Source organism: Dipodomys spectabilis, unplaced genomic scaffold (genome assembly GCF_019054845.1).
Source record: "Dipodomys spectabilis isolate Male_0828 unplaced genomic scaffold, ASM1905484v1 ptg000002l, whole genome shotgun sequence".
NCBI lineage: Eukaryota > Metazoa > Chordata > Mammalia > Rodentia > Heteromyidae > Dipodomys > Dipodomys spectabilis.
Genome location: NW_024870679.1, coordinates 17,037,222 through 17,181,400, shown reverse-complemented (window position 1 = coordinate 17,181,400; position 144,179 = coordinate 17,037,222). Strand labels below are relative to the sequence as shown.

The window sequence follows — 144,179 nt, the reverse complement described above, 5'->3', positions numbered from 1 at the left end:
TCCTTTGAGGAACCTCCATACTGCTTTCCAAAGTGGTTGAACAAGTTTACACTCCCACCAACAATGCAGTAAGGTTCCCTTCTGTCCACATCCCCTCCAGCATCTGTTGTTATTAGAGTTCTTGATTCTAGCCATTCTAACTGGGGTGAGGTGGTATCTCAATGTTGTTTTGACTTGCATTTCTTTTATGGCTAGGGAGGTTGAGCATTTCTTCATGTGTCTATTGGCTATCCTTCTTTCCTCTTCAGAGAAGTTTCTCTTTAATTCCTGAGCCCACTTATTTATTGGGCAGTTGTTTCTTTGAAGATTTGTTGTTGGGGGATTTAATTTTTTGAGTTCCAGGTATATTTTAGATATGCCACTCCCAGTTTTCTGGTGGTTAATTGGAGATACAAGTCTCACAGACTTTTCTGCCTGGGCTGGCTTCGTACCACAATCCTCAGATTTCAGACTCCTGAGAGCTAGGGTTAAAGGCGTGAGCCATCGGCACCCAGCTAACACTGAATTATCCTCTGTATTTCCCCCTTTCTCTTCGTTTGTCTGCCCTCCTTCCCATTACCCTTCTTCACCCCTTTTCTGTACCTACTTGTTGGTGTCTTATTTCACTGGACTTTGATATGGGCTTTCTAAGGGCTTATACTTTTTTGAGATCTCCCTTGAACCCATTGTATTTCAGTTGAAACACTGTTGCTAGAGAAAAGACAGGAACACAGTGCTCAAATTTGAGACACTAACACTAGTTGGACTGGGCACTGTTGTCTGGATGGAGAACCTTGGAAGATCTTTCTGGCTGTTCCCATTTGCAGGTAAAGTGTGAAGTGTGTGTGTGTGTGTGTGTGTGTGTGTGTGTGTGTGTGTGTGTGTGTTCAGTCAGAATGCTCACCCTCTGATCCAAGTGAGAGACACAGCCCTAGAGAATATACAGTCTAGGCTGGCACGGGACATGTCCTAAGTCTGCACAGGAGATGCCTCAGGCCTGACAGCAGTCTCATCCTCGCTACCCAAGATGCACTGCTTCACATAGTGAAAGACTGACCATCCTCCCATCTGCTAACTGATTAGACTAAGGAGAATTAAGTTCTGTCCCACTTGAATGTATGAAGGGTTCTTAGACCCCATTCCACAGCTGCCCACATGGTCAGTACTTACTAGATATCTGTGGGTTTTTGGAGAGTGTCTCAGTCCACGTGTGCGGCTGTATCAGAATGCCACAAACTTGGTCATTTATAGACAACAGAAATGTGTTTCTCATGATTGTGCAGGCAGGCAAGCCCAATATCAAAGCACTGGCAGGTTTGACGTCTATTTCCAAGATGGCTACTACCTTGTCCTCCACAGGTGAGGGGTACTGTGTCTTCCTTTGGCAAAGGGCCGGAAGGGCAAAGCGGTGCACCCTCTGCTTTGAGCTCATTTACAAGGGCGTCAGTTCCATTACAGAATGATCGATCCTCAAGACTAGGTCACCTCCTAACAATGTTCCAATCAGGTGGAGCTTTGGGGAAAACCCTAGCATTCCAGCCTTGGCAACAACAGGCAGAGGCAATCTGAATGTGACAGATGCCTTTATGAGATCCAGGTGCCAGCAGATCACACCTGCAATCCTAGCTACTCAGGAGGCTGAGATCTGAGGATCCAGGTTCAATATTAGACCAGAAAGCTATCTGAGAGGCTCTTATCTCCAGTTAACCAGCAAAAAGCCAGAAAGGAGCCAGGCGCCAGTGGCTCACGTCTGAAACCTTAGCTTACTCAGGAGGCTGAGATCTGAGGATCATGGTTAGAAGCTAGCCCAGGCAAAAAAGTCTGCAAGACTTTTCTGTCCAATTAACCACCAGAAAACCAGAAGTGGAGCTGTGGCTCAAAGGGCTAGAGCACTAGCTTTGAGCAAAAGAGCTCAGGGAGAGTACTTAGGCCATGAGTTCAAGCCCTATGACTGACAAAAAAAAAAAAGCCTAAGTGTACTAGACATGCATGCTCAATAAATTTCACTTCTCTAGTAAATCCCTGAGGCCAGATTCTCCAAATCGCCTCCTTCACGGTCTTCCCAGACCAGCTACCCTTCGATCTGATGTGTGAGAGGAGTCCTGGGCCTTTCTCTCTCTGGCCCTCCATACCCTGCTAGCGCAGAGGACCGAGTGCAGCAAGCTCATTCTAAAGTAAGGGATCATCCCACAACACCACACAGCAATCCACATTGATTGGCTCTAAGGGTCTCTTGCCTTCTCCCTCTTCCCCAGGATTTCTCTCTATCCCTCTTTGTCCTCAAGCCTGTTCCTCAACCTCTCTCTTGGGGTCCAGCAAAGAGTTTGCTGGGATTCCATAACTTAAGCGACACTGGGTCTCAGTTAACTACCAGTGATATTGATGGCACTGGGGGAGGGGGAAGAGGGAAGGTAATCTCAATTAGGTAAGTATTTTAGGAACACAATTTCCTGCTTAGAAATAGTGATGGAATTGCTTCCTGCTCAAGCCAGTGGTGGACATTGAAGAACAATTGTTGTGAGTGTCACAACTCAAGAGCTAATAATTAAGATCCTAAGCCTCACTTCAACCCCCTCCCCCATACCCATCTTCACTGGCAGATAGAGTGGAGAAAAGAAGAGGAGACTGGCAGGAGGAAGAAGCTACTGTTTCTATGTGTGTTTGTTAGGCAGTGGGATGTGAGGAGGAATTACAGGTACAAGAAAACCTGCCTTCCATCTCACCTCCCTCAAGAATGAAGTAGGAGAAAGATGTGTGCCTCTAACAGTAGGCTCTCCTATAAACAGGATCACCTGGACTCCTGGCCTGCCTCTCAGACATCTTTAGGTCTTGGAGTGTGGTACCCAGACCCACGAGGTCAGCAGCAGCTGGGAGTGTTAGACATGTAGATTCTTCAGCCTACCCCATGCATGTGGAATCAGAAACTCTGGGGGTGGAGCTTAGGAATCCGTGCTTCAACAAGTCCTCCAACCAATGATGCTGATGCATGCTTGAGATTCAGGATCAGGAGACTGTGAAGCTCTAGCTTTTCTTGACGCTAATATTGTCGATTGTGTATTGCTTATATGCCTGGAGATAAGGTAGAATACATTCCATCGTCATCACGTGAAGGACATGCTGGCAGATTAGCTCAACAACATCCATCGAAGGAAAAGAGGGTCCCTGGAAACAGTCAGCAGGGGACTCGAGAGGCTGCTGACTGCCAGGGGACTGCGAAGAAGTGGGATGGATGGGAGGCGTGGCCCGCAGACATCTCTGGGCCCCATTCTGTGAAGGCTGGCCCCACAAAGCTGTACCGGCAGGCATTTCTTCTGCGACTTCTGAGTCAGGGTAGGAGGTGGGGACGTCTGGTGGTAACTGGTAAATGGCGGAGATGAAATCCAACCTTGATGTGTTAACTCTTAAGCTTGTTCTCACCCCCATCTAATCTTCCTCCCTCTGCTGTGAGGATTTATAGAGATTCACAGGTGAGTATGCAGGTGACCCACGCAGCGAGGAAGACATGCTGCATCCACAGCCGGGCCTGCTCCACAGCCAGGAGCCACGAGCAGCTGCATGGCCCAGGAAGCCAGGAAGGAGTGTCATGGATGACCCTGATTCGTATGCACTCACACACACACATGCACACACACATGCACATACACACACACAAACACACATACACACAGGCATATATCTATAAACTCAAACACACACACGTACACACACAGATACAAACATAATACACACAGGTACCCACACACAAACACACGCATGTACATATACAAACACACAAACACACACAGGCATACATACACAACCACAAACACACACAGGTACAGACATAGACACAAACATACACACATGCACCTACACACAAACACACGTGTGTACATATACAAACACACAAAAAACACATACACACAAGCATATACACACATACACATGCACCCATACACACAAACACACATGTGTACATATACACACACAAAACACATATACACAAGCACACACACATGCACATGCACACATACACACAAACACACATACATACATGCATACATATACAAACACAAACACACACGTACATACACAGATACAAACATACATGCACACATGCACCTACACACAAACACATGTGTACATATACAAACACACAAAAACACATATACACAAGCACACACATGCATAAGCACACATACACACACATACACACATGCATACATATACAAACACAAACACACACGTACATACACAGATACAAACATACATACACACATGCACCTAGTCACAAACACATGTGTGTACATATACAAACACACATAAAACACATACACACAAGCACATGCATACACATGCACACATGTGTACATATATGCACACACATACATACACAGTTACACAGATATACACAAACATATACATAACACACAAACACACAAATATTCAAAGCTCCCTCAACTTCAAAAGGCATGCAAGGATGCAGTTGTATTAGAAAGGCTAAAACAGTGATTATGGTGGTTTAAAATAAAAATACTGTTTAGTTACCTAGATGGTTTTATATATATGTAATATATATATACTTTTTATATAATTTTTATGGTGTTAGATAAATAGTACGCTACCACTACGTGCACGGTGACTTTATCATTCAATTCTGGTCAGGTGGAGAAAAAAGCCTTTCTTGGCATTTCTCCCCAGGAGCCCAAGAAACAACACACATTCCTTCCACCATGTTGGGCCTGCAGCGCCCACTGGAAGTTTAGCCACAGCCAAGCAAGTGCAGGCATCTTCTTCTTAGTGCTAGTGTTGCTTTAAGAAGCATCTTGAGCAACCAGGCCAAAGTTACCTTCCAGCAAAAAACAATCAATCCTTCTTCCCTGGGAACAGGGAACAGCTTAGGGAAAACATTAGCCTATAGTAGAGAAGGTAAGGCAACGGCAGGCAGCAAGCAAAGTGTTTGTATTAATTCCTATTATTAATTAGAATTTGGGCCCCCCGCTTGTGTGTCTAACCAGTCTGTTAGTCCTACCAGCAGAGTGGGGTTATGGAATTTGATCAGAAGAATCAGAATCCCTGTGTGCCAGTGACTTATGCCTGTAATCCTAGCTACTCAGGAGACTGAGATCTGAGGACTGCAGTTTGAAGCCAGCCTGGGCAGGAAAGTCTGTGAGACTCTTATCTGCAATTAATCACCAAAAAGCCAAAAGCTATGGCTCAAGTGATAGAGCACTAGCCTGGAGCAAAAGACCTGGGGACAGCGCCCAGGCCCTGAGTTCAAATCTCAGGACAGGCAGCAAAAAAATAAAAAAAGAAACATTAGCTAAGGGAGTAGCATTCCTACTCTCTAAAGAAAGACAAAATATTAATTCTTCCTTTGAAGTCTATTGTGTAAAGTGGAGGGTTATTTTTTTTTCCTCTTCCCTTCACCAAACATAACAAGAGAGTTATTTCCTAATAAAACTTCTGCCAGGCCAGACAGTATTGATGGAGCATAATTTTTAATATGCATTGGCCTGCAATTTGACAGATATGGGCAGAGTGGGTGCCCCTGTTTTAAAAAGCCGAATGTGGCTGACAGTAATATCACTGTTTCCTGATGTCTATTATAGTCGGCGCAAGGTTAGACAAATACACTCCCGCCAGCACAAAGCGGCAACCGTCCAAAATGTATGTCAGCAGTGTATTTACAGCCAAATCCTGAAGGAGCTTGCACTTCTTACGGCATTCCCATTAATGAGACAAATGTCAGCATCCATAAGCTATTTTTTTCTTTTCCTGCTTATCAAATCTTTCAAAAAATTGATAACTAGTCTTTATAGATTGTGAAAGTCAGATATAACTCTGAATGTATTACTTTAGGGGACCCCTCGGGGTAAACTTATCACCCGGAAACCATTTTACATGGACGATTTGACTTTCATGTGGAGTGTCATAATGCACCCTAGATGGAAATCTAAAATAAAATATCTGGACTCCAACCTTCCTCTTGGTGGAATTTATGATTCCCTCAGTACAATAATTTTGAAAATTGTATCCCTTAAGCTACAAGACTTGATATATTATTAACTGCTTGAATTGAAGAAGCTTTCCAATAAGCTTACGTACTGTCTAGAGGCACGGATTAATTTCTCTGGAACTACAAGCTTATCTCAAACCGTTTCTCAGAAATCTAAACTGCCAGCTTCATCTTCCTGCTCGGACAGAGCAGAGTGCCCATGTCATCTGGGGCTGTGGGATACACGGCTTTTAGCAAAGCTCTTCCAGGGGATGATGGTGATGGGCCCACTAGAGAAATGGTTGCGTTCAGTCAGTCACACCCCAGAGACAGGCACCCCCTCGGGGCTCTCCTCCTCCTACCTCTTGTGACTTTTGCTGGTGTGCATTCTCCTCTAGCAGACATGATCTGTCCTACAGAGATCACCCACAGGAGGGAGCTGGAGGGCAGTGTTCTCGAAGCTAGAAGGTAGTTGCTTTTTGTGTGTTTTCGAACTTTAATGGGTGAGTGTTGGGGTGGGGGGGTTCAGATATCGATTTTCTGATTTCTACAGGCCCTCCTCCTGTATCAGATACCACCTCAGGGCGGGGAAAATCAGCCATGACCCCAAATCAAGAACCGTTTGATTGCTGGTGGCTCATACCTGTAATCCTAGCTACTAGGAGGCTGAGACACAGCCAGCACAGAAAAGTCCATGAGATTCTTATCTCCAATTAACTACCAAGAAGCTGCAAATGGAGCTGTGGCTCAAAGTGGTAAAGAACTAGCCCAGAGCACAAAAGCTCAGGGCCAGCATTCAGGCCCTGAGTTGAAGCCCCAGGACTGGTGTACACACACACACACACACACACACACACACACACACACACACACACAATCTGACTATCCAAAGACAGCAGGGCTCAGCCTCAAACATGCTTCCTTCTTTACCACGGTGAGGTCGAGCTAGAAACACAGGAATCCGCTTGGCTTTGTGTTTTGGAATGGCATCTGCTTCAAGCTTAGGTGTTAGCAGCTGTCCTGGTGTTGGTTTTCAGGAGAACAACTGAAGTGTAGGCCTAATGTGGGAACTCTTGAGTACTGTGGAGATGTGACCCCCCTGCAGGAGATTTGACGCTGTGCTTAGATTGCAAATGATACAGTGGAAAAGCCTGGTTGTGTGTCTGTCTGTCTTATGACTATGTAAAGACACAGGCTTATGAGTGTCTGACCTTCTGCAGTAATCCAGTCGAATGACAGATGGAGTCTGTCTATGTACTTATCTCAGAGTCTCCTGGTATCCTGGTATCCAAAATGCTTTACCTTCGTGCTTCCTGATTACTAGTTACCTACCTGTGGGAATGTAACCTTTTGTTTATTTTCCCATATTCTCTTAAGATAGCCTCAGGCCTAAGAAAGCAGAGGCTAGGGGAAACATCTTTAGCTTAAGGATCTGTTAGCCTTGTGCCCCGTGACATGGGATAAAGGATATTCATTGTACGTGCATTTCATCCATCACCCTGGAATCTGCTGGTCAGAACCAGCAGCCCAAGAGCACATTGCAGTAGAAAGCAATGTGTCCTCTGGCCCCAGGCAGGAGAAGAAAGGGGTATTAATTAGAATTAGTTCTACACAAAACATTTGAAAGTCCCAGTATATATAGGAAAGAAGAGTATTCCTGAATTTGACAACAGTGTGAAGACTTTATACAAAATTACCCACACATGTTGTAAAGATAAAAACCAGTTTTTCTAAATGACTAATGCCAAAAGCCAAATTTTATCAACTATACTAGAAGACAGAAAAGAAGGGATGGACAATTACAGGGGAAAATGCGTGGTGGGGTCTGCTGGCCGGTTGGCCCACACAAATACATGAGCTTTGTGGTTTGTATGAAGTTTACAATTGGTTGTGATTTTTTTTTTGGTGCCAATCCTGGCATAAAAATTTGAACTCAGGACTTGGGGCACTGTCCTTGAGTTTTTTTTTGCTCAGGGCTAACATGCTATGGCTTGAACCAGAGCTCCATTTTTGGCTTTTTGATGATTAATTGGAAATAAGATCCTCATGAACTTTCCTGCTCAGGCTGGCTTAAAATTTTGGATCCTCAGAATTCAACCTCCTGAGTAGCTAGGATTACAGACATCAGTCATCAACATCTAGCTACTGTGATTTTTTTTTTTAATTTACAAAATTGGTTGTGATTTTTTCTCAACTTAAATATTCATTTTTGTACATAATTTTGAATCAATAATTATATAATATATATCACAGAGCTCCTCTCCAAATTTATGTACTTTATGCTTTTCAAAACACTTGATTCATCCTTTTATATAAATTGCCTTTCTCTTATATAAGCATCCTCTCTCTATATAATTTGATCAAGTTTGGGGTGTTAATATCTTCATTAAAGGTAAGTCACCTTCTGTCTCTCTATGAATCATTTAAAAAGACTTATCAAATCCTTCAGCAAATGGGCATGGAGTTCATCTTTCTAAGCTGGTATAGCAGAGTTCTCTAAACTTTTCTTTGATGAGTTTCTAAATATTTCCCCCTGCCAGCTACTTAATTATTTATCAGCTATCTTTAATTCCTTCTCCCTCTCCCTCTTTCTTTCCCACTCCCTCTCCCTCTCCCCCTCCCTGTCCCCCACCCTCTCCTTCTACCTCTCCCTGTCCCTCTCTCTCCCCCCCTCACGCCTTCCTGTGATTCTTTCTCTTTCTTTCCCTCTCTCCCCCTCTCTCCTTCTCCCCCTCCCACTGTCTCTCCCTCTCTCTTTCCCTCTCCTTCTTCTCTGTCTGCCTCTCCCCTTCCCCCTCCCCCTTTTCCTTCCCCTCTCTCTCCCCACTCTCTTTCTCTCTCTATGCCGGTCCTGGGGCTTGATGTCAGGGCCTGGGTACTGTCCCTGAGCCTCTTTGTGCTTAAGGCTAGCTCACTATCACTTGAGCCACAGCACCACTTCCAGCTTTTTCTGAGTAGTTTCTCGGAGATAAGAGTCTCATGAACTTTCCTACTTGGGTTAGTTTTGAGCCACAGTCCTCAGATCGCAGCCTTCTGAGTAGCTAGGATTACAGGTGTGAGTCACTGGTGCCCGCTAATTATCTCTTTTTAAATGTGTGTGTAGGAACACCAAGTGAGTATTAGTGCATAGGATTTAACAATCATGCTGGGAATGAGTTACCTGATTTACTAAATAATTCAATAATCAGGGCCTGACTTGGTGGCCTATACCTATAATCCTAGCTGCTTGCAAAGTGCAGGACTGAGGACTGGGGCTAGCTTGGACAAAGTTAGTTCTCAAAAACAGACTAAAAGCAAGTACTGGGTGGGGTGGAGTTCAAGTTGTAGCATGCTTGGCTAGCAAGCATGAGGCCCTGAGGTCAAGCCTCAGCAGTACAATAATTTAATAATCAAATGTTCAATCAATATCGATGGAGTCTACCAGTCAGAGGAAAGCAGGATAGTGATTTTCTAGGAGATAATGTGAAGTTATCATGGAAGTAATCAGTTACAGGACCATTTGAGGAAACTTGATCCCTGCTTCTAGCAGTGTAGAAGTCAAGCTACAGGCAGCATGGATTCCAGGAGTTGCCTCTTGCCAGCGAGGATCTTTGAGCCCTTGGCCATGTAGTCCAGAACCAGTTGGATAGGTCAGATTAGTGGACATTTCTGGACAACAATTATTTCCTCTTACTCCTTGAGCCAGGCCATTGAATACCTTCTTTGTGTATATATGTGTGCACAAGTGCCAGTATTGGAGCTTGATCTTGGGGCCTGGGCTTTAGCTTTTATTTTTTGCTCAAGATGGGCTATCACTTAAGCCACACCTCCACTTCTGGCTGTTTTGGTGGTTCATTGGAGGTAAGAGACTCATAGAGGAGCTGGGAAGGTGGCTCAGTGGTAGAGCGCTTGCCTTGCATGCATGAGGCCCTGGGTTTGATTCCTCAGCACCACATAAGCAAAAAGAATAAAGCCAGAAGTGGTGCTGTGGCTCAAGTGGTAGAGCGCTAGCCTTGAGCTGAAGAGCTGAGGGACAGCGCCCAGGCCCAGAGCTCAGGCCCCACGACTGGACCTTCCCCCTAAAAAATAAAATAAAAAAATAAAAGGCAATGTGGAAAAAAAAAAGAGAGACTCATAGACTTCCCTGACCAGGCTGACTTGTATCTGGATCCTCAGATCTCAGCCTCCTGAATAGCTAGGATTACAGGTGTAAGGTGCAGACGCCTATCCCGCTTGGCTAAGTTCTTCCAACAAGGAAACTGAAGCTTCTTCTGTGGCCCTTGACAAGGGTGCCCCACACTGGAACTCCCTCCCCACCCCACCCCAGGTCTCCTCCAGAAGACACCAAGGCTGAGCTACAAAACCAACCAGGTTTGTACTTGACAACTCTGTGTGTCACACAGCCCAAGCAATTGTACAACATTTAGCTTACTGACCTATAATGTTTTCCTCTTTAGAAACAAACAACAAGTAGTTTAATTAAGTTAATTAATAATAAAACCCCTTCATTTCGTAGAAGATAAAACCAACAAGAACCCAAAGTGCATCGAATGCGTGAGATGACTCATCACCAGCCCTGCAGTGCGCTTTAAGGAATCCCCGCACTGACCTTAATATGTGGGAATCCAGCAGGCTGCCATTGTCGACATGCATGTATATTTTTTCAATATTCCTCTCTGAGCCCAAATCATGTCATTTATATGCAAATGACCACATCTTCAGCAGCTGCTGCTTTTCCCTTGAAGCCTAGGGACTTATTTGCACTTAATAAAGCCTCATAAATAGGTTTTGCCTCTAAATGGGGGGTGTGGGCGGGGGTAGGGGCAGGAAACTCAACCCAGCCTTGAACACTTACAAGCTTCTTTTTTTCTTTATCTTTCTTTTATTTTTTGTTTTGTTCTGAAAGCCAGCATGGCCACCTCTAACAGGACAGTTCTCAGTAGCCATGAAACAGGATTCCTCCTGCAGCTGCTTACCCCTTCCCTCCTTCACAGAGAGAAATGCTCTTCCTCTCATGGTGACTTCTTCCTTCTAGCTGGAGCTCTGGTGGTAAACTTCATCCAGGCTCAACTGTGAAAACAGTTGCACTTAAAAAAAAATTTGGAGTGGGGATGTGTGCTATTCCTGAGGCTTGAACTCAGGGCCTGGACGATGTCCCTGAGTTTCTGAATTCAGACCTAGCACTCTACCACTTGAGCTACAGCTCTGGCTTTCTGGTGATTAATTGGAGATAGGAGTCTCATAGACTTTGCTGCCTGGGCTGGCTTCAAACCACAACCCTCAGATCTCAGCCTCCTGGGTAGCTAGGATTACAGGTGTGAGCCACCAGTGCCCTTCTAGTACAGCTTTTCGGGTGCATTCTCTTGCCAAGTGGTAAAGGTCCAACAGGGGAACAACCCTCAAGCACCCCCCCCCCTCCCGCCGCCACTGTCTGGTCTGCAGAGCGCAGGGGAAGGGAATACTCCTGGACAAACGTTTCCTTTTTATGAACAATGAGTTTTTAAGAGGTTGTCCACAGGGAAGGGACAGTGTGTGGGGCTGGGGACTGTTTCTGCACTCTGTCTAACCAGCAGTGAGAGACATTCACATCTCACCTTAATCTGTGTGATCATCACACAGCACTTCGCCATTTTCCTGTCTTGTCTATTTTTGTTTGCTTGGTTTTGCTGATGCTGTGGCCTGGGTTAAGAAAGGGCCTTCCTCAGCCCCTATCTGGGAATTCTTTTCCAACAGAACTGGATCAGGGCCTCAGTAGAAGCATTCGATTGGACCATGTAAGACCCATTTAAGATAGCTTCGTTATTTTTTTTAACTAAAAAAATATGTTAGGATAATTGTCTCCTGCTGTTAACTGCAATTCAAATTTGAGGCACTGATAAAGAATAAATAATGATGGCAGTAGGGTCGTTTATCATCAAAGTGCCGACTGCTGATTTGATAATAATGACCTATTATTACCCCTGTCGAGGTTCCTAGAGCTTGGTTTCTGGTGTGTGAACAATGGGTGGAGCAGACATGATTGCACTGTCTGACGATTGCACACCATCACCCCAGACGCTGGGTGACAGAGCTATCGTTAAATTGTCATTAGAGACAAGCACCTCAGCTCACCCACCTATCACAGACATGTAGAACTGCAAAAGTAGCCAGGCACAATATTAATCTGGAACACACCCAGGCATGCATGCATGCACAAACATGCACACACACACACATGCACACACACACACACACACACACACACACACACACACACACACACACACACACACATCTCAAAATCCAGACTCTAGAAGTGAAATTCTGCCAGGGAAGACTTAGAAGGGAGCAAGAACAGGCCCTAAGAGTTCTGGGCTCTCATCTTCTCTCTCTGAGCCTGTTTTTTTATTTTAGAATTAAAGAGGAATGATCACGTGTGTCTTGTCTATCTCATAATATTATTATGAGCTTAATAAATAATGGATGGCATCGTGTGTGTGTGTGTGTGTGTGTGTGTGTGTGTGTGTGTGTGTGTGTGTGTGTTTGTGTATGCCAGTCCTGGGGCTTGAACTCAGCCTGGGAACTGTCCCCAAGATTTTTTTGTTCAAGACTAGTGCTTGAGCCACAGCTACAGTTTTGTGGGGTTGTTTTTGTTTTTGTTTTGGGGGCTTATTTATTTATTTTTTGGAAGTTTAGTGGAAATAAAAGTCTCATGGACTTTTCCTGCCTCAGCTGGCTTTGAACCACGACCCTCAGATGTCAGCCTCCTGAGTAGCTAGGATTACAGGCGTTAGCTAGTTGCATGTGGCTCCCTCTTCTTGAATAGAGTTACAACTGTCATAATAGTTTCTTTCTTTGTTTAATTGGAGAAATACATAGAGCATGAGATTTACCATCTTATCCATTTTTAGACATGCTCATCTGTGGCATTAAATATTTGCACTGCTGTGTAACCATTATTACTACCTATCTCTAGAACTCTATTCACCCTGCGAGACTAAAACATGACATTTATTAAGTGATACCTCCTCCCCCTGTTCTCCCTCCCTCCTTCCAGCTACCACTTGACTTCCGGTCTCCATGCAGTAATCAGTTAGGATTACTCCTTTTTACACTTCTTCCCACTTGTACATACACATACTGTACACAATGTGTCCACTGTCCATCCCTTCATTGTGGCTGGACACTTGGGTTGCTTTTGCTATGGTGAAGAATATATCCACAAATGGAACTGCTAGATTATGGATTGGTGTGCTGCTGTGGTTGGTTGTTTTGTTTCAATAGTACTGGTGTTTTAACTCAAGGTACTCGTTGGCAAATGCTCTATTGTTTGAGCCAGACGTCCAGCCCTTTTGATTTTGAAGTAGGGTGTTCCTTTTGACCTGAGCTTTCCTAGACTAGGATCTTCCTATCTACACTTCCTACTGTAGCCGGGATGATACATTTGTGACACTATGCCCAGCTTTGGTTGAGATGAGAGGGTCTCACACATTTTGCCTGGACTGGCCTTGAACTGAAGTCCTCCTGATTTCCACCTTGCAAGTAATTAGGAAACAGGTATGAGTCGTAGGCACCTGCTTATGTTTCCTTTCTGGAGGAATAACAATGCTTCCTGCAGCATGTTTCCTACCATTTTGTATTCCTACCAACAGCACACAACGGCTCCAATTTCTCCACTTTCAGCCAAAGAGTCCTTCTTCCTGCTCCTTCTATTATCTCCTCCTCCTCCTCCTCCTCCTCCTCCTCCTCCTCCTCCTCCTCCTCCTCCTCCTCCTCCTCCTCCTCCTCCTCCTCCTCCTCCTCCTCCTCCTCCTCCTCCTCCTCCTCCTCCTCCTCCTCCTCCTCCTCCTCCTCCTCCTCCTCCTCCTCCTCCTCCTCCTCCTCCTCCTCCTCTTTCCCACCCCCTCCCCACTCCTCTTCCTCCTTCTTGACAGTACTGAGGTTTTAGCCCTAGGGCTTTGTGCCAGCCCCATTTTGTGTTGATATCTTCAATATCAGGTCTCACTTTTGGGGCTTGGGTCAGCCTGGACTGTGAACCCCTGATTTGTGCTTCCCTTTGTCACTGGGATGGCAGGCATCCACCATCTCACCCAGACAATGGTTGAAATCAAGTCTTGTCCACTTTTACACCCAAGCTAGCCTCAAACCACAATCCTCTGATCTCTGCCTCCCAAGTGGCTAGGATTAATAGGCTTGAGTCACTGCTCATCTGTATTTTCTCCATTAACTACTATATTAGTAGTTTTCCAAATGGGTGTTCAGGGGTGTATGCTGTTTGTTTTTGTTTACCCCTACGAATGCTTTTATCATCCAGATAATCCAGGATCATCTCCCATCTCAATGTCTTGGCTTCACATGTGCAGAATCCCTTGGGCCATGTAAGGCAACATTCACAAGCATCCAGGTTACATCTGTGACATTAATTTGTCTATCACAGGTGTGCATCAGGTATTCTTTTCGGAGTTGGGAGATCTAAATACGATTGGTCCAGGTTTGTATTTTGCAGTCGACTCCTAATGGGTCACGCTGAGTTTAATCAAATAAAAAGCAATCATCAGCCTGCACTTTATCACATCACCCAATCAAAACAGTATGAGAGTAAATTTTACTTCTTGTCATGATGAGGTCTTCCCTCACAAAGAGACAGTGCTGCTATAATGTGATTTATATAGTGCCTTCCCCGGAGTGATGGACAGAATATTCCTTAGTACCTTCTGGGAATTATTCTCTCATCTCTTTTTATCCCAGCTCAGTCACTTCAATGATAGACTATCCAGCAATATAATATCCATGTGCAAAAAATAAACCAGACTCACTAAACTAAAGGATGTTCACTTAAGGAAATTCCTTCTGGAGTCTTTTCTTTTCTTTCTTTCTTTCCTTCTTCCTTCTCATTTAATAGAGCTCTTCTTTTGATATTATTGAGCCATCGACCCACAGTAGATTAAGTCAATTTGTCTTTAATATAGTAATTACCACTCAGGTGGTTTTTGAATAATATCTTTTTGTTGTTGTTGGTGGTGGTGGTGGTCGTGGCACTTGATCTCTGGGCCTGGGTGCTATCTCTCAGCTCTTCAGCTCAAGGCTGAGCCATAGCACCACTTCTGGCTTTTTCTGCTTATGTGGTGCTGAGAAATCGAACCCAGGGCCTCATGCATGCAAGGCAAGCACTCTACCACTGAGCCACCTTCCCAGCCCCCATCAGGACAATTTGAAATCTGTAGCTATCTGCTTCTGCTTCCCCTTCAACCACAGCCCCAGATTTTAATCACAGTTAATGAGTACTTTTGCAGAGTTGTAGGCATTTCGCATGCACACTTCTTAATGGTTGCTGTGAGGAAACTCACAGGTTGAAATATCTGTTCTAGATACTGGAGATAAAGCCACATGGATATTCTTGTCCCCAGGTAGTAGTTGAGGAAAGTAAGAGAACTAAGTGTTAAGTCCAAGGTCCTGTGGCTCAGGGGGCCAGGCCAGGTCTGGAGGGTGGATGGAGTGGCAGCTTGATTTGCTCATCCTGCAGCTGCTGCAGGTGAGAGCCTTGCAGCTATCAGATGCCGTGGGGGTGTTTGAAGCCCATTCAGTTGGTTAGGATGGAAGATTACCAAGCAACAAAATCAGAATTCTCATGGAGAAAAAATTTAAAAGCTAATTCAGAATAAGACAGATATAGCAAACTCACAATCACTTAGAATATAGTTATTAGTCATTAAAAAAGTTTAATCTTTTTTTTTCTTGTTGTTGTGTTGTTGATGTTGGTTTTGGGGCTTAAACTCAGGGCCTGGGTGCTGTCCATGAGACTCTTTGTGTTCAAGGTGAGCACTCTATCACTTGAGCCACAGTGCCAATTCGGGTATTTGAGTGGTTCATTGGAGATAAAAGTCTCAAGGGGACTTTTCTGCCCAGGATGGCTTTGAACTGTGACCCTCAGATTTCAATCTCCTGAGTAGCTAGGATTACAGGTGTGAGTCACCACTGTTTGGCTTTTAATCTTCTTTCACAATTCAGGACTCCTAAATACATACAAAATGCAATGCCAAAATATTGATGCTTTGCTAACAGAACTCAAGTAGCATCAGTCCCGATGCTTAGATCAGATGAAGATGAAGGCAGTGTTCAATTGTCAGTCGTACGCTGACTTAGTATTTCTTACACCTCCCATATTCCTGAACAGAACTGATTGCTTACAGCTGGCCACTTGGATGGCCTGGAATAAGGAGATAGTTTTATGATCACTGGGTTGATGACAAACGCTTTAGTGTTAGAATGTTGTGTGGGGAATAAATAAAACACAGCATGACACAATTCTGGAAAACAATTGGACAATTTGTTTCAAAAATGTAAATGTGGCCCAGTGGTAGTAGCTCACACTTGTAATCCTAGCTACTCGGGCCGACATCTGGAGTATCAAGGCTCAAGGCCAGCCCAAGCAGAAATGTTTGCTAAACTCCATCTCCAAAATGAGCTAGCAAAAAGCAGGGCTGGAGGCGTGTCTCAAGTGGCAGAGCAGTCTAGCAAGCATGAAGCTCTCAATTCAAGCCCCAGTAATTCCATTAAAATGCTTATCATTGGTTATGACAAGAAACTGGAAATATTCTAAATAGGATAGTCATCAAATAATGTTTACATGAAAATACCACATGAAAATGATTATGCACTTAAGTACATTAATGTATTGTTAGTGAAGACTGAAAGCAGGTTATAATCCTACGTTAGTGTGTGTGTGAGTGTGTGTGTATGTACACACCCCCCACTCGTGTGCTTGAGTGTGGTATGTGTGTGTGTGTATGGGTATATGCCAAAATATGTTAAACATAGTTATTATCAAGTCATGGGAAGTAGAGAGATTTTAACTTTTTGGTGTAGTTTTGCATCATCTGAAAATTATTTATTTAATTATTTATTTATTCTTATTTTCCAGTTAAATCACTGAAACCCTCTCACCAGCTTCCCAAACAAATATACACATTTACTTTTTTTTTTTTTTTTTGGTCGGTCGTGGAGTCTGAACTCTGGGTCTGGGCGCCATCCCTGAGCTCTTCAGCTCAAGGTTAGCGCTCTACCACTTGAGACACAGTGCCACTTCCAGCTTTTTCTGCTTATGTGGTGCTAAGGAATCGAACCCAGGGCCTCATGCATGCAAGGCAAGCATTCTTACCACTGAGCCACCTTCCCAGCCCCAAATATACATATTTACAATCACGCTAACAGATCTCATAAAAATGTACTCATTACCTTACTCATGTAACTGTAACTGCTCTGTACAGTATTTTTATAATAAAAACATATAAATAAAAATCTTTTAGTTTGATTACCCTTCTACTATGATGGTTATTTTTAGATTTTTAATTTTTTTCTCCTTGGAGAACTCTCATACACCTACATAATGTATTTTTGTTCCTTGCATAGGTGTTTCAAAATTAATATCACATTCTGTTCATATATATTCATATTCATATATATTACATGGTACTATTTTTATAGGTCTATGGTACTAGGTGTACATCTAGTTTGCTTCAGAGACCTGTTGTGTTTTTTGTTTGCTTTATGGTTTTTTGGGGTTTGTTTTTACTCAAGATTAGTGTTCTACCACTTAAGCCACAGCTCCACTTCTGGCTTTTGAATAGTTTATTGGAAATAAGAATCTCATGAACTTTACTGCCTGGGCTGGCTTCCAATTGCAAACCTCAAATCTCAGTCTCCTGAATAGCTAGAATTATGGGCATGGGCTATCAATGACTGGCTTGATGTTGTAATAGCATAAACACTGCGAACTATGTGAGCGTGTGCTGCATTGGTCATCAGGAAATGCAGTAAAGGTGGTTTTATTATGTAGAAAAAAGAAAAAATAACTTGTTTGTATATGAGCATACATAAAGTTGTGAATTACTGTACATAACTTGGTCATTGAAATTACCTAAATATTATACTATCATATATCTGTTACACTGTAGATGCTATTTTACTAAGAATCTATAATTAATAAAGTTTTGATGCATGGGACTATTTTTTAAAAAATATATACTTGTTATGATTTGATTCTGAAGTCTGGAAGGTGTGGTTGCCACAAGACAGGCTTCTGGGCTTTGACCAGATCCATGAACTAATTGACTATCATGTGGTGGCATTATTGGGAGGTGGTAGAAGGTGGGAACGTAGCTGAGTGGGAAGAAGTAGGTCACCAGGTAAGTAGTTTTGAAGTCTGTGACTTGTCCTTCAGCCTCTGGTCTGTGATGAGGTGAATCACTATGTATTTTCCAGTTCTTATGTTTCAAGTCTAGATCTTGGGTTTTGAAATAAAAAAAATAAAACAACACAATTAAACTTCTGTAGTTTAATTTGCATTTCTGATCTGCCTGTGGGTCCCGGAAAGACTAACTTTTTCCAGGTCAATGACTTCATTCAGAGACCAAATGTTCTGGAAGTGAAAGTCCTATTTCAACTAAATATTCTTGGTGAGGACATCTTGGTACTTTCTGTCCGTTCTGTGTTCATGGCTCCTCTGTTGCTGGTAGAAAGCAGCCTAAACAGGAAAGAGAAGATGGGAGAATCACAGTTCCAAGCCAGCTCAAGCAGAAAAGTTCATGAGACTCAGATATCCAATTAACCACCAAAAAGCTTGAAAGTGGATTGGTGGCTCAAGTGGTAAAGCAGTAGTCTTGAATCAAAAAGCCTAGGGGCTGTGCCCAATCTCAGCTCAAGCCCCAGGACTGGCACACAAAAAAAATTATAAAAGATAAAAAAATGAAAACTAAGAAAGAGAAGAAATATCTTCATGACTTTTTCTGAACCACAATTCTTCAGCAACATCTACTTTGAAGCAGAAATCTCATCTTGCCATTTCTTCCCTCAATTATACAGCCATATTTTTGAAAGGGTATTTCATCTAGGAATATATTGTTTTGAAGAAAAGTTTGAACATTTTCTGGATGTATTTGATAGCTGTCTTACAAAAATATGAGTGAATAAAGTTAGTCTTGAAGTTCTATTTTTACCCCTAAATTAAAGTTTAAAGAAAGGAAAGGGATTAGCAGTTATTATTAGATTTTTATGTTAAAAATTATGAACTTTCAATATATAAATTTCAAGTTTTTCCCAGTAGGTTTTATTGCTTCCTCTGTCTTTTCATTTTCCTGTGCTGTCCATCAACCAACCATTTCTTATCCTTTTGGGATTTTCCTTAATTTCTGTTTGCATTGTAATGTCATATTTCTTTTATTTTAAATGATATTAATTTCATTTTTAATATATAGTGAGAACACACTGTAATAAGTTCATTTCACTACTTTTTACCTTCGGAATAACTTTTGTCTTTGGAAATTATTGCCTCCTAAAATAAGTCAAGCATATTACGGCCTACATAGGAAGAAATATTCACTTGTCTCTTTGGATTTTCTGTATTTACTGTGGTTGTAAAACAGGTTGGTGAAAACAACGTAAGGGAAACAGGATTTATCTCCCTTCTCCCCCCACCCCCCTCCTGCCCCCCCACTTGTCTCAGCTGCTTCCGGGCCCAGGTGTGGTGAGGCAGGACATCACAACAAGCCTGTACTTGTCTGTCTGTAACCCAGCTGCTCTATTTGGGAGTCAGTTATGAGAAGATCACCAGTTCAGAGCGGAAGGCACAAAGTTAGCAAGATCCTGTTTCAAAATTAAAACAAAAGGACTGTAGAATAACTCAAGTGGTAGTGCACTGGCCTAGCAAGAAGAATTAAAAAATCAAAGAATAACTCTTCCTTAAGAAGGTGTCTATCTTTATTGCATGTGTATCTTTATTGCATTTTGATCTCTGTTGTGTGGATCATCCGTGAGCCCTTAAAAACAAGCTGATCCTATTCATCTTTCCTAAATATTTTTCTGGATCACCATAGCCATTTTAGTTATAAATCCCATTTTGTTTGATAGGCAACCCTAGCTTCCACACCAAACCCTACTGAAAACAAAGTCAGGGAGATATTCAGGCCAGACCAGATGGTTTGCATTGTAATGTCATATTTCTTTTATTTTAAATGACATGTTAATAATTTTTGAGGAAGTCAGGTACATCCCAGTTGTCTGAGTCCCACCTTAGTCTGACGAACATAGAACCCCTTCTTCCTAGTTTAGGGTATGGGAATCCTTCTATCTTGCTAGTGTCCAAGACTTTTTTCTGTCTGTAAAGTTCTTAATATATTACACAATGTGCAGTCCCAGATTTGTTGGCTTCTTTACTGGGTTTCTCAACAGCTTAGGCCTTTGGCAACTGTTGTTTTTTATTGATCAGTCATGGGGCTTGAACTCAGGGCCTGAGCACTGTCCCTGAGCAAGTTTGCTCAAGGCTAACACTCTACCACTTTGAGCAATCATGCCACTTCCTGTTTTTTGACCAGTTAATTGGAGATAAGTGTTCTGGCTGGGTTCAAACCATGATACGCAGATCTCAGCTTCCTGAGTAGCTAGGATTACAGGCGTGAGCCACCGGCACCAGACAGACAGCTGGTTCTTAGGTACCAGGTATTTCCTGGCTTGTGCATGCTATAACAGGCAGCATATAGCATATAGTCAATCACATTTATTGAGTGCAAGAACAGTAAGATATATGGGTGTTCTCCAACAATACTTCATGGCAAGACCCTTCTAATCTATATATGTCATATACTACAGAGCATATACACAATATTAACCATTTGTGACTGTAGTATTAGTTATGGGTAGCATTGTGTTTAGAACTGATTATAGTTCATAGTTAGAAAAGAATTCCTTAGTGTATGTATGGAAGATAAGATCAGAACAAAGCATATTTTATTTTTTTGATCAAGAGTTTATAAAAGTGAGTATTGAAATGTAACTCAATACAAGGAGCTGAAGTTAAAAATGCATGGAATCAAACTGGGTTTCAGTTCTTTTTCTAATGATTATTTGTTAAGAAACTATAGGCAAATAATCTAGTATTTTCAGGAGCTTAGCTTTCTCTTAACTAAATGTGTTTTATTTATTAGAATATATTTTTATTTCCTTTAGGTAGTTGTACAGGGAGTTGACAATCAACAGAGCAGTTTATAAATACAGCACTTCCTTATCAATGTTACCCCTTTAACATTCTCACTCACCATAAAGTGCTGAACGGCAACACCTTCAATGTAACTAAATTGATTTTGAGCTATAATACCCGTTTCTTTCAGCATACCACTCAATTATTTCTCTTGTTTAAAATGTATCAGATAACTATAGAAAGAATAGAAATAACGTGTAGAAATAAATTCATTGTAAATCATTTAACAATTGTGCTAAAATTATTTTAGCTTAAAAGGAGAGCTATTGAGCTGAAGGTGTAACTCACTGGTAGCGCACTTTCTCCATGAGTAAAGCCCTGATTCTACACCCCAGCATAGACTTGTATGTATTTTTAATTTCTTCCTCTTTTTTTTTTTTTTTTTGTTGGTTGTGGGGCCTGAACTCTGGGCCTGGGTGCTGTTCCTCAGTTCTTCAGCTCAAGGCTAGCACTCTATCATTTGAGCCACAGTGCCAATTCTGGCTTTTTCTGTTTATGTACTGAGGAATCAAACCCAGGGCTTCATGCAAGCTAGGCAAGCACTTTACCTCTAAGCCAGATTCTCAGCCCCTATAATTCCTTTTCTAGCTAATTTTGTTGTTGTTGTTCTTGGTCATGGGGCTTGAACTCTGGACCTGAGCACTGACCCTCAGCTCTTCAGCTCAAGGCTAGTGCTCTACCACTTGAGCTACAGCACCACTTCCAGTTTTCTGGTGGTTTATTGGAGATAAGAGTTTCACAGACTTTCTTGTCTGGGCTGGCTTTGAACCAAGATCCTCAGATCTCAGCCTCCTGAGTAGCTAGTATTACAGGCTGAGCCACCGGCATCCGGCACAAAAAAAATTTTTTTATAGCTACAGCATATATATGCAAGTGCAAGTTCACACACATTTTTCTAAATCTTTCAGAACAGAATACTATGAGGACTTTTATCCCTTTGTTTTGTTTTGCTGAAGTATGTAGGAGTTTTTAAGGCATAAGTTAGTTTACAGAAAGGTTTCTGAACTGAAACAAGGATTGTTCATTTGAATTATTTGCTTTTATTATGTTAATCAAAACAAAACTCTATAGAGCCTCTAAGTACCTCTCAAGTTACATAAAAAACACCCAGTTGATGAATGAGAATTATAAAGATAATTTACACAGTTGGTGAAGAAAACACCCTATACTGAAAGGCAATTAAACAAGAGCTATATCACATTATATTTTAAACAGGAAAAAATATGTGCAGAAAACCATGTAATCATCATCACTCTTATACTTGTCTTCTGAAATGGATCTCTTAAAATTTCAGTATCATTTCTTTATTTTCTACTGTGTACAAGTGCTTCTCATATTTTAATGTGCACATAATCAGCTGGGAATCTTGTTAAAATGCAGATTCTCAGTCAGAAGGCCTGGGGTGAGGCTGTGACATAGAGCTGCTCCTAAGTGAGGTTTTTATGAACTGACATGCCATTCTCAATTGTATTTACAAAATGCAACGAATGAGGCATCAGGGGTCCCATTCGTCAGCCACTCGCTGACGTTCTTTGGCCATTCTGACCATGGTTGCAGGACGATCTAGTGTTAGGCCAACCTCCTCCTCCTCTCCAACCTGTACATCGTCTTGTTCCTCATCCTCTTCTCTCTTGCTGACTTGGTCTCCTCTATGTTAAAAGCAGAGGCTTCTCCATGCTCGAGGGCAGAGCACCTTTGAAATGTGTCAAGCGAGCGCTTGCTGCCACTGAGCGGGGTCGGTCTGGGGGAGAAGCACTGGACGGTCCTGCTTCTGCGCCGTCCTCCTCCTCTTCATCCTCGTCACCGGCATGAACGACCGCCTTCCGGTAGGGCTATCCTGAAGTCTCTTGGCTTTGGTCCGGAGGGGGTCGGCATCCGGCGAGCCGTTCCTGTCTGCAGTCGTCTGTCCGCAGGCCCGATGCGGGCTCCGCCCTCACAGGGACTCGCTGCGGGAAGTGACCTCCCTCCTCTTGCTGGAGTCACCGCCGCGGTAGACCCCACGCGCTCCTCATCCTTCTCGTCTTGCTTCATGCAGCGAACAGGAGAAGTGCGCGGCCCGCAATGGCGGCCTGCAGCCGCCCTTGACACGTGGAGAAGCTCCGCCCTCTCTCTGAGGGTAAGCATCTTCCCCGGACCCAGGTTCACTGCCCGGAGCCTCAGCAGGCGCAGAACGTTGGGGTGGTTGAAATATATTCCAAAGTGTACAACGCCGCGGAGAATACTACTCACAGCCATGAGACGCAGGCTTGCAGCGGGCGTGCGGCGGGCGTGCGGCGGGCGTGCGGCGGACGAGGAGAGGCCTGAACCTACGGGCAGAGCCTGGGAGAGCAAACGGACCAATGCTAGGGTCACTGAGCCAATCAGCGCCCAGGATACGAACACTGCGCTGTGGTTGGTTGCCTTCCATTCCATCAGCCAATTGTGTGCCGTGTACAATCTCACGTTGGCAAACTTGCGCAAGCGGTAGTGGCAGACTGCAGGTCCACTGTGTACAGTACCGTAGTCATCACTGAGGAGACACATGCTGTATTTTATTTCGATTTAATATTCTCTTAACATGTTGAAGCTAGCATTTTTGTAGTTGTAAATTTTTAGGCGAAAATAATTAAAATCATAAATATATACTTACCGCAAACTCCTGCAATTTGGCAGAAACTCTGTGATGCGGAATTGGATACGTATTTTTTAAACCCCGCCATGCGGTGACGCCACGAGCGGCGGGGACGACGGCATTTTATGATTACGGGCTGGCTTGTTTGATCACGCTCCACCATCCTGTGCCTTGCAAAGTCACCTGATGTATATGAAGGTTCAACCCTACAAGGAGCACACCCAGGGGTTGTCTGACAGTTCAGAATTGTTCAGTATTTCAGTGAGTTCCGGGAACTCTGGGACGTGCTGTGGAAACGCTCCGCAAGCCCCCCCCCCCCCCCCCCCCCAACGTCCGTGAGAAGGAGCACGCGTCCATCCGGGCGAAGGAGGCCAAGGCGGACCAGGGCTGAGGCCAGCTCTGGACCTATGCGCTCTGTGGGGCCATCGCAGGGGGGTGAGTCAGGGGACTCCCTTCTCCAATGGGCCAAGAGCCATGGCACTGTCTCAAAGAACTCCTGACGGTTGTCATGAATAAACTGAGAAACCTCCCAAAGATTCTATTTCAGTGAAAGCCAGGCCCCGGTGGCTCACAGCTATAGCCCTAGTGACTCAGGAGGCGGAGATCTGCGGATCACATTCAGAGTCAGCCCAGGCAGGAAAGCCCGTGAGACTTTTATCTCCACTTGAGCTGTGGCTCAAGTGGTGTAAACACTAACCTTGAGCAGAAAACTCAGAGACATTGCCTAAGCCCTGAGTTCAAGCATCAAGCACACACACACACACACACACACTTTTTAAGTCTTTTTAAGTATGTACATTGTTTGTGACGTTATTGCATAAATGATAGGCTGCAGCAAACCCTGAATATAATTTTTATATTCATTAGGAAACAGAAAAGCTGACTTGCTTTATTGAGATATTCACTTAGGTATAGTGATCTATAAATGAAGCTACAATATCTCTACCAAAATATTAAATGTCGCAAAACAAAAAGTGTTCTCATTCTCCACAGTAATGAGTACAGAACTTTGCATTTAGGAGATTACAGTAAGTCAAGTTGAATTGAATTTCTATTTCTTTAGTTTCAAAGTCTATGTACACAAAATAAACACTGTAATTGCATTGATTTTTCATTTTATTTTTGTGTTGGTTGCAGAGTTTGAACTCGGGTCTCAGGTGCTCTTAACTTTTGTTTTTTTCCCCTCAAGGTTGGTGCTCTACCATGTGAGTTCCTCAGCTCTCAGCTTGCTGAGTAGTTAGGCACAGGCCACTGTCTCCCAGCTTCAAATTTTCATTTTAATGGGGTTTAATAACATATAAAGGTTTCAGGATGATTGACTCAGATCTGAAACATACCAATTTTAAAGAGATCTAAAACAAATAAATAACTGGCTGCCATTATTTTTCAACAAAACCTCTTAGTTGATTTTAAGTTTTATCCTGTTTTCATGATAGTGGGTTTGAACTCAGGACTTTATGTTTGCTAAGTAGGTACTTTTACTCCTTGAGCCATACCTCCACCCCTTTTGACCTTGTATTTGAGATAGTGTCTCATTTTTTCATGTGGGCCAGTCTGGACAGCAGTTTTCCTATTTACACTACAAGCTACCATGATTCATGAGAATACATGAACCATCATACCTAGGTATTAACTGATATGGGGTCTTATGAACAAAATGTCTGGCTGGCATAAAACTGTGATCTTCTCAATCTCAGCATCTTGAGTATGTAATATTAGATGTGAGCCACCGAACCTCATGCTTTTGATCTAAATTAATACATATGCTCATAAATATTTACTAACCAAAACAATAAAAAATCTCACCTGAAAGTTTCTTTTCTTTTTTACTTATCTTCTAAGGCTAATGCTTAAAAAATTCTAAAATTTCTTAGATGGGCTTCAACTTCATATGGTATATACATAAAAAATAAATTAGAAATAAGCTTTGCTTAGAATGCCCATCAATAAGTTTGAGATTTAATTTATTGAAAAATAGTATGTCTTTCTGTTAAAGTCAGCATAACAAGGTTTTTATTTTATACCATTAAAAGCTAAACGATAGTAACTATACTAATAGTTTATTATTGCTCAAAACCAAGATAACAAGGTTCGAACAATGACTAGATTTTTAAAAACTAAAGCAGTCAATAACAAAATACATGAACACCATGTAACAAACAATCTAAATAACAGATTTACTAACAGCATTATTTTGCTTTCACAGAATACTTTAAGAACATAAAAAAATGACAATTCAAATTAGGTCCTGTCAAAATCAAATAAAGAATGAAACAATTATTTCTAAGTGTAAATCAATTTTAAGCTCATTAGAAAAAAAGCCACATTTTGAGAAAAAAGAAAGTACTTTTCAAAAAGTTACAATTGAATGAGAAAATCAAACAGCCCCTCAACTGTGCTGAAAAAAAGTCAACAAAACTGATCAAGAGATAAAGCGTTAACAATTATGATTTTTTAAAATGAAAAAGCATAGTTTGAGGTTAGGGGTCTCCATATTTTCTTTTAATAAGATTTTGTTGTTGTTACAAAATGCCATCAAATATTCCCAGAAAACTTTTCATTTCTCCAGCTGCTTCGACAGGATGATAATAACTAAGGGGGAAAGATCAAGTGTAAAATTAACCTTTTGTAAAACAATTTATTTTAGAATACAGAATACAGTGTAATATGAATACAACATATTAACTTGAAGATTGTTCTGAGGTTTATATATCAAATGAACCTTAGCCTGTATAACCTGTCTGTGGGTAAAAAAAATACTGGACTTTGGAAACTGTAGAAGAGCCAAATTTCCTAGTTATTTATTTAAATATACTGCAAAATAATGTTACTTAATAAAAGTACGAACAGGCCTTGAATCTGATTCTTCCATGAGAGAAGCTGCAGTTCTCCTTCCAAAAATGGCCAGTAGTGGAGGAATTGATCAGATTTATCCTAACTTTGTCACTGGCCCTGTCAAGTTGTAAAATAATTAGATGGCTAAAATACAACTTTAAATTTTGAAAAATTAGCTTGTCTCATTTGTGTTTCTCAAATGATTCTACACTTAAATGATCAATATACTACATTGAATCAGTAAAAACTACTTTATCAACTCAATATATATCTTCTGTAATTGTTAGCATCAAACATACAGGTTTTCAAAAATTGAGATATTTGAAGCTGTAAAGTATCTCAAGAACCTCAAGCTCTAAAACTGTAAAATTTCAATGTTTTTAATAAACAAAAGATTTGGCTTAATAAATAAAAGGCTCTGATTTTTAAAATGAATCAAAGAAAAAATACTGAATTTGCCCATAAAAGGTTTTTATTGGTATACTCTTGAAATGTACTTAAGAGTTCTAACCTGAAATCCGTTCCCTTTTTAGATTCACTATTTTGTATCAAGAAGTCGACTTTCTTAACATTAGTAGAATTTGGTATTTCTTTGGACTGAGTAAAGCACAGCCTCTCGAACACCGGTGACAGGCCTTGTTTTCTGTCATGAGGGGAAACCTGTATTTGGTGTAAAAAATAACAGTCATTGAAAGTTTAAGTATTCACACAACCTCCCCCCCCAACCCCAAAAGAAACAGGGGGGTTCTTCTGCTTACAGTATTTGTATTTCCGGCCTGTTCTGGCAATTGCATCATGGAGGATGGACCCAAGTCAGACATAGCATGGTTTGATAAACAAGTATATGGCTTCTCATATGATGAAACAAAACTAAAATTTTAAATTAATTATTTGTAAAACATTGTAGTAACATTTTAATTTACATTAACAGTGTATATTTGAGGAATGTAAAATTGATCATACTTATAAAAATTGATGATCCATGTTATCCTATTATTAAAAATTGATCTATATTTTACACTCATGGAAAACTTAGTATATTTCCTTTTCAAGACGAATTTACATATTCCAAATTACATAAGAGTACCAGTTTTTAAGGGAGTATAGAAATAATCCTAGAATAATTCTTCTTAAAATTCAGTCTTGCTGGGTGGTGGTGGCTCATATCTGTAATTCTAGCTAATCAGGAGGCTGAGAGCTGAGAATTGTGGTTCAAAGTCAGCCTTGGCAGGAAAGTCTGTGAGATTCTTATCTCTAATTAATCACCAGAAAACCATAAATGGAGCTGAGGCTCAAGTGGCAGAGTGCTAGCCTTGAGCAAAAGAGCTCAGGCCCTGTTTTCAAACCCTACAGCTCTCTCTCTCTCTCTCTCTCTCTCTCTCTCTCTCACACACACACACACACACACAAACACACACATTGAGTCTTATACTTAACTACTTAACTACAGGTAGCCTAACCCACCAAATTATGAAGGCACTTGAATTTGTGACCCTTGACTTATAGACTCATCTAATCAGGACATTCAATGTTCCTTCACAATCAGACTATGGCAATCTCATCCTTAATACTATAGGAATTCCTATGGTAACACTGATCCTTGAGCATGAAATGTCTCAAAAGTCTTATTCTTTTACAGCTGTTTCTTTATACATAGAACCCCTGTTCACTCCTGTTTTACTTTTCTTAAAAAATATAAAAATTCTGGGGCTGGGAAGGTGGCTCAATGGTAGATGCTTGCCTTGCATGCATGAGGCCCTGGGTTCAATTCCTCAGTACCACATAAGCAAAAAAGCCAGAAGTGGCACTGTGGCTCAAATGGTAGAGAGCTGGCCTTGATCTGAAGAGCTGAGGGACAGTGCCCAGGCCCAGAGTTCAAGCACCATGACTGACCAAAAAAAATAAAAAAATAAAATAAAAAATTATAAAAAAATATAAAAATTCCTGAGTTCCAAAAGACCATGATTTAGTAGGAGGGGCCCAGAAATGTACATTTTTAATATGCATCTGCTGATGATTCTGAGGCAGGTGGCTTAACAGAAACATACATCTAAGATTAAGAAGGGTTGTCTAGAACCTTATGGATTCCCTGACACCTAATAATTCAGTCTCATATTCTGATTGTCTTTCAAGAGGATACAAAGCTGAAAGAATTACAAACCAAAGTTCTAAAAACTTGCCTGTTGGACACTGTGTTTTGTAATTTTCTCTTTGACTTTTGGAGGGGTAGCTTACTTCCCCTGGCACTTGAACTCGGGGTGTCTCCAAAGCCTAAAATACGAAGGAACAGCTGAATTAAACTTTTTTTTTTTTTTTTTTTTGCCAGTCATGGACTTGAACTCTGGGCCTGGGCACTGTCCCTGAGCATTTCAGCTCAAAGTGAGCACTCTACCACTTGACCCACAGCACCACTTCTGGTTTTCTGGTGGTTCATTGGAGATAAAAGTCTCACAGACTTTCCTGCCCAGGCTGGCTTTGAACCGTAACCCTCAGATCTCAGCCTCCTGAGTAGCTAGGATTACAGGTGTGAGCTACCACCACCTGGAAAACTTTTTTAAAAATAAATTCCACTAGAGATTTCTTCTGTAGATATGATGCAGTTTTTAAAAGAAGAATTGACTCTTCTAATTGTGTATAAAATAAGGCAAAAGCTAGAGAAATAAATATAAAACATGTAAGTTAGCTTATGAGTCACTATGATTGAAGGTTCTCAGATCATCACTATTTACTTACTTTTTAATTCAGGCAAACAATCAAGTTGAAATGCATTCAACATTCTCAAGGGTCTGCGTGTTATTACTTAAAGTGAATCAGTTCATTGAAATTGACTGTCCAGTGACAGGGCTACTGAATTAAAGACCAGTATTCACTGCCTGCTATCAGTTCACAATGCCATTCAGTCCGGAGGCAGGAGTTATTGTCCAGCGATACAGGAAACTGCCTACTGACACACGTCAGAGAGATTTTCCAGATAACTTTGTGAACAGTGTAATAATTTTCTTGAAGATGATTAGCATTTTAGGTAATTCTTAATACTCTAAGATAACAGTATTAAAACTTCTAACTGGTTCCCTGAGGTAGGATACATTAAGAAGCAACAAAACCATAATGATGGGAATATGAGTCTCCATGAGAAGGCTGAAGACTGATTTCAGTCAGTATTTATGGGGGAAGAGTATCTCCACTTGTTATCTTGTCAAGCATTTAGCAAGATTTTCAATTTTGTGTTTTAGTGAAATGAATTTGTCTGCAACTCAAAGAACTAAGTCTCATGATTTTTTCATTTGTATCTGATTTAAATACAACTTCCAATACCAAAGAAATGGATCTTCTCTTATTTGCTCGTATCTGAAAAGTCAATGTTTTGACTAGAAGTTATTTTATTTTCTCTGTAAGTAGATGAATACATTTAAAAACATTTTTGCCCTTCACAAATATTAGAGATCATGTGTGATCTTAGAGAGCAGAAGGGTTTGTTTCATGAGGGAAAATTTAATGAACAGTCTGAATTTGAATGGAGTCTTTAATAAGAGGAGCAACAAATAAAAAAAAGCTCAACTGATATGTCAATATCCATAAAATAACCTTGACTTCTACCTACAGGAGGAAAAATCATGATGGGTCACTTTTGCAGTTTTGCTAGAAATTACAACCTTAACAAACCAAATCTAAGTAAGTACAAATAAAAAGGCAAAGATAATTAGTCCCAAGAACCAAATTAGAAAAATAAACAAAAGACAATGTATTTACCTGATGTTGTTGTCCTCTTAGTATCAGTTAAAAAACTACTAATTTCGATTAAGTTTTCATCATCAAAATCTTCCCAAACTTCACTTCCCAATTCAAAGTTCACATTCAAAACTTCTGAAAATGGAGATTTGCTAGTATCTTCATCTGTCAAATTCTGGTTTCCAGATATATTAAGATTTCTTTTGAATACTTTTGTCTGAGGGGCTTCCTCATTCAAAGTTGTAGAATAGTTCCATCCAGAAAATTCTATTATGTGTCCATATAAAAGATTAAAATTTCTTTTAAAATCATAAGTATCATTGTGTGTATACATACACACATACATATATATACATATATACACACATACACAAAACTTATCTGTCAAGTCACTAAGCAGAGCTCTTGAGCAGTAGTTTCAAAACACTGTGTCAAGCATTGTTGTTCGAGAGTTGTATTAAATCTAATTTTTAATAGTTTTAAAGATAACTAATTTTCCTCTTAATTTCTACATGAAAATAACTCTATAAATTTCATTATATAGTTTTCCTACCCTACAGATAAATAAAGACCATAAGGAATAGTAAAAATAGTGCAGTAGATTAGAAAGTAATTTGTAACAAGTTCCTAATTTATCCTAAGTAATTAAAAAAAGGAGAGAGAGCACAGCTAGGAATTAAGAAAATAGAGTTTAGATGCTGATATGTTAACTTTTGATAAACATATCTCAGAAGGTGTTTATATAGATGTATTTGTAATTAGAAGTATAGATTCAAAAACCCTCAGAGTATAGTTAGTAATTGAAGACTTGGGCTTACATGAAATTATCTAGGAAAAGTTGGTTTGAAGTGAAAAGAATAAAGAAGCAAAAAGAAAATAATCCATTTGTAAGATCAACAGGAAAAGCTCAGACAGTCTGAGAATGATTAAAGCAAAAGAAAGTAACAAATCTCAAATACAGAGGTCAAAAAGTGAAATTTGGAAATTATTAAATGACTTCATCAGTCAGGAGGTCATTAAATGGTGGTTTCAAAGTAGTGACAGAAAGGAACCCACAATTGAATGAATGAACAACAGTGCCCAGGTAGTAAGAAAGTGAACAAAGTGAGTGTAAAATTGCTCATCTGGGACTCTCAGTTTTGATGAGAAAGCAGCAAAGAGAGGACATGGAATCCTGGTTTGGGTCCATCTGTCATGCTTTCCCCTCTTTCAGTAGAAGCACCTCCCTTTTGCTTTGAAGTAGCATGCCTCCACTATTCCACAAGATCTTGTTGAGCCTTTGCTTATGGTTCCCTGCCTTTTTTAAGGCCATGGGGACAAAATGACCCAATGCCCAGACTATAGGGATTGATCAAGGATGAACACATGACTCAAATGAAGCCAATTAGAATGAATTCAGGTCTACAACTCAACAAGAAGATTGTATTTTTCTATTGAGGGTGTTAAATAGGAAGACAAACTTTAGGGATTATCTGCTACGTAGAGAGTCTATTTAACAGGGGCTGGGAAGGTGACTCAGTGGTAAAGCACTTGCCTTGCATGCCTGAGGCCCTGGGTTCGATTCCTCAGCACCACATAAGCAAAAAGCCGGAAGTGGTGCTGTGGCTCAAGTGGTAGAGCGCTAGCCTTGAGCTGAAGAGCTGAGGGACAGTGCCCAGGCCCAGAGTTCAGGCCCCACGACCGGACACCGCCCCCCCCCCCCAAAAAAAGAAAGAAAGTCTATTTAACAAATCAAGCCAATCATCATCAGGCATAGTTTAAAAACATGAGGGAAAGGGAGAGGTGTGTATAATTTGAATGCCAAAGCTAAAGGCAGTTTACATGAGATAATCAGTTATCCTTTTGTGTGATTATGTCTCTTTAAGTAGAATTTTTATCACTTGCAGTAAAAAAAATAAAAAAGGTCATGACTAGCTAGATTGACATATGTAGCTGAAGAAGGAAAAGACAGGCAGAGAGAAAAGGATGAAGACAGAGGAAAGAAGAGAGGAATACTGGTTCTCAAATGTCCCTGTGAGGGTAGGATTAGATGCCATTAAGATTATAGTTGGGTCTCAGCTACTTGGGAGGTGGAGGGAGGAAGATCACAAGTTAAAGACCAGCCCAGGTAAAGTTAGCAAGACCATTTCAAATTGAGAGACTTAGAAAAAATTGTTATGTGAAGACCCCCAAAAACTTAGGTCTCATGGTTTCCCTTATTTGCAATAACTAGTATACATCTAGGATAATCTTACCAGACAAGCAGAAAAGGTCAACAGCTATGTACATATGACCATATAAGATGATGCTAAGCGAAATGAACCCCAAGATAGGAACACAAGAGGTTTCATCTTTGTTGCTGCTGTTTTTAATGTACTATGTGATTTTTTTTGTGTCTTTTGTATGTTCTTTCCCCATAGTATAACCCCTATTTCCACTGTATTTGATTCTAGTGCCCTGCATCTTGTATATACATTTTTCTAATTTGGGGAGGGGAAGGGAAATAACAAAATACTGAAAAAATGATACAGTTGACTCATTGTAACAATGAAATGTACAAGACACTAAATTGAAAATGAACTTTACAACTTTGGGGAGGGGAGGGAGGAGTTGGGGTGGTGGGGAAGGAAGGAATGGTAGGGGAAAAACAAAGGAGGGGGTAACAATGCTCAATAGGAAATGTACTCATTACCTTACTCATGTAACTGTAACCCCTTTGTACAGTATCTTTACAATAAAAAATATATATTAAAGAAAACAAAATACAAAACAGAAGGACTGCATGTGTGGCTCAAATGACTGTGTGCCTAGCATTCATGAGGCCCTGGGTTCAATTCTTAGTACTAGAAATAAATAAAATAAATGATATGGAGAAAGAGAGAGAGAGTGAGAGAGCGAGAGAGAGAGAGAGAGAATGCTTGAATAGAAGAAAAATGTTCCCAGAGACAGAGAAAGAAATAGTTGAAATAGGATGGGCTGGTACAATGGAAAGTTGGAAGAGTTCATATACTATAATATGAACACTCAGTTTTCCACTGATAACCAAAAGTCAATTTCATTTTGTAGAAATGGCATTGGACTGGGTATCAAGAGACATGGAATCTATTTCTGGCCCTGTATTAATTAGGTATGTGATTTTGGGCAAGTCATTTAATCTATCAGAATCTTGGTTTCTTTCATTGTAAGATGAGAAACTACATAAAGCACACTTCTACAATTTAAGTTTTATGATTCAACATGCTTTCTCATATAACATAATTTTTTCTTCCCTTCTTGAAAATTGGGATACATATGATAAGAATTGCCATGTTTTTGTTAAAACATTCTTAAGAGTAGTATTTGAGTACAGTTATGTTTTGCCAAGAAAGAATGTCTGAAAATATAAGCCTACTTAATTGTTACAATTAATAGTACCCGATTAACAGCTTTAACTACCTGTCTCAATTCTAAAATCTTTAGAATAAAATTAGATGAGGGAACTGAAATAAAGGGTAAAGTATACTATGAGACACTACAGTCAATGGCATAAGTAGAACTCTGACTTAGCAGATTATTTCCAGTTCCTGTGTGTCTAACTACCACACTACAGGCTCTCCTGAATGAAAGAAGGAAAAGAATAAAGGTAAAACAGGAATATAGTTATTGCTGGGGGTTCCAATCTAGATGATAAGTTAGTATCATAATATAGATTAGAGTTGGGATTAGTGGGTGGAAAAGAAGCAAAAGTAGGAAAACCATGAAAATATAACTAGAAGTAAGCAGAGTAAAGGATGAACTATATAGAAGGGCAGGGAACAGAGTAGCAGTATAAGAAAAAAATTAGAAGGTTATAAGAGGGTTGAACATTTTAAACCTCCTATCCATTTTGTAATAATATCCAGGCTTTGAACGAGTAGGACAAAATGTTCCTTGTTCAGGATAGGCAGGTAAAAAGGAAATAACAATAACACAAGGGAACCAGGAGAACTGTTACAGTACCACACTTAGGTACATTTTGTCAGCCAGTTCTATGGTAGAGATTACTTCTTGATATAGAAGCCAACAGTCCCCAAGACAACCGCAAAGGAGACTAGAGATGAGCCAGAGGCCTCATCTTCATCTCATTACAATCCTGTTTTCAATTCCTTGGCTCAATGAGGGCATCTTATTAGGTAAACCATTCTCATTCTTGGAGATATACTTTCATTTCTTGGACAATTCCACCATTAGCACAATCACTACTGCAACCATTAAGCCCTATTCCATAAAACTGACAACGACTCGGGGATAGACACACTTGACTGCTTGGCCAAGCTGTCTGCCCTCAGTTTCCCTTAAGAGGTATACTATCGCTCTAGGACCGTTTTCTGCTTTAACAAAATCTAGCTTTCACTTAAATTAATCTGTGCTGTCAAATACTACTCTATTGTCTGCCCCTGAAATCTTTAATCTTTCACTCTTCAACTCAGAATAGGGAATTAAAAAAAATGATGTTACGGTACTTTAAAAAGAGGCAGGTAGGACTGGGAATGTACCTTAGTGGTAGAGTGCTTGCCTAGCACGCATGAAGACCTAGGTTCAATTCAGTACCATATACTCAGAAAAAGCTGGAAGTAGCACTTTGGCTCAACTGGTAGAGTGCTAGCCTTGAGCAAAAAGAAGCTCAGGGACATTGCGCAGGCCCTGAGTTCAAGCCTCAAGACTATCCAAAAAACAAAAAAACAAAAAACAGTGCCAGATACTTCACCTCTTTCCTCCCTACATTTATTGTGACTGATTTTTTTTTTTAATGCTAGGGGTTGAATCTAAGGCTTCACATATACTAGACAAGCCCCTCTATCACTGAGCTGCATCCATAGCCCTCTAAGATCCTAAATTATAACGGAAGGAAACATAAAATGACAGTGTCAAAGAATGGAAACAAAAGGCAATGACAGAGACAGTATTTTTTTTTCAGAAAATCCCCAACTTATTATTTCATACCATTTTATTTATACTTACAATGAACAAACAACTCACTGATTGTGATTATTTCTCATTCATTTTCACAGAGTAGTGATTAATAGGATGATCTAGGGAAATAATGCTAATAATATCAGGAGTCATAATGAACATTAGCAATGATGATGATGAGTTAACATGCTTAACTCACTAGTTAGAGATACAGGTGAAAAGCAAAACTTGTAAGTCTTCTGTTCCCCTCAACTTACTTTATCTTTCTATTGTATTAAAGAAATGATAAGAAACATAGGTTTAAGAACTAAAGAGATGTTTTTTTCAGCTCTTCCTTACATTATTTTTAAATAAAATAGTCAACACTGTGTAGGGAAGTTGCCTTTTTGACATAGAGTAAGGCCATCTGAAATAACAAAGCCAAAACCATGAAAGCAGCCCATTAACCCAGGGGAAAAATTGCTAAGTTAATCATCATAATAATTATGAACATTTTTTAAACAACATTACTTGTCAATCCAAAGTAGTGCCAAATCCATTCATTCTCAAGTCAATATAATGACAATTTACCTTTGCCCTGATATTCAAATGGTCCCTGTTGAACTTTTCCACAGATTTCATTCTGATCCTTCTGCTCAATTACATGCCATTCAGGTAAGCTTAAATTTTCAGACCTTTATTAAGAGAAATAAAACCATAAAAATGTTAAAGCCAGGCACTGATGGCTCACACCTGTAATCCTAGTTACTCAAGAGGCTGAGAGCTAAGGATCACTGTTCAAAGCCAGTCCAGCAGGGAATTCTGTGAGATTCTCATCTCCAGTTAACCACCAGAAAACACGAAGTGGAGCTGAAGTATAGCACTAGCCTTTACAGCAGACCTAGGTCCTGAGTTCAAGCTCCATGACCGACCCCCAACCCCCAAAAAGTGCAAAAGTTAAACAAAGGATGAAAATGAATCTGGCTTTAAAAACTACTTATTTGCATAAAAGAGGAAACTGTTTATGTACCCATCATTTCTGTGATAAACTGTATCTTGCCTTGGCAGTAAAGTGTAAAAGATGTTGTTGAATGGAAGAGACCAGTACTTAGCTTTACATGTCCCAAATGAATATTTGCTATCATCATATAGTCCTTAAAAATGTATTACTATTTCTGTTTTAAGTTAGATAAAAACAGATCTTTAGAAGTAATGTTAGGATCTAGTGTTGATTAGTAATTTCTTGTTCTGTATTAGTTAATAAATTAATTGACTGTCCTTCCTGGATATAGAACACTCTTACCTGGATGATTCTAAATCATAACATGAGAAAAGAACAATGTACTGGCATCAAGGCCTTCTGCTTACTAACTAGAAATATGAAGTTCGTGTCTTTTATCAATAAAATGAGATGAAAATACTTTGTGAGCAAGGTGGTTAAGATAAAAAAGAAATGATGCACAAAAGTAAGACTTTCAAATTATAAAGTATTTTATAAATCTAAGGTATTAACAATATGGAATGAGCACTTGAACAGAAAGTTTGGACTTTGTATACTAACATGATGTCCCTTTCTAAAACCCAATGTATTCCTGCCACCTAGATTAGAAGGCAGCAAATCTGACAAGATGACACATAGAATAGTTTCCTAGGGAAAAGATGGTTCAATGAATGTTCAAATATTCTATAACTGTAGAGTTCTAAACAAATGTATGGAACAAAAGATGACAAAATGTGTGTGTGTATGCGTGTGTATAAATAATATAGTTGCTTCACCATGGAACTAAATGATTAGCATGATTTTCTGTGAGTAGCCAATGACCACCTTCTGCTGAAAAAGTGGCTAGAGAAACAAATAATTTAAAATGAATATTTTAACTTAGATATTAACATTATATTTGTACCTTGATCTATTGGATATAGAAGGTTTTGGAGTAAAACCAAACTCTTTGAGATCCACACTTTGAGATTTATTCATCTGTAGCTATTAATGAAAAAATTACATTTATTTTTATTTCAAATTAAATCAATTAATAATTTCAAATTAACTTTAACACATCAGCCAAACATCAAAATTCCTGCTGGTACAGGTCCAGAACTCAATAAAGTGAGGAGAAATCCAGGCTAATTCCAACTCAAATTTTCTTCTCACATACTGGCAATCTTCATAGTTCTTTAGGAGGTCTTCTTTTCTCACTCTGTATGTTCTCACTGAAAGATCTATTTAGTCCCATGGCTTCAAAGATTGTCTACATATGACTATCAAAATCGTATTTCTAACTCAGCCCTCTCTCTTGATTTTCAAATATTGATATCCAATTGCCTGAAGATTGTCTTTTACATATAAATCTTGGCCTGTAAGTCCTCTCAGGTTTTAGTGTCGTGTATTGAACTTGGGTCCTTATGCATGCTAGGCAAGGACTCTTCCACTGTGCTATATCCTCAGCCCTAAATCCATTATTTCCTAAAGTGACTCAACACTTTCTTTCTCCAAATGTGTTTTTCTTTTGGTGTTCTTGCCAGAGAGATGCTCAGCTTTCCTTCCTGTTATTCAAGCCAGAAGTCTGGGCATCATACTTTTGACTGTTCTTCTTACCTCACCTCCCATAATAATGAAATAACAAAGTAGTTGGATCATATTACCTCTGAACAATCTCTTAAAATACTCATTTCTCTCTACTGCTACTACCATTGCTCTAGACTAGACCTATGAATTATTGAAAAAAATAAAAACAAGTTAATGATTCCTCAAGTTCCTATTTTTAAACTTCTATCCCCCTCTCTATCTTGCTGCAAAAGATCTTTATAAAATATAATTCTGATCATATCACTCAATACTTCAAGAAAAATTATATATTCCTAAAATAGCAAAAAGGTCTTCATGATCCAGTTCCTATGTGTCACATTTTTTTTCTCTCTTCCTTTCTTTCTCCCTCCTCCCCTAATACATACATTTGCATATTCTTGCCTGGAATATTACATCACTTGCACCATTATTCTGGTATTCTACCCCTCTGTACTTGACTTCTCCTTTGGGTCTCAACCACATCTATTAAGAATCCTTTCCTGGCCCATAAAATGTGTATGGAGTACACATCTTATTTAACTGAAGTATCTTATACTTCTGTCATAGAAGTATAAATAAGGCTTATTACCTAAGTACTTCATTCAACTATGAATTCTTATTTATCATTATATCTTAACCTGAAATATTCTTGATGCTCAATGAATATGGAATGAAAAAAGGAGAAAAGAAGGAAGGAAGGAAAACTTATGCTATTAAAAATTAGCATGATCACACAGTGGTGATCATTATAAACCTCATGTTCCTTCTCATTTCCCAACATTCCCCATTTTAGCCATCTAACAGAATCTTTTTTCTTCTTCTTTTTTTTTAGTCAGACGTGGGGCCTGAACTCTGGGCCTGGGCACTGTCCTTCAGCTCTTCAGCTTAAGGCTAGCGCTCTACCACTTGAGCCACAGCGCCACTTCCAGCCTTTTCTGCTATGTGGTGCTGAGGAATCAAACCCAGGGCCTCATGCATGCAAGGCAAGCACTCTACCCCTGAGCCACTTTCCCAGCCCAGAATCTTTATTCTTATGAAAATCCTAACAAAAAGGATTTTCTAGGATATAATTTAGGCTCAAGGTAAATCTGCTACTGACTAGCCTACCAACCAGTAGAAATTCATTCTTTCATTGCTTGGAAGGAAGGCTCTAGCTCAGTACCCATTTAGATGCAGATCAACTTCAGAATTTCCATCCCAGTCCAGGACAGATGACAGAAGGGCAAGAAATGAAGTGGCTTGGTGACATGGCTCAAGTTGTAGAGTACTTGCTTAGCATGTTAAAGACCCAGGGTCTTTATATACTTTATATACTGTAAATACCTACCTAATGGATACACAGAACAAATATTTACTTTCACTTAACAATAAAAAAGAAAAAATGATACTAAAACTAACCTTGAGACATTTAAATGGAGGAAGAGATGAAACAGCATTCCTGTTCCTTAAGTCAGATAAATATGAAGAAATTGCTGACTCTTTAACTTCTAACTTCTGTGCAACCCCAATTTTACCTATAAAAATGTAAGATTCTTTAGATTAAACTTTAATTATTATTCAATATAAAGCTAATTTTATTTCAAATTTAATATTTACTTTTTCCATTTTGCTCCAAAAGAAAGAAAACTATTTCAGACTTGTAAGTTGCATGATGTAATATCACAGATAGATAACCAGGATGTTATTTCTAGATAATTGGGAGGCCAAGGACATTCACTTTTAGTTTGAAACAAAGTTGTTCTAGAGAACTCACAGCAGTCATGTCCACATGTATGTTTATTTTTGCAGTGATGATTGCATTCTCGGTTCCCAGGCTTTTTGCAAGGAGTTGTTCCTAAATTAAAGTAGGAAATGCAAACCCCTTTGTTATTAAATCTATTATTTTGAACTAATATGTCATTTTTCCCAGTCTCTTTTTTCTCATATAGAACAAGAGGATTATGATATTTATACTTCCTCAAATGTTAACCATATACAATTTTAAAATACGACTCTTCATTTTATCAGTATATATTAATTGTACAAAAGGGTTTTATTGTGTGGTATTTCCATCTATGCTTATGAGATGCTTAGATCAAATACCCCCTCTATTATCACCCTATTGATTCTTCTATTTAACAATTTTAAACGGTTTCACTACTCTACTTTCACATGCGTATATACTTTCATTCTCTCCTCTCCCATTCGTTCCCACTGTCAGTCTCCTCATCCTTATCTAAAAGTTATTTCTGATAACAGTTCCTGTCTCACTGTTAGTTCATCCTGTTTTTCCCAAGAAATATCAAGATATTGATGTTTCTTTCAACCTTCCTATTATAAATAGAGCCAAATAAATACAGCCAAAAACTTTGTCTTGAATGAGGGGAAAATGAGGGTGCAGATTTAAAACATTTTTCTGTTTAATAGTTAAGCCCGAGAAGCTGGAGAGAAGCAAATTTCAAGATAGTTTGATGGCACCACTGTCTGGCTGTTAAATAGTATACACATAGACACAATAAATCTTATAAATAAGTGCTTTAGAGATATAAGAATTGGCTATGTGGGCTGGGATGGTGGCTCAGTGGTAGAGCGCTTGCTTTGCATGTCTGAAGCCCTGGGTTCGATTCCTCAGCAAAAAGAAAAAAGCCAGAAGTGGCACTGTAGCTCAAGTGGTAGAGTGCTAGCCTTGAGCTGAAGAGCTGAGGGACAGTGCTCAGGCCCAGAGTTCAGGCCCCACAACCGGACCCAAAAACAAAACAAAACAAAAAAAAAGAATTGGCTATGTGAATTCAAGGAAATTCGAGTTTTGACTGCTCAAATTTAAAATAAATGTATTCAGGTATGCAATTTATCCTTTATTTACTTTTTTTTTTCTGGTCATGGGGCTTGAACCCTGAACCTGGGCGCTGTCCCTCAGCTCTTCAGCTCAAGGGAAGTGTTCCACTTGAGCCACAGCACCACCTCTGGTTTTCTGGTGTCTTTTTTTTTTTTTTTTTTGATCCGGTTGTGGGGCCTGAACTCTGGGCCTGAGCACTGTCCCTTAGCTCTTCAGCTCAAGGCTAGTGCCCTACCACTTGAGCCACAGTGCCACTTCCAGCTTTTTTCTTTTTGCTTATGTGGTGCTGAGGAATTGAACCCAGGGCCTCAGGCATACAAGGCAAGTGCTCTACCACTGAGCCAACTTCCCAGCCCTCTGGTGTCTTTTTTATTGGACATAAAGAGTCTCATGGAGTTTCCTACCCAGGCTGGCTTTGAACCGTGATCCTCAGATCTCAGCCTCCTGAGTACCTATGATTACAGGCGTGAGCCACCAATGCCCAGCTTATTTACTGTATTTTAAATGGACCTGTTTTGGTTTATGCTGGTACTGGGCCTTGAACTCAGGTCCTGGGCACTATCCCTGAGGTTTTTGGTTTTGGCTTTTTTCCTCAAAGTTAGCACTCTACCACTTGAGCCACAGCTCCATTTTCAGTTTTTTTGGTGCTTAATTAGAGATAAGAGTCTCATGGACTTTGCTACCCAGGCTGGCTGGTCCTCAGATCTCAGACTCCTGAGTAGCTAGGATTATAGGCATGAACCACCAGCACCTGGTTTAAGTAGACCCTTTCTTGATCTTACTGTCAAAACTAACATTGAGTTGGGGGAGATATTTAATTGGTTCTTAAAGGACAGACTGACATCTAGGTATGAGAAGGAGCACAATGATAAAGGCATAATGCTCAAGGGTAGAAAAATCACAGATTGTAAAAACAGACAGCAGCTTATTTTTGTGGAATGTAACTTTTAAGTGACCTGCGCATATTGAAGATGGCAGAGAGTTTTGAAAACCTTTTACCTTTCTCAGTCCTTTACCCTTCATTTTTAGTGCCAATGTTTAATGTTTTTCAAGCTATGTACCACCAAGACAATGTAGTTGTTTAGGATAAATGCAAGAGGTTGCTCAATATATGAGACAAGAGATAACTCTTTCTGGGCTGAGCAGGTCAGGCTATCAGGTACTATTATAGTTAAGATATGAAGAATTCTCCAAAAGCACATGTATTGAAGGCTTGGTCCCTAGTTGGTGGACCTAATCATTGAGTGGTGAGTGGATCATGAGGGCTCTATACTAGTCCACTGAGGAATTCATAACTGTATGGCACTATTGGGAGGTGGTGGGTTGTGAGGCCTGGTTGGAGGAGGAAGATTACTGAGAGAGTGCACTTGAAGGGAATTATGGAATCCTTGAAGGGAATCCTGTCCTGCTCCCTGGCTGACATGAGGTGAGTGACTTTTCTGCCATGTCGGTCTGCCATGGTATACGGCCTCACCACAGGACAAAAATAGAGCCAGCCAAATGCAGACTGACGTTTCTGAAACTGAGAGTCCAAACAAATCTCTCTTCCTTTTAAACTGTTTCTCTCAAGTATTTGCCACAATGACAAAAATTAATACATGTACTGATGATTTTTAAAGTCCCTGGCATTTGCACGTTGACAGATAAATCACAGTAGTCTCAACTAAACATGAATCATTTTGAGATGATAAACAGTATTCAGATAAGACTACTCTGTGACCCATACTAGAAGACAGAGATAGGACTACCAAGTAATGATTTCTGAAACCAGACAGAATGCTCATGAACCACAAAAATAATGAAACATCCCCCTCTTCTGGCTAACAGAAATGACTACTATTTTTTTCAACCTATCTTCAATATAAAAACTAACAAAATGGCTGATACCTTACTTTCTGATAGTACTTAAGACGTGACCCTTGTTTTCCCTTCATTCTTCAGTCTCCTCCAATTTATTATGAAATCCTATAATAAATTCCTTCTAACTCTGACTTGATCTGCTGTGCAGAGGACACTCCGCTCATTTCCTGTAGCATGTCACACAAACCATATTTTCCCCAAAGGCAAATAAGGGGCCATTGACAGATGGACATTATACTTTGTAAGGAGTTCCATGACTTACCAATTAAAAAAGTAGATCTCAACTTGTAATTATATTACCTTTCATTGAGACATTAACTGGTTTGAATCCAGACTCCCATGTTCCAATGTATTATATACATTGTTGCATAAGTAATCCTCCAAAAATTTGATTAATCTGTCCACTTAGCAACATTAGCTACTACTCTTGCTAAGAAAAGAAATCCTATATTTAAGGTCCTGAACAATCTTACTCCAGACTCCCTTTCTAGCACCCATATTAATTGTACTTCCATCAAAACACTCTCACTTGTCATTCTTCAAATTGTCCCACACCTTCCTTTGTATCTTTGGTTCCATCTGAGAATACCTTCTTCCAGGTTTTTCTGAAGTCTATCAAGTTTCAAAGTAGCTCGAATGTCATCCATACATCAGCCATTCAGGAAGGGCTGAGGAACTGGAAGATACCATTTGATACTGGATCATGGTAAGATGGATATAAGGAGCTGACTCCTTGGCCAGCAGGAGGCTCCCTATCCAGTGGGAGGCTGCAATGAAGCTGTGGCTCACCTGCTTCCCTGATTCCAGAAAGCCATGGGACTTGCCACTTTGCCCTTTCAGATACAGCTGCATGCTGTAAAACTGCTTAGCTCCAGCATAGAGTTCATATCTTAAAGAACAAAGCAACCCATCACTTCTATAACCTAGCCCCTCTAGTTCAGTGTTATCCTGTGGGATTGAAGATATGAGTGGATATGATCTCACTTTGCTGTGTGTGAAAGAATTTGCCTATCTAAAGAATTTAACTGCCTTATCTGTCTTTGGGTGTCTTGTGTACTTCCTGCCAAATCTTTAGATGTGAGGTAAGACCAGGTATCATATGCCATATTGCTGCTTAGGGATTGGTTGGGCATGTGACCATGTGCTTGTAGGACCTGCTAATGACCTTTGTTTTAAGCAGAAAAGAGATATATTAAATTTATAGACTAAAAAAGATCACTATATGGTTTATAATATGAAGAGATTTGGGAAAGGACAGAATGGATGCAATAAAACTAGTTAAGAAGAGTAAGAAGACTAGGCAAGAAAATGATGGCAACTCAGTCTATAGCAACAGCAGCAGAAGCAGAGTTAGACAAAATGGCTAGAAGACATATGGAAGGCAAAAATATTTTTAATGTAGAATCAAATGGAGTCCTTTTCTTTAACAGTATATTGTGTTCCTTTTAGCTTAGCCATATAAGTGTCTTAGAAGTTATATCTATATCTATCTATCTATATATTTTTTTTTGGGGGGGTCTGGTTGTGGGGGCTGAACTCTGGGCCTGGGTGCTGTCCCTCAGCTCTTCAGCTCAAGGCTAGTGCTCTACCACTTGAGCCACAGCGCCACTTCTGGTTTTTTCTTTTGCTTATGTGGTGCTGGGGAATGGAACCCAGGGCCTCATGCATGCAAGGCAAGCGCTCTACCACTGAGCCACCTTCCCAGCCCCAGAAGTTCAATATTTAAAAAAAAAAAGATAAATACAAAAAGATACCCTAAGCTGAGTGCTAGTGGCTCATGCCTGTAATCCTAGCTACTCAGGAGGCTGAGATCTGAGGATCACGGTTCAAAGCCAACCCAGGCAGGGAAGTCTTTGAGACTTATTGCCAATAAACTACTAGAAAACCAGAAGTGGTGCTGTGGCTCAAGCAGTAGAGCACTCCCCTTGAACTGAAGAGCTGAGGGATAGCACCCATGCCTGAGTTCAAGCCCCACGACCAACAAAAATAAATAAAGCACCCAATCCATTTGAGTCTCCCCCTCCCCCACCCCCCCCAAACTCATGGATGCCTTCTTTCTCTAGCTCTCTCCTCCTCCTAATGCAATAGGAACATATCTTTTTCTTTTTTTTTTTTTTTTTGCCAGTCCTGGGGCTTGAACTCAGGGCCTGGGCACTGTCCCTGAACTTCTTTTGCTTAAGGCTAGCACTCTACCATTTGAGCCACAGTGCCACTTCCAGCTTTTTCTGCTTATATGGTACTGAGGAACTGAACCTAGCGCTTCAAGCATGATAGGCAAGCACTCTATGTTCCCAATCTGGGGAACATATCTTATAGCTATCATCCTGAAATTTCCATTATATTGCTCTGTCCTTACTTCTTTCCTCATTAGCTACCTCATTTTACTGGGGTTTATCCTGAAGCAACTAACTGAAAACAGATGTGTGAGAGTGAAACTTTTAATGTATTAGAGTCTTTAACATTTAGTTAAGAGTTTAACTTGGGTATAGTTGGAAGTAATTCTTCCCTGGAATTTTAGCCATTTTTTTCCTAGTATCCAGAGTTGCTAATAAAACAAAACTTACTACAACCTTGATTTTTGTTCTCTGGAAACATTTATGATTTTACCTTTACCCATGATATTCTGAAGCATTGCAATTATTCCTTGTTTGTAGATCTTCTTTCATTCAATCTGCTTAGCATTAAGTGAGCCTTTTGGATGTGCAGATTTATGTCTCATTTTAGGTCTAGAAAATACTTTTTTTCATTTGTTTTGGAACACTTGTTAGTCAGATATTAGGCTCTTTGATTTCCCACTCTTTTCTCTTATAATTTTCTGTTCTCGTTGCTTTTTGCCTTCATTTAGACTCTATTTTTATTAAGAGGACACTCAACTAGAAGTTCCAATGTTTGTTTCTGATTGCAGATTTTATTTTCCTGTGTTTGCTCTTACACTTTGAAAAAAATGGTATCATGTTCTATTTTATGGTAGAAATTTAATCTTTACAATAATTTCTATATAGTTACTTACAGTTTTCTATTACATTTGTTACATTCTTGCATTATCCTGTCTTCAAATATATGGCCATTTTTGGTTGTTTGCCTATGAGGTACTTTTATTATACCTCAATTTCAGTGAGAAAACTAAATCATACAGATGTTAAGTACATGCTCTGAACTATGCTATTAGTACGTAGTAAACTGGAGATTTGAATTTTTGTAGGATAATTCCAGAGACTACTCTTTCAATCATGCTGTCTTTCTAATTATACTAGTTGCTTTGGTTTTCTTCCTAGAGATTAACTTAATTTGTTTAGAAAACAGATTATTTGGGGAATAAGAAGGAAATGCATGCAAGATGTCCTTTTTCTTTTCTTTTTTTTTTTGGGTCCGGTCGTGGGGCCTGAACTCTGGGCCTGGGTGCTGTCCCTCAGCTCTTTAGCTCAAGGCTACCACTCTACCACTTGAGCCCACAGGGCCACTTCTGGCTTTTTTTCTTTTTTCTTACGTGGTACTGAGGAATCGAACCCAGAGCCTCATGCATGCAAGGCAAGCGCTCTACCACTGAGCCACCTTCCCAGCCTAAGATGTCCTTTTTGCATAGTTACCTCTGTCTTAGTCTAAGACTTCTGAAAAGATGCATTTTTAAACACTGCCACAAGATGGTAGATGGTGACTATATACACACAGTTTCTCCCACTGGTGAAAACAGATCTGGATTATTTTATTATCTGATTATTATTTTACTGTTATATTATATTATTATATTATCTGATTTTAATTTTAATTATCTGATTCTGAAATCTGTTTCCAAAAATTTTAAGATAGAGTTGGCATGTATGTCAGAAATGACAACTGTATACTTTTGTTTCTGCTGAAAATGGTATTTAGAATGTATCTGTTCTTCCACGTCACTCCACCCTGCTCCCAACATGCTGAGAATGATCGAATTTGTCTTATTAACAAATGCAAACTGTAAGACTTCGATAATTATAAAATAAGTATCCTGGAAGTCAACTAAAGCTGAATTCTTATGTGGTACTGAGGAATCGAACCCAGAGCCTCATGCATGCAAGGCAAGCGCTCTACCACTGAGCCACCTTCCCAGCCTAAGATGTCCTTTTTGCATAGTTACCTCTGTCTTAGTCTAAGACTTCTGAAAAGATGCTGTTGTTGTTGTCCATTGTAGGGCTTGAACTCTGGGCCTGGGAGCTCTTCAGTTCAGGGCTAGTGCTCTACCACTTGAGCTACAGCGCCACTTCCTAAAGCTGAATTCTTAAATACACTTTTATCATGTCTCATACTTCATCTTATCATAATCTAAGATGCACATACATTTAGATGGTTTAAAGCTGCTGGTTCCAAGTACTTCAAGTAAAGCAAATTTGTTAATGATCTCAACTAGAATTGTACTGAACTATACTATCTAAACCAAATACAAGACAGTCTCCAACTTGATGATTCTCAACTTTACACTGACTGGAAAGTGACATGCATCCAATAGAAACCAATCTTTAAACGTCTGAGTTTTTATCTTTCATGAGGTTAATGCTGTGTGGTGCGCACTGCTCTCTTGCAATACTGGCAGTGGCAGGGAGACATGGCTCCAGTGCCTCACAATTTTGTGAGCAATCAACTAGGCTTCGTAGGTGCTATGTTGTGAAACTATGGTGCTCAATAGGTTTGGTATATTAAATGCATTTCAACTGGATGCGTTTATCAAGATATAAACTCACAAGTCAAGAAGCAGTGGTGTCAGTAATTTAATGGCATGAAAACAAAATGACTTAAATTGTTTAGTTAAAAAACACAAATTTTGTGGCACAATCTTAGGGTAAATCACTGAACTCTTCGACAGAGAGTTTATATATGTTAGGTTTAAAAGTTCTCATCTATCTAGCTTTGGAGATCTGTGAATTTTCATCAAAGTATTAAGTTATACAATCAGATATATATAAATTCTTCAGATTTAGAATAGCTGTGTAAGTATTTATGTAAAAGTGCGTGTATGTATAAAATATTACCTGTCTGATAGGATACATCTTCTGTGTGCTTTCTGCAGGGCTGTGCTAAATATGGGGAGAACCTCTGCCTTTATAAAAGACTGATGCTAAGTACAAAGTATAGCAGACATCCAATCTTTCATAGCAGCTTCAGTAACAGAAACAATTCAAGCTATTTTAAACAAAGAGCTGATATTGGGCAGAAAAATATGTGAACATATCTCATAGAACCCCAAAGCATTAATATAGCTAAGCTTTCCTGTAGCTTAGAAGTAGGAAGTGGAAAGCCATTAGACCTCAGCCCTGGCATTCTCACCTCTGCTTCACTCTGTACCTCTGCTTTCCTTTTCCCTTTCCTTCATAGTCCATCCACCTTTGATTCTCTCTGCATATGGTAAAAGAGGACTATCTGACATGACAGTTTTGAGTTTATACTATCCTACTGCAGCCCTAATAATCCCAAATTGTCTTGGCTTGAACTCAGAGCCTCCTACTTGCTAAGAATATTCTACTGCTGAACCATGGTTCCAATCCCTTTTTGCACTGGATGTTTTGAGGTAGAGCTTCACCTTTTGCCCAAATTTAGCATGAATGACATATGCATGCCACAGATGTATGTTTCTTCAGCTGAAATGATGTCTCATAAGCTTTCTTTGCATGTACTGGCCTAGAACCAAGATCATTCTGATCTCAGCCTTCCAAAGTATCTTGGATAACAGGTTTGAGATACAAATGCCCAATGTAAATTTCATGCTTGCTTGCTTTCTTTCTCTTTCTTTTCTTTTCTTTCTTTCTCTCCTCTCTCTCTCTCTCTCTCTCTCTCTCTCTCTCCTGCCCTTCTCTCTTTGTTTTTTGTCTGAGACTGGAACTTGAACTCAGTGCCTGATGTTTTCACTCATTGGTTAGTGCTCTACAAACGGAGTCATGCCTCCAGTCCCCTAAATTCTTTCTTAAACTGAGATATTTCCTCCCTTCTGGGAATTTCAATTTGGGATTGCAAAAAAGAAGTTTCCTGATAACTTTGTAGCCAAGAATTGTGGCCAGAATGGAGATTTGAGAATTTGTAGTATAAATAACTATAGCCTACTTTTTTTTTTGTCAGTTGTGGGGCTTGAACTCTGGGCCTGGGCATTGTCCCCCAGCTCTTCAGTTCAAGGCTAGTGCTCTACCACTTGAGCTACAGTACCACTTCCGGCTTTTTCTGTTTATGTGGCGCTGAGGAATCGAACCCAGGGCCTCATGCATGCAAGGCAAGTACTCTACCACTGAGCCACCTTCCCAGCCCCTATAGCCTAATTTTTTGATGGGGAAGTGTTATGTTTTAAAGATCTACTCATTTATCTATCTTTGGGGATCTGTGAATTTTCATGAAAGAATTAAAGGAAGAATATCATTGAAATCTAGACAAATCCTTTTCCATTTTTAATATGCAAATGTATATACACTAACTTTTTAAAACAAATGTCTTTTTGTGAACATATATGCATACTTCTACCAAGTGAATCCTAGAAAAAGAATTGCTCTATCATAGAATATATGTATGTTAAGCTTTGTAAATACTACTACTAAGCTTTATAATACTATGATTACTTCCAAATTAGTTGTATCAATTATGTTCATACCAAAATTAATAATAATTGTGATTATATATCTGTATCAAGTTATTTTCTAATAGCTGCATAGTTATACCTCATTATATATTAATTTTTACTGCTTCACTGTCTAATGTGAATAGAAGGATTGATATGATACTTGAGATTTGCTTTAAAGGATGAATGGGGAAAATTCAAGCGAGATTTGAATAAAACAACTTTATCCATGAATTGATCATTGTTTAAATTGGTTAATCAGTATCTAACAGTTCATCATATCCTTCTGTATATCTTCGAAAAATTCCCATAGTAAGAAAACTAATTTTCATTCTAGTCTACTTTATCAAATCTGTAAGTTTTTGTACATATTTTCTTCCTGATAATGGCTATTAGAATGAAGTAGACATAGAAAAGGGAAAATTCATATAAAAGAATAATCAAATACTTTCTGAGCTAAATACCATTTCAAATAGAGAAATATTAACTATAAGAAAGACTTCCTACCATATACCAACATACTATTAATGCATGATACTTAAATATCTAATTTCAGAATATCCCTAACTGAGTGAAGTAGTATTTACAGCAATACTCCTCCCTGGCCTTACTGATGTTTTAATACAAAATAGGTATTATAGAAATTAAAAGAGATATTTACCTTTACAAGCTCCTGTTACAGCAGACCTATCTGGATGTTCAAAATGGGAAATATCTGCTTCTGATTTTTTCTGCTTAATTACTTGACTTCCAAAGCTCTTGGGTCCTAAATAAAAGACTGTAAACTTTTGCTGAATATCAAGTCCAACTAGAAAGAGAAAAGGTCATAAATGAGGCCATATATGAGGACATGTTCCTTTTCTCTCTCTCTCTCTCTGTCCTAGGGCTTGAACTCAGGGTCTAGTCACTATCCCTGAGCTTTTTTGCTCAAGGCTAGTGCTCTACCACTTGAGTCACAGCTTCTCTTCCAGCTTTTTGCTGGTTAATTGGAGACAAGAGTCTCAGAGACTTTCCTGCTTGGGCTGGGTGTCAAACTGTGATCCTCAGATCTCAGCCTCCTGAGTAGCTAGGATTACAGGCGTGAGCCACCAGCTCTTTCGTCATTTCTTTCTTTTTGTATCTCTTATACTATTTTAACACTAGTGATAAAAATTCCAGGAAAGAGCCAGGTGCTGGTGGCTCACATCTGTAATCCTTGCTACTCAGGAGGCTGAGATCTGGGGATCATGGTTCAAAGCCAGTCCAGGCAAGAAAAGCCATGAAACTCTTATCTCCAATAAACCACCAGAAAACCAGAAGTGGCGCTATGGCTCAAACGGTAGAGCGCTAGCCTTGAGCTGAATAGCTGAGGGACAGTGCCCAGGCCCAGAGTTCAAGCCCCACCACTGAGCAAAAAAAAAGAATTCCAGGAAATAAAAACATTCTTAAAAGCAGAAAATGTTTGACAAATAAAAATGAGTATATTAATTTTCATTAAAAATGTTTCTATAACTATTGAAATTTAACTGTGTTAGAAAATATCTATAGGGGCTGGGAAGGTGGCTCAGTGGTAGAGCGCTTGCCTTGCATGCATGAGGCCTTGGGTTCGATTCCTTAGAACCACTAAGCAGAAAAAAGAAAGCTGGAAGTGGCACTGTGGCTCAAGTAGTAGAGCGCTAGCCTTGAGCTGAAGAGTTGAGGGACAGTGCCCAGGTCCAGAGTTCAGGCCCACGACCGCCCCCCCCCCCCAAAAAAAAACCCAACAAAACAAGAAAATATCTATAACTGAACAAGTCAAATTTGAACTATCCTGATCTATGTTCTATTTTCCACATCAAAATAGATGATGTTTTCCTTAAAGCTTGTTTATATTATGTAAAGGTACCATTTTATTTAATATGATTTTGTTTATCTGTCTTAGCATAAAGGAAATAATTTTAAAAGCTATCATATTTTTACAGCTATATCTTCATTACTTAACTTACCAAAATCAGAGCTAATTAGATTTATGCTAAGATCTTCAGATATAAGAGCTCTCTTCACATCAATTTTTTTAACCCAGTTTCCAGCTTTTAGCAAAACAGAATCCCTGAAAAAATATAAACAATGATCTAGACACTGAAATATTAATTTTTAAGGGTTGATTACTCCTGATTAGTCTTCTCTAATAGTAAAGTGGGTACTGAAAACTACTTCCCCCAAATTCTGAGGAGGGCAAATAGAATATTAACAGAGAAATCTTTATATTTTTTATTTTTAATCTTCAAATATACACATCTGTGCATCAGGGTTACAATTTAACATGTCTACTTAAATGTCCAGTGTATCTTCATCACTCTCCCATCATTTTTTCCTGTCCCATGTATCCTCCCCACCATAACTGATATCAAGTTTTTCATTTCCTTTTTCACATATATACATTGAATGTTATGATTATATGCATTCCCTGCAATGAAGCTATTTTGACCGTAATTTTCTTAACCATAGTTGAATCCAAGTTGCACTGATAAAGCCTATTTGGAATATATACCTACTATATATTAACATGATTTATAGTTAATGTTAACTCTATATGAATATATATAACACATGATCTTAATTACTTACATAATTTTGTGTTTAAAAACAACCTGATTGTCTGAATCACCTATGATTAAGGTGGTATAGTGAGAATCTGGTGCTGTTCGTTTAGTTTGTAGTTGTTCAAAGTTTCTTAACGTAAGTGTCACTAATATTTCCGCCATGGTATTACTGTATCTTGCAATCTTCAAAAAAGGATAGGCATATAAAAGTGTTTTAAAAAACAACCTTACTATTCATACCAGTTATAGTAGCTTTACTCTTAAGAAATAATCCAAATATTTAAGAAACAAAAAATATTTACCTGTTCTACTTCAAGTTCATACTTTGGAAGATACATCACAGCTTCTTTTATTTGAGTTCCAAAAGGAGGGTGTCTACTTAAAATCTGAAATGGAAATAAATTAATCATTATTTTCTCATTACATGCTTGCAACTCTTTCAATAGAAATTTTTTTTTCTGTCAGTCATGGGACTTGAACTCATGGCCTGGGCAATATTCTTGAGCTCTTTTGCTCAAGGCTAACATTCTACCACTGTGAGCTACAGCTCCACTTCTGATTTTCTGTGTTAATTAAAGGTAAGTAAGAGTCTCATACACTTTCCTGCCCATGCTGGCTTTGAAAGATCCTCGATCAAAGTCTCCTGAGTAGCTAGGATTACACCTAGCACCCAGCTCAACAAAATATATTTTTAATCAATAAGATTTTGTTTGTTCATTTGTTTTGGTGGTACTAGGATTTGAGCTCATGACTTCCCAGTTGCTACATAGGCACTCTACCATCTGAGACACATCTCCAGTTCTAGAATCAATAGTTTTAATAATTATTACATATTATGTAATAATTACTCTAAATCCTTATGTCTATATTTATGACTATAGAAATATATTTATGACAAAATATTTATGACTATAGGAAATAATTTTCTATAAATAAGGTGATAAAAGTTGGGTTTTAGAATTTAAATTGGGCTTTGATAACATTAGGAATAAGTGAATACTAATTACCAGCTCAAGTTCTCTTGCATCTGTTGATTCAATTTTTTTAAAGGAAGTCAAACCTGCATTTACCATGGCATTTGACAATGTAATACCTGTAAAAAATTAATGGAACAATTTTTAAATAATCCACTTTAAATGAAACTTATACTCAAATACAACTACATTAATAAAAATATTTTGGGGACTGAGGAATATGTCTCAATAATAAGAGTGCTTGCTACCTTATATGCGACCTGGGTTCAGTTAGTCCCCAGCACCACAAAAATGAATAAAAGAAAAGCTTTAAAAATATTCAGCAAAATTTACAACTGTTATAGTTAGCATATTGTTTGATTGTTATCCAAAGATCTAGATACTAGAAGCTTGGTCCCCGGTATGGGTGTTGAGGTGGTAGAACTTTACAAAGTAAGCATAATGGAAAGTAACCAAGACTTCTGAGTTCTAATTTACTAAAAGGTATGGTGGAATGGGTTGGAGTTGGTAAGAGTAAGCTTCCAAGAGAATGGGAAACTCTTCTAGTCCTTTTCTTGTTACCTGTGTGACTGTGATCTCTTCCCCAAGCATTCCTGCGATGATCTACATTATGATTCAACGCTTAGTTTTATCTTATCTCCTAGTCTTATGAATTTCTCTTAGTCATTTTTAAAACACAACTTCTAGTATTCTTAACTCTTTATTGTTAATTTCCATACAGCAAACTCTAGCAAATAAACTCTGTATGATAGAAAAGCAACATGATTTAAGGATAGGCATATGACTTCAGAGTTAGGACTCTGAGTGTCTCTGTCTTAAAAATATAGTTCTGGGCTGGGAATGTGGCTTAATGGTAGAGTACTTGCCTACCATGTGTAAAACCCCATGTTTGATTCCTCAGTACCACATAAAGAGAAAAAGCTGGAAGTGGCGCTGTGGCTCAAGAGGTAGAGTGCTAGCCTTGAGCAAAAGTAAGCTCAAGGACAGTGTCCAGAACCTGAGTTCAAGCCCCAGGACTGGCAAAAAAAATAAGTGTGAGTGTGTGTGTGTGTATTATATATAGTTCTGTGTCTGTACCTAAGCCAGATAATTTTTCTTTGCTGCCTAAAACTTCCAATCTTTTTCCATTGCATTAAAATGACATTTCATACATACACACACATATATATATATATATGTATATACACACACATACACACATATATATTTTACTGTGGCTGAATTCCCTACAGCTAGCCCTCCCATTTAATTGCTCACTACTCTCTTCTTACTGAATACTCTCTGCTCACACTGGCTTTGCTTTTCTTCCTTAAATATAGTTGATTTTTCCTTTGTACCTTTGTTATTTCCTTATGCTTTCGGGCACTGTAATTTTAAATTGATATGCCTGCATGAGTAAATTTTACCAGTCACTAAATAGGATTTTTTGTTTTGTTTTGTTTTATTTTGTGGTGGTCCTAGGGCTTGAATTCAGGGACTGGGAGCTCTCCCTTACCATATTTTGCTGAAAGGCTGATGCTCTCCCAACTTGAGCCACAGCTGCACTTCCAGCATTTTGGTGAAAAAATGGTATTTTAAGAAATGATACTTTAATTATCTCTGTATAAAGCACATATAATACTGATAAAAGTAACACCACTATTTTTTAAACTGTTCTTGGGAATTTCTCTGACATTTATTTATTTACTTATCCAGTACTGGGACTTGATCTCAGGGCTTGGTATTTTTACTCAGCTTGTTTGCTCAAAGCTGATGCTCTCATCACTTGAGCACTACTTCCAGCCCAGTTTGTGCTGGTTAATTGGAGATGGAGTCTCATAGACTTTTCTGCCCAGGATGACTTCAAAAACCAATCCTCAGTCTCAGCCTTCTGACTTTCTAGGATTATAAGCATGAGTTACCAATTCCTGGCTATCTTACCCATTCTTAAGACAAAAGCTTCCAGTATTCTAATGAATACTTTTTAATGTTCCAGGGTTCAAATGAATATACCTTAATGTTCATTTCCATTTTCCTCAAGACTTTTCCTGACTTTTAGCTTTCTTGTTGTTGTTGTTGTTGATCGTGGAGCCTGAACTCTGGGCCTGGGCACTGTCCCTCAGCTCGTCAGCTCAAGGCTAGCACTCTACCACTTGAGCCACAGTGCCACTTTCAGCTTTTTCTGCTTATGTGGTACAAAGGAATCAAAACCAGGCCTCATTCATATGAGGCAAGCACTCTACCACTGAGCCAACTTCCCAGCTCCAACTTCTAGCTTTTGAAAGTTTATATTTACTGTTAAAATCAATTAGTATTAGTTTCTCTTTATCATGTTCCATAAGCACTTAGATTTACATTTGGTTTAGATTTACATGTTTCCTATCAATATTTTTCTGAGGAATATTTGCTTTTTTTCTGTTCAGCTGTACTGAGTTTGTGTGATAGGCAAGTTAGTATTTGACAATCTGGAGAGGACAGAATGCAACAGGTATCCACACTTAATATCCTTGAAAGACTGGCTTTTTCAAGAATAATAACACTAATAATTATTTCACCTAATTTCAAATTGCTCTCTAAGGTTCTATTTTCCAAATGTTGAATAAAATCCTTGCCAGTTTAGAACACACTTGTCTTTGTAAAATGAATATGGCATTTCTCACAACTTAAGTAGAAGCTGAGCCTTCCTTTTACAATTGTAGCCATTTAAGGAGTGGGGTCAGAAAGTCAAAGGTAAAAACTGGATAATTCCAGAATCCTTGAGCCTAATTCCAGTTTTTTATAAATGACACCTTTAATCTTTTTTCAACAGACTGGTAATAAAAATCTATTATTGAAAATGGAAAAAGTTAAAAATATACATAAATAACATAATTTTCTGTAAATAATTTAAAATGGCCAGGATTCCTAGTTTTGTATTTTGTCACTGAAAACAAAGCAAAATATGAGTCAGAGAAGAGACTTAATTAATAATTGGAACAAAAGCTCACTATCAGTATGAGAAAAAAGCATTAAAAAAAGTAGCAGATGACATTTCTCATGAACTATTTAGTTGATTTTAAATGTAATCATTTAAGCAAGAGCAAATAAAAATCAGACTTTCAAAATAAAGTACTTTATTTTGGACCATAAAACACATTTTTTTACAGTTATATATTCATCATAGAATGACTGTCAACAGTAAAAGTAAAATAAATTGCAGATAATAACAAATTGCTTGCTGTATTCAGTACTTACCAATTTTTTCCAGTTGTTTGGATACATACAGAGAGTTCTCCCAAAGTTTACACCTAAAACATTTAGCTAAAATCAGACTGTTCAATAGCACAGCAAACTTCTTTTCTTGAGCAGCTACAAAATCTGACAGCCCTGAAAAAAAGTTTCCAATGTTAAACTTGGTGTGCTAGTTTACTGAGAAAACACTGAAAATCCACTCTCCTGAAACATACATCTTGCAATTCGTGAACCATTTCTGAAAATCTTCGAGGTATCTTGTGTCAAAGCAAAATCTTGTATAGGAATGCATCCTAGCTGGGCCTGGATAAGACTGTGGAAAAAGAAATTTCATTGTTTCCTTTGAAAAGTTACAGTATTCAACATTATTGATTGAAAAATTGTTTCTGTCTTGGTTTGTATTATCTCTGAATTCCTTTTCCCAACCTCCAAAAGTTCAGTCTTTCTCTCTCTCTTTTGATGTCTACTTAAAGAAGAACAGATCTGAAATTTAGCAAAACAGGAATGCATACATGTGAAAAGTTAGACTACATGTAAATTCTGCAATAAGAAATGACAACTCCACATTGATGCATACTCTTTTCTTGGCAATTCTCAAATAAGATGCACAAAGGTGGGAGATTATAGTAATAATTTAAATTATGGTATGCATAAAACCAATTATAACTCATCAATTTTTAAATCTGACAGCCCTAATCAAAAGAGTGTAGAATCCAATTTTAGGCAGAGTATAGGAAATCATTAAAATTTCAAACAAAATGTTTATAGGGAAATACCTTGATTTGATTCAGTAACTAGTGTAACAGAGTATATTTAAAGGGACCTGGGAATGTGGCTTAGTGGTAGAGCGCTTGCCTAACATGCACGATGCCTTGAGTTCATGTGCCTCAGTACCACATAAACAAAAAAAGCCAGAAATGGTGCTGTGGCTCAAGTGGTAGAGTGCTAGCTTTGAGCAAAAGAAGCTCAGGAACAGTGCCCACATCCTGAGTTTAAGCTCCAGGACTGGCAAAAACAAACAAACAAACTAAAACAGAGTATACTTAAAAAAACAAAACAAAACAACAACTAAGTGAATCAAGCCACCCAGATTCTAGTTCTAACTTAGTCCTTAATGTAGCATCATACTTGGCAAGTCATAACATACCCAAATATTACTGATTCATTTGAAAATGACAAGTTTGGACTATATAGTCTCTTAGTTCTCTGTGATTTCTAAGGACATGTTAATTACCAGAGAAATACAGCTAAGACATAAAATATTAGCGTCTATGTTCAAGATATAGACCTGCATGATGAATTGCATACATATATTTAGAAGACTGTTTCATAGGCATATTAGAAGATAAGATTCAATGAGATGTCAGGAAATAACCCAAAGAAATAATAATCTCTAGCTAAGGAAGAAAATTAATTGGCTAGTTGATTTCATTAAGCTACATTAAAAATGAGCTTAATGTACTTTAAAATGACCTCAGTACTAATACTTAGTACTAAATACTTAGAAACATTAGTACTAAATATTTAGAAAACATAAATACTTAGAAATGTACTTTGAATAGAAGAAAATCATACTACTGCCTTTGTGATTTCAAACTGTGTAGACAAGTGTAAACTTTAGTGTTCCAATTACTACTTATATATACATTCCCCACTATTAGCAGAATAGTAATCCACTATAATGTATGCTTCCCTCAATTCATGTGTTGGCTTATTTGTCTTGTCTAGACTGTCACTATCATTTAAATACACGTATTACATTTGTTTTAATGGTGGATATTGTTTTTATGCATGGTTATCATTCAAGCCAGCCTGAAAGCTCCTGATGATAAATATAAACAGAACATTTTTTCTATTGTTTACTTTTCACCTCAACAGAACACATTCTTAACGATATTCATTTTTAAAAATATTCACTTTTTTTGGTATGGTGCTGGTGATTGAATCCAAGGTCTTGCACATGTTAGGAAAGTGTTCTGCCATTGAGCTATACTCCCAACCAGTAAATTCATTTTAATTAGTCTGAAAGTTGTTTTTAAATTTTTTAGTTATTAAAGTAGTTGGATAAAGAGCTTTCAACTCAATATAACAATTTGAGTACAATGCCCCATCTTGATTGATGTCACACCTTCCATCGTTCTTCTTCAGCTCTCCTAGCCCCAGTCTGAAAATCCCTGAAAATTAATTTCACATCTATAATCTGCCCCCTAATTTTAATGGGAATATTCTATTTTTTGTATTATGTAAAATAAATTTAAAATATGCTTTAAAGCTAAAAAAGAAACCAAAAGTGGTGGTGCACACCTGTAATCCTAGTAATTTGGGAGCAGAAGTAGAACGATTGCCAGCCTTGTCTACATGACACCCCATATCAAAAAAAAAAGAATAAGTAGATGTAAACCTTCATTACTATGAACTAGGGACCAGTAGGCAAAACAATAAAATATTAAAAATTATTATTACCAATTTACTTTCATTTCTGTTGTTTTAATTCTTCCGTCCATTGGAAATCTATAAATAAAAACATATGGAAAAACTTTTATGACCTACTTTAAGTAAAACTTCATAAAGTTATTTTAAATATATGTAATTTCTGTACCTGATAGTTATCCGATTTGGACTTTTGTTCAAAGTATTCAGTGTTTTCTTTTCATTTATCCTTAACTGTACATCTAGAAATTCATTACAGCTGGCGATCATTGAGACCTACAGAATTTAGGAATTTGTCCACTTAATATTAAGTTCATTTTCAACTTCTTTTATCACATCTTATTTCTCTACATTTACTTATTTTTCATGCTGCCTGGGGACACCATGGTTTTACCAATTAATAATTCAGAGCGTGCTTTATATATTATACTTAATAAGTGATGTAATTAGACATTAGAACTATACCAATTAGATTAGAAAGATTAGAAAGACAAAATTTACAATATACAACCCAGTGCCTAATGCATAGTAAAAAGCACTCAATAAACACTGTTCTTTTTCGTCTTCCTTTATAGCCTTCTATATCTTATCAGTCATAATTCCAAATATTTAATAGAAAATAATGCTTCAGGTAATAAAAAATTTGCATTTTATAGACTAGCTTTGTCAGATGACTAGTAAGCACACTCTGTGCTTTGTTTCCCTTATCTATAAATGGAACTAACACTTGTTCTAATTTTCTTGTTAAACTAAAGATCAGATCAGTCATTGTTAGTATTGGATATTTTATACTTTTATTTTCTTCTTAATGAAGAATATTTACATGAAAATATAAACCTTTTACCTTTCATAAAATTTTGTTCAGGTGATTTCTTTATAACAACTAACATTATCTTATATAATCCTTAGTATACTAATCTTATTATGCTAATCAACACAGGTATTTAAAATTAAATACAATCATTTCAATTTGAGATTAAAAATTTTATTTTACAAGTATCTTGTTTCACATTCATGTTTCCAGCAAAGAGAGGAAGAATCAATGTAGACAACAGGCACTATAAATATGCCTGTTGCGAGGTGCTCTATAATCCTAGCTACTTAGGAGGCTGAGATCTCAGGATCACAGTTCAAAGCCAGCCCAGGGGAAGAAAGTCTGTGAGACTATTATTTCCAGTTAACCATTGGATAACCAGAAATGGCACTGTGGCTCAAAGTGTTAAGAGTACTAGCTTGAGCACGAAAGCTCAAGGACAGCACCCAGGCCCTGAGTTCAAGTCCTATGACACATACATACATATACACACTCACTCACACACACACACACACACACACACACACACACAAGGAAGGAAGAAAGAATATGCCTGTGATGTGGCTGCTACAGGTGCAAAATTGTCCCCACTGTGACATTTTAACTTAATATTCTCATCTTCATAATCATTTCTTTTTTCTGGACTATAATTGATACTATTTTATTTCAACTGTTACTGCTATGCTGGTGCAAAAGATTTAGGGAAAGGTTGCCACAACCCTAGATTCCAACTCACTGTCCTTTACTCATACCAGACTTTCTTAATATATCATGCTACATTGTCCTGAAATCTCTCTCACATATTTGTCACTACCAAATTAATTAGCATTATCAGTTAAGTTGTAAATAGTTATTACACCTATTTTGAGTATGTATATAAACTTTCTCAGCTCTGATAAAAATGCAACTGAAGACCAAATATATTCTAAGACATATTTCATGTCTTATGACAGAGACACACTGAAGGGAGATGTAATTACAAATGCTTTCCTTTTGGGGCTGGGAAGGTGGCTCAGTGGTAGAGTGCTTGCCTTGAATGCATAAGGCCCTGGGTTCAATTCCTCAGCACCACATTAGCAGAAAAACAGGAAGTGGTGCTGTGGTTCAAGTGGTAGAGCACTAGCCTTGAGCTGAAGAGCTGAGGGACAGTGCCCAGGTCCAGAGTTCAGGCCCCATGACCAACAACAACAATAAGAAAAAGCTTTCCTTTTGACTTGTTCAATAATAAATTATATGAAGCATATATAATAGTTTCTTCTCCAATAGTTTTTGTACTATATCATTACCTATTTATTGCTCTCATGAAAGTTAACTTACCAGATCTGATAAAGTTTCTTTTCCACTGATTGTACAAAATTTCTTCACTGTCTCAAATGTAATATAATACCAAGCCATCAATCTTCCTGACTCTGTAAGAAAAAAATACAAAAAATAAACATTCTCTATATTAGCTTTAAATGATTAAAAATCATTTTAACAACATTTCCTTAACCTCTACTCTTGGTTGATAATGGAGATTACAATTTAGTTTTACTATGATCTAAATTTGAGGAGAAAAAAATTAAATTTTTGTTAGGGCAACAATAATTAAATTTACCAACAATCATAAGAAACATTACCTGTTGGTTTGAAATTAACATCACCATCCATCTTTATCAAGTCCAGGGATGACAAGTCATTAAGATTTTTCAAACATAATTCTGTTCAATAATAAAAATCATTTCAGTGAAACAGGGAAATAAGGCAAAATAGAATTATTATTAAATATGCTATAGAAATGTTTCTAATAGTAACAATAGTATAAATAAAAACATTTAATAATAAAAGGAGATTTAGCACATAGAGCACTTGAAACAATATATATGTATTACCTAGTTAATTCTCAAAATAATATTATTATTTCCATATACAGGTTGGGAAACTGAAGAGTAGAGGCTAAGTAATTTGCTCTAGGTTGAAGGAATTGTTGTGCAATTTGTTTTCCAATATGAAACAACTTTATTTTTCTTTGTTTTAAATTTTTATCAAAAAGACTTATGCTCAAAGTATATAGTCAAATAATCCTACAAAATTTGTTACAAACCCCCAGTCTTTCCCCTCCTTCCTGTTTGTACTTCATTGGACAACCACGTAAACCTGTTTTAGTTGATGATTTCAGTATTTACTTCCATCTAACTGAGCAATCACCATTTCTACCTGGAATAGGAAGCCCTATTACTACAATTGACATGGATTAGTAGATCACTAATAAGTGTATTCTGCTAATTACAATTTTTAGTCTACCCCATAGTAGAACCCAGAAAAACTAAGATAGTTCAGAGCAGAGTAAGTAGTAAAACCTATTCAATCCTCTTCCCCTCCTCTCTCTGTCTCTGTCTCTCTGTCTGTCTTTCTCTCTCACATACACACACACACACACACACACACACACACACACACACACACACACACACACACACACACACACACACACACACACACAGAGTCATTAGAAGTGTTTGCTTAGGAAATACTTTAAGCAACATTGTTTTGGCAGTTTGATAGTTTAATGTGTTTGCTAATTAAAGCTCTTGAAGTCTTTTCTAATTTTCTTAGACATTTGTATGTATGTACTGGTCCTGGGGTTTGAAATCAGGGCCTGGGAGTCACTGAGCTTCTGTGTTTAAGGCTAGCACTCTACCACTTGTGTGCCACAGTCCTATTTGGCTTTTCTGGTGGTTAAATGGAGTCTTACCAACTTCCTTCCCAGGATGGCTTTGGATTGTAATCCTGAGGTCTCAGTGTTTTAAGGAACTGGGATTATAGGCATGAGCCATAGGCTCCCAGCTTAGACATAATAAGGCAGCTCATTACCCATTAATCAGTCAACCAATCAAAGAAGAATGCTTACTATACTTTATGCACTATTCTAAAGGTTTATCTACTAGGTTCACAGCAGTGTATTTTCCTTATATTTTACTTAATCAGCAAATTGTGGTTTAAAAAAGCAATCTACACAAATAAAAGTTTTGGTATTGAAAGCTACTATCATGAAAAGTAAAGCTGAGAAAGGCTAAAGAGAATGTAAGTTTTTTTTTAACTTTTAAATCTTGTATTTCTAATATATTGCTACATAATTTCTAATATAAAGGAAGTATATAGTCACCCTGATTTTCAAAATAAAGACATTATCTTCTCCAAGAACAAGGAGAGCAACAAAAATGACATCATGAAAATCAATCTTTCTCTCAGTAAAAGTAGATTTAAATAAGCTGATACATAGAAAGACTACGCTGAGTAGCTGATTTTTAAAGAGGCTTGAATGAAATAAAGATATAGGCCATGTGAAATACTTGAGAAGTGTTTCAAGAACAAGAAACAGACTGTGTAAAAGACCTGAGTAAGAACAACTAGGTTTAATTAAAAAAACAAAAGCCAATATGGAGACAGAAGAATGAACAAGGGGGAAAGCTAAAGTGAGAAAAACAGGCAGGGATGAATCTAGTAGGATTCTGTGGGCTCTGGTGAGAATTTGCATTTTATTCTAAGAGTGAGGTGGAGTTACTGCAGGACATTGAGCAAGAAGACATAATCAAGTTTAGAATGCAGCACACATTATGCTAAGGTCCTTTCCTGAGAGATTTAAGGCAGACTTCATAAAATACTACCCCAAAGTACTCTAAAACAACGGAGATACAAAGGCTTCAGAATCATAGATTACTATAATCTGTCTGCCTTTCTGTTTGAAGCACAGTAATATTCTGACCTTCCTAAGTTTGTAGACACTTAATCTAAAGAGTTCCTGCCATACATCCAAGAGGAAGGAATGATACACAAATAGGCCAAGAAAAATCTAACAAACTGGCCTTTCTAAGTTTCAGTTTATACCAATAGGTGATATTCATTTTGGCAGTCATAATTCTACACAACTGTCTACCTCTCATCATACTTAAGAATAAAATCACACATTAAATAGTAAAGTTCTTTTCAGAAAAAACTCTTTGGATCTCTGGATCTCCATTTTTGAAGGTTCCAATGGCATGTAAAATTTTGATTAAATAAATATATTATGCTTTTCTCCTGTCCATCTATCTTCTCTTATATGTATATCAGCCATGAACATTGCAGTGAGTAAGGAAAAGATACTAATTGTTTTCTTCTTTACATTACCAATTCTTTTCAGTTATATAATGTTCTTTATAAGCAAAACTTATCTATGAAAATAAGGCAAGCATGAACAATAATTCTCCCAACTTAACAAAAGATAAAATATTAAAGTTATATAGTTAAATATCCCTTGAATTATCTGATTTTGTTTATGTGTTTAATCATTATTATTAAAATATACTTCAGTTTAAAAAAATTAGAAAATTAGTCAGTTGTGGATAATTTACAAGTATTTTTCAACAGCACATTACGAATATATAGTTATCATTGTTTCAACAACAAATTTACTCTTTAAAGAAGATAGCTTATGACTTTATCCATATCTTTGAAGCTATATTTACCACATGTGATTATCAAAGTAGACAAAAAAATTAAAGTTCACAAAATATTTTTAATGAATTCATTATTTTTCTTTCACTGAAAGACAGTCTCAACACAATGAAGAGCTAGATTATCTAATTCTAATAAGTGCCTAATATTTTTATATTTTTAAGACACAAGCAGTAAAACACTAAATGATTAATTAAATAAGAAAGCTGGGATATGACAAGAAAATATCACTGGCAAAATAGGGATAAGAAATTCATCATCAATGTAAGCTTATTTTCAATTAAAACTAGGCTACAAAATAAAAATAATTTTATTACTAAGCAGCATTTTCAAACACTATGGTCACTGTACAAATAAATAAGCCAAGTTAACATACTATATACAATATTAATCTAAATGCTAAGCTTTATTTATGTGTGGAAAAGAACTAGTTTATACTTTTTTCTGAAAAGAAGTTTGCTATTTAGTAATAGTTTACAAAAGAATATGCTTGCGTTCATAAAAAATTTTAGAACATGTTATTTCTGGGAGGAAATTCATCTAACCTTGTAATTTTGCTTCAATTCCTTCTTTGTTCAATCCAGATTTAAAACCTGTATAAGCCATGAAAATTTATTAAAAAGTTAAAATAGAGTGGATTTAACTTATCTTTTATAGGTTCAGTTTATACCATCACTTGGAGAAGAGTACTAAATATCATATAGGAAAAATAGCTTAATGAATTGATGCGATGAACTCTCTATAAATTATTTGTTTTACAATCCTTTCAATACCAATTGGCTATCTTTTGCCTCTTTTTTGTATTAACAGTGAACAGAACTATGTGAAATAAGAACTATGTGAAATAAATCGCTTAGGTTTTATACACAATCATCTGCCAAGTGACTATTTTCTAATGGATTTTCATTCTAAAATGAGCACTGGTGGATCACACCTATAATCCTAGCTACTCAGGAAGCTGAGATCTGAGGATTGGGGTTCAAAACCAGTCTGGGTAGGTAAATCCATGAGACTCTTCAATTATCCACCAGAAAACCAGGAATGGAACTGTGGCTCAAATGAAACAGCTCAAGGACAGAGCTCAGGCCCTGAGTTCAAGCCCCAAAACCAGCAAAAAAGCAAAACAAAACAAAAAACCAAACCAAAACAGAATAAAACAAAAAGAATGTTTCTATGAAAGAGTAGTAATACAACCATTTTGGAAAACTGCTATTTAGTAAAAAGTACATATGCTACTAACACAATTATACAAATATTTTCATACTGAAGGATATACATATACATATATATATATATATATAATTTCACATCAGTATTATTTAAAATTAAGAATATTTTTTTAAATCAAAGATGCTTTTAGGATGTGAAAAACCAACAAACTTGGAGAAAAGATTTGAATATATACATTTGACAAGCTTTTTACTCAACAACTTCTATATATTAACCATAAAAATACAAAAAATGTGATTTAAAAGTAGGTAAAAGATTTGAACAGGTACTTCTGAAACAAGATGTTCAAATGACCAATAGGAAAAGGTCCCAGTGCAAGTACTCAACAAGGAAATGCAAAATCAAATCAACAACTACTACTACCATTACTATTACTACTATGCTACAACTACTCCTCATATACATACTATACACAAACACACACAACACAGGGCAATGACTGATATTAAAAACTAATAAAACCAATTATTGATAATCATGTAAAGGACTAGAATTCTTCTATATAGCTGTTGACAGGGTAAGTTGGTTCAACTGCTTTAGGAAAATTACTGTGTTTGAGTTATCTACTAAAGCTAAACATAAGTTATAGGCCTACTTTATTTTACTACTCTTACATAGATATACTCCAAAGAAATGAATGCTCATAACCAACAAGAGATACATACAGGATGCTGGGTGCCGGTGGCTCACGCCTGTAATCCTAGCTACTTAGGAGGTTGAGATCTAAGGATTGTGGTTCAAAGCCAGCCTAGGCAGGCAAAGCCATGAAACTCATCTCCAATATACCACCAGAAAACTGGAAGTGGTGCTGTGGCTGAAGTGGTAGAGTGCAAGCCTTGAGCTGAAGAGCTGAGGGAAAGCGCTCAGGCCCAGAGTTCTAGCTCCATGACTGACAACAAAAGGGGGGGTGGGATCCATACAAGAGGAGAGTAGTTGCTAAAGTGGTAGAGTGCTTGCCTGGCAAGTATAAAGCCCCGAGTTCAAACCCTAGTACCTACAAAAAAAAAAGATACATTCAAAAATCGTAATAGATGACTAAATTGTATATCCATACTGGGAACAGCACAATAATAGCAAAGAACAAACTACTATGAATACACCTACTTATAATGGAATACTCTCATTAATATTACGTTGAGCAAACAAAACTAGAGAAAAAGGGTAAATATTATAAGTAAATGCTTGCATTTGTATCAAGAATGCAGCTAATATATTGTGATGGGAGCTTAATATTCATTTTGAAGTGGTTAATATTTGACAGGAAATTGGCATGAAGTAACCTGTGGGAAATATTCCTTATCTTGATCTGGGTGTGGTTATGCATATGTGTGTACATATGTAAAACTTCATCGATCCTATCCATAAAAGAACTAAAACAGAAAGGGATAGAGGTGTGGATCAAGTGGGATAGCACCTGTCTAGCAAGCATGAGAAGGAAGAAATGCAAATTAAAATAGAACATTATTTATACATAACACTGATAAAAATATACCCTGAAGGTAAGGCTGAACAAACAGAAAGAATAGGGCACCATCAAACAAAGTTGGTTGCTATGTAAGTCATTAAGGTAGCAATGTAGCAACAAGTATCAAATTTTAAAAATTTACCCAGTAATTCTAGATATTTATATACAAATGCATTTACACTTTGAAAAATACAAGGTTATTTTTCACTTTGTTCACAATAGCAAACAGTTACTTTTCCACTTTGTTCACAATAGCAAACAATTTAAAAAGGAAAAAGGTACAAAAGAGTAAACAGTGGTGATTAAAAATAAAGACCTTAGCCTGGTGCTGGTGGCTCACACCTGTAATCCTAGCTACTCAGGAGGCTGAGATCTGAGGATCATGGCTCAAAGTCAGCCTGGGCAGGAAAGTCCATGAGACTCTTATCTCCAAAAAACCACCGGAAGGGACTGGGAAGGTGGCTCAGTGGTAGAGTGCTTGCCTTGCATGCCTGAGGCCCTGGGTTCGATTCCTCAGCACCACATAAACAAAAAGAAAAAAGCTGGAAGTGGCACTGTGGCTCAAGTGGTAGAGCGCTAGCCTTGAGCTGAAGAGCTGACAGCGCCCAGGACCAGAGTTCAGGCCCCATGACCGGACCCATAAAACAAACAAAAAACCACCAGAAAACTGGAAGTGGCACTGTGGCTCAAGTTATAGAGCTCTGGCCTTGAGCTGAAGAGCTGAGGGACAGTGCCCAGACCCAGAGTTCAAGCCCCATGACTGACAAAAAAGTAAATAAAAATAATAATATTTATATTCTGATACTGACTTTTGAACTAAGCAAATATACTCTCTAAGTAGAAATACAGATTGTTAAATAACACAGTTATTCATGGAGGTATTTTCTTTTTAGTTGAAACAGGTGCTAGTTCAAGCCAGCCTTCAAACTGAGATCCTTCAGCCTCTACTTTCCAAGTGATGGAGTTACTGATGACTGCTACCACACCCTGGCTGAGATTCTTTTGTAAAAAGGCTTATATTATCCTTGGAAATCTGAAAGTTTTGAACCTGTGTTGCATTAGAATGGTATTGCAATGAGTAAGGTTCTGGTATTCAGCAATCCTAATTATTTTAAGCTTTTAACTTGTTCTATAGGAAACAATGTAGGAGAACTAGATGTGTCTTAGCTTGAGAGCTAGAATGAAAGGCCACAGAAATAATATAAGTGAATTTAATTTCTTACAAAATAATGAACAGACACAAATTCAGAATAAGAGGCAGTTGACCATTTAGTATGGAAAAGATTGAAGACTTAAAAATTAACTATTTTAAATATTAGGCATTTTTCTTATTTTTACTAGTTGAAGCTTTCTCTCTGGTACTATCTTTAATGGTGTGAGTTGTAAAGCTCATTAAAAAGATTATAATAGAACACATAAAGTTTTCTCTTTCGCCTACTCTTGCCTCTAAAAGTATTTGTGACTGTTATTACTTTTTTGTTTCTGTTATCTATTAGTTTCTGTAATCTATTTTGTGAACTCTTAGTATAAACAGAGGCTCAGTGACTTGAAAAAATTATTACTTTTCCAGGACAATGTAACAAACCATAATGAGATGGGTTTTTCAAGGCTCTGATATAAAGCAAGGTTGATCGTATCCATTCCAACGCAATATTCACATCGGTGATAGTATGTAATACTATCTCTGCGTTTAAATGTTCAATAAGATGTCTGTGCAAACTAGGGAAAAAAACTCGGCATTATTAATATGAATCTGAAAACATCACCTTACTTTTAACTTTAATTATGTTCAATATGCTCACTGCTTATTTAACAATTCATGAAAGAAAACAATTTCTAAAAGTGTAAGAGAAAATCTGAAAAAGTCAATTCAACTACAAACTTCAACTTCTACTTGTTATGCCTCTAGAAGATACACTGACACTTTAAAAAAGGGTAGGAGGAAGAGTGAGCAAATGCAGTCACTATTTTCAATGTATGTTATGTAAAAACTGAACTATGTAAATTGAGGGTAGGAATGGGAAGGGGGAAAATGGGAGAGAATGCTGAAAAGGGTGACAATGATCAAGATGCATTGTATTCATAACCTGACTTATGGAACCATAACCTCTTTGTACAAATAATAATAAAATAAACTGAAAGGGTATGTGTGAAGAGTTGAATTATATCCTATTTTCCTACTAAATACTGAATGCCTTTCTCTCAAATTGTCTTTCGTATTATAAAACAAATTTAAAGATTATATTCATTTACTATAAATTAGTAATTATAAATTTTCATATATATAAAATTTAATGTAATAATAGCTGGTAAGATGTTATTACAATTTAGGCCTTTTAAGCAAAGGACAAAAAGCACCCTTGAATAAAATTATTTTATTGCTATTTTTAAAAAAGAATTGTTTAGTATCTTAAAATGACTTTAGTTCAACTGTTGGAAATTTTGAAGAAAATCACCTTAGAAAACCACCAAACTAAGTTTTTTTGTAATATTTAAAAGAAAAAAGACAAGTTGTATTAGCATTATTATCTTTTTAGAATTTTTCTGTATTACCTGCTTTCTATAGTGTCACTACAAGCTAACATTTGAATGTACTTGTCTCTGGTACTTAACCGAGTCATAATAACTGCAGTAGCTGTAGTGTCAAACTGAAAACAAAAAATCATACAGAGAAATTTAGTAAGGATTAGAGTGTATCACTGACACCAGTTCAATAACTCAAGACCTTCTTTTTATATTAAACAGTCCCCGTGCCTTAAAATAACAGGCCTGAAAAGACTTAAATACTGCTTCTGAATTTGAATGTTAACTAAGAATGTAGTTTAAAAACCTTCCAAGAATATAATTGCAAATACTATTTTTGTTTCAAGTTAATATAATTTTTCTTTTTTTGGGGGGTCCGGTCGTGGGGCCTGAACTCTGGGTCTGGGTGCTGTCCCTCAGCTCTTCAGCTCAAGGCTAGCGTTCTACCACTTGAGCCACAGCGCCACTTCCGGCTTTTTTTTCTTTTTGTTTATGTGGTGCTGAGGAATCGAACCCAGGGCCTCCTGCATGCAAGGCAAGCACTCTACCACTGAGCCACCTTCCTAGCCCAAGTTAATATAATTTTTGCAATATTGAAGTCAAAACAAACCAGTAATTGGTATAGTCTATACATAATCTTATTTATCCTTGTAAATTTGTTTTATATATATCTATATATCTATATATATAGATATATAGATATATATATATATTTTTTTTTTTTTGGTGCTGCTCCTTGGGCTTGAACTCAGGGCCTATGTGCTGTTCCTAACTACTTTTGCTCAAGGCTGGTGCTCTACCACTTGAGCCACAGCTCTACTTTTTTGTGGTTTAACACTGATAAGAGTCTTATAGACTTTCTTCACTGGGCTGGCTTCAAACCACGATCCTAAGATCTCAGCCTCCTGAGAAGCTAGGATTAGGTATGAGCCACTGATACCCAGCTAACATAGTATTTTGATACTTTGAAAAGATATTCGTCCTGAATGTTCCTTGAATGTCTATATGAATGACTTCTTTATCTAAGGGTCTGTCAGCACAGGGTGTATTTTAAAATGTATACAGCTGCTGGGCATCAGTGGTTAACACCTGTAATCCTAGCTATTAAGGAGGCTGAGATCTGAGGATCACAGTTCAAAGCCAGTCCAGGCAGGAAAGTCCATGAGACTCTAATCTCCAATAAACCACCAGAAAAAACCAGAAGTGGCACTGTGGCTCAAGTGGTAGAGCGCTATCCTTGAGCTGAAGAGCTGAGGGAAAGCACCCAGGCCCAGTGTTCAAGCCCCATGACTGACATACGTATTATATATATATATATATATATATATACATGTATGCACACACATATATATGTATATGTGTATATGTGTATATACATACATGTGTGTATACACATATGTGTGTGTGTGTGTATATATATATATATAGCTAACTTTAGGATTTAGTGTAGGACCCTGGGATCTACATGTTCCAAAATGTCCATGACAGAAAATGGAACAGAAATGGATAGAAATGGGACAGAAAAACTGTTACATTCAAAATAATAATAGCTTCTCTATCAGAGAAAAAAGACAAAACCCTCAAAATCAAAAACATCTTCAGCAGCATGTTAATTAAACTATTCCTTCACAAATGGATAGGAATTTATAGAATTTAGGGTTGGAAGAATGGTATATGTCTCTATTAGTGAGGTTTGCTTTACTTCTATTCCTCCATTCAAGATTTTCATTTTAATTACATGTTTCTACTATATCTAGTGAAATGTTAATAAAAATATACAATAGCATTTTTATGTCTCTAAAATAAGTTATAAAACATAAAGTTATTGTCATTTACCTGAGGTCGGCCAGCTCTACCAATCATCTGTAGAATATCTGTTTCACTGTACTCTTCAAACATTCCTCCAGCATAATGCATTGTAGATTTTATAATTACCAAGTGAGCAGGCAAATTTACTCCCATAGCTAATGTACTGGTGGTAACTGTATCAGATTAAGGAATAAGTTCAAGCCTTACATAATTTTATTCCTTCAGGAAGACATTTTCTTATAAAAGACATACTGGTAAAAATGCAATGAATGACTCTAAGAAATTTAGAAAATGCAAGGAGAAAGGGCATTGTAATCTAAAATAAAATATACCCTAATACCAAGATATCAAATTGCACTATTTTTAATAATATAAAAGAAAATTAATATTGCAAAAAACTTACTATATATAGCATGAAGTTACACTGGAAGTCACATAATTTCAGGTTCTTTAAAACAATCAGAAAAGCATAATGCTTAAGCTTTTTCTTCTTGAAAATAATTCTCTAAAATATTCTTAATATTCATTAGAAATATGTTTAACTTACAAAGAACTCGTAGATCTCCAGTAACAAATGCTCCTTCAATTACTTTTCTATCTGACAGTTCCATCCCAGCATGATGATAAGCAATACCATATGTTAAGGTATCTGTGACAGAAATGCACAGCATTGTAGTTACTGTTAATATGTTATCACTATTTGTATCCTTTTATCTATATCTGAACATACTATTCAAAAATTATTTCTAGGCTAAGAATCTGGCTTAGTGATAAATGGTTTGCCTGACATGCATAAGGCCTTAGGTGCAATCCCCAGAATCACCAAAAAAAGTGTGTGTGCATGCGTGTGTGTATGTGTGCATACATGCGTACTCGTATATGTGTATACATAAGCTTACCTTTCAGTTTTGAATCTCTCACAGAATATGCATACTTCTGTAACCTGTTTTAAAAAACCATTAAATCATTCAGTTAGTTCTAATAACATTAAAAAACTGAAAACTTATTATTACAAAATTCACAAATACAATAACAAAATTCACAAATACAAAAAGACTTACCTGAAAGCTATTTGTAAAACATAAAGAACATCTAACTTTCATATTTGGAAGTTATTAATTTATTAGCTGTAACATTAAATCTCATTTCTAAACCAAGAATTTAGAAAAATCACGTTTATATTGGAAAAATGATTATTATGTTCATAGGGTTAGAATTATGGTCTAGCCACACAACTTACCAAAAATATTTATAAGAAGTAGTAAGTGTTAAACCCTGTCATGGTAGATAAACAAAAAAAAAAGAAATACAAAATAAGTTTGTAAAAATATGCTCTGAGATACAGAATGTAAAGAAAAGTAGACTAAATTAGAAGAGAAGACATTAGGAAAGTCTCTTGATAATGTGAAAAGGATTTTGAGTACTTGAAAAGACTTTGGAGTTTGATAGGCTTAGTTCTTTCTTAATTAAAGCTGAGAACACCCTAATTGGTGGTTTTCCATTTCCTTGTTGCAAATATGACACTATAAGGCATCTTTTTAATATTCATAAATTTTAACAAATTCACAAGAAAATAAAAACAAAACATGAAGAGAGAACATGTTACTATTAAGCATAAATTGGGTGCAATACACGGGTATTTTAGAAATATTGTCTTTTTAATTATGAAAGGCATATGATATAGCTGATACCTGTTTACTGAGATCTGATTATGAAATTGAAGCTGATAAGCTGGGCTGTAGCTCAGTGACAAAATGCTTGTCTATCATGCTAAAGGTCTTGTTTGAGCCCCATTATTGTGAAACAGAGAGAGAGAGAGAGAGAGAGGAAGAAATTGAATGAAGCTGAGAAAACTAACATAAAAGTGACAAACTGACAGAATTATAATTTTAAACCTGGGACTCTTTTAATGCTAGGATTTTATGGCTAAAAAAACCCCAAACACTTAACAGGAAGATATAAGCAGAAAAAGGATCCTTAAAGGGTAGAGAAAAGAGCTCAAGGAAAGGAATTTTCCTTAAGCAAGCAGGGGAAATGAAGAAGGATTTAAGGCAGTATATGTACTTCTGTTCAAGAAAATGACTATGAAGCAAAGTACTTTGTATGAGCTGAATAGGAAAAAGGAATCTTTACATGAACTGAATAGGAAAAATGGAGTGCAAATTGGTTTGGCTTTTTGTTTCATTTTTTTTTTTTTTTTTTTTTTTTTGCTGGTCCTGGGGCTTCAACTCAGGGCCCAGGTGCTGTCCCTGAGCCTCTTTGTGTTCAAGACTAGTGCTCTACCACTTGAGCTACAGCACCATTTCCAACTTTTTTGAGTAGTTTATTATAGATAAGAGCCTCATGGGGATTTTTCTGCTTGGGCTGGCTTCGAACCATAATCCTCAAATCTTAGTCTCCTGAGTGTCTAGGATTACAGGTGTGAGCCACTGGCACCCAGCACAGATTGGTTTTAAAGAGATGTATCCTATATATTTCAATTTCCTACTTTTTTTTCTCCACATGAGAGTGATTGTTAAATTGCAAAAGTGAATATGTCAGTTTACTGCCTTAAACGCTATAGAGGTTTGTTTGGATAAAAATCCAAAGCTGAAGTGGTGCTGTGGCTCAAGCGGTAGAGTGCTCACCTTGAGCTGAAGAGCACAGGGACAGCGCCCAAGCCCAGAGTTCAAGCCCCACAACCAACAACAACAACAAAAAAAAAGGTACAGAAAAGGAAAGGAAGGTTGGCATGCTTATAGCTTCTCTATAGCCGGGTGCTGGTGGCTCACGCCTGTAATCCTAGCTACTCAGGAGGCTGAGATGTGAGGATCGGGGTTCAAAGCCAGCCCGGGCAGGAGATACCGTGAGACTCCTATCTACAATAAACCACCAGAAAACCGGAAGTGGGGCTGTAGCTCAAGTGGTAGAGCGCTCGCCTTGAGCTGAAGAGCTGAGGGACAGTGCCCAGGCCCAGGGTTCAAGCCCCACGACCAACCAAAAAAAAAAAAAAAATCCAAAGCTGTTAAGAGTGGTTTGTAGTAACCCATATAATGTGATGCCTTGCTAATTTTTCATTCATGATAATCATGCTTTTCTATTACACAGTCAAGCCATTTTATCCTGCTTTGTGAATGCCACCAACTGTTACCCTAACCAGCAAACTGTTACCTTACCTGTGTAATGGTTTCTTTTCCTGGAATGATTTTTAATCTAACTTCTAGTCATCAGTCAAACTTCTTAAATACCAAGACACTGGGGACTAAGGGGTTATTTTGTTTAGACTTTAAGAATGAAGAGGCTTTGATAATTAATTACCCATTGGGAGGAAGTTGAGAGAGGATGATAGGTTTCAACCTTGAGCAACCATCAAAATGATGCATAATTATGATGGAAACACTGAAGAAGGAGCTGGCTTGGGAAAAAGATTCTATTTTGAACACAGTTTGAGATGTCCATAAGATATACAACTGGATGTGAGACAGATAGATTACAGATCTAGAGCTCAGAAAGGAAGTGTAGGCTGGATGTACAAATCTAGAAATTCACAGACCTACAAGTAGAGATATGTAGGAAAGTGAAATTATAAAGAATGAAATTCAGAACTCCACCCTCATACATACAACAGAATATCTAAATTTAAGAGTTGAGTAGAAAAGGTAAGGCATACTGAGAATGAGAAGCTTGCAAAATAGGAGAAAAATGGTAGAAGATGATCATGAAAGAACAGAGTCCAGTGGGGGTTTCAATAAAGTGGAAGTGGTCAAATGTGCTAGGCTCAGGGAAGATCAATTAGCAAAGGTCTGCTTTGTGAAAGACTGTATCAGGGCTGGATGAAAACTGGGTACAAAAATGAAGATAGAGCTGGGCGATGATGGCTTATGCCTGTGATCCTAGCTACTTACTCATGAGGCTAAGATCTAAGAATTACAGTTCAAAGCTAGCTCAGACAAGAAAATCTATCATTCTTATTTCCAATTAACCAGCAAAAAGCCAGAAGTGGAGCTGTGGCTCAAATGGTAAAGCACTAACCGCAAGAGAAAAAAGACTTAATGACAGTGCTCAGCCTCTGAGTTCATTCCAGATCCAGTACCATCCTCCTCATCAAATGAACATAGGTAATTGGGCATTGGTAACTCATCTATAATCTTAACTACTCAGGAGGCTGAGATATGGGATTGAAGTAAATCAGCCTGGTCAGAAAAGTCTGAAATTTCAGCTCCAAAATAACCAGGAAAAGCCAGGCTGTAGGCATGGCTCAAGTGGTAGAGTTTCAGCAGAGCATGCAAGCCAAGTAAGCTTGAGGCCCTAAGTTCAAAAGCCCAGTACCACCAAAAACAAAAGAGACACAGAAAAAGGGAAGAAAGAAAGAAAGAAAAGAAATGAAGATTGCAGTATGGATAACTTTTATCTTTCAAGAAATCTGAATATGTAGTTAGGCTTCAGTAAGATTCATTTTTCTCAATCCTCAAAATTATTATAACTGTTACTATCTCTAACAGGGTTAGAGATATCAACTATCTATCTATCTATCTATCTATCTATCTATCTATCTATCTATCTATCTAAACTCGTTTTTCTTATCAAAATAATCCCATAAAGCTCTTCTATTTCCAGGGGAAAAACACATACCTTTGTTTCTGTTCCATAGTTATAATAAATTTAGTATCTTTCACAAGAACAGAAGCAGCCTGTTGTACACCTTTCCTTGTTGCACAAAACTAAAAGTGAATTAATAATTAATGTATTAATCATAATCAAAATTAAACATCACACTAAAAAATAAGCAACCAAACATCCATACCACAAGTGTCGGTTTCTGATCAGAGTATGCTCTTATAACACTGGAAATTTTGTAGTTTAATGTTAAGTCAAACTTAAATTCAGTCTGGTTACTACTGCAAGGAAATCCCAGGACCACTTTCCGAAGTTTCACAGGTCTGTGGCTCTCATCCATTTTTAGACATACAGCAGGTCTTTCACCATCTGAAAGCCATTCTGCAATCTTAATAGAAATAGATGCATTAAATTTTTTCTATTAAATTTTTCAAAGAATTTTTCTATAGGCAAAATAACATAATTATTAATCACTTTAGAGTTGAAGTATTTCATGAAGTAGTTATTTTTTATTTATTTATTTTTTTGGGGGGGGACCTCCGGTCATGGGGCCTGAACTCTGGGCTTGGGCGCTGTCCCTCAGCTCTTCATCTCAAGGCTAGTGCTCTACCACTTGAGCCACAGTGCCACTTCCAGATTTTTTTTTTATTTTTGCTTATGTAGTGCTGAGGAATCGAACCCAGGATCTCCTGCATGCAAGGCAAGCACTCTACCACTGAGCAACCTTCCCAGCCCAATTTTTTAATAGTTCAATGATACTTATTTGTTGATTTATTGGTAAATGCAACCAACAGCAGTATTTCAAAACTATACCCACTATTTTCCTGTGGCAAATTTCCAATCAAGTATTATTGTTTTAGTTTATTTTCCTTTATAAGAGTCCAAGTCAAAATAAAAAATTCTATGATGATGTCACAGAAACTTCTTACTATCATAATATTTTGCTACTATCCAGAACTATACCTGAAAATGAAAAAAAGATTCTCATTTTTCTTTAAAATCAAAATGGTTAAATATCTCACAAGTCATAACAAACCTCACAGACTAAAATCCTTACTTACATCTTCAGCATTTGGAATTGTTGCAGATACAGCCACAAATCTCATTGGAATAATAGTGATGGTATTTTGCAAAGGTTGAGATAATGACTGTACAGTTTTCATTCTGCTAACTACAACTTCAAGAGTTGGACCACGATTTTCATCTTTTACAACATGTACCTAAGAAATCAAGAAAAAATAATCAGTTATAACTCAAAATTGATGTAATCAATTATAATCTATAATGATATTAACATTTTTTCTTGGAGTCTTTTCTACTTTAAGGAGTTAAACATATTATTTGGCTGAATATGTCCCATTTCTTTTAATCGAATCTAATCATTTCATGTGATTTCTCAAAGAAATAATGTGCTTACTACCTCATCAATGAGAAATAGTCGAACCAGTTGGACCAAAGAGTTGTCTCTCCATTTCCTAGTCATGCTGTCCCATTTTTCCTACAGAAAAAAAAGAGTGCAAGTAGTTTAATGTGATGAGGGTGGAGGGAAATGGAAAGAGAAAGCAATAGAAAGGTTAACATGACTAAATGTAATATATGTATACGTGAATTACCATGTTCAAACCCCTTTGTATAATTAATATACACTTAAATGACAAAATGACAAGAAAGGAAAATAGCCTAAGTTAGGTGGTAGCGAGAAGGAGAGGGCCCATGGAAAGAGTGAATGAGAGTGACTAGTCAAAGTATTTAATATGCATGTGTGAAAATAGAACAATAAATCCCGCTAAAACTGCTTAAAGAAGAGGAGAAAAGGAGTGAGGGAGAGAGATAAAGTAAGTGAATTTGATAAAAGCATATTGTATGTATGTATGGAAATGTCACAATGAAGCTCTCCTTGTACAAGTTATATATTCTAATAAAATATCTTTTAAAAGACATCAATAAGAATTTATTTAAACAAATGATGGGCAATACTCTGAAACAGACTTAGTAATTAAAAACTATTTAAAACATTTTGACAGTGATTTAAAGCACTTTGTTTTTAAAAAGTAGGTCCTTTATATTTCTAAGGTTTAATCACAAATTTAAGTCAAACTGCATATTTTTTAATTCTATCAAGGTAGGATTTAGATAAGACAGATCATGCTGCCTTGGTAGAATGTATTTTTGCTGAGCCAAACAATTATAAGCAGTATGATTACAAATCAAAATAACAAATAGAATATTCTTTGTCTATTTTTTATCTTTGTTATTTGTATTCTACCTATTTATTTATTTGGTATATTTTGGTGCCTGAATACCATTACTTTTTATGTTAATTTGTTTACAATACAAATATTTATATACTTAATTTGTATTTTCATTTACTTTTTTCTTTTGATATAAAGAAGTAGGTATTTTCTTTTTTTGGTCAGTTGTGGGGTTTGAACTCAGGGACTGGGTGCTATACCTAAGCTCTTTTGTTCAAGGCTAGCACGCTACCACTTTGAGCCACAGTGCCACTTCTGGTTTTCTGGTGGTGACTTTCATGGACTTTGCTGTCCATGACAGTTTTGAATACCGGTCCTCAGAGCTCAGCCTCCTAAGTAGCTAGGATAACAGGCATGAGCCACCAGTGTCTGGTTCATAAAAAGTTAATATTTTCTGTTCAACCTGTTAAATGAAACAGTATATATAATGCTTACTGGAGTTGTCATAATAATATTGGCATGCTGAATCTCAAATAGGTCATCCATTACTGTATCTCCAGTGAGTTCTTTACAATTCAATCCTAATGGTCCAAATTTTTCCTTCCAGTCATCAAAACGTTGACTACAAAGAGCTTTTATTGGTGCCACTGTAAAAAATATATTTACTTTTGACATGAATACAATTTTAAAATTGTCATAAATTTTAGTTAATAAAGTTAGGGTAAAAATATGCATCTAGACCTAGTGCTGATAAGTTAAAAAGTTACCAATATAGATATTGGTATCTATAGGGATATAAATTTAAATCATCAGAAAAGCATAAAAATAGAAATAAAGTGACTGCTCAGGTAAGTACAACTAATCATGGAGAGAGATCAAGCAGAAGATTATTGCTTTTTACTTGTTAAGCCCTTTTGTCGTTATTAAAATTATATTAATAGTAGATAGAGTCTTGCCTAGCACTACTATAAAAAGGGAAGAATTTAGTAGGGCTTGAGTGTAGCTCAGTAGTAGAGTACCTAGCATGTGCAAGACTTTTGAGTTCAATCTCTAGCATCACAAATAAATACAATTAAAAAACTTTCTTAAAAATGTATGGGAAATCAAAGAGTAATGCCTATAACCTGGATTTAATTTACTTCTTTTCTGTGTCAATGTTTTATTATCATAACTAATCATTATTCTTATATACTTACTGTAAACAATTTTAATGTTTAGCCATGGTAACGGTGCTTCCATAAGCAATCTTATGATAGCTAGTTCAAATACTACAGTTTTTCCAGAACCAGTTGGAGCACAAATCACAAAATTTCTATCTGTGTAAAGAAGCTAAAAAATAGAATTTATCTGATTGTGTAATCACATGTAGACAAATGAATAATAGTTCAAACATTTTTATCTCTACAATTACTAAAATTTCAATCTTTCCAATCCCAAACTACACAATTAATATGTCATATTGTTTTATTTATCAAAGTAATGTGATAAACCTAGCATAAGTTCCTTTCTATTCCAGAGAACTTTTTTTTCTTTGGCGATCATAGGACTTTATTAAGATACATCACTACTAATTACATAGATACTCCTAAACCAGAATCCAAAGTCCATAGGAATTTATAGTTGTACACATTAGAAATGACACGTTCAAAACCAGAAGGTTAATATCCTGATGCCCATTTGATAGTCTGGAGTGAGTCTGCAAATTTACTTCAAGCTGGTAAAGAGTTTGTGGGCCACACAATGGTCCCTTGCATGCAAGAAGTCAAAGAGCTCATCTGTGCAATCCTCTTTTGTCTGTGATCGAGATGATACACGCACATGACAGGCCTCTAGATGTTCCCTGGCCTTTGCACATTTCTCCAGCTGCTCACATTGCTCTCTCATTGTTGTCAGGGGATCCACTAATTCCTCCTCTTCCTCTTCTTCCTCAGAGAACTTTTTAAGAACTATTCCAGAGAAGTTCTTATGCATCTAATAAATACAAACTAATCCATCTATAAAAGTCATGTTTCACTTAACATTTCCTTAACTCCTAAAATGAGTGTGGCAGTGACTAGGCCTCTCTTTAGAAAGCACACAACTTAAGAGAAGATTAAATAGTTTCAAGATACTTACATCATCAAAAGCTTTGGACTGTATATAATTGAAGTAAGGGAACTCTTTGAAAATGCTTCTAAATTTTGCCGCTTAGAAGAACATTAAGGAGTCAAATATTTCAGAGTAAAAAATGTTATTGTGTCTGGGGGGGGGGGGGAAGTGTCAGGAGGGAAAAAAACTGGGAGAAAACAGGGAAGAGGTGACACTTTTCAAAAAGAAATGTACTCATCACCTAACCTATCTAACTGTAACCCCTTTGTACATCACCTTCACAATAAAAAAGTATTTTTAACTTTAAAATTTTGTTAAATGGACAAAGATCCTGCTAGTATGATGAAATCTTCAATGTTAAATCTAGAACATTAAATCAAATAGCCTAGTCAAGGGGAATAGCACAAAGCAGCACTCTGGAAATATAAAAAGAAGCATAGTACTATGCTTCTATATGTTTCAATCTCCTCCATCATATTTAACTTTAAGTAATAACATTTATATGATTTCTTGTTTCTCTATAGGGACTTTCTAAGTTCTTTTTAGAATTTGGAATGCAAGTAAGCTGGGATAATTTCCATTAATTCTATTGTAAGGTGCCAGAATAGCACATTTATATACTGTTAAAATATTTCAGATCTATTCCTTTCTCCAACCTCACCCAAGAATGGTAACTCCTTAAGAACTTACTATTTTCTTAACTAACATATTCCAAACACCTAGATCATAATATTTACATAGTAAGTACTCAGTTGCTACTTGTTTGCATTTACTAAATGAAGCTGTTGACATAAATCTGCACTTTATTTTTAGTTGTACAGCATGTCAGAATACTTTTGGCAAAACAAAACTGAAATTTTAACTTTGTCATGCCATCAAGTTTTGAAGGATTCTTGTTTTTTCGTCTTTTCCTATATTAATTTATTACAAGCCTAGAAATGGACTATCATGCTAATTTTTCTCTCATTAGATAGTTCTATATTAGTTTATATTCACAAACTGAATTTCTGACTCAAAGCAGACACAGAATGTTTCCCAGATCATGATAAACTTCAATCATTTATGTCATATATCACCACTCTCAACATCTGAAATCAAATTTTACATTTCATTCAATAAATTCTCATCAATGTCACTCATTGCTGGAAAAGCTCTACAAAACTAAAAATAATACTCTATGGCAGAATAAGCAAACAAAACTTCTGTTTCATGGATTACAATTCAGTAACAAAAGAATTAGCAAATATATTGTGATAAAATAACTGAAATATTCTCAAATGAAAATAAGCTTCATTCATTTTGAATACATACTTAAAAATAATAAAGCAGGGCAGGGAAGGTGGATCAGTGGTAGAGTGCTTGCCTTGCATGCATGAGGCCCTGGGTTTGATTCCTCAGCACCACATAAGCAGAAAAAGCCAGAAGTGGTACTGTGGCTCAAGTGGTAGAGGGCTAGCCTTGAGCTGAAGAGTTGAGGGACAGCACCCAGGCCCAGAGTTCAGGCCCACAACCAACAAACAACAACAAGAAAATAATAATAAACCCATGGTTTCCCTTATTTGCAATATCTAGTATATGTCTGAGACAAGCAGAAAAGGTCAGATAAGTTGATGTTAGGGAAATGAACCCTAAGATATGTATTCAAATTTTTTTCTTTCATGCGATTGTTTCTAACACATTTACAAGATTATTTCTTTGTTGCTTTGTAGTCCCTCCCCCACAGTATAACCCCTGCTTTCACTGTATTTGATGTTGGTATAATTTGTGGAGGGAAAGGGGAAAAACAAATCGTTTAAATAGGGATACAGGTGGATCCATTTCAACAAAGAAATGTACAAGTCGTTATGTCAAAAAAGAACTTTACAACTTTAGTGGTGGGGGGAGAGGGGGGAAGCAGGGAGGATTGGGTGGGGGGCTGGAGGGAGGATGGGAAGGGATGGGAAGGAGAAACCAAGGAGGAGGCTACAAGGCTTGATAAGAAATGTACTCATTATCTTGCCCATGTAATTGTAACCTCTCTGTACAGTATTTTAACACAAAATAATAATAATAAAATAAAAATAAAAAAAGAAAGAAAATAATAATAAAGCACAATATTTCAGTGAGTTTGATAGCATATGAAAATTTGGGCAAGATTAAATCAATAGTCATCAGTGTAGAAAGCAGTATGAACTAACAAAGACGTTTAAACAACAAAACAATTTTAGCTGTTCTTCTACAGCCTCAAAATCTTTAAAACGCTTGAAAAGGTAGTGCTATATTATGAAAGAGTTCCAGCAAAAGAAGAATCTCTCATCATGTAGCTAGGCAATCTCTAACTATTTAATCTATTTCTATGTATAGCATGCTGAGATATCAAGTGCAAAATGTTGGTGGCTATATCAGAAGTTATTACTTCATGATGTATGACACTCTTGACACTATTATCCCCCTCCTTCTGTTTTAACTATATTCAGTTAGATGCATTGGTTGCAACTTTTCATGACTGGTCAAATATGTTTTTTTTTCCTTGGTGAAATAAGTTTTGACCATATTTCATTAACTCAAATGATTGCATAGTACCTAGAATTGTTGCCTAGATGTCCATAGCTTGACTGCCCAGTAACAAACTCACTTTCTGCTTTGCCAACTAGACAATAAATTTTAGGATTCTAGAGCATTTCCAAACTTTGAGTCACTAATTATATACAACTAGAGCAGTTTTAATGAGATAAGTTGACTGTTTAAAAATGTTCAAGGGGCTGGGAATGTGACTTAGTGGTAGAGTGCTTGCCTAGCATGCAAGAAGTCCTGGGTTCAATTCCTCAGTACCACATACACAGAAAAAGCAGGCATGGTGTTGTGGCTCAAGTGGTAGAGTGCTAGCCTTGAGCAAAAGCTCAGGGACAGTGCCTAGGCCCTGAGTTCAAGCCCCAGGACTGACAAAAAAAATTCCACTGATTATAGATTAGTTCTTATAGATTATTTCTTCTAGACTCTTCTTACAGATTACTACTTTACTAAATCAAGGGCACAGATAGGAGCTGGTGGTTCATGCCTATAAGCCTACCTACTCAGGAGGCTGAGATTTGAGGACTTCAGTTCAAAACCAGCCTGGGCAAAACAGTTGGTGAAACCCTATCAAGAATTAATCAGCAAAACCTAGACTGGAGTTATTGCTTAAGGGCCAGCAGTGAGGAAAAAAGTCAAGTGAGAGCTCAAAGCCCTGAGTTGAAGACCCTGTCATTGGCACACAAAAAATACAAGACAAACAAAATCTCAAGGACAGATCTGCATGAGTTGAATCCCTGCTACCTGGGAGACTGTAAAAGGAGAACTGCTTAAATTCAGGGATTAAGATCCACCTGGCTAAGGTAGTAAGATCATGTTTTAGGGGGGGAAAAAAAGTTAAGTTTAAAGCAAACGAACAGAAACAAGGCCACACATGGTGGTATGTGACTGTAATCCCAGCATTTGAGGAGGCTAAGAAAGGAAGATCATGAATTCAGTGACAGTCTGGGCCACATAGAGACCCTGTCCAAACAAACAAATAACACAAATCTGACTTCTTTATCCTCTCACAGGCCGATAACAAAGGGTTCACAAACTGGTACCTAGATTGCAGGCCACTTGAAGTAGCATTATCATATCCCAGTATCTCTTACATTACTCAAAAGACTGCCAACCAATATAAACACAATGAAATGAAAGTATGTTTAAAGTATTATTTCATAAACATAAAGCAGATGTTCTGAAATAATTTAAAGGATACGGATTTCTGCAACAGCTTTCAAAGAACTTAAGCCATTTTTGGTCACACCTAAAAAAATGCACATATAAAACCTTACACACTTACATGGATTTTTAAAATCTTTTCTATAATAAAAGGCTTTCAATAAAATTTGTATAACTTTTTGTTGACTACAGTTGATAGCATAGTTAATATTAGGACACAGTTAAAAACAACACAATAATAATAAAGAAATGCAGAAATTACACATAGAAAGATAATATACTTAAACTTACTATATTTTGTATTCTTTCCTATGCTAAGAAATTCAGATTAATTTGTGCTTTTATAAAAACGGAAGAAGCAAGAAATTACCTTGAATATCATGAGGCTGGGATGCAATTGAAAAAGATGATAATTTAAATATATCTTCTCCAATTTCAGAAGAAGGAAAAGCACCATCTGCTGGAAGCATGTTTGCAGAAGATTGAGATTTCTGGTTATTATTTCCACAGTTCCTTGATTTCCCCTTGTTCACTTCTCTTTGGGTAATTTTCACTGAGCCAAGGTCATAACGTAAGTGTGCACTGTCACTGGCATAAGTATTTTCATGCACATTTTCACAAATTTTAAATAATCTGCAAAATAAAACACACCACTATCACAACATGTTTTCTACTTCCAACAGTTGCTTAGCATTTGAAAAACTAGCAAATAATTTTCTCCTTTAGAAATATTCATAGTATGGTTTATTCAAACAAAAAAGTTAATTGAGATGTTCCAGGAAGATGGCGGAGGAAAAGCTGGAGACTAAACAATCTCTCGCATAGAAAGCAGTTTTAGTGCTCCAGTGAAGTCCTAAGCCAGAGAATCACACCAAGTGTGTCATCACAGTACAGAGAGTTAGGCCAAAGAGGGAAAATCCAGGCAAGTAGACAGCTCCGAGCACTTGCCAGCAGCCATGGCTGCAGTGGCGGCAGAGGCAGCAGCAGCCATAGCCGTAGTCCAGGACAAAGGCACCAGAAGCGGCCGGTGAGTGGATTCTACTCAACACCAGCAAGAACAGACAAAGAGCAGACATCTTCATCCTGCAGATCACAGACCAGAAATGACCCAGGAACCAAGACTCAAGCATGAGTAGAAGCCTGACATCCTCATTCCTTCTCAGGGAGCAGAGGAGGGAAGGGCACCCTTCCCCCCCCACTACCAGAGATCTCCATCTTTGATACTGACAAAGGCCTGGCTGAGCAGCTAGCTCCAACTCAGGCTACAACAAAAGAGTCACTTAGCAGGTCACAGGAACCTAACCTGACCTGCCAGGCTCAGCTCCACCCAGGGAAAAGTCACCCAGCCCAGGCTGAGCAAGCTCCGCCAGCCCCAGGAGTGGCTTTCTTCACTGGGTAAACAGAGCCAGAGGCTGCCTCTCCCTACAACAGCCTTGACAATCAACTGAAATTCAGTAAACATAAACACTGAGAATGGCTCCAGGCTGGGCTCTGAAGCTAGCCCCACAGGGAAAGCTACTGTTTGCTGAAAGGCCTCAACTCTACCCAGAACCTAGCCTCATCACAGCATCTCCAAACTAGAGGAAACAGCCATCTCCCTCTTTTGTGATACTCAAAGCAGATCTCCCTCCCACTGAACTAGCCTGGGAGAGGATCACAAAATCCTGGCTAAAGCAGAGCATTTTTCTGCCTGCTCAAACAAACTGACTTAAGAAACCAACAAAGCCACAAGAAAATCAAACACCACAAGTAGACCAGAGACTCCAACAAGAGACTGGTTACAGACACAAGGGAGATACAGGATCTTCCCATCTCCCTCAAAAAATCAAAGAACTCTTTTTTTGTACCTTTTATAAAAATTTTTTTAAACTTCTTTTAATTTTTAATTAAAAAAACGTTTTATATTGTTATTTTCTTCCTCTTATAATTTTTATTTTAGAGGTATATGTGTGTGCTTTTTTTTCTTTTTCTTTAGCTCTACTGACCTTTTGATCCTTTTTTTCCTTTCTCATTCTTTTCACTTTTTCGTCTCTTTCGTTCTTCTTTGCGTGACATAATTGCTGTTCTGCTCATCCTCAGATATACCCATAGTCGATTATTAGACCTTATCCCCCATTGTGTACACACTTAATCCAGAAATTTTTTACTCAAAACCCTCTTAGACTAGAAGTGGCGCTGTGGCTCAAGTGGTAAAGCACTAGCCTTGAGCTGAAGAGCTGAAGAGCTGACAGCGCCCAGGCCCAGAATTCAGGCCCCACGGACGGACCCCCCCCCAAAAAAAAACCCTTAGACTTAGGGCTAGGAAGGTGGCTCAGTGGTAGAGCACTTGCCTTGCATGCATGAGGCCCTGGGTTCGACTCCTCAACACCACATAAGCAAAAAGAAAAAAAGCCAGAAGTGGTGTTGTGGCTCAAGTGGTAGAGTGCTAGCCTTGAGCTGAAGAGCTGAGGGACAGCGCCCAGGCCCAGAGTTCAGGCCCCATGACAGGATCCAAAAAAAGAAAAAAACCTCTTAGACTTAAATTCCTTAATAGCAGTACTATCTCTACCTATATAATATTTTAAGCATTTTTATTTTTAAGTTTTTCACGTCTTTCTATCCCTCCCCTTCTCTTATCCCTGTTCTTCTCTGAATATTACGTTTTTATATTTGCATAATTTTTAAGTGTTTCACTTTTTAAATTTGTTTTTCTATTTTTTCTTGTCTCCTTTTCTTTTTCTTCTATTTCTCTCTCTCTCTACTATCATTCTATCCAACCTATTTCCCGCTTTGAGATTAGGACTTAGTTAACTCTCCCTCCACCTTTCCACATCCCTCTATTCCTATTTTTACCCACATCTCTCCCTACACCTAATAATTTCTGGTTTGCCAAATTCTTCTTTGCGGTTTGTAGCCCACTAATACATAGTTGTTTGATGTTGAATAGTTATATCTGTTGAACTAGATTGTATCTGCAGACTTTTGACGGTGCAACTACCGACTTTGGTTGATGCTTGCCTTAAGATAGTGGTCTAGCAAAAAACTGGTGTTACTTTCATCCCAAATGGGCAGAATAAGCCGGAAAAACACAAGAAAAATGGCAAGTCTGGGTATCTCATGATAATCAGGGGACAGAACAGATAATGAATAATCCAGAGGAGAGTTCCTAAAAAGCTCTACAAACACTACTAGTAAACATGATAAATGAAAAGACTGAAAACCTGCAAAGGACTCTGAGCGTGTCAGGGAGAGAGAGGAGGCAAACCAAAGGTCAATACAGGAATATCATGAGCGTGAGGAAGCTACTCAAAGATTGATACAGGAATTTCATGAGAAGCTTGAGAACACTCAAAGAGAAATAAAGGAATGGTGTGAGCAGGCTGAGATCAGACAAAGAGATAGATAGGAATTGTGGGAGCTGACCAAGAACAGACAAAGAGAAAGTCAGGAATGGCATGAGCAGGCTGAGAACACTCAAAGAGAACTACAGGAATCGCGTGAACATGAAGAAGCTAATCAAAGAGTAATACAGGAATTGAGAGAGCAGGATGAGAACACACAAAGATCACTAAAGGCCTTCATGGAATCCATAAACAGAGCTGAAAGAAGTCAGGGAGACCACAAAGGGAATGCTGAATGGAACCCAACAGAAGGAACGGGAGTCCAAGGAAACCATAACCAATCAACTAAGTGATTTGATAATAAACATTGAACACCAAATTAAGTAAGTAAAGAAGTTCATACAAGATCTAAAACAAAGCTCCAACAAAGAATCTGAAGCCATCAAGCCGACCATTGGAAGGAAAAGAAATAAAAAACAAAGTAGAAAGTCTTGATAGTAGGTTAGACCATGCAGAAGATTGAATTTCGGGGATTAAAGACAGCCTAGATATTATAGAGAAAGAACATACAACCATCCAAGACAAATCCAAGAAATATGATAGATCGATTCAACACTTGGAAGACACCATCAGAAGGCCTAATCTGAGGATAATGGGTGTAGAGGAGCACCTAGAGACAGAAGTTAATGGTCTAGGAAATTTGTTTAACAGGATCCTAGCACAGAACTTCCCAAACATGCAAAAAGATAGGCCTATTCAGATACAAGAAGCTTTTAGAACTCCAAATAGACCAGACCAGAACAGGACATCCCACCATCACATTATAATCCGTACAGGATTAATTCAGACCAAGGAAAAGATCCTTAAAGCTGTCAAGGAGAAAAGATCAATCGCCTATAAAGGGAAACCAATTAGAATCACCTCAGATTTCTCAGCAGAGACAATCAAAGCAAGAAGAGCCTAGAATGATGTATGCCATGCCCTAAAGACAAACAACTATCAACCAAGAATACTGTACCCAGCTAAACTCTCCTTCATAACTGAAGGTCAAATAAAAGCCTTCTGTAGCAAAGAAAAATTGAAACATTATATCTCCACAAAACCAGCCCTACAAAAGATTCTTAAAGATGTCCTACACATAGAAAACCAACAAGACCACAATAAAGACCAAGAAACTGCACCCAAACTGAGTATCCAAGAACCATAGGAAGAACCTAGTTGTCACAGCCCCCAAGAAGGTGGGTAAAATGGCAGGAATTCCCAAATACCTCTCAGTCCTCTCTCTCAACATTAATAGACTTAACTCTCCAATTAAGCGACATAGACTGTCCAGTTGGATTTAAAAGCAAGATCTTTCTATCTGCTGCTTTAGGAGTCACACTTGCCCATAAAAACAAACACATTTTGAAAGTGAAACGCTGGAACAACATCTACCAAGCAAACGGCCCCCATAAATAGGCGGGAGTTGCAATCCTAATATCAGATAAAATAGACTTCAAATTAAAATTAGTGAGAAGAGATAAACAAGGTTACTACATACTAACTAAGGGATCTCTCGTTCAGGAGGACATTACAATTCTAAATATCTATTCGCCAAACAACAGAGCATCCAAATTTATACAAGAAACACTACTTTCCCTCAAATCCCACATAGATTCAAAGACATTAATTGTTGGGGACTTTAACACACCGCTTTCCCCACTAGATAGATCAACTCAGCAAAAACTCAACAGAGAAACCGCAGATCTAAACAACTGCATAGATCAACTAGATTTAACAGACATCTACCGAATATTTTACCCAACAGCATCAGAATACACGTTTTTCTCAGCAGCACATGGAACATTTTCCAAAATAGTCCACATTTTAGGCCACAAAGCAAACTTGTCCAAATTCAGAAACATTGAAGTTATACCTTGCATTCTCTCAGACCACAAGGGAATAAAATTAGAAAGTCCTGTAACACATTGAGGCTGAACAACACACTGCTGAATCACCAGCGGGACATGGAAGAGATTAGAAAGGAAATTCAAGTGTTCATGATATCCAACAAAAATGAACACACAAATTACCAGCTCCTCTGGGACACAGCAAAGGCAGTACTCAGAGGCAAGTTTATAGCTCTGAGTTCCTACATCAACAAGTTGGAGAGATCTGAAACCAACAATTTAATGAGACATCTGAGCCTCCTTGAAAAAGAGCAGCAAGGTAAACCCCAATCCAATAGATGGAAAAAAATAATTAAAATTAAATCAGAATTAAATGAATTAGAATCCAAAAAGACCATAGAATCAATAAAACGAAGAGTTGGTTCTTTGAAAAAATTAACAAAATTAACAGACCCCTAGCAAATCTTATCAGAAAAAGAAGAGAACACACCCAAATAAATAAACTCAGAGATGAGAATGGAAACATCACCACAGAAACAACCAAGATTCAGAACATTATAAGGGAATACTTCTCAAACTTTATGCTAGTAAGTTTGAGAACTTGGCAGAAATGTACCTTTTCCTAGCAAATATTGACATGCCAAAACTAAACCAAGATGAGTTAAACCATCTTAACCTCATATCAAGCATTGAAATAGAAACAGTAATGAGACCACCCATCTAAGAAAAGCCCAGGACCAGATGGTTTTACAGCAGAATTCTACAACGCCTTCAAAGCAGAGCTCACACCAATACTCCTCCAACTCTTCATTGAAATTGAAAGTTCACTACCGAACTCATTCTATGAAGCCATCCAACTCTCATCCCAAAACCAGACAGGGACTCATCAAAGAAACAGAACTATAGATCCATTTCTTTGATAAACATTGAGGCAAAACTTCTCAACAACAATTTGGCCAAACGACTTCAACAATTCATCCAAAAAATCATACACCACAATCAAACAGGATTCATTTCAGGGATGTAAAGCTGGTTCAATATACACAGATCAATTAATATAATTCATCACATCAACAGAAGCAAGGATAAGAACCACATGGTTATCTCAATAGATGCAGAAAAAGCATTTGACAAGATCCAACACCCCTTTATGATGAAGGTTCTGGAAAAATTAGGAATCCATGGAACATTCCTCAATACAATAAAGACTGTATATGACAAACCTACATCCAGCATTATACTTAATGGTGAAAAACTAAAGCCATTTCTTCTTAACTCAGGAACAAGACAAGGATGCCCACTCTCTCCACTTCTCTCCAAGCTAGTATTAGAATGCCTAGTTACAACGCCGGGTGCTGGTGGCTCACGCCTGTAATCCTAGCTACTCAGGAGGCTGAGATCTGAGGATCGCGGTTCAAAGCCAGCCCGGGCAGGAGAGACCATGAGACTCCTATCTCCAATAAACCACCAGGAAACCAGAAGTGGCGCTGTAGCTCAAGTGGTAGAACGCTTGCCTTGAGCTGAAGAGCTGAGGGATAGCGCCCAGGCCCAGAGGTCAAGCCCCACGACCGACCAAAAAAAATAAAAATAAAAAAAAATAATAATAAAAAAAAAGAATGCCTAGTTACAGCAATAAGACAAGATGCAAACATAAAGAGGATCCAAATAGGGAAAGAAGAAGTAAAACTCTCCCTCTTTGCAGATGACATGATCTTGTATTTAAAGAATCCCACAGACTCCACTCCCAAATTACTCAAGCTGATTCAAAACTTTGGCAAAGTAGCGGGGTATAAGATTAACCCTCAAAAATCAATGGCTTTTCTGTATGCCAACAATGAGAAAAGTGTGGGTGAAATCATGAAAGCAACTCCATTCGTAATAGCCCCACAATAAATAAAATACTTAGGAATTAACCAAAGAAGTGAAGGACCTCTATGATGAAAACTTTAAAAGCTTGAAAAAGGTAATCAAAACAGAACTTAGAAAGTGGCAAAAAAACTCCCACGTTCCTGGATTGGAAAGATCAACATCGTGAAAATGGCAATACTTCCCAAGGCTATCTACAAATTCAATGCGATATCTATCAATATTCCAACCTCATTCTTCAAGGAAATAGAAGAGGCAATCCAAAAATTCATATGGAATAAAAGACCTCGAATAGCAAAAAATGATCCTCAACAGAAAGAACAGTGCTGGAGGAATATCAATACCAAATTTCAAACTACAAAGCCATAGTAATCAAAACAGCTCGGTACTGGCAGAAGAACAGACCTTAGGACCAATGGAATAGAACTGAAAACCCAGAAATGAACCTACAGATCTATAGCCATCTAATCTTCGATAAGGGAGCTAAAAAAAATAGGATGGAAGAAAGACAGCCTCTTCAGTAAATGGTGCTGGCAAAATTGGTTAACTACTTGTAGAAAACTAAAGCTAAATTCTTATATATCACCCTGCACCAGAATCAACTCAAATGGATGAAAGACCTCGGAGTCAAAGCAGACACTCTGAAAACATTATAGGATGCAATAGGAGAAACCCTAGGTCTCCTTGGCACAGGCTGAAATTTTCTTAATAGAGACCCAGAAATGACAAATCAAAGAAAGGTTGGACAAATGGGATTGCATGAAATTTCAGAGCTTCTGCATGGCAAAGGACATAGCTAGCAAGATCAATAGAAAACCCATGGATTGGGAGAAGATCTTCAGTAGCCATACAACGGACAAGGGTCCCATATCTAAAATATACCTGGAAAGCCGGGCGCTGGTGGCTCACGCCTGTAATCCTAGCTACTCAGGAGGCTGAGATCTGAGGATCGCGGTTCAAAGCCAGCCCGGGCAGGAGAGACCGTGAGATTCCTATCTCCAATAAACCACCAGAAAACCGGAAGTGGCACTGTAGCTCAAGTGGTAGAGCGCTCGCCTTGAGCTGAAGAGCTAAGGGACAACGCCCAGGCCCAGAGTTCAAGCCCCACGACCGACAAAATAAAATAAAATAAAATAAAATATGCCTGGAACTCAAAAAATTAAATCCCCCAACAACAAATCTTCAAAGCAACAACTGCCCAGTAAATAAGTGGGCTCAGGACTTAAAAAGAAACTTCTCTGAAGAGGAAAGGATGGCCAATAGACACATGAAGAAATGCTCAACCTCCCTAGCCATAAAAGAAATGCAAATCAAAACAACATTGAGATACCACCTCACCCCAGTTAGAATGGCTAGAATCAAGAACTCTAATAACAACAGATGCTGGAGGGCATGTGACAGAAGGGAACCTTACTGCATTGTTGGTGGGAGTGTAAACTTGTTCAACCACTTTGGAAAGCAGTATGGAGGTTCCTCAAAGGACTCCACATAGAGCTCCCCTATGGCCCAGCAATCCCCCTTTTGGGCATTTACCCAAATGTTCACAAACAAGACCACACTAAAGCTACCAGCATAACTGTGTTTATTGCAGCATTATTTACCATAGCTAAGATACGGAACCAACCCAGATGCCCCTCAGTAGATGAATGGATCAAGAAAATGTGGTATATATACACAATGGAATTCTATGCCTCCATGAGAAAGAATGACACTGCCCCATTTGTTAGGAAATGGAAAGACTTGGAAAAAATTCTATTAAGTGAAGTAAGCCAGGCCCAAAGAAACATAGATCCCATGGTTTCCTTTATTTGCAATAACTAGTATATGCCTGAGTCAAGCAGAAAAGGTCAGATAAGTTGATGTTAGGGAAATGAAACCTAAGATATGTATTCAAATTTTTTTTCTTTCATGAAATTGTTTCTAACACATTTATAAGATTATTTATTTGTTGCTTTGTATGTCCCTCCCCCAAGGTATAACCCCTTACTTTCACTGTATTTGATGTTGGTATAATTTGTGGAGGGGAAGGGAAAAAACAAATAGTTTAAATAGGGATACATGTGGATCCATTGCAACAATGAGATGTACAAGTAGTTATGTCGAAAAACAAACTTTACAACTTTGGTGGGGGGGAGGAGGCTCGGGTGGGGGAACTGGGGGGGAGGGGTGGGAGGATGAGAAGGGATGGGAAGGAGAAACAAAGGAGGAGGCTACAATGCTTGATAAGAAATGTACTCATTATCTTGCCCATGTAATTATAACCCCTCTGTGCAGTATTTTCACAATAAAAAAAAAAAAGTTAACTGAGGGCTGGGAAGGTGGCTCAGTGGCAGAGTGCTTGCCTTGCATGCATGAGGCCCTGGGTTTGGTTCCTCAGCACCACATAAGCAGGAAAAAAAAAAAAAAGCCGGAAGTGGCACCATGGCTCAAGTGGTAGAACGCTAGCCTTGAGCTGAAGAGCAGGCCCAGGACTAGACCCCCCCCCAAAAAAAATAAATAAATAAAGTTAATTGACCAGGTACTGGTAGTTCATGCCTGTAATCCTAACTACTGAGGAGCCTGGGGTCTGACGATTGTGGTTTAAATCTAGCTTGGGTAGTAACTCCAATTAAGCATCCAAACAGCTGTGGCTCAAGTGTTAGAGTACTAGATTTGAGCAGATAAAAATTCAATGACAGTCCTGAGTTCAGACTCCAAGACTGGCACCAAAAAAAAGAGTGAATTATTCTTCTAAAATATGACTTGCTAAATGTATCATTGATTTACATATATTCATTTTCCTAAAATCGAGGTAAATCCTTTCGGGTAGCCAGCCTGTGTAACTAGCAAAGTACTGGAGAAACACCGTGTGATTTTTCAAGGCTAGGTCTTACGACATATCTTCCCTTCTATGCCAAGATTTTTTTTTAGGTCTGATCATGGGCCTGAACTCTGGGCCTGGGCACTGTCCCTCAGCTCTTCAGCTCAAGGCTAGTGCTCTACCACTTGAGCCACAGCACCACTTTTTTTTCTTCTGCTTATGTGGTGCTGAGGAATGGAACCCAGGGCCTCATGCATGCAAGGCAAGCGCTCTACCATTGAGCCACCTTCCCAGCCCCCTATGCCAAGTCTTAAGATGGATCGCTCTGTACAAAGCTAATCACTATATCCTAAGAACACTTAAGTAACTCTTGAAAAGTCCCATGTAGAGAGGTACTGAGGTCTCCTGTTATCAAAAAGCACCGACTTGTCAATGGAGAATAAGAAGACACCTTGAAAATGGACCTACAGCCCCTGTCAAGTGTCAGATGTCCACAAATTGTTTTATTTTAGTCCAATGAGAGGTCCACAAAAATCTTATGTGCACTTATGAAACTCGAGGCCACAACTATCAATTTACTATTCCAAGCTCCTAACATACACACAAAATATGAGAAATTAAAATGTTTATTATTGTATTAAGCCATTAAGTTTTAGAATAATTTGTACACAACAATGGATAACTAATGATCTTAGGACTTGTGCAAGTACTATATTTTTCTTCCAGGAACACTTTCCCTCTTTATTTCCACTTAACTTGATTCTATTACTCCTTAAAGTTAAGCTGAAATGTAACTTGGTCAGGAAAACCTATCCTGAACTTTGTAGCAAACCTGGTCTACATATTATATATGTTCAAGCATAGCAGTTTCCAAAAGAGAGTCTGGAGATTAGTTCAAAGAATCTATGAAGCCAAAAATTTTCATACTTCTAAGGTAACATCTATCTTTTCTCTCATTCTCTCACTGGTGTACACGGGAATTTTCCAAAGGTTCCAAATCATTGGATAACAGTTGTGATGTGATATCTGAGAAAATGAACTTAAAAGGAGGAAAGATTTACTTTGGCTCCTGGTTTCAGACGTTTTCAGTCCACTGTCAGTCCCACTGCTTTGGGCCTATGGTGAGGCAGAATTTCACAGCAGAGACCACATGGTAGAACAGTGCTACTCATCTAATGGCAGCCAGGAAACAGTGAGAATGGGCTTGGATCCCCAAATCCCTGTTAAGGGCATGCTGCTGATGACCTATTTCCTTCAACTAACCTCTACCTCAGTTCCCATCACCTCCTAATAGCATCACCAGCTGAGAACCAAGCCTGCAACACAGCCTTTGGAATCATTCCAGACCCAAACTATAACAATACAAAATACAAAAGCAAGTATGAAAATCCAACTTTCTATTATTAAGATATTAAGAACATTTACAAAACATTAAACAATGCCATTTTTTTCACCTTTTTTCCCCTTTGGAAAGGGCTGAAAGTGTAGTTCAAAGTGATAAGCATACCTGGCTTGCAAGCACAGTGCCCTAAGTTTAACTGCAGTATTACATATACATATTTTAAAGAGGAAAAATTATCCAGTTGGTGGTGGCTCACACCTGTAATCATAGTTACTCATGAGGCTGGGATCTGAGGATCTCGGTTCGAAGCCATCCGGGGCAGAAAGCAGAAAAAGTCCCTGTGAGACTTTTTTTTTGTCAGTTGTGAGGCTTAAACTTTGGGCCTGGGTGCTGTTCCTCAGCTCTTTAGCTCAAGGCTAGCACTCTGTGGCTTGAGCCACAGCGCCACTTCCAGTTTTCTAGTTAGCTGGAGGTAAGAGTCTCACTAATGTTCCTTCCTGGGCTGGCTTTGAACCATGATCCTCAGATCTCAGCCTCCTGAATAGCTAGGATACCTTGCCTGCCCTGTGAGACTCTTCCCATTAGCCACTCAAAAACCAAAAATGGAGCTGTGGATCAAAGTGGTAGAGTGCTATCCTTGAGTAAAAAAGAGCTCAATGACAATATCTAGTCCCTGAATTCAAGCCCATGACAACAACAAAAAAAAAAGGAAAAAAATTAGTTGTAGAAGTTTTATTTGAGAGGTTGGGAAGATGGCTCAGTGGTAGAGTGCTTGCCTTGCATGCATGAGGCCCTGGGTTCGATTCCTCAGCACCACATAAGCAGAAAAAAAAACCCACAGAAGTGGCCTGTGGCTCTAGTAGTAGAGCACTGCTTTGAGCTGAAGAGCTGAGGGACAGTGCCCAGACCCAGAGTTCAGGCCCCACGACTAAAAAATAAAAAAGAAGTTTTATTTGATAAGTAATTATTCATAATTATAGGGTAAAATAAGATGTTTAGAGAGAAATGTGTAGTCTATAAAGAACAAATTTGGGAGAATTATGGAAAAGGTCATTCTGATCAAGCACTGGAAACTTTGATGGGCATGTTAAATTTCAAGCCCACTGTAAAAACCTTTTGAAGTCTGAAAAATAAAAAAAATAAAACACAGATTAGGGGGATTATTATGTGTCACCTCAAATATTTATTATTTCTTTATAGTTAGACCAAAATCTTCTTTGAATTATTTTGAAATGTACAATCTACCATTATTTTTAATGATACTTCTAATGTGCAACCAAACAACAGAACTTATTCCTGAGATTTTGTATTTATTGACTAATATCTGTCCTTTCACCTTTCACTCCTACTTTCAGCCCTAATAACCACAATTCTATTTTCTACATCATCATTTTTGATTCTACGTATGAATGAGATCTTAAGTTATTTGTCTGGCTTAGGTTACCTAACATATTCCAGATTTACCCATATTGATACAAATGACAGATTTTTTTTTTTAGAGTTTCTGTGTTTATCCTACAGTGGGATTATATCTTGATAAACGCATCATAAACTAAAAATATTCTAAGTTGAATTAAGAAAGTAAATATTATAACTTAGCAATGCAGTACACTGCAGAGTATCAGTTGTTTATCCTGTAGGCATGGGGCTGACAGGAAACTGAGCAAAATACTTCCTAAGATTACTAGCATGTAAGGTATTTAACCATGTATTTTTATTGTTTGTGCCTGCCCACTAAAAGATAAGCCTCCAGATCTAACAATGGCTAGCACGTAATTGCCTCTCCTGGTACTGTTTTCTCATTTATAGTCTATTGTATTTAATACTTCGGATATTGTTTTTTAGGCATATTGTTTTTTTTAATTGAACATTATTTAGTTCACTTATTTACCTTTTTCGAAATGCTGATGTGCTTTCTCCTTTATCTTCTGCCATATTGACTAATTCCATTTCACCAAAAACATTTTTTTCAAACGGTGCCATTTTAATGCCCATGTGACTTTTATATTTCTGAGAAGAACCATAAGTCAGTTTGCCAGCAATATGTGATAAGTTACTGTTATCCATTCTTCCTGAATTTAGATTATCCTGTTCATATTTATTAAGGGAAAATTGCATGTTTTGTCTTGGTAATACATAATCTGCTTGGTCATTAGTAATCTTTAAATTTGATGTTAACATTTGTGGTCTCTTTTCTTGACCTAGGAAAAAGGAATATGTTAATTATTATTACATGTTCTTTATGAAAACAAATTTTCAAGATGATAATGGAAAAAACTGCTAAAGTTTTTCCCAAGAGTTTACTAGGTACATAAAAAATTAAAAGAAAAAATTAGTTCAATGTAATCTACAATACAATATGTAGGTCTGAAATCCAGGTGGCTGTTGAAGAAAGCTAAAAAAAAAAAACAACTTTTTTTTGTTTGTTTTTGCCTGGAACCAGGACTTGAACTGAGAGCCTTGAGCTTGTTCAGCTTCTGGTTCACAGCTGACACTCTGCCACTTGAACCCACCTCCAACCAAGCTTTTTGCTGGTTAACTGGAGGTGGAATCCCTCAGACTTCTCTCCTCCAGCTGGCATTTAGCCACAATTCTCCAGCTCTTAGCCTCCTGAATAGCAGAAGTACAGGTGAGAGGCACCAGCACCCAGCCTTAAGTCAGAATTATTATAATCAAATTCACAATTTATAGAGTACCTATGTTAAAAAATAGGTTTAGTTCCTGATCTAAAAAATAACTATAATTTTTCCCAAATGATATAATTTACAAGCAATTATGCAGATTCAATACTTCATATAATTTTCATTGTCAATACTAGGATATGAACTCACTAGGAAGATGCTTTGCCACCTGACACACAACCCCAACACTTTCTTAGTTTACTCTGTGTGTGTGTGTGTGTGTGTGTGTGTGTGCACGCGCACGCGTGTGTGCACGCGCATGCACATGCCAGTCCTGGAGCTTGAACTCAGGACCTGGGCCCTGTTCCTGAGCTTTGTTGCTCAAGGCAAGTGCTCTATCATTTGAGCCACAGCTTTACTTCTAGATTTTGGGTGATTAATTGGAGATAAGAGTCTCACAGACTTTCCTGCCCAGGCTGGCTATGAACCATCATCCTCAGATTTCAGCCTCCTGAGTACCTAGGATTACAGGCATGAGCAACCAGCACCTGGTTTATTTTATAATCTTGACCCTAATATCCAGACAAGGAAATGTGACAGAATTTTAAACCTGTATTAGAGTAAAAGAATTTTAGGGCTGGGAAGGTGGCTCAGTGGTAGAGTGCTTGCCTTGCATGCCTGAGGCCCTGGGTTCGATTCCTCTGCACCACATAAGCAAAAAGAAAAAAGCCGGAAGTGATGCTATGGCTCAAGTGGTAGAGCACTAGCCTTGAGCTGAAGAGCTGAGGGACAGTGCCCAGGCCCAAAGTTCAGGCCCCACGACCGGAACCAAAAAAAAAAAAAAAAAGAATTTTAAAGCTTTCTTTACAGAGATTTTCAAGAATTTCTAGGAGGCCTAGTGGGAGTCTAGAAGTCTCTTTTGTTTACTCTTTATTAATTCTCAGTGATTCACGTCTTTTATTAGTACTTAAGTTTCCATTTATATATATATATATATATATATATATACTATAATATACATTTTATCTATTATTTGCTACATTTGAGTGCATTTTTTACAAGACATATAAAATATGAGGCTTAATAAGAATATTAAAATTTTCTAGAAATATTACATTAGATAAAACATAGTTTGAATGTTTTTGTTTTGTTTTGTTTTTTGCAAGGCCTGAGGACTGAACTCAGGCTCTCACACATGCTAAGCACATACTCTACTACTGAGCTGTATTTCCAGCCTGAGCCTTGCTTTTGAGTTCTATAAAAATGTCAAACTATATACAGTCTTTTGCATCTTCTCATTTTTAGTTAATATACTTCAAGGATTTGGATCCCAGAGGACTTTGGCATTAGTAGAGAACATGACAAACTAAACAACAGTGACAAGAGTTTTAATAGTAAGAAAAAAAAATATTCACAGAATAGGAGTCCAAACAAGTGTGTGATGGTATATGGTATATTGAATAAATGTATTTTAGATCTTAAGATTTGAAGGGAACTATTTTGAGTAAGAGAAGCCTCTTCCATTTCATTTTACTAAGATAAAGGAAGTAATATTTTAATGTGTCATTAGATTTTGCTATATTAACATGAACTGCCTGAGTTTGGCTTCACAACCCATGTGGTAATTTACCTAATAGTTTATGACTTTCTATTTCTTCCTCTAATTCCTGAATATCTGGAATATCAGTAGTCAATGAAGCAGGAGGAAGAAACCAATCCAATGATTTTTCATTGTCTGGAAAGCTAAATAAAGTATAAAATATGAATATATGTTAGTAAAAATATAACAAACTTTGTTAAACATTCCTCAACTTTCTACCATAAACAGTAAAATAGTAAATAGTAAATAATTCTCAATGGTACCATTTTAACTATACATAATGCATCATACATTATGCATTACTTATGACACACCTCACTCATTATCATGGGTCAAGAATGTGCAATGATACTATTACTACTATTCTAGGTTATTCCTGTAACATTATTAAAAATTAACATCCTAACTGAAATAGTCTTCATCTAGAACCTCTACAAACTAGTTGAAGCAACAGCTGAAATGAAGTACAAGAATAAGCTGAAACTGGGCTGGGAAGGTGGCTCAGTGGTAGAGTGCTTGCCTTGCATGCATGAGGCCCTGGGTTCGATTCCTTAGCACCACATAAGCAAAAAAGAAAAAAAAAGCTAGAAGTGGTGCTGTGGCTCAAGTTGTAGAGCGCTAGCCTTGAGCTGAAGAGCTGAGGGACAGCGACCAGGCCCCAGAGTTCAGGTCCCACGACTGGACCCCCCCCCCAAAAAAGAATCAGCTGAAACTGACAATCTCTTTATGAGTCTATATAGTAAATGGTGTGGTCACTGGCACCCTCCACATCTTTACTCATCTTACAGCTGGGATCTTATCACTGTCTTGTAACTATAACTACTGTTGTAGTTATTTTCCAGTCAAAAGAAAATGTGTGGGGCTGGGGGTTTAGCCCAGCGGAAGGGCGCCCGCCTGGCGCGCCCAAGGCCATGGGTTCGGCTCTCAGCCCTAGTTTAAAAAAAAAAAAAAAAAAAAAAGAAAATGTGTTAGGCAATAGGAAATAAAGTTCAGAAAAGAATCATACATTCTGGCCTATGTTTACATAGTATTTATTTAATATATATAGTGTTTATTTTAGTATATTTTCAATTATTATTATTATATTATTATTATTATTATTATTTTGGTCCGTCATGGGGCTTGAATTCTGGGCCAGAACACCATCCCTCAGCTCTTCAGCTCAACACGCTATAGCGCTCTACCACTTGAGCCACTGTGCCACTTCAGGTTTTCTGAATGGTTTATTGAAGAGTCTCATGGACTTTCCTGCCCAGGCTAGCTTTGAACTGTGATCCTCAGATCTCAGCTTCCTGAGCAGCTAGGATTATAGGCGTGAGCCACCTGTGCCCGGCTCATTTATTATTTTTTAGTATATTTATTTCATTTTCTTTCCATTTTCATTTAGGATGTTAAACTCTTTGAAGCAAAAGACCTGGTCTTTTATTTTGTTGCTTCTTATAGCACTTAGCTATGGACCTATTTTTCCAATCAAAAACCTATAGCACATTATCTAACAACAGGCCAGAGTATCTGAAGTTTAAAAGTATGTTGAAACATCACCAAGATCACACTTAAGATTATGTACTACTCCTTGCTATGAGGAAACCAACCACAAGTTTTCAATGGTCCTCTCCCACTGGAGTCACACTGGTCACATTAAGTAATGAGATGTATGACATGAATGAAATGTTACCAATGAGAGAAGCGCATTAGGGCCTCAGTGCCCAGGGATTTTGAGGACATGCCCTTTAAGGGAATATTGGAACCCTGGCCCCTTCTTGATGTATTAGCATCCTCTGTTGGACACAGAAATTCCAGAATCCCAAAATAAAAGCTTTTTAGCCTAAGCCATATTTGTATAAACCGTTCACGTACAGGTAGCCACTGTTATCAATTAATAGTGGTGAACTTCCTGAAATCTAAGTTCTCAGACTCCAACCAAAGCCAAAACTTGCAAGAAGTTTTTGTTTTGTTTTTGTTGTTTCTTAAGGATAGCAGTTTAAGCCTAATGTTATGTTTTCTGATAGGGAGTATTCCAGAAAATCTGAGAAAGAGGGTAATATATGAGTCATCTATCTGACTCCACTATTCAGCCTCCTCCTAAAATCAAATCCCTTGTGATTTCCTTGTTTTCTAGAAGTATCACCATTCTTCTAATCACCAAAATCTAAATCACATGATCTTACTTTCTCTCTGTAGAGAGAAAATGTTCCAGTTTTACTGCAACATTTATAACACATCATTTTCCTTTTATTTCCACTGTCACTGTTATAATTGTGTCTAGTTGAGAACAGCAGAGTCTTAACTGCCCTCGCTACCTCTAGGCTTTCACACTAATATATTTTACATGTCCCTATCACATTACTTTGGAGTTGTTTACATCATCATACTCCATTCAAAATCCCTCAGTGGCTTCCAAATAATGCCAAACTTCTCTAATGCTCTTAGACTACATCACAGTTTAATTCTTCTAATATGTACTTTTTAGTCCAGGAAAAATGTAATTGCTTATTGCATACCTGCTATAGTTTGGATAATTGTCCCTTAAAGGCCTATGTGTTTAAGGATTGGTCCCAGCCTGTGTTACTGGAAGTAGTAGAACCTTTAAGAGATGGGACCTAGTAGGAAGACATTCCAGTCACTGGGGGCACAGCATTAAAGGGGACATTAAAACCACGACTCCTTCCTGTCTTTTTGCCTGCAAGCTGTCTTGAGGCAAGAGTTTTCTCTGCCATATGATTCCACCATGATGTACTTCCTCACCACAGGCCACAAAACAATAGCATTTTCAATCTCAACTCGATTTTTTAATTTAAGTAAAAGTCTGTTTTATTCTTTTTATATCCCTCTCAGCACTCAATCAGTATTTGAATATTTCAGTAAATGAAAGAATGAGTAAGAAAAAATAAGAGTAATAAATATTTCATAACATAGTAATACAAATAAACGGAAAATTTAGATGTGAGTGTAATCATATTAAAACCTCTAACAGCTAGTCTTTAATAGACCACCTATTTTAATAGACTACTATAACAGTCTTTATAGACTTTAAAAGATTAATATTTTCCTGTTGCCTTTGGTCCCACATCTTTATTTCCACCTCTACTTGCCTATCCCACTTGGCCTTTGGCATTTGGCTATTCTGTTTCCTAAAGGTGCCATCACTTCTTGTACTGATTTACTTTCACCACTACTTTCAGTCTTTACCTTGGCCAAGAATAACCAGAATGCAAATAAATGGTCAATCTGTTTTTAAAACTATAACACAAAAGATGTTAAATGTTAGTTACTCCTTTATATCTGAAGTTCACAGCTTCCAAATACTAATGAATGTCAGTTTCTACATTTTTGTATTTACCAGAGAGAAAATTAAAACTCCTTAAAATTAAAAAAGATATTCTATATTATCACTCTTCAAGATACTTACTTTTCAACTTCATCTGGGGTTCTGAAAAGCAAATTATCCACAGAATACATGTGGTCATCTGATTCCAGCATTCTATAAGATATACAAAAGTAGTTAATATCTTATTTACAAACATGTAGAAAAGTATTTCTGAGGATGTAGACTCAAATCATTAATTTTCCAATGTCTTATAAAACAGAGCCACAGAGAGATGTCCCAGTTTCATCTTCTACTACTGGCTCCAAAGCACCTCCATAACAAATTGCACGAATTTCTGTTCTCCACTGAGTCATGTATTTTCACATTTGTTCCTCTCTTTATGCTGCTCCAATGCTTAAATGTATTTTCTTCCAGCCTCAACCTGTCAAATTCTTGTTCATCCTTCAAAGTGTAGGTCACCATTTCTACAGATATATATTACTTCTTTTTCATTCCAATTACTTTCCCCTGGACATCAACACTACATCTCATTTTGTCAAAATTCTGAAGCACTGGTAGAATATCTATAAATCAAGACATGAAACCAAATGCAAAAATCACAAGATATAAATTATATTTCTATTTCTTCTGTGAGAACACACTGAAAATTTGTTCTCAGGTGTGAAATTGAAATAAAAAGTTGAGCCAAAATAATGCTCATGTTGTAGAAGTCCTCATTACCAAATTCAATTATATATCTCCTATATTGAGTCTTTGCCAACACAAGGGTAAAACACAAATTGGGATCTAACTACAAGTATGTTAGGACTGCTTTACTGATTCTCAATATTGTGGAGGTTTTAATTATTTTGGCAACTAGATTTTCCCCACTTCCCCACACTTCAATGGATTCTATTTTTCTAAATTTGTTAGTCACTGTCATCAACAAAAAGAAATTGTAAAAGCTGAAGTAAATTAATGTGGTTTTATAAGAGTATACACCTGTAATCCTAGCTACTTAGGAGGCTGAGATCTGAGGATCTCGGTTCAGAGCCAGTCTAGACAGGAAAGTCTGTGAGACGCTATCTCCAATAAACTACTGAAAAAAACCAGAAGTGGCACTGTGGCTCAAGTGGTAGAGCACTTACCTTGAGTCAAAGAAGCTCAGGGACAGTGCACAGGCCAGAGTTCAAGCCCCAGAACCAGCACACACACACAAAAAAAGTTTATATGAAAATCAGAACCCTAGAAGAGCAAGAGGCAAAAGAGAGTCATTTAGAAATATGCCAATAGAATTATAACATCTTTGTTTATGCTAGTCTTTTTTTTTTTTTTTTTTGGCTGTTGTTGTTGTTGTTGGGGCTTGAATCCTGGGCCTGGGCGCTGCCCTTGAGCTTTTCAAATCAAGGTGAGCACTCTGCCACTTGAGCCACAGCGCCACTTCTGGTTTCCTTGGGGTTAACTGGAGATAACAGTCTCATGGACTTTGAGGATTTGTTGTTGGGGGATTTAATTTTTTGAGTTCAAAGTATATTTTAGATATGAAAGAAACAACTGCCCAATAAATAAGTGGCTAATGACTTAAAGAGAAACTTCTCTGAAGAGGAAAGAAGGATGGCCAATAGACACATGAAGCCATAAAAGAAATGCAAATCAAAACAACATTGAGATACCACCTCACCCCAGTTAGAATGGCAAAAATCAAGAACTCTAATAATAACAGATGCTGGAGGGGATGTGACAGAAGGGAACCTTACTGCATTGTTGGTGGGAGTGTAAACTTGTTCAACCACTTTGGAAAGTAGTATGGAGGTTCCTCAAAAGACTCCACATAGAGCTCCCCTATGATCCAGCAGTCCCACTTTTGGGCATTTACCCAAATGTTTACAAACAAGACCACACTAAAGCTACCAGCACGACTATGTTTATTGCAGCATTATTTTCCATAGCTAAGATCTGGAACCAACCCAGATGCCCCTCAGTAGATGAATGGATCAAGAAAATGTGGTATATATACATAATGGAATTCTATGCCTCCATCAGAAAGAATGACATTGCCCCATTTGTTAGGAAATGGAAAGACCTGGAAAAAATTATATTAAGTGAAGTAAGCCAAGCCCAAAGAAAAATAGGTCCCATGATTTCCCTTATTTGCAATATCTAGTATATGTATGAGTCAAACAGAAAAGATCAGATAAGGTGACGTTAGGAAAATGAACCCTAAAATATGTATTTTAAATGTTTTTTTTCTTTCATGCATTTGTTTCTAACGCAATTATAAGATTATTTCTTTGTTGCTTTGTATGTCCCTCCCCCACAGTATAACCCCTGCTTTCACTGTATTTGATGTTGGTATAATTTGTAGAGGGGAAGGGGAAAAAACAAGTCGTTTAAATAAGGATACAGGTGGACCTGTTGCAACAATGAGAAGTACAAGTTGTCATGTCAAAACGAACTTTACAACTTGGGAGGGGGAGGATTGAGGGGGGGGGAGGGAGGATGGGAAGGGATGGGAAGGGTAAACAAAGGAGGAGGCTACAATGCTTGATAAGAAATGTACTCACTATCTTGCCCATGTAATTGTAACCCCTCTGTACAGTATTTTCACAATTAAAAAAAAAAAAAAAAGAAACAGTCTCATGGACTTTCCTGCCCCGGCTGGCTTTGAACCCTGATCCTCAGAGCTCAGCCTCCTCAGCCACTGGCACCTGGCAGCTAGTCATTTTTTATATTGCCAAACAAGTAATGAAAGACCCCAGCCCGTGCTTGCCCACTAGGTACCCCAAGAAAGTTGCTGCCCCTTACCCTGCATACCTAAGGGGGTGGTGGGGCAGGATAAGTGCAGGCCGCTAACCAGGAAACGAAACCTCGAGCCTCTGAGTCACCGCCTGCAGACCCTAGCCTGACCCTAGTACATGCCTTAAAGCCAGACATTCCTAGAAAATAGCCGACCCACCTGTCCCTTCCTGTAAAACTTAACCCTAATGGCAGGGTAGGGCAGAATGTAATAAATCACTTGTCAAAATTAGGGAACAAACAGTTTCGGTGCATAACGACCCGCACAGACTTGTCGGGGCAAGTACCGACACGTCAGCTTTCCCCCCAACCCCACCTACCCCATCTGGCTAGCTTAACCTGACCAATCCTCACCCTGAGCGTAATTTGAAATTAACCAATCATCCCCCTGTAACCACGCATCTCGCTTCTGTAACCTCGCTTCTGCTGTCCATAAAAAGAGGGTGCTTTCAAGCACTCGGCGCGCAAGTCTCCCGATAGACTTTGTCGCCCCGGGTACCCGTGTAACCGGTTCTCAGACACTTGACTCGAACCTTGTGGATCTCGTGGTTAAGTGCACCTGGGAGCCGAGGCATGCCCGAATAAACCTCTTGCTGATTGCATCCGCACAAGTGGTCTCGTTGTTCCTTGGGGAAGGGTCTCTTCAGACTGAAGGACACCCCAAGCCTTCGGGGGTCTTTCATGTGGGGGCTCGTCCGGGATAGAGACCCCCACCCAGGGACCACCGACCCATTTTCGGGAGGTAAGCTGGCCAGCGTCTATGTGTTGTCTATGTGTTGTCTGTGTACTGTTTAAGTCAATCTGTGTGTGCGCTTGCGAATCTGGTGAGTTCGGCCGTTCTCGTCTGTATCAGGCGGATCCGTGGAGGAGCTGACGAGCTCGTACTCCCGACCGCGGTCCCCAGGAGACGTCTTGGGGGCTTCAGGGAGCCTGAAATATTGGCTCGTCAGGGAGCCTGAAATATTGGCTCGTCAGGGTGGCCTGAAAAAGTGGCCCGTCAGGGAGCCTGAAATATTGGCTCGTCAGGGAGCCTGAAATATTGGCTCGTCAGGGTGGCCTGAAAAAGTGGCCCGTCAGGGAATCCGGTCTAATCAGACACGTGGTTCATCAGGGGAGACGAGAGATCCGGACTCTCAATAAAGTCTCCATCAGGTTTTGCTTTCAGTTTGTTAGCAAAAACGCGCAGCGAAGCTAAATGTTCTAAGTGTTGTCAGTATTGTTTTTGTGTTTGTTAAAATCTAAGCATGGGACAGACTGTCACAACCCCCCTTAGCCTTACTTTACAGCACTGGAAGGACAGCCTGAGCCTAGATTGTCAGGTTTTAGGAACTTGCTTGTTTGTCAATTATGAAATTGCCACTGACCACCTGTGAGTGGCCCCAGTTAGATTTCAGCCTTGGGCCTTGGCTCAGGGGGTCTGAGCGTGGGGGAGAACCTGCCAGTCTGAGGGGACGGCCGCTAGGGATTTTTCTTTTCCCTTGCCCCAGATGACTGGGAATTCTCCTCCGCCTTGGAAGGCCCCTGGGTCAACGTCTGCAGGAAAAAAAAAAAAAAAAAAAAAAAAAAAAAAAATCCTCCGGAGGTAAATAGGGGGTTTGAGTCCCTGGTAAGTAAATGGTGGTGAGAAGTTGCCCCATTCACTGAGACTTGATTTTGTCTTTGTGGCCACTTGGTTGTATTGTTAACTTTAGTGTGTGTTTGTTTTATGTTTTCTGGGGTAGGAAAGTTCTGGGTGAGTGTGACAGGCTCAATCAGCAGCCTCTGGATTCAGCTTGCTGAGTGAGAACAGCACAGAGTTCCAGTAGGGATAAACTGGGGCTCATTAGTCCCCAACTCAGCCTTCAGTTCTTGTCTAGTTCTGTTTTAGAATTGGTACCAGTTTTAAATGTGGATCCTTGGTTTTTGTGTTTATCTGTGTTTTTGTTATTTATTTAAACATCTCTGGGGGAATAAAAGTTCCAGCTGGGCTGGGTCACAGACCCGCTACGCCCACCCTCCCTGTGAGGCATGGAAGGTTACTGGGCTAGTTTGGTTCCCTTCAAGCCTCAGGCTGCATTTTCTCCTTGTGCAGGCCGCTAGCAGGGAGGGTGTAAAAGGCTGTGTGTCTGGTTTGGACTTTTTCAACTAGTCCTGACAATGTAAAAATCTGGCCAGTTTAGTTTTAGGTGACCCCCTCCCCCAGCCCTCCTCCTACAGAAGGGATTCAAAAGACTAATTAGTGAATTGCCTTGCTAGATAAGCAAGCTCTGGGAAAATAAAGCCCAACAAAGGTACCTAGTTAAAAAGAAATACTGTCTTAAATTTTTGTTTAAGAACTTTAAAAGGTGTACGTACGACTGATTTTGATTTTTGCGCGCTTTAAGATCTGTGTGAGTGCTTTGTGTGTGTCTGTGAACATGTTCAAAGATAAGAATTGTCAGCATGCTGTAACAATTGGGTGAGTTTAAATTTAAAATTCAAAAGGTTATGAGGTTTGGACATTACCAAAGATTTTAAAAAAATCTTCACATTGTTTTAAATGGCTTTGTAAAGATTCTTTAACTTGAAAATTAGAAAATCTGGTATTTTAAAAGACTAATGTTTTAAAATGCATTGGCTGTTTGGGATCTAATTCCCTTGGCTAAAATTTGGAGATAAATATTAAAATTTTAAATGTAAAGGTTAGTTTAACACTGTCAAAGATGTTACCTGTTCTGTCTGTCTAAAACTGTATTTCATTCGAGAACCAAGAGAAGAGATGGAGAAAAGAAACCAACAGAAGACCTATCTTTAGGGGTAAGGGGTGAACAAGCAGAAGTGCAGTTCAGCTGGCCATGCATGGTGGGACAGGCCCTGGGAAGAGTCCACGCAGGGTGAAAGAGGGTAAGCTGGCACAAACGCAGTTCATCTAACCCTAAAGAGTCAGATTGGGTGTGCCCATTCCATAGAAGGGGCCGAACGGCCCATCTTTGTTCTCTCTTTTCTCTGCAGTCAAACACTGAAAACATGATGGTTAAAATAAGTGATGTGATGATCTGATTAGTATTGCTAAAACTTCCCCTTGGATGTGTTAACATTAAAATTAAAAAGGCCTTAAAAAGAGGGCCAAAAGGTTATTTGTATAATGTAGCTTACTTTCAATTATGTTCTACAATTAGGATGTTTTTAAAAGTTATAGAGGTGTTAAGTCTAGCCTCGTGGTATAATGATGGTAACTGTAATTTTTGGCATTAAGGAAAAATTGTCATTTGAGTTTAAAAATCTTAATGTGTGTCTGCTTTAAAACAAGCAACCAAGAGGCAATGAGTGACACTTGGCCTCAAGATTTCAAGGGATCTTTTCAAAACGCAAATGAAAACTAAAGTATGAAATATTAAAGGTGATTAATAAGAGGCTTTTAAAAAATTAATTAAAAAATGGATTTTTGGATATAAAGTTTAAATGTAAAATTGTTCTTGACATTGGCCTCAATGTGCACAAAGGAAAAATTAAGATTATCAAAAGAATTGCTATTCTAGTTTGCTCTTATAGGTTTTTTAAGTTTCCAGCAAGCCCAGAGCAAAGCACAGAGGATTCTTACAAGTTTGTCAGATGTAACTTTGACTCTTAATAAGTTTCAGGTAAGAGCATGCTTAAAAGCTACTTCTATGTTGACCACCTTGTTGCTTTTAATTGGAGTAAAGTGGCCTTTCATAAGACGCATTGATCTGCAAACTGGTTCGAAGCCAGCCCGGGCAGACAAAGGTCCCTGTGAGACTGTCACCTCTCTTCAGCCAGCAGAGTACTAGCCCTGGACTAAAGAGTCAGGGGACAGTACTCAAGCGCCAAGCTCAAGACTCATAGTGGCAGAGTACTAGCCCTGGACTGAAGAGTTAGGGGACAGCATTCAAGCCCTGAGTCTGGGACTCAAAAGTGGCAGAGTGCTAGCCTTGAGCTGTAGAGCTGAGGGACAGTGCTCAGGCCCTGAGTTCGAGTCCAGCAACCAGCTAAAGGGAAATGCCAATGAGGCATTTATCCCAATGTGGAGAAGATACTCCTGGGACAAAAGCAATGGAGAAGCATCCAGAGGCAGTAAGCCACTGCTTGGATGGCAGAAATGTCAGATCCTAGTGTCATTTGTGCGTGGCCTTTCAAAACTGGTCAGAGCCGGGAGGTCATAGGAAGATAGTTTGGAAGCATGCCTAATGTTCATGACTACCTTGTAAGAGACAGGAACTTGCCAATCCTCTATGATAGTAAAAAGCTAATGTTATAAAATGTGGGGGATAGTTTAAATCTCAACCCCTTTATGTGCCAAAAAGCTTTAATTGATTGGCTGACACTAGTTACATGAAGTTCATTTGCTCAGGAAAAAGTTTGCAAACCTGAGTGTGTTTCTATTGATATCTGTCTAAAGGCCTGCAAAGGTAACTTAGGCATCTTAGGCATTGTTGAGATCACATTCCTAAGCCATCTAGGAAGATGCTTTTGCAAACCAGAGTGCTAAACAAGCTACACTGCTGTAGCCGGAGAAAAGGTCTGTGCAGTTGTCAAATGTTAAATATTGTTCTTAATGACATCTAACCCTGATAGCCTCTTTGTAAAATAGGCTAAGGTTATAGGTTCCTGGTTAGGTAGGATCAACGCCCCTGAAGTCAGCTTGAAGAAGTTACAGAAGATTGACCTTCGCCCTTCTACCCCCATTTTTAAGATCAAGGGTCCAGAGTCAGAAATTTTGGAAAAATGAGGCAAAAAAAAAAAAAAAAAAAAAAGGAAGGCATAAAGAATAGTGTTAACTGTTGTAGGTATGCAAGGTGTGGAGACTGCATCTGTCAGAGATGGCTACAAGACAGCCTTCTGAGCCTTCTGTGTCTATTTACAAAAATATCTGGTTAGTAAAAATGTTGTGATTTTGGTAAATTGTCCTGGGCTATTGTTTAAAGATCTTAAAAACCAGCAGGATCAAAGCCTGCCAAGCCTATGCAATGTATCCTTAACCAGTCTGTGTAGGAATTTACAGCCCAGCATGAGGTGTGACAGTCCCTTGGAGCCACTGAGAGATCCTGCTGCTGCTGCTGCTGCATACCCTAATGGTTAAAGTTCAACGACTGCCTGACAGCCACCTGGAGAAACTCCTGCCTAAAGATTCCATCACCTCAGTCTGCTTCCTGGTTGACTGCTGCTAAATCTAAGATCTTGTGGGACATTCTTTTGGGTGATATCCAAAAACCCTCTCTTCCCACAGTGGATATTGGGGACAAGGATATCACTGGCTTGCTTGCCAGTGCATAGTGACTGAAAATCCACTCTATGGTCACAGCCTAGTTTGGCTCTGGTATGGTAATAACCTGAGTGTGTTATCAATGGAGGTAATACTCTTAGCCTTAAAATCTAGCAAGCTTCTACATCACAGTGGTGCCTTAAGGCTGTTCTAAGATAAAGGTTCCGCAAGCAAAAGGAAAATTGTGCAGTTTTAAACTACAGCTACAAAGATGCTCAGGGATTGTAAAGAAAGAGGGTGGTAAAGAAAGCCTTGGAAAAGGGATTGTAAAGAAGGTAGTAAAGAAAGCCTTGGGAAAGGAATTGGGGAAAAAATTGATATCCACTTTGGATAAGAAAGGATTTGAAAAGTAAGAATTGTCTTTAAAGAAGACAAACCTCAGAAAGTTTAAGTATGTAGCAAATGGTATGAGTATGTCTTAAAATTGGAGCTTACAAGTACAGCTGGTACAAAGGATCATGGAACAAGTCCCCATGGTTCGCTACCCTGTTATCCTCCCTAATGGGACCACTAATAAATTAACGGAGGAAACATCGGGTGAATGAAGGATTTCATTCAGGCAAAAGGAAATGGGGGAATGAAAGACCCCAGCCCGTGCTTGCCCACTAGGTACCCCAAGAAAGTTGCTGCCCCTTACCCTGCATACCTAAGGGGGTGGTGGGGCAGGATAAGTGCAGGCCGCTAACCAGGAAACGAAACCTCGAGCCTCTGAGTCACCGCCTGCAGACCCTAGCCTGACCCTAGTACATGCCTTAAAGCCAGACATTCCTAGAAAATAGCCGACCCACCTGTCCCTTCCTGTAAAACTTAACCCTAATGGCAGGGTAGGGCAGAATGTAATAAATCACTTGTCAAAATTAGGGAACAAACAGTTTCGGTGCATAACGACCCGCACAGACTTGTCGGGGCAAGTACCGACACGTCAGCTTTCCCCCCAACCCCACCTACCCCATCTGGCTAGCTTAACCTGACCAATCCTCACCCTGAGCGTAATTTGAAATTAACCAATCATCCCCCTGTAACCACGCATCTCGCTTCTGTAACCTCGCTTCTGCTGTCCATAAAAAGAGGGTGCTTTCAAGCACTCGGCGCGCAAGTCTCCCGATAGACTTTGTCGCCCCGGGTACCCGTGTAACCGGTTCTCAGACACTTGACTCGAACCTTGTGGATCTCGTGGTTAAGTGCACCTGGGAGCCGAGGCATGCCCGAATAAACCTCTTGCTGATTGCATCCGCACAAGTGGTCTCGTTGTTCCTTGGGGAAGGGTCTCTTCAGACTGAAGGACACCCCAAGCCTTCGGGGGTCTTTCAGTAACAAAATAGTTTCTGTCTTGTTTCAGAAGTGTGTTTTTTTAACAGCAAAAAAATCTACAAATTGAAACTGAAGAAGTATTACATAGAAGGATTTATATCCATGCTGATTAAGGCAAAAGAGAGAGAGAAAGAGAGAAAGAGAGAGAGAGAGACCCTATCTCACAAATAAACAGGGAAAAAGGGTTGGAGATATAGTTTAGTGACAAGAGTACTTGGTATGAGGCTGCAAGTTCAAACTCCCCTATCAAAAAAACAAAACAATAACAACAAAACCCAACAACTTTTTTAAATTCTCCATCCCTTTTATCTGCATTATTTTTCTTCACAGTATTAAATGATAACTGACTTTATATGCTTACTTGATTATTTGTCTTTCTCCCTGGAGAACAAGCAGGGACTTTGCTCCCTCACTTGCTTCACTAACACAGAGCAATGCTTGGCATGTATTAAATAATCCTTAAAATTTCATTGTGAAATAAATTCATTAGCAACCGATTTATAAAAGTAATTTTAAATAAAAGTAATTTTTAATTAGTAAAAAATTTACTCTCCCTCAAACTTATTGTTCAACTTTTAAATATCAATTTTCCTGCAGCTGAAGATTCACATAATCATATCATAAAAGTTCTAAAAGATAATGAATTTGATGGTTACATTATTCAAATAAAACTTTTTATAAAAATACAAGAACCTTACTACACTTTAGTATGGCTCTGTGATGTTAAGAAGATGCTAAATTTTCAATTGAGTTGGATTCAAATTTGTTTCCACTTTAGGTTATTCACAAGGTTGTTTCTGCATGTGGTGCAATTATATTGCAAAATAATAGATAATGTTATCCTAAGTATTTTTATTTTATATTTTAACAGTCTATACAACTTTTTTGTGATTACAGAATTTGCTGGCTGTATAGAGAGATAAACCACAACCTCTTCAACTCTATTAAATCATTCAACATTTTCTTATTTATTGTATATTATTTATCTATTGCATAAAATAATCAGACACATGACTTATTCCTTAAATTTTCATTCTTAAAAGTACACCTATTTTGGGCTGGGAATGTGGCTTAGTGGTAGAGTGCTCTCCTAGCACGCATGAAGCCCTGGGTTCAATTCCTCTTACCACATACACACAAAAAGTCGAAGTGGCTCAAGTGGTAGAGTGCTAGTCTTGAACAAAAGAAGCTCAGCCACAGTGCCCAGGCTCTGAGGTCAAGCCTCAGGACTGGCAAAAAAGAAAAAAATATATACTTATTTCAAAAGTGCCCAGGGTGTGAAGCCTGTAATCCTAGCTACTCAGGAAGTTGAGTCCTGGAAGATCACAGTTGGAAGCCAGCCAGGGGAGAAATGTCTGGGAAGCTCTTATCTCCAAATAATCTCCAAAATGCCTGCATCAGCCAGGAAACAAGCAAACTGAGGGAGCTTAAGCTCCAGCCAAAAAAAAAAAAGTATCACTGGGGCTGCAAACATGCTTCAAGTGATAGAGCATATGGTCTATAACCTCAAATCCCTGAGTTCAAACTCCAATAATAGGAAAAAAGTTCTAATATATAACATGAATTATAGTAATGTTATTACATATTATGGCATAATTAATTATATAATTATTATTAACTAGATTATACATATTATCTATAATTAATATTGCCTTGTAAATAACTATTAATTATATGGTATATGCATTATATATGGTATATGTGATATATGACCTATCACCTCAGATATAACATGGCATATGTAATAATTATATATATATACATATATGTGTGTATATGTATATATATATAGTCATTTGCTAGAAATCTTTATTATTTTTGACAGTTCTCGAACTTGAACTTAAGGCCTGGGCACTCTCCCTGATTATCTCCGTGCTCAAGGTCAGTGCTCTACCACTTGGGCTCACAGCGCCACTTCTGGCTTTTTCGAATAGTTTATTGGCAATAACGAGTCTCATGGACTTTCCTGCCCAGGCTGGCTTCGAACCACGATCCTCAAACCTCAAGTCTCCTGAGTAGCTAGGATTACAGGCGTGAGCCACCGCGCCTGGCTCACCTGCTAGAAATCTTAACTAAGAATTCATTCATGAAGAAGTCAAGACCAACATGGAGTCATGTTAAGAACAAATTCGGGAGCCTGGGCACCAAGAGCGCATGCGCAGAGCCTCCTCGAGCGGGAAGGTTAAAATAAAAATGGCCCCGCGTAGGGGACCGCTGGGCCGCCTTCCCTCCGGGCCGGAGCCCCAGGGAGGGCCTGCACCTGCGCCCCAACACCCACCCGGGGCTCGTGGGCCCGGGGACAAAGGCCCGCACAGCCTGAGCGCGCGGGCCCGGGTGAGGACCCCCACCCCCACCCCCGGAGGCCTCGCGGCCTTCTTGGCTGAAGCGCAGAGCGGCCTGGAGCCGGCTGGGGGGTGGGGGTGTCTTCACTTCACCCGGTCCGCTACCCACCGTGCTGATGGCGCCCTGGGGTCTGCCCCTACCTGCTGCCCACGTCACCTCACAGGCGCGGCCTAGGCCCCACCTGCCCGCCTACCCTTCCGCACGCGCCTGCTTCTCCTCACGTATGCTCCTCGCCTTCACGGCAGCCCTGAGGCCGAGTGCCGAGCAGCCCACCCTCAGAGTCCCCCACCCCCCAGTCTGGGCTAGCTGAGCTCCAAGCAATGGATGGTGACCTCTGCTGTCTCCCAGGGTACCAACAGCAATCATCTCCTTGTGCTTTTGACCTGGATTTCCCTTGTCTCTAATGGTATTGAACTGGTTGTAGCACACTTGAGAGTCATTCCAAAATCTTCTTTGTCTTTTCTCCCCTTTAGTATGTTTTCTTTTAGCTTCGGTGATAGGATACTTTGATGCATAAAAGTTCTTAATTTTGAAGGAGATAAATTTAACTGTTTGTTTACTTATTGCCAGTACTGGGTCTTGAACTCAGAACCTGGGTTCCTAAGCTTTTATTGCCCCAGGCTAGGGGTCTGCCACTTGAGCCACTACCTTTACTGCCTGGTTTTTTGCAGGTTAATTAAAGAGAAGACTCTCACAGACTTCCTGCCTCTGGGCAGCATTGAATGGTAATACTCAAATCTCAGCCTCCTGGAGTACCTATGATTGCAGGTCACCAGCCTGGCTGTTTATTCCTTCGATGCCTTGCTTTCGATGTCAGGTCCACAAAGTTACTGCCAAAGCCAATAATAAAAGGGTTTTCTTCTTGGATTTTTATAGTTTTCACTCCTGTTTAGGTTTTTAAACTATTTGGTTCATCCTGGACCAACAAGGTATATCTATGTGGGTCAAGGTTTAGGACCACATTTCAAATAGAAATCCAGGAGAGGATGTAGTTTCCAGAAAGATTAGGAGAGCTTAACATACAAATCATAGAATAAGGCAGGTGTTAGCTAATGTAACTGATACTTTGAATCTAGTTCACATATTCAACATCACCAAAAATTTCCCTACTTTAGAACTTCCTTTTAAAAGCTAATTAGTCAAGAGGAATTCACATAAAAATTCAGTGGTTTTGACTCTATAGAGAGAGAAGCAGGAAGCAAAAAAATGTTTGATCCTTCAGAACTTTGTGTGTAATAGCCAGAAACAGGCTGTGTTGCTTGTTTGGTGGTTTGGTTTTTTGTTTTGGTGTTTTGTTTTTGTTTTTGTTTTTAAAGAGGCCAGGTGATTGTGGCTCTGGCTTCTAATCCTAAAAACTACTCAGGAGGCTGAGATCTGAGGATTGCGATTCAAAGCCAGCCCCCAGAAGTAAAGTCTGTGAGCCTCATCTTCAGTTTATCCCCTCCCCCAAGTAAAAAGCCAGAAATGGTGCTGTGGCTCAGGTGGTAGAGCACCAGCCTTAAGCAAAAAAGCTCAGACAATCCCAGTCCCTCTGAGTCAAACCCCAGGACTGGCACAAAAAACAAATAAAACAGCAAGGTGACCACTTGAGAAGAATCTGAAATTACAGCATAAATAACCCAGAAAATAAAAGGGATGGAAAAAGAAAATAAAGGTAGTGTGGTAGAGTGGGATTCTTGGAAGGAGTGAGAAGTTAGTTATACAGACACCTGTAGAGTGAAAGCTATCAAATTATCAATTGGCATTGACCATTAGGAAATTTATTTACCTATTTGGTATGTTTCTTAATGAACAGTACACTTTAAACATGTCATTCCAGATAAAGTATGACAGCATAAACTCTAAAAGGAAGCCCTGCCAAACCAGGACAGCTGATATCCACTCCTTCTGTTCCACCACACAACACAGGAAAGAGTGATAAGCCAGCAGAAAACTAATCCCCCCTTCCCCCAATAGAATGCATTTAAGGAAAGTCATTTTTATTTATAAACTACAATATGGAGAATTTAAATTTTTCTCCACCACCAGAGTAAAAGTACCTTTTACAAGTTAGTAGAAAACTTTCCAAAATTAGGAAATGAGCTTACCTAGACATGAGTGTTTTAGATCTAAGATATTATTTTGCCTGAGCTTTCCTACACATGCTCCCAAGATCTTTCTATCTATTGCTCTTGAACAGACATTGATACTGGTTTTTATTGTTTAAATGAGTGATTAGAAAAAATGTATTAAAAAACTCTGTCTTTGAACAAATTCCCATTTTACTTGAAACATCTGCTGTTTTTTGGACTAAAGTGTTAAAAAAAAAAAAAAAAAGATATTTTTCTTTTGACTTTACCCCCAAGCGGCATTTTCCCAACACATTTCATGTGTACAAATCACATAAAAAATACATATAGCATAGCATCCCCTAAACAGCTCTGAAGTTTTTTAATATTTTATTTTTTCCAACCTAACATCTGAGCTGCCATATGCTTTGAATTTTTCCTACTTGCAGAAATTTCATTGTAAGTCACAAATCTGTATGGATGGTATAAAGAACTCTTCTTGGCCTTTTGGCCAAGATCAAATATAATAACCATTATTATTGGAAAATCTCTAACTCAGAGTTTACAGGATTGATCTGCATGCAAATAGAACAAATACAAATATCTCTCCAGATACAAATATAATATGAAGATAAACCATTCTTTTTAAGTTACAGAAACAATTTTTAAAGTCTCAGTCACTTATAAACAGCATATCTCAGTTGATTTATAGTTCTTAATCGAAGACACACACACACACACCACACACGATTAGGGAAGAAATACTCACTGGTAGAACCAGAGAACTCAAATTACCCTATACCCTGTCATGTTCTTTCTAAAAACCATTATCCCCTTCCTTTCCCTTGAACAAAATTAACATACAACACCTAGAGTATTCCATTTGATTTTGGATGATTTATTATGGAAGAAATGTTGATAAAATAATGTGTTTTCTAAGATGAAAAAAGAGGACAGTTAAGGAGCCTGGAACTTAAAGAATATCTAAAGAAACAGATTGGGTCAACAAAGAGGTGCAATATATTGCATGACAAAGAATAGACTCAGAGGAAATAACTGTTTCTTTTCAAAATTTCAAAGGACTCTTACAATGGAATTAATATTCCTTGTTCATGGTTTTATAGACTTGGTTTTAGAAGGTAGAGCCAGATCCTGAATTAAAGTTGTTACTGAATGAGAAATAGATTTCGCCACAGGAGTGATATGAAAAAGACCTATTTTTAATAAAATTTATTGATAAATAATTTATGTACCATGAACTACATCCATTTAAAATTGCAATTTGGTGAGTTATGACAGCTATATAGATCTGAGGCATCACCACCTTAAGAAAAAAAAATACTGCAGAACATTTCCCGGGCCCCCAAGATTCCTCCTTTCCTTTAAAGTCAACTGCTCCATCTGCCCTTGGCCCAGGCAATCACTGATCTGCTTTTTATCACTGTATTGTGGTCTGCATTTTATATAAATGGAGTCATACATCATGTCCTCTTCTGTATCTGGTTCCTTTCATTTGGCCTAATGGTTTTCAGATCCTATTGTTTCAGATATCAGTATTTTGTTTCCCTTAAGGCTGAATGTTGTTCTTTGTAGAATGAATACTACTGCTGAATAATAGTCTTTGTAGTGATATGTACATTGGGGCACTTGGGTATTTCCATTGAGTTTGCTTTTCAATTACGTTTTATTTTATTTGCCTTGTTTTTTTTGGGGGGGGGCGGTTGTGGGGCCTGAACTCTGGGCCTGGGCGCTGTCCCTCAGCTCTTCAGCTCAAGGTTAGCACTCTACCACTTGAGTCACAGTGCCACTTCCAGCTTTTTTCTTTTTGCTTATGTGGTGCTGAGGAATCGAACCCAGGGCCTCATGCATGCAAGGCAAGCGCTCTACCACTGAGCCACCTTCCCAGCCCCTTGCCTTGTTTTGTTTGTGGCAGTACTAGCATGTGAGCTTGGGCCCTTGACGTGCTAAGCAAGTGTTCTAACATTTGACTCATGTCTCCAGTCCTCCAATTTAAATTAATCTCAATAAAGCTGTCATGAACATTTGGGGAATCCTTAGAGATTTTATGAAGACTCTTCTATGTGCCACATCTATGTGGTTCTCATTTTGGGGTTCTGATCAATGATACTACTTACATTCATCTTCCTGGCTAGCCAACACATGATTCTTATTGAAATTATGTGTGGCCAATATTTAGAACCCTTCATTTTGGTAAACATCAGTTCAAATCAGGTACTATTTTCCTCTCTCATGTAAGTGGTTAGCAGTTAGACACTGTTTATTTTCTTCTTCCTGAATACAGATACAGGACTTCCCCCCACTGCCCATATGAGAAGCATTGTTCGAAGAGCAAAAATAGCTTTTGGTTAGGATTTGGATAAAAAGTTAGTTATTTTAGGCTCTTAGCTCTGGTTTTAACAGGGCCACAAAAAAAATCGGTTAGCATAAAGTTTATAAAGCAGTCTTTCTTTTCCTTAACTACTTTGAAAAAGTAATAAATGATGTACATATAACATATTCCACTACTTGTGACCAGCCGCCACTGATATATTGGGCTGTTTTCTCTGAGGCCACTTTGAAGATACAACTGACTGACTTACAACTGACTTATGAACAGTCTGCTACTTCCGGTCAGAGCTGGTACCATAGTGTTGTACTAAGACTCAAGACTTGATAGCAGCAATGGAGTGAAGACTACAGTGCCTTTCTAAAAGTATGTGTATTGATTCCTGTTTGGTGGCAATTGATTTAATATGAAATATATATATTTGACTTTATAATTTTAGCCCCTAATTAATATGAAATCCCACCATTATTAAGAAATGCCACATCATAGAAATGTCACAATAATGCAAAAATATGTTGGATAGTACCAGTCAGCTACATGCTACCTACTTCATAATGTGTTTGAATTCCTATCATTATTTAGTAAAATTATTAATCCAGGGATACTACTGTTCCAGTTGATTCAATTTGGAATTAAAAACCACTAAATTGTCATCTTTAAGGCTGAAAAGTTTTTATTTTCTGTCTTTCTTTTTTCTTCCTTTCTTGCTATTTTTTTGGTTTAGCCATAGTACACTGTGATGTTCACTACAAATAGAAGCTCAAGGGTGAAGAGGAATAAAGCAAGGTCCAAGTTTTCTGTGATTCTATAACCCTTTAATCTTAATGTTCTTAGAACAGAAGAGCAGAATATACTAAAACAGCTTCAGGGAACAGGTACTTCAGTGCACTAAAACCACAGTCCCTGAGAAATTTCTACTTTAACAATAGCCACAGAATCCTTTCTAAAGTATTGCCTCATCTTTAATATTTTAAACCCAATGCCTTAAGTGATATACGAGTTATTTTCCTCTCTCTGGATGGTTCTTGCTTTGAAGGATTGCTTTGTGTCTCAGGGTTTCAATACATAGTCTGCTGGGCACAGCAAAAGCATTTCATATTTGCCTGCTGAGATTTCTGTACACTTCTGTCAAGCTCTTGGATTTAGGATTTTTCTCAGTGTGCTTCTTTGTTTTATCTTAGGATTTAAAATAATTTTTGTAGAAAACCTTCAGCTCTTTTTTGTCTTACTGGAAGTGACTGAAAAGCCAAGTAGAAATCATACTATAGTTTTCTTTTGGCCTGAGAAGTACAATAGATCTTTTGAAATCCACAACCTTTGTGACTAAAAATTTTATAGATTTTGGTTTCTTATAAAGGAGAATTAGATAAATCTAGTTATATAAAAGTTATAATTATTATTGTTTCCAAGATTTATATACTTGATAACAAATATTTGTTAGCTAGCTTCTATGAGACCATCAAGAAATTCTTTTTTCTTGTACCCATAAAATTATTACCATGCTGGGGCTGGGAAGGTGGCTCAGTGGTAGAGCGCTTGCCTTGAATGCATGAGGCCCTGGGTTCGATTCCTCAGCACCACATAAGCAAAAAGGAAAAAGCTCGAAGTGGCATTGTGGCTCAAGTGGTAGAGCACTAGCCTTGAGCTGAAGAGCTGAGGGACAGCGCCCAGGCTCAGAGTTCAGGCCCCACAACCGGACCCCCCCCCCAAAAAAAAAAACAAAACAAAATTATTACCATGCTGAAGTTGTCACCAAACTATCATGCCCTTTACATATCAATTTATATTCCCAACCAAAGTGTACAGTGTCCTTTTTTGACATTATTACCTGCATGTGTTATCCTTTTTATGTTATAGTAGCCATTCTGAATGGCATGAGATGGATTATCAATGTAGTTTTGATTTGTATTTCTCTAACAGCTAAAGATGTTGAGCATTTTCTTTTATATATTAATTGGTCACTTGTGCATCTTCTTGAGATGAGTCTGTTCAGATCATTTGCCTGTTTTGGTTAAATTATTTGTTCTTCATTGTTAGTTTTAGGAATTCTTTGCATATTCTCTCTATTGCATATATTCATCCTCTTTTAGATGAATAGCTAGATGGATAAATAGATAAGTTTCTTCCCACTGGTGCCTGCCTCTGAGCTGGTTATTTTTTAGATAGGGGTCTGCTTCATGGAAGATGGCATACCTGAATGGTTATATGTCTGTTTCAGGTGTGTGTAACCTTACCACTCTCTTAGTTGAGAAAGTATCTGTTGAGCATCTCTTGTCTGAGCTGGTCTTATCTCTCAGTTCTCCTAATCTTGGACTTCTAATCAGCTGGGCTTGTAAGTGTGAGCCATGGGCTGTCTCCTAGTCTTTATATAGAGAGAATCATATAGATTCTTTAGCCTGGCAGTCAAGATTCCTCACAACTGGGCTTTCACCTGCTTTCCAAAAGTTGTCTCTTACTGTTTCCTTATAAATAAAGGTTCTAATTTATTGATGTTTCCCCAAATGCTTTGCAAAGAATTATGGGCATATTATGTGCCTGTCATTTAGTGCATCATATATATAACTGCTATGCCTAAATGTAACAGTAAATTTTTGTCTAGATAAACTTGATTTACAATATTCACTATATACCTGTATGGACTGTGTGAGAAATTACACTGAACCTGCTCTGACCTTAGAGCATATCCTGGTTTTGGATTTTAGACCAAAATTCTGGCAACTGTATATTTCCTGTTTGCTTTCTTTCCTAAAATAGAGAATAGGAAGGGAAAGTATTCTAGGTATTTGAATGTTCTAGTTATTTGGATTCCAAGAAAAATAAGTTTACTGTATTCTTCCTAGAGACCAGGAACTTGACCTATATTGTGAAGCCATCTGTAGTGTTTTGCCTCGAAGATTTTCTTTTGTCCTCTGGACAATATTGTTGCTTTTGCTTTTTATCACTCTTTACCAAGTAAAATGAGACAAGAATATGTTTTGTATGGCATAAGAGCGTCCACTTTAAGTTGAATTCTTTAGAATCTGATCTCACATTATTTTGTGGCACAGATGCAAAGTCCTTTATTTGCTAGTATTTGCCTTCTGGAAAATCATAATGAATTACAAATACTAAAAAAAGATCTAAGCATGCATACATTTTGTCAGTGTATGAAGATACTTTGTTGTCAAGTATTTCACTACAAAGCAGATTGATTTAGCCAACCATAACACCATAGAATAGAGTATTATTAATAAACATTAGTTTAAAAATGAGTGAAGTTGGAAATTAAGAAAATTACAAATTTCTAGTCAATGATAGCTACCTTAAATGGAAATAGATCAATTAACATTATAAGTGATTTATACTAAAATATCTTGTAGAGTTAATTATTTATTCTACCTTATTCAGTTACTGTTCAACTCCTATAAAAATTAAAATTATATTTAAGAAATTTTAGTTATAAGGGCTGGGAATGTGGTGCTTGCCTAGCATGCATGAAGCCCCGGGTTCAATTCTTCAGTACCACATCACAGAAAAAGCCAGAAGTGGCGCTGTGGCTCAAGTGGTAGAATGCTAGCTTTGGGCAAAAGAAGCTCAGGGACAGTGTCCAGGCCCTGAGTTCAAGCCCCAAGACTGGTTTTTTTTAAAAAAAAAAAAAAGAAAAGAAAAGAAAAGAAAGAAATTTTAACTATAAGAATTTTCAATGTTTATATTATCCTACAAAAAATTGGAATCTTATTTACTTCTCTACTGGGTTTTGAAATGCTATATCACACATATTGATTTTTAAGTAATTTTATTCAATCTTATAGTTACAATGTATGCAAAGAATAGTGAGGGGAGGACATTTTGCTTTAACCCGAATTATCTAAAACTGATGCTGCAATAATTTTTTGGAGGAAGCTATCCCAAGCTGGCTTTGAAGTCATGAAGGACCGTCTTATTAAAAACCTCCTTATCACTTAGAATTCATTCTTTATATTTTAGAGGATGATTTCTATTATATGGGGAGGTTCATTGGTAAAACCCATGATTCCAGTGATGAAACAAAACAGAAAATAAGACAAATAATAAAGGGAAGTGGATTAAATACAGCTGTGCATAATTATGAGGTTTAGATGCTAAAGAATGTCAAGTCCAAAGAGTCACTTTAAATTGTGCTGAGTATGTGGGTGAGGGGATGAGCATTTAAAGAAAGTCCTCTCTCTCTCCTCTACCTGCTTCTTCCCAAGAGGAGAAAACAGCTATTGCACTCCTGCTTGTGAAAGGGCCTGGATTTTCTTCTGTGCCTGCTCCTTCATGTGTTTGACATCTCTGGGAATTTTTCAAAGTTAATTTGCTCCCACAGGGACTAGAAGAGGGATGACATGCTTTTTCATTCCTGTTTGCTGCTTTAAGCCAAGAGCTGTGCCTCTGGATAGCAGTGGGAGTTGAGTTTGTGCCTGAGTGCAGCACATAGATGGTCGTTGCACTTTATTAGAGTTCCATCTTGCAGCCTGAAGTCGTCAACTGTCCTTTCAAGTATATGTTTAATATTTCTTAATTTTGAACTCTAACCCATGTTTTAATCTGGACAGACCAGATGAGGATACTCACGTTTAAGCAATGATACCAGCATTCCTTTGGTGTCAGTGTTTCTAGTCATATACTTTGGACATCAGCTATTCCTAGGAACAGGCTAGAATTTCTAGATTCAATTATTTTAAGCTATTATTGCTGGGTCTTGGAAGTAAAGATCATATTTATGTGTTGAAGTGAAATTTCTACAGCTGAATCAAAAGTTTTAAAAAGACAGATTTTAGTACTCTGATCCAGTTTCCCCCCCTAGTGTTTAGTACACATTTTCCTTACGCACACACACACACACACACACACACACACACACACATCTTTAGGACCAAGTCATTAGCTCCTCAGCTCACCTTCCACCCCCATTGCTATCTTGCATCTTGCTGCTTCCTGTAGGGTCACCAAAGAACTTCAGATTGATAAATAGAAGATCTATTTTTTGTTCTTTTGATGTCAATCCTATTAAGTTCTATATCCTCTTATTTGTACAGTAAGAGTACATAAATTTAGCCCTAATGAAATGACCCCATAATGGAAGGCATGAAACATGAGGCAGAAGATTTTTTCCAAGCTTCCTTGAAGTTTCTAACAGGATTCACTGCTGCCAGCAATAAGGAGCAATGTTTGGTACAGGTGAAATCTTATAAATCTACCATTTTACTGCAGTGCTACAGCTATTTTATACTTAGAACTTATGTCACAATTCAGGAAGTCTATAAACTGAAAATAGTCTCAGATCTTGGCTTCCATCTTAGCAGACTCCTGTTTTTCTATCTATTTTTTTAAGCGGTTCTTTCCTGTGTCAGTTTCTTCTTCTGTATACAACAATTAAATGTTGGTAAGTGTGGCTTCACCCATTGGTAGCTGCAACTGGGAAACAGTGGAAGTATTTGAATGAGGTGGGCATTTTTAAAAGACTCCATTGAGATTAAACCATTCAACCAAACACTTGCAGACAGATGCATACATTCCAATGTAGAAATATTAATAGAAATATTAATAAAATGTAAGCACAAGAAAATTTGTCTCTTCCAAAGACCAATTCCAATAACCAAATTGGATGAAAGTGAAGGAGATAAATATCTCCAACAATAAGCTCAAAAGATCAATGATAAGAATTATTAGATACAGGGAAAATGTAAATGTGAATCTGTTGTACATCCAGTTATTCAAATCCGAAAGCAACTGGGAGTTGCTTCTACCTTATCCCTGAGATCTCTTCAATCAGTCTGCCTCGTAGTTATGGTTTATCATTGTCATCACCTAGAAGATAGAATGTCTTGTCCATAGATACAAGCTACTGGTCATTACAGACCATCTTTTCCCAAACACTAAGCTGAAGAAAGAACAAGCACCCACCAATGATGGTAGTCATTGCCAACCTCCCCAGTAATAATACTAGTTGCATGCTCTGTCCAATCCCTTGCTATAACTCCACCCATCTCCCTCTGCAGACATGGTGACACACACAGTTCCTCCTTAATCTAATCTTGCTTGGTTTTCGTGATCCAGCCAGTATTCCAGACCTTAGGACAGTTACTAATACATAGATGTTCTGGCTTTTTCTATCAGTCTTTGTGGGCTGATTAAAGCAAATCAGTAATGATATATAGAGCTGTGTTGTATTGACAGAATCCAATTTCTGAATCTAAAGGCTGACAGCCAGAACATGAGCAGAACATGAGCAATGGTAAAGTTACCAAGATAATCCATTCTGGGGAGCCTCTTGAAAGGTGGCCAATTGATCTCTCCTGGAGTGACTCACGTGCTTTAAATCATTTGAAATATCTCTGAGATCTCCTCAGGAAGATGCCAAAAGCCTATGAAGCAATGGTTTTGTTTTCAGAGCTGCTTGAGTTAATATAAGATATGCACAGACTTCCTGCACAGTGGTGGGGATTATTAGCAAAACCATGTTGGAATCTGGGATAGCAAAAGATATTCAGAACACCTGGATTTGGGGCCACGGCCCCCCTGCATTGGTAGATGTAATGACTACAGAGGTCATCATGGCAGTGCTGTTTCTCCTGGTAACAACCTAAATGCAAATGGCTGTTCATCTAACTTTGTAGCCTTCCCCCAAAGAAGACTGGCTACCTGATGAAACATTGGCTCAAGCTTGTGACAAGCCATCTCTGAGGGGACTTGGCTAAAATATGGTTGCTTTGGGCCCAAACAACACCTGTCCTGCTCAGACCACTAGTTGGGCTCAGAAAGGACCGGCCACTCCCCTATGTGGCAAGAATGTTAAGGCTGCAAAGATTTGTCTTGTGTATTATCCAGAAGAGGTAACAAAGTGCTTAAAAGACCTCCAAGAGCAATGACACCAGAATAAATAGAGGGCTTCAAGGCAGATGGAGCTTCTGCTAAGTGCATGCATTAAATAAGTCTGAGAGCTAGTCTGGAAGAGGCAGCTCTTGAAGGCAGAAACCAGCTTTGATTCGAGTGGCTACAAAGACCATATGGTACAAATTAAGCTGTAGTAGGGAAAAATTCCACAAGAAAAGTTGATGCCAGATTTGAACAGTCCTTGAAAACCAGGAGAAGGAATCTGACCTTGATTTGTTAGGAAAGATGTCATATATCAAAAACCCAGTTGGAAAATGGAGGCTGAAAATCAACAAGACTAATGAAGTTACCATTGTAATAAGCATGGCCTGAGGATGTCACTCAATTGCTGTAAGAAAGAGACATTTAGAAAGGAAAATAGTGTGTGTGTATGTGTGTGGGAGGGTGTAAAGCCAAATCAACCCTTAAAACCAGATTTTATACAGAAGAACCAGTATATGGCCAGAAGAAACTGTGAGCCTCTGGGTGGAGCCCATAAAGCACATCCATAAGTACTATTGGATTTTGTTTTATCACTCAAGCTTTGACTCAACTTCCTGGCATATTTTGCTTTCCCCCCTATTAGCTGTAGATTTTTGTTTTCAAAAGGACAACTGATTTGGGGCTGTTAAAAATTGTTGATGCAGAGCAAGGGAATTATCCTGGACTTTTCTTCTTTTTTGTGTGTGCTGGTCCTGGGGCTTGAACTCAGGGCCTGAGCACTGTCCCTGAACTTTTATGCTCAAGGCTAGCACTCTATCACTTGAGCCACAGCTCCACTTCTGGCTCTTTGGTGATGATTAATTGGAGATAAGAGTCTCACAGATTTTTCTGCCCGACTGGCTTCCATCCTTAATACTCAGATCTCAGCCTCCTGAGTAGTTAGGATTACAGACATTAGCTACTATTTAATCAGTTACCAAACCAACCTTGTGTCTGCCCCTTTGGGCCTACTACTACCTCCTCTCATCACTACATTTGGGTTCTTCCATCACATAACCCATTTTCCAATCCTGCCCATCTCCAAAACATTCCCCTACTCTGTCAATAGGCTGTGTTCTTTGAAAAACATATTCCCTCTGTAAAACATCCAGTGATAGTCTGCAGAATGTTTAGAAGACATATAAGGGTCATGATAGTTTGGCCCGATGTTGTAGGCAGCCGTATTTTGCTTGACCCCAGGGTAATTTAATCATTGGAAATATTCTCACATTAAAAATCTGCATCTTAGGGATCTCTTGGAAAAAATAACAAAAGTTATCTGGTCATATTTTGAGCATGGATTCCCAGCGGCAATGCCAGGCAGAATGAGGAAGAGTCATCCAGTGCCCACTCTCTACATATTGTCATTTACCCCAGCTGCTGCAATTTCTGGCCTTATCGACATAACCTGTAGAAGCATTTTTGTTTGTGACCTGGAGATACCCTTCTTCCCTAGGACTTCTTCCCAAACACCTTTAATTTGCTGAATGATTTACAAATTTTATCACTAGAGGTAAAGCCTCAAGACTGTGTGTGAGGGGCTGGGAAGGTGGCTCAGTGGTAGAGCGCTTGCCTTGCATGCATGAGGCCCTGAGTTCGATTCCTCTACACCACATAAGCAAAAAGAAAAAAGCCGGAAGTGGCGCTGTGGCTCAAGTGGTAGAGCACTAGCCTTGAGCTGAAGAGCTGAGGGACAGTGCCCAGGCCCAGAGTTCAGGCCCCATGACCGGACCCAAAAAAAAAAAAAAAAGACTGTGTGTGAGACTGTATGACTTTGTAAAATGATAGTTAATCTGAGTAGGCTACTCATCTTTACCCCATCCAATCTTGTACCTCGCACACCAACTTTCCTTAGCATATTCAGTTCAAGCGCTCCTTCTCTAAGTTTTTCTTAGTTCTCAGATTGACTTTTTGTCCCTTTCTTACCAGTATGTCCAACCAGTATGTCTTCCCAGTTTGTCCAACGCTGATTTCATGATGTAGTGCTCTTTATCTCCAGATAATAATAGCAAGGCTCTATTATACATCCAGTTATTCAAGTCCTAATGTAACTTGAATATCTGGATTCCTACTTCTACCTAATCTCTGAGATCCAAATCAATTGGTCTACTTCTTAGATATGATTCATCATTGTTATCATCTAGAAGAGAGAATGCGTTTGTCCAGAGATGCTAGAAGTGGTCCTGAAATGGACATATCTCCATTATTTTACTTATGGATCATGGAGAATTTGAAAAAGGATGAGATAAAACACTGGACAATAGATAATGTGAGATTCTCTTTTCCACTCCCAATTGAATGGGTATCTTTACTTATTCTATGCATATGGATTATGAAGTTACAGCAACAGATGTAGAAATCAAGGAGAAATAAATACTATACCTTTATTTATTTATACGGTTATAATTTTATAGTTGATTTGTGTAGTCGAGTTAAAAGCAAAGATCTTGCTTGGTCTCAGACTTTTGTGTGCTTTCATTATATGAGGAGAAATCTTAGTAATTAATACTTTTTGCTTCTAGGCTAGTTCCATATGTAAACATTTGAAATGGGATTATCTAAATTGGAAATAGGCTGATGATGCAACTTGCTTTTCTAAACCCATGGTGGTTTGAGAGAAAAGGGTACTATCCAAATGGTACACAAGAAAATCAGTGTGATGCTCCTTGTAATCTAGCTAAATTCTTTCTCCCATCACAGCTTTTTGTAGACAATTCCCAATTTTGGTCCTGAAGTACCTCTATGATAGCACAAGATAGGGCTGGAGGTGTGTTCCAGATGGTAGCGTGACAGACATGAGCAAGGAAAGTGAGCAAGAACATGAGGGCCTAAGTTCATGCTCCAGTACTGATATAGAAGGGAAAAAAATCAGTAGCAGCTTAAGGAACCACATCCATGGCACTATGGTAATATTGAAGATAAAGCTAATTTTCCCTTATTGAAAGGTTTCCTTTTTCTTTTTTTTTTCTTTTGGGTCCGGTTGTGGGGCCTGAACTCTTGGCCTGGGCACTGTCCCTCAGCTCTTCAGCTCAAGGCTAGCGCCACAGCACCACTTCCGGCTTTTTTCTTTTTGTTTATGTGGTACTGAGGAATCGAACCCAGGGCCTCTGGCATGCAAGGCAAGCACTCTACCACTGAACCACCTTCCCAGCCCACGGTTTCCTTTTTCTTGTGTTTAAGAGATTTCTTTACCAGTAATATTTAGCCCTGCTCACATCATCATATAGCATCAATAAATCAAATAACCACCAAAATTACATATATCTGCCAACTAGGGGGAAAAATAAAAGATCTTCAAAGACTAAAGATAAGAGATTGTAGGTTATCATCTGATGGCATTAGAGAAAATATTGTCTATGAAGCATTAATGGATTATTTTCTTTTCACACACACACACACACACACACACACACACACACACACACACACACACACTTTTTTTTTTTAGCCTTTTCCTGTCTTCGTAGCCTCAGGGAGAGGGATGCTTACAGAGGTTGATTTTAAAAGTGCCTGTTCCTAGCTTTAGTGCTGCAAATTCTAGGCCCTGAAGGGATTCAAATTAGACTCGGGGCATTTAAAAATACCAAATAAAGGAAAAGAAAGTAAAGAAAGAAACATAAGAACCTGGCTTCAGGCCCAGAGAGTGAAGAAGAAGAGAATTAAAGGGAAGTAATGAGAGTGTAGATGCCCGGAGTACTATAAAAAAAGGCATCTCCTCATCGAGGTGAAGGTCAGACCTGAGGGCATCTGCAGAGACTAATTTTATGAGACTCAAGGAAAGAAAGAATGTCTTGCAGGTGGCAAAATCCTGGTGTAGAATGGGCACCCTGGACCTCACCAGCTCAAGTGTGATGCTGAAACCATTGCATGACTTCTTTATGCCCCACAGAGCACAGAAGTGAAGAACAACACTCCTAGAGTTTAGATGTGATTCCCACCCCCACCCCCAAGGTATTCATATGCTTGATGCTGGGTCCCAATTGTGCCAGTGTTGACAAGTGGAACTGTTCAGAAATAATGCCTCGTAGGAGATAATTAAGTCATCCAGGGGATCTCTGTTGGAAGAGATTTTTTTTTTTTGCTTTTTTTTTGTTTTATTTTGCCAGTCCTGGGGCATGAACTCTGGGCCTCGGCACTGTCTCTGAGCTTCTTTTGTTCAAGGTGAGTGCTCTACCACTTGAGCCACAGCTCCACTTCTGGCTTTTTAAAAAAGTAGTTTATTGGAGATGAGTCTCACAGAGTTCCCTGCCTGGGATGGCTTCAAACTGCAATCCTCTGATCACTCTCCTGAGTATCTAGGATTATAGGCATGAGCCACTGGCACCTGGCTAGATGTATGTATTCTTTATTTTTTTTTTTTATTGTAAAGATACTATACAGAGGGTTACAGTTGCATGAGTGAGGTAATGAGTACACTTCCTCTTGAACATTGTTACCCCCTCCATTGTTTTCCCCCTACCATCCCCTCCCTCCCTCCCTTCCCTGAAGTTCTTTTTTTTTTTTTGGTTGTGATTAAGTGATTACATAATTTCCGGAAATTCACAGTATTGTGGAATAATGATGCTCATTTAAAGTCACAAGTTCATTCTAACTTTCCTGGAGCAAATTATCTATCACAGTCTGTAATATATAACGGTGTTCACATGTTATATACCATATATGTGATCAGCAGCATGGGGATATTTAGTAGTGGTTCAACCAGATGAGTGGGAGTTCTTTGTTTCTTAAGTCTTGTTAGTTTTGTCATATCACCTAACATTTTGGATTTAGCATCCACTTATCAGGGAGACCATGTACCGTTTGTCTCTTCGTTCTTGGCTAACCTTGCTCAACATGATTCCTTCTAGCTCCATCCATTTCCCTGCAAATGCCATTATTTTGTCATTTCTAATGGCTGCATAATATTCCATTGTGTATAGATACCACAATTTTTGGATCCATTCATCTGTGGTGGGGCATCTAGGTTGTTTCCATATCCTAGCTATTGTGAACAGTGCTGCAATAAACATGGAGGTGCACGTGTCCTTGTGTATTGGTTCCTGTTGTTCAGGGTAGATGCCTAGAAGTGGTATGACTGGGTCGTAAGGGAGGTCAATCTTTAGCTTTCTAAGGGCCCTCCAGACTGCTTTCCAAAGTGGTTGTATAAGTGTACATTCCCACCAGCAGTGTAATAGGGTTCCTCTTTCTCCACATCCCCTCCAGCATTTGTCGTTGGCTGATTTGTGGATGTGGGACATTTTGACTGGGGTAAGGTGGTATCTCAGGGTTGTCTTTATTTGCATTTCCTTCACCACCAGGGATGATGAACATTTCCTCATGTGTTTCTTTGCCATTTTTATTTCTTCATTTGAGAAGTCCCTCTTTAGTTCCCTTGCCCATTTAGTAATTGGTTTGTTAGGTTTGGGAGGGATTAGTTTCTTGAGTTCCCTGTATATACAGGATGTTAACCCCTTGTCTGATATATTGCTGGTAAATATTTTTTCCCAATTAGTGGTTGTCTTTCTAGCTTAGTTGCGATAGATTTAGCTGTGCAGAAGCTTTTTATTTTAAGGTAGTCCCATTTGTCGAGTCTCTCTCCAACTTGTTGTGACCCTGGGACTCTGTTCAGGAAGTTCCTTCCTGTGCCTATTAGTTCAAGTGTCTCTCCTACTCTGTCCTGCAGTAGTTTCAGAGATTCAGGTTTAATGTTAAGGTCTTTAATCCATTTTGAGTTGATGTGGGTGCATGGTGATAGGCTGGGGTCCACTTTTAGTTTTCTGCATGTGGCTGCCCAGTTTTCCCAGCACCAGCGGTTGAAGAGGCTGTGTTTCTTCCATTGTATGTCTTTGGCTCCTTTGTCGAATATCAGCTGGCTGTAGGCCTGTGGATTTATTTCTGGATCTTCTATTCTGTTCCATTGGTCTTCGGGCCTGTTTTTGTGCCAGTACCATGCTGTCTTTGTTAGTATAGCTCTGTAGTAGAGTTTGAAGTTCGGCATGGATAGCCCTCCCATATTGTCTTTATCCCCTAGAATTGTTTTGGCTATTCTAGGTCTTTTGTTGTTCCATATGAATTTTTGGACTGTTTTCTGTATTTCAGTGATGTATGTCATTGGGATTTTAATAGGAATTGCATTGAATTTGTATATTAGTTTTGAAAAGTATTACCATCTTTACTATATTAAGTCGGCCTATCCAGGAGCATGGGAGGTATTTCCATTTCCTAGTGTCTTCTGCAATTTCTTTCTTTAACTTTTTATAGTTCTCATTAAATAGTTCTTTTACATCTTTGGTTAGGTTAATTCCTAAATATTTTATTTTTTGTGAGGTTATTGTGAATGGAGTTGCTCCCTTTATTTCCCTCTCTTCCTGTACATTATCAGTGTATAGGAAGGCAACTGATTTTTGTGGGTTTATTTTGTATCCTGCTATTTTGCTGAAGTGATTTATGATTTCTAAGAGTTTGGGGATGGAGTTTTTGGGATCGTGGAGGTATAGTATCATGTCGTCTGCAAAAAGGGATAGTTTCACTTCTTCTTTCCCTATGCGGATCCCTTTAATGTCTTTTTCTTGCCTTATTGCCCTGGCTAAGGGTTCGAAGACTATATTGAAGAGGAGTGGAGACAGTGGGCATCCTTGCCTTGTTCCTGATTTTAGGAGAATTGGTTGTAGCTTTCCCCCATTAAGTATAATATTGGCTATTGGTCTGTCATAAATGGCTTTTATTGTTTTTAGAAATGTTCCTTCTATTCCTATTTTCTCCAGAGCTTTTAGCATGAATGAATGTTGAATTTTATCAAAGGCCTTTTCTGCATCTGTGGCGATAATCGTGATTCTTGACCTTGGCTCTGTTGATATGTTGGATTACATTTATTGACTTACGTATGTTAAACCATCCCTGTGTCTCTGGGATGAAGCCTACCTGGTCATAGTGTATTATTTTTTTTATGTGTTTCTGGATTCTGTTAGCTAGAATCTTGTTAAGGATCTTTGCATCTGTGTTCATCAAGGAAATTGGCCTGTAATTCTCCTTTTTGGTTGGGTCTTTGCCTGGTTTGGGGATGAGTGTGATATTGGCTTCGTAGAATGAGTTTGTGATAGCTCCCTCCTTCTCTTTTTCTCTGAAGAGCTTGAGGAGTATGGGTATTAGTTCTTGTTTAAAGGTCTTATAGAATTCTGCTGTGAATCCATCTGGTCCTGGGCTTTTTTTTGTTGGAAGACTTTTGATAGCTTCCTGTATCTCATTATAGGATATTGGCTTATTTAATTGGTTAACTTCTTCTTTGCTCAGTTTGGGCAACTTGTATTTCTCTAAAAATGCATCCATTTCTGCCAGATTTTCTTCCTTTAGAGAGTATAGCTTTTGAAAGTAGTCTGTTAGAATTGTTTGGATATCTTGGGTACGTGTTGTGATATTTCCCGTGGAATCCCTAATCCTATTAATATGGGTTTCCTCTCTTCTTTTTTAAATTAATCTTGCCAACGGGCCATCAATTTTGTTTATTTTTTCAAAGAACCAGCTTTTTGTTTGGTTTATTTTTGTTATGGTTTTCTGATTTTCTAATTGGTTATTCTCTGCTCTTAATTTGGTTATCTGGCTTCGTCTAGTAGCTTTAGGTCCCATTTTTTCTTGTTTTTCTAGCTGTTTTAATTGCAACATGAGATTATTTACTTGGTCTGTCTCCATTCTCTTGATGTGGGCACTGAGGGCAATAAATTTGCCCCTCAGGACTGCTTTTGCTGTGTCCCACAAGTTTCTTTGTGAGGTGTTTTCATTTTCATTGAGTTGTAGGAAATGCTTTATTTCTTCTCTTATCTCTTCTGTTACCCAGGCATTGTTAAGGAGTGTACTGTTCAATTTCCATGTATTAGAGAAATTTCTGCGGTATGCTTTGTTATTGAGAGCTAGCTTGATTCCACTGTGGTCAGATAGGATACAGGGGATTATGTCGATCCCTTTGTATTTGCTTAAGTTCCTTGCATGAACTATGATATGGTCTATTTTGGAGAAAGTTCCATGAGCTGCTGAGAAGAGTGTGTACTGTGTTGTTTTAGGGTGAAATACTCGGTAGATGTCAGTTAATTCCGCTTGAAGTATGGTCTCACTTAATTCGGTAGCTTCTTTGCCAATCCTCTGCTTGGTAGACCTGTCCTTTGGTGAGAGTGGTGTGTTAAAGTCTCCTAGTATTATCGTATTGGGATCTATTTTATTCTGTAAGTTTGAGAGTATTTGTTTGACATATCTGGGTGCACCAATATTTGGGGCATATAAGTTGATGATGGTTATATCCTCCTCTTGGATTGTTCCCTTTATTAATATGTAGTGTCCGTCCTTGTCTTTCTGTACTGATTTTAATGAAAAGTTTATTTTGTCAGATATCAGGATAGCTACACCTGCTTTCTTACTGGGGGCATTTGATTGGTAGATCCTTTTCCACCCCTTCACTCTGAGTTTGTTTGTATGTTTGGCTGAGAGGTGGGTCTCCTGAAGGCAACAGATGGATGGGTCTTGTTTTCTGATCCAGTCCTCAGTTCGTTTTCTTTTAATTGGCGAATTCAGCCCATTTATATTAAGAGAAAGTATAGAGAGATGCATTGTTGTCCCTGCCATTCCGTTTTCCTAAGTTTTTCTTCTTTCCTTTCCTCCTGTGCTTGCTCAGTTAGACTTTGAGTAACGCCTGTTTGTGGCAGGTCCCAGTTCCTGGTTGCTTTCTTCATGTTGTGTCCCCCCTCTTAGAATTCTTTGTAATGCTGGCTTAATGTTTATGTATTCATTTAGTTTTTCTTTGCTATTAAAAGTTTTCAGTTCTCCATCGAATGTGAATGCTAGCTTTGCCGGGTATATCAGTCTGGGTTGGCAGTTATTGGCTCTCAGGGCTCGTATGGTGCTTTCCCAGGCTTTTCTTGCATTCATTGTTTGTGTGGAGAGATCTGCAGTGATTCTAATTTTTTTTCCCGTTGTAGTATAGCTCCTTCTTCATTTTTGCTGCATGCAGGATTGTTTCCTTATTATTCAGATCTATCATTTTTACTATAATGTGTCTAGAAGTGTTTCTCCTGGGATCTTGCTTGTTGGGTGTTCTATAAGCTTTTGTAATGTAGTTAAGATGGTCGTTTTTGAGGTGAGGAAAATTTTCATTGATTATCTTGTTAAATAGGTGTTGCATTCCCTTGCTCTGGAATTCCTCACCTTCGTCCACTCCGATTATGCGAAGATTAAATTTTTTGGCATTATCTGCTTGCTCTTGAATTTCCCTTTGGTTTAATTTGAGTGATTTTTCCATATCTGTCACTTTTTGGTCCAGTTGGTGTATTCTGTCTTCTGTGTCTGACAGTCTACCTTCCATTTCATTCACTCTGTTGACCGTGGCTTCTATTGTGGTTTGCATGGAGGAAATGGATCCCTTTATGGATTCAATGTTGGTTCTCAGAGTACTGATCTCACCTCTCAATGAGGTATGCATTACCTCTAATTTGGCGTTTATCTCACTTCTTACTGAGGTTTGTGCAGCTTCTATTTTTGCATCCAACTTTTGTTTGATATCCTGTATCTCTTTTGATAGTTCATCCTTGTGCTCTTTCAATTTCTGATCCATTTCTCGCTTTATTTCTTGAGTCATTGCCTCCAGCAACCCTTGGATGTAGCTTTTGTCTTCCATTCTTGCTTTGCTCCCACTGGGGCTCTCCCCTGCGTGGCTGCTGGCTTTTGAGGTGAACTTGCTGTCCTGGGTGGTGGTAAACCTTGTGATTTTTCTCTGTGATTTTCGCATGGGGGTTCAGGAGACTGCTCTTCAATTTTGTTTTGGTGTGTCTGTCTTTGCTTGGTTGCTGATTCTGTATTGGTAGAGAGAGTCTGCGCCTGATCTGGGTTCTGTTGGGAGCCTATTTCCAGCTGCTATTCTGACTTACTTAGGATTCTCAGCTCTCTGCTGTAGATTGCTGGCAATTCCCGCCTTTGGAAAGGTTGAGCAGCCTAGACTGCTTGTGTTTGCTCCTACGGGTGCTCTTGGGAAGATCAGATGCTCTGGATGCACTCTCCCAAATACTGGAGTCTGCTATGGGCTCCTGCTGTGTTTTTGTTTGTTTGTTTTGGGCTGGTTGTGGGCTTGAACTCTAGGTTTGGGTGCTGTCCCTCAGCTCTTCAGCTCAAGGCTGGCACCCTACCATTTAAGCCATAGCACCACTTCTGACCCTTTTTGCTTTTGTGATGCTGAGGAATCAGATCCAGGGCCTCATACATCCAAGACTATCACTCTATTGCTGAGCCACCTTATCAGCCTGAGCTCCTGCTTACTATCAGGTGCTGGCAGCCTGTGTTGCCCAATTCCCAGCCTAGGGTATATGGGTGGAGTTTTGGTGGGGTTTGGGCTTCTCTTGTCCTGAGCCTCCCGGTCTTTTGTTGTCACAGGCGTGCTTCCCGGGGAGTGTTGTTTATTTTCTCCCCTCTGTTGAGATGTATGCTCAGCTTTTTGTGTTGTTCAGGCGCCGGATCCCCGGGCCTGGTTCCGGCCCCAGCCTGGAGCGCGCTCGTTAGGCCTATGCTGATGTGTACACCACCTAGGTTATGCAGCCTGGAGGACACAGTTCAAATTTCTTCTACTGTTGGTAGTCTTGACCCAGGGGCGCTGTTCCTGGCTTGGGCATTTAAGCTCCCTTCCAGGGGCACTCTTGCTCTGGCCTGGCCAGCAGAGTGTGCTCCACGGGCTGGTGGAGCTCTCGGACAGTTCCCAGTTTTAGTGGGTCCTGTGGTCCGGGTGTTGGGGTAGGGAGTCTAGGTCAGGGTCTGGGGATTCCCTCCAGCTCTGGTCTCGCTTGAGGGATACACTGTCCCCTGTGGGGTACTCACCCTGGAGCTGGTTGTTTCTGTGTGGTGTAGGTCATCAGTTGTTGTTGCAATCCGAGTTCAGTTGGGGTGGTTGCGGGCTGGGTTGGGCGGTGGTGGCTCTGTGTGATTCTTTTCTGTCTCTGCCTCTATCGAAGCTGTCGGGTTAACAGTGTCCACGCTCAGGCGGCTTCTTCGCGGGTTGTAGAGATCCGGTGGGTCTGAGTGCGCGGTGATCTGCAGGCAGCCCCCTGTGTCTCTGGGACCCGGGTCGTTGCGATCGCGATTGGGTGGGTGGTCTGCCGACAGGTCCCTTTGTCGTGCTGCTGGTGCCGGGCGGCTTTGGTGGGATGGAGCCTCTCTGCTCTGGTGGAAAGTGAGGGGTGGGGGTGGGATCCTCGTGGAGACTCCCGGCTGGTAGGTTTCTTTGTTCCTGGTGATCCGTTGTTCTGCAAACCGGTACCTGGTGATCTGCAAGCAGCCCCCTGTGTCTTTGGGGCTCCGGTAGCCCTGCCGGGCCAGCCGGCTTGGCACTCTGCCGCGCGGCCAGTAAAGGTTGGGGGAGGGGTCTTCGCTCTTCTCTGTTCTGAAATTCTTCTTTTCCTCTCTTTCTTTTTTTGTTATTTTCCACCTCTGGTTTTTCTCTGAGTGTTTGTCTTTTTGTTGTTGTCAGTCTCTTGGGGACATTAAGCGTTGGAACTCAAACTCTATTTTTGGTTGGAGAGAGCTGTGGCATTTCCCTACTGCTCCGTCGCCATCTTGGTCCCCCCCTCGATGTATGTATTCTTATGGGAGAGTTCACTTAGTTCTCGGGAGAATGGAGTTTACAAAGCAAAGCTGCCACACGCACTTGGCCTCCTCTTAGTGCATCTGTTTCCCTCCCCACCTCTCCTCCATGCTGCCATGCCACTTGGAGGCCCTCACCAGAAGTTGAACAGGTAGCATGACCCAATCTTAATTTCAGCCTCTAAAACTAGGAGCTAAACAAATCTCCTTTCTTTATAAAGTTTCTAGCTTCAGGTGTTTCATCATAACAACAGGAAATGGACTAAAATAAATCTAACATCCTTCCAAAGTTTCCACTGCCCAGGTTATCATGGAAAGCTCTGACTGGACAGAAAAACGATTGATTTACTGCACATAAGAGAAAAGGGACTGAATCTGAAGGGGCTGTGGCATGAATCTGAAGATGACTAGTTCTGAAAGATGTCAAACGGGAGCTAAAGTGCAGCTCCAACCCTAGGGCTATGGGAAAATGGAGCAGCACTCCTAATTTAACCTAATTTAACCATCCAAAAGGAAAGCACAAACATAAATTGAGTAATTTTGAACCAGGTACACCAAAAAGTAAGACAATAGAATCTACTGATATCTAGTCCAAACAAAAACAAAACAATGGAGGAAGATATATACCAGAACAGCTTTGAGTTCTGTCTCCTCCATTTACACAGTGGATTAAAGTAGCTCCCCTGAGCCTCTCCTTCCTCTTTACTTTTTGATTTCCTTGAGACAAGGTCTCTCTCTCTCTCTCTCTCTCTCTCTCTATATATATATATATATATATTTAAGTTGTAAAAGGGGTTTCAATTAAACACATCATCTTTTGAGTACAATGCATCATGATCAAAGTCATCTCTTCCATCATTCTCTCCATCTCACCCAACCCCATCCATCCTCTCTAGTTACTTGGTTCCATTTTCCCATATGTACATTGAATATTATGATTGTCTTTTTTTTTCCATGGCTGAGGACCGAACCCAGGGCCTTGCGCGCGCCAGGCGGGTGCCCTTCCGCTGGGCTAAACCCCCAGCCCCGATTATGATTGTCTTATCCTACAATTTCTCTCTCCGTTTACATCCATTGCTGTGTGTGTGTGTGTGTGTGTGTGTGTGTGTGTGTGTGTGTGTGTGTGTGTGTGTTTGCTGGTCCTGGAGTTTAAACTCAGGGCCTAGTTGCTCTCCCTGAGGTTTTGTTCAAGGCTAGTGCTCACCACAGCTTGAGCCACAGCTCCACTTTTGGCCTTTTGGTGGCTAATTGAATAAAAGAGTCTCATGGACTTTCCTACCTGGGCTGGCTTCTAACCAATAACACATTGGTTTCATTAGGTACTGTTTGTTGATTATTATTATATCTGTCCTATGGGGAGAATTGGGGTCAGAACTTCAAGTTCTGTGCCTGGAATAAAATAGTTACCTTATATAATTGTCAAATGTATTGTCTCTAGATCTACTTGATGCAACAATAATTGCACAAATATACACTGGGCACCTGCTAAATCCCAAGTACACTAGCATATACTTAACAATCATTTCTCTCAGCAAGACTGTTTGCATTCTAGTTTTAAAGATAAAGAAAACTAAAACTTAGAGAGTACATATAGAACTAAACATGATAATAATTTACCTTGCAAGATATTTGAAAAATTAAGGATAGAATAAATAAATACAAAAATCCTGAACATTGCAGCAACTCAGTAACAATGGTCCTTACAATTATAGAGCAGTTAGTGTCTCATAAGTAGATGTCAGTGCTGCTGTGGATACACCACAGCTGCTCATAATATTAAGATTTGTCTTCTTTTCTAAGACCATTCCTTCGTTACTTCAATGTTCATTTGGTTCCTGAGCCTAAACCCTTGGTTCCCACAAGGTCTGCACTTAGCATTTTCAGAAATCATTTCACAAAATGAGACACAGCTCCCCTTTGGGGACTCCTGACCCTACTTTAGGGAATACATTCTTACATTTCTTTCCCAGTGTTTTAAAAAGGAATTTCCTTCCTGGCCTTAAAGAACTAAATGCTGCCCACATTGTGTCATTTGTAGAGTTGATGGGTTACAGCCTGCAGGGCTGTGGAGGACTGGGGAAGAACAGATGGTTGGACTCAGATGAACCAAGCCTGACTCCCTAAACTCACTTTCATGTCTAGCCTCTCTCAGCTGTCACCTGGAAGCGTTATGCTCTCCAATGTTGATGGAGTACCAGAAAATATTGCTCTCCTCTATGGGGTGGGGCTCCCTTTGGAGAGTGCCAGGTCCAGCTCTGCAACAACCCCACATAGTACTGTCCCTCCAAGACTTACAGGACTCTTCAGAGATCTGGGTAAGAAAGAGGAGAAGGAGAGGGAAAGTAGGATGGAAAGAAAGAAAAATCAGGAGAGGAATCTCAGATAAGACAGTACTCATAAAAGAGGGACAGATGTTAAGATCTGAGTATGAGAAATATATTAGAGTAAGAATAGACTTGAGGCCTCATGGCGGATAAGAGAACTTCATTTGCAAAAAGTTTTATTTCAGGAAAAATGGAAAGGCTTACAGATGTGGCAGGAATGTTTTATACAATTCATCACTTTAAGTGTTATTTAAATGATTTACCTTAAATCTCATTATTTTAAATAAAATACAATTATATGGTATGAGATTCAAAATAAATGCAGTGAAAGGCAAATTTCCCTCAATTCTATTTTTTTTGTCCAAATGTCTTTGTTCCAAATTGTTTTCATGTCCACTTAGCAATGTTCCAGTTACATGTGAGGAAGTGAAGATATGTTTTACACAAATGTACCACTAACATATGTTGTCTAATCTTTACTTTTATTATTAAACAAAATATCCTAGTAACATATGAGAACCTGCCACATTCTCTTATCAATCCTGTCCAGCCAAAAAATATTATCAGGAATGATTTATTGCTTATTGCAACAATGCAAACAGATAATCATGGCTATCTCAGTAAAAGATTTAATATAGGAACAAAGGAGTCTATTAGGTGATTTGGGAGATGGCTCACTATTTGTGAGGGATCACTATATATATATTTTTTAAACCCATGATACAGTGAAGCCGCTGAGTAGCAGTATTAGATGGTCATTCCTCACTATATCCCAGTTTACTTATTGCTACTTCATGGATTTTCATCTATTGCAAGGGTCTCTGGAACGTAACTCCTGGGATAAGTAAGGGATCACTTGCACTTCACAAAAGAAGATAGGCAATTAGCATGCCAACAAACAAAAAAATGATCAACATAATTTATCATTAGGAAAATCTCCAATGAGATGTTGCTATGCACCTATTAGAATAGCCAACATGAAAAAGACTGACCTTACTAAGTGCTGGTGAAGATGTGGAGGACCTGGAACTCTTACACATCACTGGTAGGATGTAAAAGGATACAACTGCTTTGTAAGTTTAGCTTTTTTCTTAGAAAGTTAAAAGATATATTATCTTAATCAGCTACTTGATTCCTAAGTATTTACTAAGAGAAATGAAATATATGCCCACACATATACAAATGATTGCAACGTACACTGTGATTTGATCATATTCACCCCTTCTATGACTCTCTTTATGCCCCCCCCCTTCTCCAATTCCCCTCTCCTTTAACTTTCTTGCAAAATTTACCTGGGTTTCATAATGACTTTTTCATATGTATTTATAAGGTACTTGAATCATAGTTCATTACGTCCTCTCTTTTTCCCCTTCTACCTTCCACTGCAAAACAGATATTTATGTCCTTTCTTTTTTTTCCTCTTTTGTTTTGTTTGTTTGTTTGTTTTTTGTTGTTCGTGGGGCTTGAACTCTGGGCTTGGATGTCTCTTTTGTTTTAAACAAATTTCACATATAAAACTGTGCAGTATTTGTCTAAGTCAGATTTATTTCACTTAGCAGCATGATCTCTAGGCTCACCCATTTTCCATAAGTGACAGAATTTCTTCTTTCAGACTTAATAATACTTTATTGTATATATAGACCACATTTTCTTTTTTTATGAGTACATTTCTTATCAAGCATTGTAGCCTCCTCCTTTGTTTCCCCTTCCCATCCCTTCCCATCCTCCCTCTGCCCCCCACCCAATCCTCCCCCCCCCCACCAAAGTTGTAAAGTTCGTTTTCAACATAACGACTTGTACATCTCATTGTTGCAATGGGTCCACCTGTATCCCTATTTAAATGATTTGTTTTTCCCCTTCCTCTCCACAAATTATACCGACATCAAATGCAGTGAAAGCAGGAGTTATACCGTGGGGGAGGGACATACAAAGCAACAAAGAAATAGACCACATTTTCTTTAGTCAGTCATCTGTTGATATACACCTAGGCTGATTCCCAAGGTGGGCTGTTGTAAATAGTGCTATAATAGACCTGGGTATGGTAGTGTCTCATGGCATGCTAACATTCCTTCAGGTAGATGCCCAAGAGCGGTAGAGTCAGATAGTTCTGTATTTAATGAGAGTGCTCCATATTGATTTTCATAGTGGCTGCACTAATTTAATTACCATCCATAGCACTCATTTCCTCCACATCTGTGCCAGTATTTGTTTTCTATTGTTATTGATAGTAGTTGTACTGAGTTTGAACTCAGGGACTTGTACTTGCTAGGTAGGCACTCTACCACTTGAGCCATACCCCTCCTCCTTCTTAGCTTTATTTTTTTAGATAAGGCCTCACATGTTTCCCCCATGGCCAATTTCAGACCTCAATCTTCCCTGTCAGTTCTTCTGCTTGTGTTTTGTTCTGTTTTGGTCAGTCATGGGGCTTGAATGCCTGGGCCTTGGTACTGTCCCTGAGCTCTTCGGCTCAAGGCTAGCACTTTACCACTTGAGCCACAATGCACTTTCAATTTTCTGGTGGGTAATTGGGGATAAGAGTCTCATGGACTTTCCTGCCCAGGCTGGCTTTGAACTGTGATCCTCAGATCTCAGCCTCCTCAGCACTTAGGATTACAGGTGTGAGCCACCAGCACCCGGCTTTATTAACATTTCTTTATGTGACTATTTTTCATTGGCCTTATTTATTCTAGTAAATAATATATTCTCAAAAAGGACAGTGCTTACAAACACATGCACACACACAGATGGTAGTACACAGACAAGTAAATACTCCCTAATCTCACTAAATATCACAGGCAAGAGAAATTCCAGAGAAGTATGCAGTAGCTTTGGAATTTTGGGAATCTTTTTGTTACCTTTAAGTAGTTGTGCAAAGGAGTTGTCACTCAACAAAGCAGTTTATGAGTACAGTGCATCTTGATCAATGTCACCCTTTTCAACATTCTCACCAGCCCCTCCCAACTCCTTCCCAACCCCCTTCCCTCACTTGTCTTATTTTTTAGGGTATATATTGAATTTTTTTTGCCATTTAACACAGCAGTTTATGTACACAATCCATCTTACTCTGTCATCCCATCAACATCCTCACCCACTTTTTACCCACCTCTTCCATTCTTTTTCTTAGTTCTGTGGTATATACTCTTGACTGTATTTTCCCCATTCCCTCCCTCTAAGAGTTGTTACTGAATCTGAGATTAAGATATCCAGCCAGTAGTCTAGGATACTTGGTTCTTAAAGAATGTTAACACATTGTAATGATATTTAGAAATACACTGATTTCCTTCATAGAACATCCTAACTTCTTATTGTAAAAGAGTAAATACAACATCAAAACCACAAAATGGCATAGAAAGTGGAAGTAGAAATATCCAATAATACATTTATTCCCACAAGGAAAAAAGGAAGGAAGGAAGTTTTATAGTACTGATAATATGACTAATTAAAAATTTCTTAGGTATAACTCATCATTGAACTCAGGGCATGCTCATGCTTGCTAGAAAATACTCTTCCACTTCAATCATGCAGACACTTCTTTATACTTTAGATGACTTTTCTGTTAAGGTCTCATTCTCCCCGTTCTGGGCCAGTCTGGGACCACACTCCTACTTAGGCTTCCCATATAGCTGAGATTACAAGCGTGTGCCCAGCCAAAAATCTATGATGATAGCTTTATCATTTTGGATGGTTTGCTCAAGTAAAATGTGAAGTTTAAGGAAACTTAATCTTCATTTTTTGATATGCATGGTGACCATTCAAGGAGAAACTGTAGTGGAAATGTGGTGGAAGAAATGCTTTGCCCAGGGGGATCACTACAAGGAACTTGTCTTGTAAAGTTAACGTGCTCTGACAAGTTCCAGATGTCTTTCATGCAACTGGAAATACTGAGATACTGGTACCTAGCATAGGTCTCAGAGATACAATCTCTGCTGTATAGAAGATGAATGCTTACACGATCACTGTCTGTTCTAGGATCTAAAAATAGACTGTATGTTGGTTTTGTAAATTTTCTTTTTAAAAATCTGGTATTTGAGATGTTATGCTTTGTACTTCATAGGCAAGAAGGTATTACTTGTTCTAATTCTTAGGTCTTAGGTCCTTCTTTTCCTTCTTCACATTGTCAACTTTGTAGTGTTGGCTATGAGAGAGGGCTTTTAACCTTTCTTCCTTCCCTTCTTCCCTCCCTCCCTCCAAAACTAACTTCTTCCTTCCTTCTTTCCTTCCTTCCTTCCTTCCTTCTTCCCTTCCTTCCTTCCTCCCTTCCTTCCTTCCTCCCTTCCTTCCTTCCTCCCTTCCTTCCTTCCTTCCTTCTCCTGTCTCCCTTTCTTCTTTTCTGTCTTCTCCTTTCTCTTTCTTTTATTTTTGGGTGTGTTTGCCCTGGGGCTGAAGCTCAGGGCATAGTGCTCTCACTTAGCTTTTTGTGTTCAAGGCTGATATTCTACACTTGAGCTACAGCTCCATTTCTGTTTTTTTTTTGGGGGGGGGGGACTGCTTAATTGGAGATAAGAGTCACACAGGTTTTCCTGCCCACTGGCTTCAAATTGTGATCTTCAGATCTCACCTTCCTGAATAGCTAGGATTACAGGTGTGAGCTACTATCCAGCAAGCTCTATATTCTTAACTCTGAGAGAGTCTAGAAGGCAAGAGGTGCACTTTAGTTCCCTAGAATATATTCTTTGAGAATTACAGTTACCCTTCTAGAGAGATGAGTAGAAGGGGGTATTTTGAGGCAGTAACTCTGGTCTTAAAAATAGATGTAACTTCCAGCTTTGTTAAGATGTGACATCATTTATAGATTCCAGTACTGTCCTTTTCAGGTAGTGAGGGGCAAAAGAATGTATTAGAATTATTAGTAACAACAAAGAATTTGAATTGTTAAGAAGGATTAGATGCTGAGTGCCTGTGGCTCAGGCCTGTAATCCTAGCTATTCAAGAGGCTGAAATCTGAGGTTTCAGTTCAAAGCCAGCTGGGGCAGGAAAGTTGGTGAGTCTCTTATCTCCAATTGAGTACCAAAAAGCTGGAAGTAGAGTTGTGGCTCAAGTATAGAGTGCTAGCATTGAGTAGAAAAAGCCCAGGGACATCACCTAGGACAAGTTCAAGCCCCACGATGGGCAAAGAAAAAGGAGGAAGGAAGGAAGGAAAGAAGGAAGGAAGGAAGGGAGGGAGGAAGGGAGAGGGGGGTAGATATGCCTGGTACAAGTGGCTCACACCTGTAGTTGCTACTCAGAAGCTGAAATCTGGAGAATCGGAGTTAGGCCAGCCCAAGCAAAAAAGTTCATGAGACCCCATCTGAACAGAAAAAGCTAGGCAGGAGTCTGAAGAGTAATGCAGCATTATCATCTTTTTAAGTCCTATTTCTTCTACTTTCTTTTCCTTCTTTATAGCAAGTATTAGATTATGATCATAGGGGAAAGGGAACAAAATATCTACTATGAATTAAATGATGTGTTTCAAGTCCAGGCATGAACAAGAGCCAGTGTTCTCCAGTAGTGTTCTGAGCCTGTACAGCTCATGCCAGTCACCCAGAGAGGCTGCTGAGCTGTAGATGGGTGTCTGGGTGCCTGGGATATCCTCAGCTGGGACAGAGATGTGCATAAGGTGCAAATAGAGCCTAGAGGAGGGGATGCTACTACTTAACTGCCTGGGGAGAAAGTAGATTAAGTAAAATAACTGATATTTG

General features: G+C 38.5%; 2 protein-coding genes across 2 annotated transcripts; both read right to left on the bottom strand.

Annotated features, from left to right (window-relative positions):
• Positions 1-26,078: 26,078 nt before the first annotated feature.
• Hfm1 (helicase for meiosis 1) lies at positions 26,079-101,822 on the bottom strand. The gene is made up of 38 exons (XM_042684583.1): positions 101,752-101,822; positions 98,373-98,485; positions 96,013-96,322; positions 83,275-83,537; positions 82,942-82,989; positions 79,218-79,288; positions 78,299-78,431; positions 77,598-77,749; positions 76,331-76,408; positions 75,972-76,130; positions 75,098-75,298; positions 74,926-75,014; positions 71,214-71,257; positions 70,862-70,963; positions 70,342-70,487; positions 68,536-68,630; positions 67,568-67,701; positions 63,833-63,880; positions 60,431-60,511; positions 60,129-60,220; positions 58,167-58,273; positions 58,031-58,078; positions 55,783-55,880; positions 55,571-55,702; positions 52,391-52,476; positions 51,686-51,769; positions 51,409-51,566; positions 50,787-50,890; positions 49,484-49,630; positions 39,330-39,410; positions 38,975-39,090; positions 36,915-36,994; positions 35,602-35,705; positions 30,142-30,255; positions 28,572-28,662; positions 27,150-27,261; positions 26,903-27,051; positions 26,079-26,148 (listed from the first exon to the last, which is right to left on the bottom strand). The coding sequence occupies exons 1-38, from the start codon at positions 101,820-101,822 to the stop codon at positions 26,079-26,081; spliced, it is 4,311 nt and encodes a 1,436-aa protein (XP_042540517.1).
• On the bottom strand, positions 78,648-79,073 carry LOC122107694 (cytochrome b-c1 complex subunit 6, mitochondrial-like). Its single transcript, XM_042679506.1, has one exon. It carries the CDS (start codon positions 79,071-79,073, stop codon positions 78,807-78,809), a length of 267 nt encoding a protein of 88 aa, XP_042535440.1. The 3' UTR covers positions 78,648-78,806.
• Positions 101,823-144,179: the final 42,357 nt, after the last annotated feature.

What these genes read in the sequence shown, in the direction of transcription:
- LOC122107694 (XM_042679506.1), bottom strand. Translation starts at nt 79,073, where the DNA reads ATGCATAAGAACTTCTCTGGAATAGTTCTTAAAAAGTTCTCTGAGGAA.
- Hfm1 (XM_042684583.1), bottom strand. Translation starts at nt 101,822, where the DNA reads ATGCTGGAATCAGATGACCACATGTATTCTGTGGATAATTTGCTTTTC. An exon ending in TACATGTGGACATGACTGCT is followed by an intron (nt 39,091 to 39,329) that starts GTGAGTTCTCTA and finishes ACATTTTTATAG; the next exon opens with GTAAAATTGGGGTTGCACAG. An exon ending in CTCCATTTAAATGTCTCAAG is followed by an intron (nt 36,995 to 38,974) that starts GTTAGTTTTAGT and finishes TTTCATTAATAG; the next exon opens with CTACAGATGAATAAATCTCA.